Source organism: Grammomys surdaster, unplaced genomic scaffold (genome assembly GCF_004785775.1).
Source record: "Grammomys surdaster isolate TR1022 unplaced genomic scaffold, NIH_TR_1.0 843, whole genome shotgun sequence".
Lineage (NCBI taxonomy): Eukaryota > Metazoa > Chordata > Mammalia > Rodentia > Muridae > Grammomys > Grammomys surdaster.
In genome coordinates, this window is record NW_021605262.1 from 5,446,585 (window position 1) to 5,560,518 (window position 113,934).

The 113,934-nt window shown below is 41.7% G+C and overlaps 5 protein-coding genes and 1 pseudogene across 6 annotated transcripts in view; 2 read left to right on the forward strand and 4 right to left on the reverse strand.

Moving 5' to 3' along the window:
* The window catches only part of Ahrr (aryl-hydrocarbon receptor repressor), a 66,720-nt gene extending 37,217 nt beyond the window's left edge, over nt 1–29,503 (reverse strand). The window contains exons 1-3 of the mRNA XM_028782762.1: nt 29,439–29,503; nt 23,497–23,678; nt 2,889–2,986 (exon numbers count right to left, since the gene is read on the reverse strand). Coding sequence (XP_028638595.1) covers nt 2,889–2,986; nt 23,497–23,678; nt 29,439–29,503 — 345 coding nt within the window. The remainder of the gene's footprint in view (nt 1–2,888; nt 2,987–23,496; nt 23,679–29,438) is intronic.
* A 20,670-nt stretch (nt 29,504–50,173) lies between these two features.
* Pdcd6 (programmed cell death 6) lies at nt 50,174–64,715 on the reverse strand. Of its 2 annotated transcripts, none has more exons than XM_028782756.1 (6): nt 64,503–64,715; nt 63,769–63,830; nt 59,761–59,805; nt 58,063–58,215; nt 54,208–54,317; nt 50,174–50,723 (listed from the first exon to the last, which is right to left on the reverse strand). In XM_028782756.1, exons 1-6 carry the CDS (start codon nt 64,601–64,603, stop codon nt 50,625–50,627), a joined length of 570 nt encoding a protein of 189 aa, XP_028638589.1. In that variant the 5' UTR covers nt 64,604–64,715; the 3' UTR covers nt 50,174–50,624. The 2 variants fall into 2 exon arrangements, with proteins under 2 accessions (XP_028638589.1, XP_028638588.1); XM_028782755.1 differs by having other exon boundaries at nt 58,057–58,215; nt 64,503–64,681.
* Nucleotides 64,716–69,649: 4,934 nt separating this feature from the next.
* On the reverse strand, nt 69,650–97,221 carry Sdha (succinate dehydrogenase complex flavoprotein subunit A). The gene is made up of 15 exons (XM_028782703.1): nt 97,109–97,221; nt 91,187–91,273; nt 89,552–89,713; nt 85,696–85,839; nt 84,805–84,969; nt 83,119–83,267; nt 79,652–79,776; nt 78,358–78,526; nt 77,445–77,640; nt 76,630–76,801; nt 73,611–73,729; nt 72,551–72,662; nt 72,230–72,360; nt 71,288–71,401; nt 69,650–70,643 (listed from the first exon to the last, which is right to left on the reverse strand). The coding sequence occupies exons 1-15, from the start codon at nt 97,169–97,171 to the stop codon at nt 70,557–70,559; spliced, it is 1,995 nt and encodes a 664-aa protein (XP_028638536.1). The 5' UTR covers nt 97,172–97,221; the 3' UTR covers nt 69,650–70,556.
* Nucleotides 86,677–87,006, forward strand: LOC114634068 (annotated as a pseudogene).
* A 45-nt stretch (nt 97,222–97,266) lies between the features above and the next one.
* Nucleotides 97,267–104,599, forward strand: Ccdc127 (coiled-coil domain containing 127). Its single transcript, XM_028782740.1, has 3 exons — nt 97,267–97,371; nt 99,934–100,064; nt 103,121–104,599. Exons 2-3 carry the CDS (start codon nt 99,944–99,946, stop codon nt 103,780–103,782), a joined length of 783 nt encoding a protein of 260 aa, XP_028638573.1. The 5' UTR covers nt 97,267–97,371; nt 99,934–99,943; the 3' UTR covers nt 103,783–104,599.
* A 2,712-nt stretch (nt 104,600–107,311) lies between these two features.
* Lrrc14b (leucine rich repeat containing 14B) lies at nt 107,312–110,545 on the reverse strand. The gene is made up of 2 exons (XM_028782763.1): nt 109,659–110,545; nt 107,312–107,957 (listed from the first exon to the last, which is right to left on the reverse strand). The coding sequence occupies exons 1-2, from the start codon at nt 110,543–110,545 to the stop codon at nt 107,312–107,314; spliced, it is 1,533 nt and encodes a 510-aa protein (XP_028638596.1).
* Nucleotides 110,546–113,934: the final 3,389 nt, after the last annotated feature.

Genomic DNA, 113,934 nt, shown 5'->3' on the forward strand with positions numbered 1-113,934 from the left:
AAATAAATAAATAAATAAATAAATAAATAAATAAATAAATAAATAAAGTAAAAATAACTTAAACCTTTGGGAAAAAAATAAAAGAAAAAATCTTGTGATCTTGGGATAAAGACTTTCTACCTGTGACACTGAGATCATGACCAATAAAAAGAAAAATTAATAAATGACTTTATTAACAGTTAACCACTTCTACTCAGCGCATCACTCTTGTCAGGAGAATCAAAAAACAAGCCACAGACTAGGAGAGAACTTTCACAAATTTTACAAAGGACAGGTGTCCAGAATGAGCTCACTAGACTAAATAGTAAGAAGGCAAAAAGTATGGTTTTATACGTGCAAAGGATTCAAACAGTTTAGTAAATATGATAGATGGGCATAGAGAAGGGGTGCTTGGCACCCTCAGCCATGAGCAAACACTAGTTCAAACCATGAGATTCCAGTACACTCGTACCAAACTGACTTCAAGTGAGAGAAACACCACCAAGACGACTCAAGGACATGGAGAGCTGGGAACCCTCTGAAAGCATGTTTAGCCTTGTAGTTTGAATTCCCTTGTCCTGGAAATGAAAGAAAGATCCACACATATAACATGCCTGGTTCCAGACAAAGCACGCCTGGAGACATGGAAGAAGGAGTAGAGGGAGGTGGTGAGGTGTCAGAGTGTGGGTGGAGGTGTGGAGCCTAAAAGGGAGATGTAGAGGGGAATACAGATATGAGGAAGGAGACAAGACAGGAGCGGTAGAAACACACGCACCCTGGTTAGGACTTGGGACAACTTAAGTATCCTGGGTGCTGTGTGCATACTCTGTGTTTTACAATTCAGTACATAAGATTAAGGATGATTTTTATGAGTCTGGATTTTTTAAATCAATCTTAATTTTGAAAAGATATTTAATGGGGTTGCCAATTATCTTTTTCTAAGAATAAAATTCAAACCAGGATACACTTTAAAGCTCTGATTTTACTAGCAGTGGCAGAAAGATCAATACCAGAGAAAAAGTAATAGTGCTCAGAAATGTGCTTTTTTTTTTTTTAGCACATAATAGTAAGTGCCAAAGTCGCACATTTCTTCAACTGAAGGATTCTACTCCCCAAAGAGATGTCAGTCCCACTGGGGTCTATCCATACTGAGCCACAAAGAGCTGAAACAGATCACAGGCTATTCTGAGCAAGCACAGCTTGTTACATGTGGGCCGCTTTGAGCATGTGACTCCTGTGTATTTTAACTTTTTTGTGATTCCTTTTTATTTTATTTTTACATGTGTTGGTGTTTTGCTTACATGTATAAGCCTGTATGAGGATGTCAGACTCCCTGGAGCTGGAGTTACAGACAGTTCTGAGCTGCCATATGGGTACTTGAAGTTGAACCAGGGTCTTCTAGAAGAACAGCAAATGCTCTTAACCTCTGAGCCATCTATTCAGTCCACCCTGTATAACTTTTTAAAGTGTAGGATTTATAAATTCATCAAACCCAAACTCATTAAAGGTGATAGAACTTAGAGATGCTTTCTCACCCAAGCCCTAGACCCTGTCTCCCTTAGGTACCCTGGATGTTCCCAGAACCCACTGAATGCTGTGGAAAATGCAGTGCATATAATGTCTCCAAGTTGCTTGTGGCTAAGGTAGACCCAGAGCACTGTTCTTCAACCATAGCTCACATGGATTGGCTAAAAAGAGCAGAGTTAGGAGAGTGCAAGAGACAAGAAGAGCCAATTCAAAGTATATCTGAGCCATTAAACAAGTGCAGAAGCCCATACAGAAGGCAGGTAAGTCCAAACCAACCTTCTAAGGATGGAGCCTGGCACCTGGCTGTCTACTATCCTCTTCTTCCTGCATATGTGCATTTTCTAATTAAAAAAAAGGTAACAGGTGTGAGAGTGTCATCCTGAAAGGTGCTATTCCTTCTATAGGATTTCAATATTCCCACTTCCTCCCCTAAAGTAGGCACAGACAGCTACAGTGCCTCAAGTCTGACAGATGATGAACAGAAAGCCAGCCTTTCCACAGCACTGAATAAAGAAAAGAAAGGAACTACCAGCTCCTCCCACTGTATTGCCAAAAGATGCTCACCAAGGGCCTGGCCCAGTGAGGATTGAGGATAAAGGAATACAACTGTACCCTATGTCATGTTCCTACCAATTCCTGATCTTACACCAGATTTCAGCCCTCAAAGAATGTTCTGCTGGGATTATGTCCTGAGATGTTAGAGACCAAACTTGAACAGCTCAGAGAAAATCTAGTACAAAAAAACCTTGGGGTTCACCTCAGATGAGAAAAAGCTCCACCTAATGGAAGTTCCCATCAAGCCTGAATGCCAGTTTGAAATGCAAAAATTGTCAGGCCCTATTTGTGCAGGACCATGAATAAACCACATTAGAAACTCAACACTGGTCGGGTGGTGGTGGCGCACGCCTTTAATCCCAGCACTTAGGAGGCAGAGGCAGGCCTGGTCTACAGAATGAGTTCCAGGTCAGCCAGGGCTATACAGAGAAACCCTGTCTCAAAAAACCAAAAAAAAAAAAGAAAAGAAAAGGAAGAAAGAAAGAAAGAAAGAAAGAAAGAAAGAAAGAAAGAAAGAAAGAAACTCATCATTGACTCGTTTTAGTCTTTAATTTGGAAAATAAATGGCTTAATATTTAGGTTCTTTCACCAGTGAGTGAAACTGGAGATTATGGGATGGCAAATGAGTCTCAGATTTAGCATGACGATGATGAAATCCTTAACTCCATAGTGAAGTTGATCTCTACTCATAGATCTCAGCTTAAACAGTCTTAGACTAGTCTGGCAAACAGCTCATGAAGGTATTTTGGTGCCTTTCTTCTCTGGAAACACACACACACCAAACACAAAGCATGTGTGTGTGATGTTGCAGTGACGTGTGCACTTACCTCCAGCAGCAGCCGTCCTTCCTGCACGGGGAACCCTCTGTATGAGTGGTCTTCAGGTGTCAGGGCTGGAGCTGACCATATACATGTCTCCTGCAAGGCTGTCAGGGAAGAATGAACAAATAAGTTCTCTGCAGAGCCCAGGCCTGCTAGTGGTTCTTAAGTCCTATGTTTCTGTGTTTCCCTGACTTTTACCCAATTGTTCTTGCTATATGTCCAACTTGGGCTGTGCTATTGTTCTCAATAGGATATGCAGGATCTCCACGAAGTCCTAGAAAGCTGTATGATTGGCAGGAAGAGCCAGTTGAAGTTCTAGGCCAGCATGGACCTGGAAGGTGCCTAGTGTAGAAGGGTACCTAAACTCATGTACTATCCTGCCTCATCTTGGAAACTGCTCTTGGCTTTCCTGTCTACCCAGTCTTGAGACAAAGTATGGCTTCCTGCCAGGTTCCCTCTATGAACAAGGATCCCAAGGTCCCTTCAAGTATCTCCTGAGACCCAGTACCATTGGATCCCAACACCACTGATAGTTACCCTTTGGAAGACAGCCTGTCTGTCATCTGCTTCCAGGCTAGATCAAGGCCCCCAGAGTCCACTCATTTCCTATACCTTCATCTCCCCTGGAAGGGAGCAGGCTGAATGCTCTCACCTGGAGGTAAAGGAAGTCCCGTGAGGATGCTCACCGCCTCCAAAAACTGCTCCTAGACCTGTGAAGATGCCCACCTTCCTGGTACCCCTATTCACAGCTGGTTTGATGGCTTTGGGATGGAAATTTCTAAGTTCTCTTACTAAGCTGGATTCTAGTCTATGGCAAACTGACTCCCCCTCTACCATCCAGGAGACCCAATCCCAGACAGAAAGTTCCATTGTCGAGGGGCACAGCATTCTTAAAACTAATCACACTGTCTGTTCACAGCCCAGCTCATGCTGAAAAGGATGGGTTTGCTGGACTGTGCATATTATTCAGAAATAAAAGTAGCATTTGAATCAAAGTTCTATTATTTTTGTATCACATAGCTTGGTCTTGGCAAACCCTGAAGCCCAGGGGGTGGTGGTATTGTTTGATAATTCTTGTTTAGAATTTGAGCCTCGTTGTGACTTCATGTCTCCCTTTCTGAGCGGTTTCTACCAGTCTACCATCAACTGGTCCCATGAAACTGAACTCCCCCCTTTTGGAGCTCTCAGCATCTCCAGAGGTTTGAGGCATCTTGGAACTTGATAGTTATCCATGCTCCCAGGCAACTCTACTACTCTGGGATCCAGATACTGTTTAACTCTCTGCCCTACCCCACAACAGATCTACACCTGGTCCTCAGAGTTAGCCTTTCTAGCTTCATCCAAAGCTGTTGTTTCTGTGGCTGGCAGCCTCCACTGTTCCAGAAAGTCCATGGAAATTACACACAGTCCTGCCCACATGCAAGGGTTTTGGCAGGGATGAAGAGCCCTATGTAACAGGCCACCCTCTCCTGGGGAGCCCAGGAGACTGTGACCCAAGTGGCAATGACATGACCTTTGGGACCTAGTTTCTTTCTCTTCCACTTTCAAAAGGCACCATTTATCACTCGTGTCTCACTCAACTAATGAGACTGGGTTTTCTGTTCACTACAGTAAGAAAAGAAGGTATCATTTTCTTTGTCAGAACTCAGATCCCTCCTGGGAAACTTGAGCCTCTCAGACAGTGGTTCTCAACCTTTCTAATTGGTGTGACCCTTTACAACAGCTCCTCATGTTGTGGTAATCCTCCAACCATAAAATTCTTTTTATTGAAACTTTGTAATTTTGCTACTGTTATTAATTATAATATAAATATTTTTGAGATAGTTTTGCCAAAGGGGTCATTGAACCATGGATTGAGAAACGCTGCTCTAGGAGGGCAGAGGGGTGGAGGAACCAGACTCCTTAAAGCCTCCCCACCAATCTTTCTTCATCACTTAAATTCCCTAGTCTGGGCCTCCTACACCAGATGCATTAATACACTGAGTTGTCAAATGTGTCTGCAGGAGGCCTCCAAGGGGTCTATTTTATCGTTTCCCTCTTCAGGATCTGTTCTGCTTCTCCTCTGGCAATAGGGAATTTACAGACTAGCAGCCCTTTGGGGCATCCCCAATCCCCTGGAAAATGTGCCATGGAAACTGCAAGAGTGAAATAAATGAGCTGCTATCTTCACGTGCTTGGGGTTGAGGGATGGGTGAGAATAGGACAGGAAGATTCAGCCCTTGTGGGTCCAATATAAACCAAGGCACCAGCCAAGCGGGCGGGCGGATTCCCAGCAGAGAGTTTCCTGATGGTCTGTCTCCTTGTGGAGGAGCACCGTTCCCAGCACCTCAGAGATTGCCCAAGGCTTCCAGAGTACTTAAGCTAGGATAGCTAAGGAGCCAGTATGCCTGTTGAGCCAGATCGCTGAACCGCTTGAGCACAACCAAGAATTTTACTAAATCCTCAGCGCCACCCACCCCCCAACACACACACACACACACACACACACACACACACACACACACACACACTCTAACCCCAACAGGCGGCTCCGCCTCTAAGCGCTGCTAAATCCAGCCTAGGCTGAGTTTCTGGGACTCCACCACCCCCATCGCGTGCCTGGCGCCTCTGGCTTCCTCCTGTGGCCACAAGCGTCACGCGATGGCTGCGATTGCGTGCGAGTGAATGGGGCCCCGCCTGGTAGACGCGGGGGTAGATTGGTTAGGGGCCTAGACCCGAGAGAAAGGGACAAAGGTGTGGTGGGGGGAGGGGGCGCTGGGTGGGGTCTGGATGGGAGGGTTTTGGATTGTTGCACCTCTAGTTCGGGTCCGTCCAGTAAACTCCTGCCTTGCTCCGGTAGCGGCCATCCAGAGCAGGGTGTCTCTTCGAGTCAAGGGTTGTGGAGGTCACTGAGACCCCACACAGTGGAACTAGCGAGTAAATGTGTAAGAGCCAACGGAGGGGTGCGTTGATCCACGCGCCTCAGAGAGTTTGTTCACTATTTCCTTCTGCTTTTTTCATGGCCCGACGCCCCCTATAGGCCTTCCCCTCCCCAGCAGGCTTCTATGCCAGTGAGCAGAAAAATCTTCAAGGCATCAACCACAAGTTTCTACCAGCTCTGTTCTGCTGTGGCCACTGACAAAAAGAGGGACCTACTTGGGCCACTCACTTGGAAATGAGCTGGATTCTTGTGCGTTGTGCCCAGCTTAACCTAAACCCACGGTTTCCTGTCAACCCTAGTTCTTCCCCCAACAATTGTAGGTGTAGGAGGAGCAGTAGGTCCCTACCCCAGGAAATTTAGTCTCTTGAGATTCTCAGGGACATTTGAAGGAGTCCCCAATTGGTCACAATCAACTGAAACCAACAAATATTTCACTTCTCTTATTTACTGAAACCTTGAAGTAGTTTATTTGGAACAGCAAGAATTTGAAGAGTTACCATGGAGGCAGTTGAAATTGCTACACACAGCAATGCAGAGAGTGCAGGCTATACTGGAAACCAACTCCCTAATAACATATTTCCCTTTCTCTACGACTCAGCAGACAAGTGGGCCCCCACTGGTGAATGCTACACACATATAAATCTAATGACTTCTGGGTGTCAGTTTAGCAAAATGTTCTCTGTGGTGGAGATACAAGAAGTCTGAACCATCTCTGTTCCTGGGTGGTGCTATAATGCCTGAAAATTCCTTACTCTCAGTTTGGTGATGTCAATTCGGACACCAGAATGGTGTGTCTGATCAGGCCAGCCATTCCTATAGTTACTCTCCCCCTGGACTTGCTGTGGTCAGAGACAAAGCCTGTGCACGAAGATAAGGCTGAGCAAGCCGACTGGAGCAGAGATGTTACAGAATTTTGGCTAAGTTTCCTAAGTGTTTTTTAAAGCTAACATTTATTTTAGATTGTCAGTAGATAGAGACATGGGTCGCAGGCAGAGAGGAAGGAAGGGTACAAAATGGATAAGAAAGAGAAGCAAACAGGGAAAAGGAAAGAAGAGGAAGAGGTAGGGGAGATGCCTCTACTCAACACTCACCCAGACTCTCCTGGTATTAAGCTGAACTGTCCTCCTGGACAGTTGTAATCTCTGATTCAGTTCCTGGGCAAGAAAGAGGTTTGTCTGGAATTTCAGTAAGCCAATCAACTTTAGTGTCCCAGAACTACAGCTGGGAAGGACAGGCCTCCATTAAGACTCAGTTTACAGCACCACAGTCTACTATGAACCAAAGACCTAAGTAAGCAGCAGAGCAGAAACAGAGTGGATAGACTTAAGATGACACATTGTCCAGGTCCTTTACTAAGATCATGTGTAGTTCAAGGTTCTATCAGCCAAAACCTGCCTCACATCCTACTCAATGTGAAGAAGGTGTAAGGACCCACAGACTTACAGGAACATCACCACAGTCCCAAGGTACACAGCTGTCATGTGGAACACTCAGAAGATCCCAGAGGGCAGGAACAAATAATTGTGAGGAAAACTTCTGGATTCCTGGCCACTCTATCTTGAGAAAGCTCCAGAAGTGAAGTAGCCTAGCGATGGACATTCCCTGAGAATGTCTTAGTACTGAAGGGGCTGCCATGGTGACATCAGGAGTTGGTTCCACAATCCTGTAATATACTCAAGGAGCCCTTTTGTGCAGCTAGGATGTTCAGTCTCATTAAAATATGAGGTGCACGGTGCTCATCTACAAATGAGACAGCCTGGTGATTCCCTGATGCACCTGCCAGGGATCAGGGCAGAGGATTCCTGTCACATGCACGGGATTTCATTGATTTGGAGAAAAATCCAGGAGTCTTTAGAAAGGACAAGTCTGATCCTCCTTGTTGACTGGCTTCAGATGTTGGAGTGAAAAAGTCCATACCCAAGGACAGTGCCCAGGACCGTGGCTAAGGTTGCTTTGATACATGTGACTTTCCCAGTCACACTGCTTACAATGTCTGGGGTTATTGCATATAGGGTATCATCTGAATCAGAGTCTAGAGAGGCAGGTAAGGCTTTCCTAGTGTGGATGGTGTCACACAACTGCTGAGGCCTGAAGAGAATGGAAGCTGGTGAGGGAGAAACTTCCCTATCCCCCTGCCTCTGGGTGAGCTGAAACACAGCCTCTCATTTACATCTGCTCCTGATTCTCAGTTTGGACTTAGGCTGGATCATGACATTCATTTCCCCGGGGTTTCCCATGGATTCCGCTTCCATGACCACATGAACTAGTTCCTCACAACTCCTGCCCATGATGGTCTATTTCTCTAGGGAATCCTGATAAATACATGTCTGTCTTAGTAAATATACATCTGTCTTCGTTAGGGTTTTACTGCTGTGAACAGACACCATGATCAAGACAACTTTTATGAAGGCCAACATTTCACTGGAGCTGGCTTACAGGTTTTGAGGTTTGTTCCATTATCATCGTGGCAGCATCCAGGCAGGCATGGGGCAGGAGGATCTGAGAAGACTCACTGGCAAACAGAAGAAGACTGGGATCCTCAGGCAGTTAGAAGGAGGGTCTCAAAAACACCCCCATAGTGACACACTTCCTCCAACAAGGCCACACCTCCTAATAGTGCGACTCCATGGGCCAAGCATATTTAGACCACCACAACATCCAAGCCTGGGTTGGGGTAAAATGCCAATATTTCAGCATCAGTTAGGAGCCCAGGCTCCATATTGTGTCTGATCTCAAGGCTCCAAGCTGTATATTAGGTTGGTATCCTTTGTGATGTTTTCTCCTCCAGCAATCTAAAGAGTTTAGACAAGTGTAATGGGACTATGTCCTTGTCACCCCAATCTAGCTGCTAGCTGTGCCTTACCTGGGACTTTACCAACTACTAGCCTTTGGAATCTCTTCAGTGACTACTTATCTACTTTAATAAGGCTTCTTAAACACTTCAACCTTCCTTATAGCCCACTGACCAAAGGTAGGGAAGAAGAAAAGGTTAATAAGAAATGGGGGTGGGGGTGGGGAAAATGTGGATCTGTTTTGAAGTATTTTTTTGGAGTGATTCTAAACTCAAATCAGTAGTGGCAATAAAATACAATTGGCAAACACCAAACATGAATCAGTAACAGCAGCTTGATTCAGAAGAAAGCCCTAGGCTCCACCAAATCAGCACGAGTCCATGGAAGCTGCAAGAAGCAGCTAGAATACCATGAGAAGTTTTTGGAAATTTTCTCTCTACGAAGTCACAACAAGTGAAGGTCAGTGAAGGCCAGCAAAGTGTTGCAAGGTAAACCAATGCAAGAGCATCCTCTCACCCTCTGTGGGTTTATATTTATATCCTTTCCAAACATCATGTGCCCTCTCAAGTGTCCACTCCAGTAAAACATCACATACCCTTTCATCAGACAGCTTCCAGGAAAACACATTTCTGTTCCAGCAAAACATCCTCTCATAAGACAGCTTCCAGAAAAGCATCATATGACACAGCTGAATCTCCATAGAAAACAGAGATTTCCACTTCATAAATCTATAGTTACCTGTCAGCAAATTCATAAATAACAGCAGAATAGAGCTTACTTGCCTGCCTGCCTGCCTGCCTGCCTGGCAATCATCTGAGTCTTCATCTTCACACAAATAAACTATACATCATTATAGGTCACCAGCTCCTATCAGGGTTTTGCTGTAATTGGGATCAATAGATACAGACTGAGTTTAGTAAAACATCCTGGTATCTGAATTTCAGATACACAGGTCCTACAAAGACATACCCACTTGCTCCCTGTAGTTGCTTCCACCTTAGCATCTGTCATTACCAATCTCTGACTTTATACAGCAGAGACTGAGCATATGTAAGCCGAACATAAGGAGAAACATTGAGCAGGGAGCCAGAGAAGTTCTACTGGGGCTTGGGGATAAGGGGTGATGTCAAAAGTGTGAGGTCAGGCAAGTCATCTGAGGGGATAGCCTTTGAGTAAAGATCTGGATGAAGCAATCCTAAGATGGCTAGAAATGGGGGCCCTTAACCCTAAGGAAGAACCAGAACCCCAAATAGACAGCTGCATTACCAGGAGAATGGCTGGGAGATGGTGGCCTTTCAGGACAGTAAACTAGTAGGTGGCAATGAGAATGGAATGAAGCACATGATCATGGCCCCACTTCTAGGGAAGGAGAGGGTGAGCAGAGTCCCTGGTGATGGAAGCACCCTAAACACCAGTAACCCCAGCTATAGAAAGCCTACAATTGCCATATATGCCAAAACAGACATGACATAACCTGGTTTCATGGACTGCCTCTATCTTCTCAACCTCAGAACCCAGGCTGCTTTAGTGACATGCCATCTGTAGAATAGAGACTCTTTCAGTCCTTCCTGCTCCCTGGATATCACCATTTCAAGAGTCCACAGATAATCTAGCACACTAGCACAGAAAGCTGAAGCTTCATCAGCCCAACTAGGCCAACTGTGCAATGCATTGTGGGGAGAGGGGTAGTACCTTGGTCCAAGCAGTGCCCTGATGTCTTAGTTAAGGTTTTACTTCTGTGAACAGATACTATGACCAGGGCAGGTCTTATAAGGACAATGTTTAATTCAGGCTGGCTTATAGGTTCAGAGGTTCAGTCTAGTATCATCAAGGCAGGAGCCTGGCAGCATACAGGAAGGCATAGTGCAGGAGTCGCTGAGAGTTTTATATCTTTATCTGAAAGCCACTAGGAGAAGACTGGCTTCCAGGCAACTAGGATGAGGGCCTTAAAGCCCACACCCACAATTATATACTTTCTTCAACAAGGCCACGCCTACTCCAACAAGGCCTCACCTCCTTATAGTGCCACTCCCTGGGCCAAGTATATTCTAACCACTACACCTGAATAAGGGGCAGGAACTCAAGCACATCCAGGGAATTTCCTCAAGATGGAAGAGTTATGGTACTTGACCTAGGCTAGGGCACCTTCCTATTCCCTTTGAGAATGCACCTCCTGTGAGCTATAGGGATAGTCTCCACAGTCTATGCCCACTAATCACCATCTCTTCCAGAAGCAGAAATTGATATGATCAGCAACTGGAATTTGCCTCTTGGGTACTGAGTTTATATCCTTTGGCACCCTGTGCCTATTACCAAAGCATTACCTTCTATAATACCTGGGGTCTAAACCAGGAAACACTTAGACACTGCTGAATGATATCACTGAAGGATTCACAGAGGTTGTATCTGAGTCCACTAGGAATTACCTATATTTATAAGATTGAGACTTGACTCCTGCCCTTCATCATTGACAAACTTCAACTCAGACCTAATCTAAAACCAGATGTTAAGTTTCTAAATGATGAAACTAGAAAAAGAAAACAGGGAAAATATTTCAAGATACTAGAAAATGGGAAATGTCATGATGGCTCTGTGGGTAACCATGTTTGCTGCCAAACCTAACAATCTGAATTTGCTACAGGACCTAAATGGTGCACATGGTAGAAGAATGGACAGACGGACACACACACACACACATCATGGTTGGGGAGGGGAAGGGAGAATAATGTACTATAAAATATAAATTTAAAATATAAATTAAGGGCTGGAGAGATGGCTCAGCAGTTAAGAGCACTGAGTGCTCTTCCAGAGGTCTTGAGTTCAATTCCCAACAACTACATGGTGGCTCACAACCAACTATAATGGGATTGGATACCCTCTTCTGGTGTGTCTGAAGACAGCTACACATATATAAAATAAATAAGTCATTTTTTTAAAAAAACCCATATATAAAATATAAATTAAAAATCTAATATAAGAAATATAATTCTACACCTCACTTCTGAGTGAACCGCCAAAGAAAACAAACTCATCAAAGAGACACCTGTGGTAACTCTAGCACCATTATAATAACCAAGACATGGAATCAGTCTAGATGTTCACTGATGAATGAATAAATATAGAAAATGTGATGAATAAACATTATAAAATACTGTTCATCCATAAAAGGATGAAAGCTACTGTTTACAGGAAAAATGAGAGAACTGGGTGCCATTATGTTAAATGAAGAGCCAAGCATTGAATTTGCCACATGTTCTCATTTATTTGTACAGACTAAAAATGTTGATCACCCAGAAGTAGAGAGAGCAGAGGTCATTCAGAGAATGGAAAAGATAGTGTGAAGAGAAACAGAGAAGGTGGATAATGGCTACAAAAATGTATTTGGAGGCAAGAAATAGCTCTGAAGGCTGGAGTGAGAGCTCACTCTTCCAGAAGACCTGGGTTCAGTTCCCAGCACACATATAGTGGTTCACGGCTAGCTGTAACTCAAATTCCAGAGGATACAATGGTCTCTTCTGACACCTGCAGGCACTGTAATGCATGTGATACATAGACATGTGTACAGGCAAAATCAGCCATATACATAAAACAAATCTCAAAAAGAGAGAAAATAACTAAATCGGACTCACTTCAGAAATGTAATAAATGGTTCAAAATGATTGATACACATAATGTGTTAGTCCTAAAGACAAAAATGGGAAATGCTAATTACTCCGGCTTGATCATTACACATGTTTCAGTGAGTATGATACACATTTTGCCCCATCAAGAAGCACAAATAATACATTCTAATTAAAAGTTCAAATTTGAAAGTAGAAATAACTGAAGGAAATAAAGGTAGGCAGGTAATAATTTCCAGGTTTGCAGGCTGCAGAAGTAATATTTCCATAAGCCAGGAAATCTCCACTTATACCTGCTTCCTGCCCATTTCATGTTCAAGCACTTCTCAGGGCTGTCTTGTCCTAACTTCCTCAGCCACTGCTGTGCACTCCTCTGCCCAGGTGTCTGTTAGTGATGAAGATGGTTATGAGAGTGGTGGTGAGGAAAATGCTCCTCACAGATATATGTGCACATCCACTCTTGGGAACACAGCCTCTTTGCAGGCTCTGCCATCTCTTGCCCCCTTCCTTTCCTCCTGTCCCTTAGGACTTACACTTTCCCCATGCAGTGAGATCCTCGGGACACACTGAAGACTCAGGCCTCACAAACTATTTCCTGTGTGCTGATTTCTTGATGCTTCCTATTGACTTATTTTGAGATGTCAAACTTACAAAAAAAAAACTTTCAAGAACAGCACAATGTGCCCAAATTCTTTTCCCATAGACTCCACTAAAGTTTCCCAATAGGTGCAAAAAGATCACTGTCAAGTCATTGGCTGGAGAGCTGTGGTTCACAGCTCAGTTCAGTTTTCTTGTCAGGTCTTTATGAAGACTACAGTTTGGCCAGTGGAAGACTGATGATTTCTCATGATTAGAAAAGAATGTGCATCTTCATCATGAAGAACATCATGTTATGCTGGGCTCAACCCAAGATGCTTTTTGGTGTGATACATGGTGTCTACTTAGATGCTTTCAGCAGATCAAATACAACCACTGAGGACAATGAGTACTATTTCTCTCCTTTATGTTCTTTCCCCTTGACACAAAAAGATTATGTTGTTTGAGACTATAAAAATGCCATTTCTCACCACACTTTCACCATTATTCTTTGTATTTACTGAATCATTTGGTTGAATCGTCTATGGCTCAATGACTTTTAGCCACTGACTTTTAGCTCACCTCTTTTATGTTTGTCTCTCTTACCTTTATTATCTAGTAGTAAAATAAAGAGAAATCTTCTCACTCTTTACTTAGTTTGTTCATCTCAACTAGAGTACATTGATAGAATCCTGTTTTATTCAAGTACTTATCAGCCTTTACTACCACAAGTCACTGATTCATCCCTGGCTTGCCAATAGAGCCTCCTTTTTCATCATCCTATATTGAATGGCATGCCTCCATTGAGTACTTTCTGGCATAAACAAAATTATCTTCTCTCACTCCTGCTCCCAAGTCCCTGGATCCTTGCAGTGATGAATGGAATTCAGAGCCAGTGTCTAAATACAAAGTATGTGTGTTGTTACAGAGCAGAAGACTTTTTTATGTGTGAATTATGCCCACATTGCTTATATCACCAAGCCTTGGCATATCTGTACATACTGAAAGCCACCAGTTGACACCAATATCTCCACATCCATCCAGTTCAGCACCACAGATCCAGTACAGAGTAGAATTTTTTTGTCTACTTACAGTTTGTAAAATTGCTTTTCGGCTACCCAGGCTTAGACTTCCTCTGTGGGGAGATTCTAAACTACTGATTCAATTTCTTTTTTAAGATTTATTTTTAATTTAATGTGTGTGTGTGTGTGTGTGTGTGTGTGTGTGTGTGTACAGGTGCTCACAGAAGCCAGAAGCATTGGCTTTCTTGGAGCTGGAGTTATAGGCTGACATCTGACATGGGTGTTGAGAATCAAATTCAGGTCTTCTGAAAGAGCAGCATATGCTCTTAACTACTGAGCCATCTCTTTAACCTCTGATTCAGTTTCTTCAATAGTCTTATGACTATATGAGCTTTTCACTTCTTCTGAGTCACTTTAATAAAAAGATTTGTTTCAAGGAATTTATTACTTTACTTTCAAATCTCAAATATATAAGCACTAAATTGTTCATAATGCCCTTAGATGATCTTCTAAATCTCAACAGCATCTATAATTGTCTTCTTTTTATATCTTAACTCACCTCACACTTTTTTCTTGATAACTCACTAGAATTTGTAAATTTGATTATTTAAAATAACTCTACTTAGTACTTTTCTATTTTATCAATATTTTCTACTTTGTCATCCCCCCTTTGATTCTCTATTTTATTGTTCTTTATCAAAACAATTTCATTCACTGCTTAACTCATTAATATTCAGTCTTTCTTAATTTATATGTAAGCAAGACTAGTTATTTCTGAATATTGATTTGGCCACACCTTACATATGTGTCCATTTGTAAATATTTCTAAATTCCATCATATTTTCTTCATTGGACTAAAAGTTTTTACAGTTAAAAGGGGTTTCAGATTATCTTTTACTAGTGATTTCTAGCTAGTTTTCAACTGGGGCTTCACTATAAGTTTTTATGGCTTTTGTCTTTTGTCACAATTTGATTTATTGGCCATATGATTTTAACATTTAACATGTACATGCAGGCTTGAGAATATTGGGACTCTGGAATCCTGGAACCCAGCACGTTTTGTTTGTCCATTAGATTGATCTTAATGTTTGCCTTGTTTACATCTTTTATAACTTATACTCCTTTAATGTTTTACTCCACAAAGTCTTGTAATATCTTCTTGATGGTGAATTTGTGTATTTTCTTATAATTCTGTCAGTTTGTTTTTATAGATTTTGAAGTTATTAGAAACATAAATTTTAAATTATCTTATTCGTTTGATGAAACGAATCATTAAATAATTATGTAGTGACTCATTCCCTTCCTCTGCCCAGTGGTTTTTAACTTCAAAGAAAATTTTGGACCTTGACTCAGAGGCATAAGTCTTCTCTCTGTTAGGGTTTCTTCAGTGTGTCTTTCTAGCTTTTCGCTTTTTCTTTCTAAACTATTAGACTTTAAACGTGCACTTTGTAAACAGCTTATCAAGCTTCACATTTTTTTTAATAGGTGTCTCAGGGTTTTATTGCTGTGATGAAACACCATGACCAAAAAGCAAGTTGAGGAGGAAAGGGTTTATTTGGCTTATACTTCCAGACCACAATCCATCATGGGAGGAAGTCAGGACAGGAACTCAAGCAGGGCTGGAACCTGGAGGCAGGAGTTGATGCAGAGCCCGTAGAGGGTGCTGCTTTCTGGCTTGCTTTCCCTAGCTTGCTCAGCCTGTTCTCTTATAGAACTGAGGACCACTAGGCCAGAGATGTGACCACCCAGAATGGGTTGGAACCTCTCCATGTATCGCTAATTGAAAAAAATGCCTTACTGCTGGATCTCATGGAGGTATTTCCTCAAAGGAGCCTCATTTCTCTGTGATAACTCCAACTCGTGTCAAGTTGACATAGAAAACCAGCCAATACAATTGGCATGGCTATTCCATTTATATTTCTTATAATTAATGATATGTTTGGAGTTTTATGATTTCTATTTCTTGTACTCATTTGAATCTTTCCTACTTTCTTGTCTTTTTCTTTGGTTATATTTTCTCATTTTGTTTTCTCTTTTGAAAATTAAAATCACATTTCTGTCTTAAAACTAGATAACCAGCTAGGTGGTGATGGTGCACTCCTTTAATCCTGGTGCTTAGGAGACAGAGGCTGGTGGATCTCTGTGATTTCGAGACCAGCTTGGTCTACAGAGTGAGTTCCAAGACAGCCAAGGCTACATAGAGAAACCGTGTCTTGAAAAAAAAAACAAAAAACAAAAACCAAAATAAACAAAAATTAAGATAACTTTTAAATATAATACAAGAAACTTAGAACTAACTTAAAACTGTCCTCTTTAATTCTGTACCTAAAATAAAAATATTTTATGCACTCATTTTTCTTTTTTGTTTTTACTGTATACCATCATTTAAATCAAAGATTGATTTTTCCCTACAGTTACTACTTTCTTGCTTCTCATTCCTCTTCATCTGGAATTTCCTTTCTTCTGTATGAAGTATTTCTGTTCAAAGTTTCATTTAATACTGTCATCTCTAGATTCTTGCCTTTTCTTAATTTTTGGTCTCTGAATGTTACTTAATTTCCTGCTGGCTCATCAATTTATTTTTATAATACTAAATATTGTTAAAATTGGTAGTGCACAACTTTAATCTGAGCACCTGGGAGGCAGAGGGAGGTGGATCCCTGTGAGTTCAAGGACATACTGGTCTACATAGTGAATTATAGCCAGACACTGTTACATTATATGACCCTTTCTCAAAATAAATACATAAAATTCTTTATCTTAACTTGTGGCTATTATCAACAGAAGAGAAGACTGGTTACCTACTGAAATGAAAATGATTATTTAAAAGTAGATTTCCTGCAGTATACTTTAAGTGTTAAAAAGACATGCACATAGCAACCTTTTCCCACTCACATTATAAAGAATGCTAAAATGAATTCTTCCCATATAAATTTTAGCTGAGACCTCAAGACAACTATTCCTTGGCTCCACAGTGAGATTCAGAGTGATGGTAGGGGGAGGGTACTGGGTAAAGCTTCAGAAAGGGGGCATGCTCTAAGTTTATTTCCATCCATACCAAAAAAGAGTAGGATTTCTTCTCCTCTTGTGTCCAGCCAGAGGTGCTTCAGAAGGACTCTGCAAGACTACTGTGCCGTGTGTGGTCAATATAGCACTAAAGGCTGCTGTTCTTCCTCTTAGAAATCTAAGAGGAAAAGAATTTGGGTGCTCCTGTCAAGCAACAAGCCTCAGGTAGAAAGAATTGCTTAGCCAGTAAGCCAAAGGTGTACAACCCCTATGGACCAAGTAGACCATGCTGTGTGTACTAGCCTATGATGGTGGAGTATAAATCTGGCCCAAAGGAGACATGAAAGCAGACCACATTAAGAGGAGGATCTGCCACCTGGGGCAAGGAAAGACATATGGTACCAGTTGTAGGAGAAGGATCCCCTGTGTTCACCTTCAGAGTATGGTTGTCTCTCAAGACACCCAGTGACATCCTAGGAGTCCTCTTGGGTGTCATGTCTGCCTGATGTACCAGCTCAAGCCATGTTAGACACATGGGACATTTCTTGGCCTTTTCCCTTTGCTACTTCTACTGAGGGGATAAGCATCTTGTAAATGAGTGGGGTTGGGGTTCAGCCTCCTGCCTGAGGCTTGCTCACTAGAGTGGCATGCTGTGTTTTAACTGTGTAGTTAGACTTGTACAAATGGCCTGGCCAGCCTGCTTGGAAACATGATAGAATTACTAATATACCCTCCCTAGAAGTGTCCAGCAATGCCCTAGGCTGTCCCAGATCCTCCCAGAAACAGAAGGAGGACCATATGCAGAGAAGGTCTGCTGGGGAATCAAGAAAGAAAACCAAACCTCAAATCCTGGAAAGGAATCCAGAGACAGGAGAGAGAAAAAGAGAGAGGAACTGATTGAGGCTGTCTCTAATTGGTCAAGTTGGTCTTTTGAGATCATTGAAAAGAGGTAGAAAAATAGAATCATTTATAAAACAATGAGGGTGATCTTTTTATACACTAACAATATGATTTGGAAAGCCCATTTGATCTCAAGTATTAAGCCCCATCAATATCTACTTTGAAGTCTAAAATAAAGTCTCATCTCAGCATCATCTACTCACTTGGAGAGACAGCTAGATATGCTAGACAAGCCCTCCCAGCAGATTCCTCCAGCTGTGAGCCTGTGGCTCAAACCAGGTGTGTATGTCTGAGACACAGCGGCAGAGAGGCTAGAAGAGGGATTCTAGCTTTAAAAGAGAGACATCAAGAAAAGAAAGGAAGGTGGTGTTACTATGGAAGGCTAAAACCTAGTAAGGCAAATCCAATTAGACCTTGGATTTGAGAAATATCTTGGGTTCAAAGTTTTGGGTGGGCATCCTTGGCCCACAGCAACCTTGAACTATCTCTTCTGACAATCTCCAGGGTCACACTGCCCCTTTATTTTTTTTATTGGATATTTTATTTATTTACATTTCAGATGTCATCCCCTTTCCTCATTTCCCCTCCTTAGAAACCCCCTATGCTATCCCCCTCCTTCTTTTCGCTTTTATACCATTTTAATTACATGTAAGTAGTCACTGCCCCTTTATTGATGGTGAATGCATGTTGTTAGAGGAATAACTCTTTTATTCCTTTTGCTGAGACAGGAGTATCTACGTCTACAACCCTTCTCTCTTCCTCCTTCTGTGGTGGCTGATTACATTTGTGGTTCATATCACACAGTTTCTTTTACAAGTGGTTGTTCAGCTGCATCCTCTCTTATTTGTTGCAATACGACTAGGCTAAGGATTTTCAAGTTCTGGTTCCTTTTAATTTCTTCGATTTATCCCTCTGCATATTTTCTTATAAGCAGTAAAGAAGAGTACCAAGGAGCACCTTCAGCAATCCACTGAGGATTGAAAGTAACCACTGAAAGTCTTCCATTGAAAGTCACCTCATCTTTTTGCAGGTTCTATTCTTTACAAAGTACTAGGGCACAGTTAGGCTTCATTTTGCCATCTTATGAACAAAGATCCTGTTTGCTCTTGCTTGCAGTACCAGAGCTCTTTGTTCCTGCAGAGTCCTTAACATAATAATTCATTAATGCTTGCATTTCTACTAAATTCTGTTTGATATAACACATATTATCTGAGACATGAAGAGCTTGCTCATCAACACTCTTTTCTTGCTATTCTAGAATCGCCTTTAAAAGCCAATTACATACCACATACAGCAAATACATACCATAGCTAGTTGGTTCTTCCCAGCATATACCTTAGAGCTTCTGCATCCTCCATCATCCAATTCCAAAGCTTCCCTCACTTGTCTCAGTGTTTATCTCAGTGGTATCCCACTTCTCAGTATTTAGTCAGATAAGATAACAAAATATCATTGGCTGGACAGGTTGGATCATAGCAATTCATCTTCTCTATTCTGGGTATGTGTTGGGGGGGTCCTCTTATAAGAGATCCTGAAATATCATAGCCACACCTTGGAATCTTCCTTAATTTTGATTACTTTACTTAGAGGTCCATCTTCAAAAACCATTTCTCAGCAGATTTGAGCTTCAAGATATGAATTTTGGGAGGATACAAATATTTAATTCATGACAAAGACTACCGGGGGGGGGGGGGGAAGGAAATCTTTCATTGAGAACAGAAAAATGACACAGCATAGTTAAATAATTGTACACATCCATCTTGTCTGGAGTATCCAAAATCATTAATGCTCTCAAGGAACACATGATTTTTACATGCTAATGGATGTTGTGTTCTAATGGATGCTGTGTCCCGGGTTACATCTAGTGATGTCGTGGTGTGTCTATGTTTGTTCATCTGGGGTTAACATGAAGCAGAGGAGCCTGTTCAGCTCAAGTGAGCAAGGGGGCCAGGAATGACCTTGGGCAAGAATTCTAGGATAGCCAGAAGAATGTGGGCAGGTGCGTCAGGCTGAGAACAAAACAAATGAGCAAAAGAGGCCAGACACCATGCAAGGTGAGTACAGGCCATTGGGAGGAAGCAGCAGCAGCATAGCCATGAGAAATCTCTAGGTTTCTGTGAGAGATGAAACTAGGTCTCTCTGCCTCTTTTGCTCTTATGTTTTAGTTTTTCAGACCATCTCCTCTCCCTGGAGTGGTTCTGGAGTGCACATTTGCTTGTCTAATGGATGCTCCCATCCTAACATCTCACTGGGTAGATGCTGTCCATTGGCCAGGCCTGAAAATGATCTTTAATATCATTGCCTGAGACACTTTACTCCTGGTAGGTCTTCCAGGGTATTGTCCTGGTAACAGTAAGGAGTCCCTGGGGAGGCATGGGACAAGCCAACCTATAATGCTTCTGGACTATAATAATGGGGCCAAGGTTTCTTAGATTTTCCTAGTCAATGTTCAGTACTACCTATCCAGGGATTCAACCTAGTGTAAGCATGGGAGAACCTTAACTCCACTCCCTGCCCTGTAACAGGACATGGCCATCTATCTCTTCTAAACACTCCCCGCCTTTTTTCTTCACCAAAATTTCCCCTTTTGTGGAGAGCAAAATTTGTAAAAGTGGAAAACTCCAGCCCTGACTATTGCCCACAGAAGACAGTAGAAGTAGAAAGCTGTGAAAAAGCAAGGCCTTGCCACACACAGAACAGATAAATAAAATTAAAACAACCCACTGCTTTTAAACAACCCATTAAAGGCAACCTTAAATATTCCAAGCAGATTCTCAAACCACTGTCACCCTCTGAGGTTGGACTTTACAGTTCATGCCCTTTTTCAGAGGTGATGTTTTATGGAAGTTTTAATGAAATTAGCTCATCCAATTTGGGTCAACAAGCACAAACTAAAATCTAATTTCTGTAGCTTCACTTTTTTTTCCTAATCACACAGTTGGAAATGAGTTCAGGAAAATTTTTAGAATTTCTTCTCTAATGTGCAGCTTAAAGGGGCTCACAAAATTCAGAACTCTTGGTTGAAAATTCATAGTAGAAAAAGATTTAAAAGTTATTATCTTGCCCCCAGAAGTCACAACACTCTGAAGAAGTCTGTGGACCCTGAGGATTCACTTCATTTCAACACAGTGAGATCCTCAGGCTGTAGTGATGTGAGCAGACCAGTCACAAGTAGTGGTGCATTCATATCACAGAACTCTGAAAATGGCAGCAAGAAGAGCAAACCACTTCACTTGTAAGTTAACAATTGGGAGTTAACATAGATTCTTGAACTGTCTTGGAATTGGCCAGAAACATCAAGAGCAGATCTCCTCTGGGCCAACAAGCTCTGGCCTGGCTGGCTATATTTACGTCTGTCCAGGGAAGAAGAGACCTGGTCTTGTTCCCTGTCCTAGTTACCTGTCAACTTGACACAGCCTAGAGTCATCTGAGAGGAAAGCCTCAATTTTCAGATTGGCCAGTGGGCATATCTGTGAGAAGTTGTCATAACTGTTAACCCTATAGAAAGGACAGCCCACTGCAGATGGTGCCAAGACTAGGCTGAAGATCTTCAAGTGTATAAGAAAGCTAGCTGAATACTAACCAGTCTTCAAGCCAGCAAGGAGCATCCTCCATGATTTCTACCATGTTCCTTTGGATGTAAAATGAGATGAAGTTAATTTTGTGTGGAAGTTAATTAGTGGGCTTGCCCTCAAATTCCTGCCTTGAGTTGCCACCTGAGCATCCCTCAATGATGATAAACTGTGACCTGGAATTATAAGCTGAGTAAACCCTTTCCTGTCCTAAGTTAATTTTGTCAAAGTATTTTATCATGGCAACAGAAGGAAACTAGAGCACTCCTCCTCTCTGTCCCAAGGTCAAGTATGTGTATATGTGTGGCCATGTCAGTACAAGCACAGAAAACAAAGCCATTTTTAGTTCTGGACAGAGCTTCTCTACCCAGGGCAGACCCAATCAGATCTGAGTGGTCTAGATATGGATGCTACCTTTGATAACAGTACCAATGGAAGCTGGAGGTTGGCTTAGTCACACTTCTTACTTTTAGGCACTTTGCAGAACACAAACACAGAGGCCTTGATTCTCTCCTAGCTTCCCCCACCCACACAAGATCACAATGACACAGCATGTTTGGAAAGATTATCTCAATTTCTTCCCACCCTTAATGCCTTGGAAAAGCACTGAAATCTCAGAGGCAAACTGACTGCAACCTCATTAGAACTGGAAGTTTCTAAGCTGTCATCTCCAGTCTGGATTCACAAGGTAGAGGTTCTATGGGAGAGATTCCTAGGGTAGAGGACAATTCATTCATAAAAGCAATATATTTATGAGTAAAACTAGACAACCTAAAGAGTGAAATGAAAATGTGTTATCACAGCTCCACTGTGATGTGGTATTCAATGTTCACTTCCAAAAGGCTGAGACTATCCAGGACTTATAGGTGCCTGTGTAAGACTTTAGACAGGGTGTCAAGACAGTCAGATATCAAGCACTATGCAGAACTTCCACTTGTCATCCTCCTGATTTACTGGAATGTAAACCCTCATTAGGGCTCCAGGGAACTGCTGAGGCTAGCAAGGCCCCATGCTGAGAACACCTCACCTACTGTAGCAAGAAAGGTTCCTCTTGCTACAGGACACTGAAAGTGGCTCAGCAGTACTGCCTACTCCATCAGAATATGTAACCATGCTGAAACTAACCCATAAACTAACATGAGCACCAGCAACTGGAAACTCTACCTTAAGGATTTCAAAACTCTTTAAGTCTGTCACCTTCGGCTGCCACACAATGCAGAAGCTGCCCAGTCCTATCTATGTTTTCAAGCCCTGTGTGGTTTTCAGTCTTTCAGATATCCAAGGTCCCAAGGAAACCAAAACCTGGACATCTAAGGAAACAAGGTGATGTGGCAGGACATGGGTATCATTCTCAATACAAACCAGTGTGAGAAGCCATGATGAAACAGAGAAAGGGTCCATCTCTGACCACCTACCCTAATCCTTCACAGGCACCTTTTACAATCTTTCTCTCACATAACAAAAGCCACACTGTGCAGGGAAAGGCCAGAGCCCTGCTTCCACTGAGGGTTCAGTACAGCAAGTAGAAAGAATACAAAATATCCCTGAACCTCGAAGGATAGAATCCCAGAAGACAGGGCTTGACAGGCTGTAGAGGGCAGAAAAACTTGCTAGAAAATGGTGGTAGGGGATCAGCCTGGTTGCCACAGCTTATAAAGCTGTTCCAGAGGCACTCTGTGGTACCCAAGGTAGCAATATACAGAAAACAAGGCTAACCATGGACACTAGGCCTTTTGCCTGTGGCAATCCTACTCTCTCACAGAGTAGATTTATTTCCTAAAACCTCCAGCCCCTCCCAGCCACCCTGGATCTGGGCATGACTCCTTTATTTCCTGGAGTTTCCCACCCCTAAAGCCGTCCAGCCACTGAGCACTTAGAGAACCCAGGACCGTCCTAGTAAAGTGAGTAGAAACCCTGAAGCTAGAGTGTTGCTGTTATCCTAGAGCCAGTGGGATCTCAAAGACGGGTCAGCCAACAACCATCTGAGTTTAGCATAGACGATGGTTGCATAACACGTTATGTACATGTCTGATTACAACTGGGCCTGAGTCAGAACCGTCTGGATCCAGGTACACCCAGGTAAGATCCAACAGAGCACAGGAGAAACCCAGCTAGACGAGGAGAGCCCAGATCAATTCCAGTGGACACAGGTGGTACAAGTTAGACTTAGGCTCAATTGAACACAATGCACAGGTGATAGTCCTACCTTGGAAGAAGCTCTTCACTCTGAGGTAACTAACGCTGAGCCGCAGGACAGAAAGCTTGTCCAGCTTGGAGATGATGTCAGGTGAAAATGGCAGCAGACTAGCCAGGTGGTCCAGCTCTGTATTGAGGCGGTCCCGGTGCCGTTTGGAAGGATTTGATTTCTCAGCTCCCATGGTAAGCCTCCTGTGGGAAGAAAGCCATAGTCATATAGGTTCCTACCAGGAACTATTGGCCCCACAGACAAGAAACCACTCTCTGTGGTGACCTCACTAGCTGCTGCCTAGACAGACTATGCTTATAAGAATTAGAGATAACTTTTTGAAGAAAATGACACACTAGTAAGCTACAACCTGATATTTAGAGAAATGTGAGAAAAGTTTCAGGCAAGGATGAAGGTTGTGGCTACTGGCTGTGGGGCTCCAGTGCATTTCTCGGCTTCTCTGTGCCAGGTTTCTCAAGAAAGGAGGATACCTGGATAGGGTTGTCTAGGCAAGAATGTGCACAGGAAATATGCTTTTATCTGACTTCCTTCAAAGTCTCACAATACCTAACCCGAACCTAATATACTATAGGAAAAATAAAAGTTCCCTTACTAGAAGGGTGATGGCTTCCTGACCCCATGGTCAATGCAAACAGTTCTTGGTCCTTTTCATTCCTAGGGCAATGAATTTCAGTTTGACTTGTAACTGAGAGGCCTGAGAAGCCTGAGAGTCCAAACTCCTAGAAGAGGACTCCAGGATTTGGCAGACAGCAAAGACAAGATCTCAAAGTCAAAGTCTCCAGAGCCACAGCATCTGGAGGGTCAAGCAAGATCTTTGCCCACCATTCCACATAGCTCAGGAAACCTGCTCATCCATAGACAGTTTCACCTGGCTTCAATTACATGCCTGGAGAAAGAGACTTCAGCATCCCTTCATCTAACTTCTTAGGACTTCCTCTTCTAATCCTCTTAATTGTGGCACAAAATGACCCTTCCTGATTCTTTATTCAGAGCACTACCCACACTGAGCCTATAGAAGAGACAGCAGCTGCCAGAGTGAATCCAGTGTTGGAAAGGACAGGAGAGCAAAACAACCCATTATTGGCAGAACTGTGGAAAGCATCCACCTAATTCAGAAGGCCAACTCTTTCAGGGGTCTCAGGGAATCTCAGTATTAGAGGAGTAGCCCAATGACCCAAATTCCCAGTTGTCTAATAGTCCCTGGCAGTAACAAACTCAGGAGCTGTTCCTTTTTAAAATAAGATGTTTCTCACACAATATAATCAGTCATTTAAACATGAACAACCTCCTTCATTTACCAGTCATGACATTGCAAATCTCTTTCTGGTGTTGATTTTTAATTATCCAAAGGGAAGCTCCCCTGTCATGTGCATTTTCTCCTAAAGTTCTTCCTTTGTTGTCAGAAACTGCTGGCTTGCTTTCTACCCATGTGGATCGAGTTGTGAGTATTTCATCTGATTGTACAGGAACATGAATAATGGTGCACCCAACTATCTTCACAAAACAGGGTGCTTCCACAGCTCATCCACATGTAATGTGTATGGTTGCTTCCTCATTCTTTTTTATGACTGCACAATATTCAGCTATATAGATGGACCACGTGTTATTAATATTTCACCAATTAATAATGCTGGTGGTTTTCCATGTATAATCATTGTAAATATAGACACTCTGAGCATCCACTAGGAAGAGTTTGCTTGGACATGTATTTTAAATGTAGACACCCAGGCCAGAATTACTGGATCTGTATAATTCTATGCTTAATATTTTGAGGAATCCCCAAATCAGGCTGCATTATACATATTTGCACCATTTCACAGACTCACCAGGAGTATACAGGGCTACAATTTCTCCACATGCTTATCTGTGCCTGTACAGTTCCATTTTTATTATAGCCAGTGGATATGAGGTAATGTTTTCTTGTAGCTCTGATTTGTACTTCTCTGATTATTTATCATGCTATGACTATTCTCTTGTGCTTGTTCATTTATATATCTTCTCTGAGAAATGACACTCTAGTCCTTGGAAAATTTCTAATTAGTCAGCCTTTTGGTTTTGCGTTGTAAGAGTTCTTTGTATGTATATTAGGCCTTCATCTGATACATGATCTGTAAATGTTTTCTTTTCTCTGTTGGTTGTCCTTATCTGTCTAGTTCTAGTCTTATTTTACATTGTCAGCCAAAACTGAAATAGACTGGCAAAGAAGGCCTAGCGCAATCTCACAACCTGGCAAGTGCCCACTCTGCAAATGACAGACACCTGAGGAATCCACACAAAACAAACAGGACATCTGATAGGCAAATAGGGGTAGGGTTACAGAGTGGAAGAGAACCATAGAGGTCTGAGTAGTGAGAGGAGACAGCAGAATTAGGGTGAGCTGGGACATGTCTAGGGACTTGGTCTATATAGGGTCCAAAGTAGTGTCTCTACCTGGTGATGGATCCATATGGGGTTGTGTGCTCAGAGGTCAGGTCTGTCCTCTTTACCATAGTTCTGGGTCCATCCAAGGACATATTCAGCCTGAAGCATGGACCTTCCTAATCATGGTCTCCAACTCGTTTCTTCAGAGTCTGGGAAGTCCTCAGCTGATCAGGGGCTCCCTAAGTTATAAGCCCTGCTTACTTTTAACCTCTATCTAGTTCTAAGGTAGAAGTGTCCTTGCCTCTCTATGAAGGGTGGTGCCTACACCAACTCCAGCCCTGACTATCAGATCTTTCTATACAGAGTACATGAAGGGTGCTGCCTATAGTAAGCTGGGTTCTTGCACTCTAAGCCTCTCTATCAGGCTCAAAGTGAGGCACTGCCCTGTGGAGTAGTTGTGCCAGGTCTACAGTCCATTTTCTTTCCTCCTTTGGCTCCCAGGACACATAGACACCTGTCACTGCTGTCTATACTCTGCATTCTACTTCCAAATATCAGCTCCATGGAGTAGGTGGGCGAGAAATGATAGATAATGGAAGGGGGGTCTAGAAAGCAAACAGACCTCTGGGCTTGTGATGGGTTCAAATCCAGGGCAGATTTGGAGATAGGGTAGAATTCCCACTAACTCGTGGGAAAGAAACAGCAAGAAGTGAAGAGTAGTGGTTTGCCTAAGATGATCAGCAGCACATAAGCAAGAAACAAGAGGTAAGAAGCAATTAGTTAGCTCCACTGGACAGAGTCGCAAAAGAGCCCTTAACACCAATAATACGGAGTACTGCAGATTAATTTAATGAGAGGTATCCAGGACAGTTGGACAGAACAAAAAAGCATTGTTGATAAAAATGTAATGCACATAAGTAAATGGAAAGATATATCCGCTCTTTATGTTGGAAAATGCAATGTTGTTAAGATGTAACTTACTGACCCCAAACTGACCTACAGATTCAATGCCAACAGGGAGTAGGAAATTAATTCTCAAGTTTACATGAAAAGTAAAGGACCTAGAAGAGACAATTGTAAAGAATACGCCAGGAGGACTTATCTCCTGATTTTAAGCCTTCCATAAAGTTCCAATATTTAAGATGGATTAGTATTAGAGAAATGAGAAATATGAATCAGTGGAACAGAATAGAGAATCTACAAATAGACCCGTCAATTAACTAGATCAACATACTAAGGCAGCTCACAGGCTGCTCAGTCTACTGGATATTCATACAAACAGTAAATGCCAGCACTTATGTGACAGGGTACCTCAGGATGAATTCTAAATGAATCACAGACTCAAATGTAAAACCAAATATAAAACTTTACAAGAATCTTTCAGACTTTTGGGTAATCACAGGCCTCTTACAACACACACACACACACACACACACACACACACACACAAAATTTTGAGGGGAAAAAAGAAAGCAAAAAGCAGATAAAAAAAGAATCAAGGAGTTTAGTATTACAGCTTGCATGTTGTCATGAGATGAAGACACTGTCCCTGGTGAAGACTCAGCAGTCTTCCAGGAAAAGACGTGGTGCACTAAGCATGCTGCTGATGACACCAGGCATTCACTCCTGGGAGAAAGTTGTGGATTCAGAGATACCCATAACTACTGGGCGACACCTAGGGTTATGAAGAAGATAATTCTGATAGCTGAACATTCACAAATTACTTGCCACGTATAGCATAGCAGGTGGCATGAGCATCAGGCTGCCTGTGTCATTTATCCATATATTTATGTCTTCCAGAGACAGGTGAATAGGTCTTGACTGATGTGTGCTGCAGAGCTACATTATAGCTGGGGAACACAGAGCTTAGTGGACAGCAAAGGACTGAACTGACACCCTTGGGAGAGCACACTTCATATACTCAGACTGTGTAGCAGAGAAAGTGCAGGCTACGGCACAGACTCTGAGGTGTGCAAGTCTGTATACAACATGAGCACATACAGAAGGAGAAGAGACACACATCACATATACATCTCAGGAAGCATTCACAGACAACGCTAAAACCAGATGCTTGTTGAAAGAGGACAGAGTGTGGAGACATTCTCCTGAGTTGTGAACCAGGAAAGCATTCTTTTCAGAGCATCCAGAAATTAAATACTAGCAGTATTTAATTTAGTCGAGAGGCAGAAGCAGGCAGATCTCTGTGATTTTGAGGCCAGTCTTGTATATATAGTGAATTCTAGGCCCTTCAGGGCTACATAGTGAAACCCTGTCTCAAAAACAAATAAAATAAAATTTAAGTATTTGATGTCTCTAACATGGCTTCACTGTTTGAGTAAAAATATTATGAAGGCAAAAATTTCAGATCTGCTCTCTTCTATACTGTCCATCAGATACCACTGTTTCAGCTGAGTGACAACATTATTTTCTGTTCTTATTTACATGACAAACGTAATATAAACAAATCTAAATCTCTGTCATAGAGGAGCACATTTCTATGCTTACTCTCATGGGCTTTATGTCTTCTCAGTGCACTCAGCTCCCCCGTCTCCCTCAGCACTCCTCCCTTATCAAAAACCTATATCCCAGCCTACCTCAAAGCCTCACTGTGGTGGCTCCAATCTCTAAATATCCACCTTCAAAGTCCAGCCTGACACTCAGGGTAACCTCAGCTTTCATGCAGTCCTTGGGACCACAGGGTCATAAATCTTGTAGCCCTGGAGGCCAACAGGAGTAGCTCTGTCACATACAAAGAGCGCACACCTAGAAAGAGCCACTAGTGGGTGCCCCATTCACATTCTGCTGCACTCCAGCCTCAGGTACAGCTGCACCATACACACAGCTGTATCACATACCCAGAACACCTATTCCAAACCAATCTTCCCCTTCTCTTCCCCCTTTCTTATACACACACACACACACACACACACACACACACACACACACCAGTCCATGGCTGGTGATGTGCACATCAGATTCTATACCATGAGCTAGAGGTAGCCTATGGGCCTTTTGTGAAAGCTGTAACTCAACTGATTTCCAAACCCTGGTATTTCTAGAATCACCACACACTTCTCACTTTGACCACTCTGAGGGTTTCAAGTTAAGCCCAGGACAAACAAGAAGACAATTGTGTCCCTGAGGGACATGGATCAGAGCCCTGAGTTCCCCATCTCTATACCTTCAGATACCCTTAGGTGAGGATAATGAGTCCCAAAGAGCCTCTGTCATTTGGAGCGTAAGGACTAAACCCTGGACACTTTCCACAGACAGAATGACTCATTGCTGAAGGAAACAAAGGTTCCAAACATATTGGTGACATCCCTCACCCAAATGAGATCTCCAGCAATTCCAGCCAGTGTTTTCTGTCCTGGTCAGAAAAGCTGCCTAAAGTAAGTTTCCCTGCTAAAGAAAGCCAGAGACAAGTCACTCTTACATGAGATCCAAAGGCCGCTATGACCATGCCTTCCAGGAAGGTTCTCCAAAGCCTGCCTTAGACTATGTTTGCCTGTAAAACTCCCTCTCCTCATAAAGGCACAAGATGTCCCTTATTCCCCAGGGATATCAGGATGATACTCTACCGCTTCTGAATGGGTTTCCTTCTCTTCCTACCGGCATATGTACACTCTCCTGATGGAATCATCATCTTTGATCCTAAAAGAGAAAGGATGCATTGAGTCAATCACATGAAGAGACCCAACATGACATCACTACATGTGGCTACTATAGTGACCCCAAAGCAAGAAGGTCGGTCAAGATCCACTGGGCTCACTACTATAGATAGTATAGATAGAGCTATAGATACTCCTACAATATAGAATGGGTGATGGTCTGTAAGAACCCCTCATAGTTTTACTCCAAACAGAATTGTTACATAGTTGGTGAAGCAGGGTGCATACTACTGAGCCTCAAGAAGCTATTGCATTCAGAGCCATACCACCTCTCCCTCCTGTACCCGCAGGCCCATAGGATTAACAGGTCCCTACTTATTTGTGTATTATTTCTTCTTAATCCTCTGTGCTGGACTTCCACTACTGTCACTCATTCTCAGCCATCTACAGTCCAGCTAGCAGGGTCCTGAGGTGCTAGGCACGTGCACATGCCTCCCACAGAAGTCATTGACGAAGTCCAAGACCTGCACTTCAAATTTGACAGCTTCACATCCCCTCATAAAATATAAGTACCCTCTTTCCTATTGTAGAATCTTGATATTTCTAGTAGTGAAGGCATCTGAACCTTCACAGACTCCCTTAGATCCCCGTTTCATTCCCCAGTAGCATGAGAACGGATATAGGTATCCTTGACTTGACCTCATTTATGTATTATCTGGAAGAGATGTCATTTCTGCCTCCCTGAAAAAGGCTGTGAAAGTGTCAGAAGTATGAGATTGATCTCCTTTGAGGATAAAGAGAGGCAGGCAGAAAAAAAGAGGATTCATAGAATAGATGTTCCATGCAAACACTAATCACTCATTCTGGAGTAGCATGCAAGGTGTAAAACAAAAGAATGTCACCAGAGACAAAGAAAAACTAACAAAATTGCCAGTCTTCTAAGAAAATGTGGTGATCCTAAATGTAGACACACCCAACAACTAACACAGTTAAGAAAGTGAGTGGTTCATCCCAGGTACCCATAATCCACTCTTGGTGATCAATCAGTACAGCCCAGCACAAACAAACAATAGCTGACTCAGGGGAGCTACAAAACACCTTCAACACCACCAGAGTACACGTCAGCTCTGTGCATATGGAACATCCACCAAGATAGACTTTACTGTAGGACTTATGTAATCCCTAATAAATGTAAAATAACAAAAATCATACAAAGTATGTTCTCTGATATGATGGAAATAAACAAGAAAGACATCTGGAAAACTCTCAAATGTCTGGAAGCAAGGAACTCATAATTTAAAAAAAGTTTATAAATGAGTGAAAATAAAAATACAAACATATATCAAACTTTGTGAGACAGAGTAGTAAGTACTTGTTTGGAAAATATCAAATAAATAATCTAAGCTTCTAACTGAAATAACTAGAATAGAAAATAAACCTAAATCAAGCAGGGAAGAAACAAGGAAGAGAAGATATGAAGAAACTTAAAACATAAAAATGAAGAAAAATCAATGAAAATAACAATTGATTTTTAAAAGATCTACAAAATTGATAAACCTTTATCCAGGATGATCAGAAATTTTAAAGATACAGACTAGCAGAATCCAAATGAGGGAGGACTTACCACAGATCCCGTAGACATTAGGAAGGCTATAAGAGGATACTGCTATGAACTGAACTATGTCTCCCAAAATTCATATGTTAAAGCTGAAATTCTCTGCATAGATATGGGACATGAATGAAGGTGAAGTGAGGTCATTTGGTAAATCCTGTAGTTCCAAAGAGTTGTGCTCCTAGGAAGGAGCAAAAGTCACTGGGGTTCTTTCTCTCATCAGTTCATGAGGATAAAAGGAAAACAAAGCTATCCACCAGCCAAGAAAATACTCTCACCAGAAACAGAGTTGAATAGCATCTTGGCCATCAATGTCCATCTTCTAGAACTGTGGGAAAGGAAGTTCTGCTCTTAATCTACCCATCTGTGATAGGTTATCCAAGCACACTAGGAAAAATATTAAATAATTTCCCCATAAATTCAACAACTTAAATGGAGCAGTTCCTTCAAGGACACAAACTATTAAAACTCACTCAAGAAAAATAAATAACATAGATAGTTCTATATCCTAACAGAGAAAACTCAAGCCCAAATAGCTTCCCTGATATAGTCAACTAATTTAAAATATAAATAAAACTAACTCTGGGACTGGAGAGATGGCTCAGTGGTTAAGAGCACTGACTGCTCTTCCAGAGGTTCTGTGTCTGAAGACTGCAACAATGTACTCACATATATAAAATAAATAAATCTTTAAAAAAACTTAAACAGACTAACTCCATTGCTTATGTGAGAAAAACTAAAAACTACTCATGTGTGAGTTCAGCCTTGTTCTGCTACCAAGGCAAAGACATTACAGAATAAGAAGATCTTAAGTCAGTACCCTTCATGAACACAGAAATCCTCAATTAAATATTACTACACAGAATCCAGCAATAAAAAATGCACCAGACCTCAATGAAATTTCTCCAAAGAATTCCATTTTTTTTAATTCTCAAGAATCAAGCATTACAATTCATTACATTACTATTAATAAATTAAAGAAAAATATGATCATTTTAATACCTACAAAAATCATCTGGCAGCCAGGCAGTGGTGGTGCATGCCTTTAATCCCAGCACTTGGGAGGCAGAGGCGGACAGATTTCTGAGTTTGAGGCCAGCCTGGTCTGCAGAGTGAGTTCCATGGCAGCCAGGACTACACAGAGAAACCCTGTCTCGAAAAACCAAAAAAAAAAAAAAAATCATCTGGCAAAATTCAAATCCATTTATAATCATTAAAATCCTCACTTAAAAGTATGTAGAGAAGGAGGCTGTCATGACCTTGATGAAAAGCATCTCCAAAAACCAAAGTCCTAATGGTGAAAGACTGAGTCCTCCCCACAATCAGGAACAAGCATACATCTTGTGTTTCTTTACTCCTATCACACATTACATTGCAGATTAGTCAGAGAAACAAGGTAAGAAAGAGAAATAAACTTAGGAAGGAAGAACTCTAACTTCATGTCTTCACAGACAATGTGATATTCCATATAGAAAATCCACTTTTGAAGAACCTCCTATAATCTGGGCATGATGACACATGCCTTTAACCCTAGCACTGAGGAAGCAGAGGAAGGCAGATCTCTGAGTTTAAAGCCAACCTGGCTTACATAGCAAGTTCTAGGCTAGTCAAACTACTAAAGTGAGAGTCTGTATCAAAAACAAGCAAACAATCTTCATATAATTAACCATTAAGTTAAGCAAAGTCAAAGAGTAAAACGACTCTATGCAAAAGTTAATCATACAACTATATCCTGGCAATGGAACTTAATTATTCAAGTAATGGCATTTAAAATAACTTCCAAGTAAAAATAAAATAGATATTTCTAAAGTCTTGACATGTGTAAGTGGACTTTTAAAGAACAGGAAACATTAAATGAATACCAGAAAAAGTTAACACAATGAAAACCATGAACTACGGATCCAAGAGGCTCTGTGAAATCCAAGCACAAAAAAACATGAGGGAGATTACACTGAAGTACTTCATATCCAAGTTATTCATAATCAGTGGCAAATATAATAATTTTAGTTTCCAAATACTATAGTATTTGGTAGAATAAAATATAATAAAGGACAGCAACAGGCTCCTCATCATAGAAAATACAAGCAAAACAATAGGGAGCAACAAAACTGAAGTTCTTAAAAATTACATAACCTAAAGTCTACATATTGTAAAAGTGCCTTTCAAAAATCTTTTTTCTTAATTCTTGAAATGAGGGGCTGGATAGATGGTTTAGTGGTTAAGAAAGCTGATTTTTCAGAGGACCAAAGTTCAGTTCCCGGTACTGTTGTCAGGAAGCTCACAACCACCTATAATTTCAGTTCCAGAGGATCCAATGTCCTCTTCTGGCTTCTGCTGGCACACACACACACACACACACACACACACACACACACACACTTTTAAAGCTAAATAAATAAAACAATTTAAGCAACTATAATGATAGTATATTGTGAGATTTATGAGATGAGTGAGATGTATGAGATGGTATAGAAATATTGGGCAAAAGTACTGGCTATCCATCTCCAGTTTTTTAGGTTCCAAGTCACCTTTGCTTGCCTTCTCTGCCTGAAGATATTGGGACCTTGGAATACTTCTTTGTAGAGTGAGCATGATGTTACACCTGCCAGGAGAGGGCATCAGAGGACCCTGGAAGAGCCAAGAGTCCTTTTTAGGTTCTGGAACTAATTTTTTCTCTTAGCTCTTAGCACTACAGAGGCTAGAAAACTCAACAATCTCCTTCGCTCTCTGGAGGGTAGAATTCTATCTCCCCAAAGGCTTGAATCCCATCTCTGTGAAGGAAATATCCCTAGGCACTCTCCCTCTATACTAGGATACTCTTCTGAGCTCCCTTGTTACCTTTATAGTTAGTCCAGTGTTACAGTTAATACTTAATATTAAACTTAATCAAATTCAAGTTGAAGATTACTTAAGTCAAACTAAGAAATGATTATTTGTGGAAACACATACACAGAGAAAGAGAGAGAAAGAGGAGGGAGGGAAGGGAAGGAGGAAGTGGGAGAGAGAGAGGGAGAGAGAGAACAAAGGATTCACTTCTATATATCTGTCCAGGAGGACAATGAAGTCTAGATGACTTGGTTGAAAGAATAAGGTTCAAGTGAAGCCATGTCTGCCAGTATTGACAATTAATCATTTGTGCTGGTTCGTGAACTTGAAATTATAAAAGGCTTGGAATTGTCCTTAATAGAAGGTGTAGAAAAGGCCGTCTGGAGACCATTCCACCTGGATATCCATCCCATGTACAATCACCAAAGGTAGACGCTGATGTGGATGTCAGGAAGTGCATGGTGGCAGGAGCCTGATATAGCTGTGTCCTTAGAGGTCTGCCAGAGTTTGACATAGTCAGAGGTGGATGCTCACAGCTAACCATTGAACTGATCAAGGGGTTCCCAATGGAGGAGTTAGAGTGAAGACTGTAGGAGCTGAAATGGTTTGTGACCCCATGAAGAGAGCAACAATACCAACCAACCAGAGCCCCCAGGGTCTAAACCACCAGCCTGGGAGCACTTAGGGAGGGGCCCATGACTCCAGCTGTATATGTAAGGGAGAATGGCCCTGTTGGGCATAGGTGGGTGAGGAGATCCTTGGTCCCATGAAGGCTGGACGCTGTGTGGGAGGGAATTCGAGGGTGGGCAAGTGGGAATGGGAGGGTAGGTAGGGGCACATCCGCAGAGAAGCAGGAGGAAGGGCGATGGGATTGGAGATTCCTGGGTTGGGGCGGGGAGGATGGGGTAAGGGGATAACATTTGAACTGTAAATAAAATATCCAATAAAAAAAAAGTGGAAAATACCTTCAAAAAAAGGGGGCACAGGAATGGCACATTCTACTCTTGCAGAGAACTCAAGTTTGATCCCCAGCAACCACATCAGGTAAGTTACAGGCACCTGTAACTTCAGCTCCAGGGAATCTTGTTTTAAAAAGATACAGAAGCTGGCCTGGCCATGCACATCTGTAACCCCAGCACTTGAGAGACTAAGGGAGTAGGATCCTGAGATCAAGGTCAGTCTCAGCTAAATAACAAAAACCTCACTTATAAATAAATAAGGACTTTTACATTTTAAGAAGAGAAGACATGTAGCACAAGAATAGTTATACTTTGGTCAGCTGGCTTTCAACTATAGTTCCAAGTTCACCCAATGAGGAAGACAGTCTCTTCAACAACTAGTGTGGCAGGTGGATATCTACATGCTAAAGAGTGAGACTGGGTCACTTGGAAAAAAAATTATGTAGTATTCATTAAAGCCCTAACTGTAAGAGCTAAAGCTTCAACATTCTCAGAACCAAAAGGATCACAATGAACAAAAATAACATAAGCCTTCATGTCCTTAAATGTGACAGTATTTTTAGTTTTAGCATCAAAAATGTAAGTAACAAAATAAAAAAATAACAGCTAAATCAAATTTCAGCAAAATAAAACTTTTGTCTCAAAGTACACTAACTAGCCAGAAAGTAAAAGGAAGAACGAGAGAGATGTCTCTGTGGTTAAGAGCATTTGCTGTTCTTGCAGAGGACCTAGGTTTCATTTCCAGTGCTCACATCATAGCTTACAACCATTGATGGGGACCAGGCATGCGTGTGGTGCACATAAATAACTGCACACTCACCCGCACAAAATGTAAAATAAAACATTTTTAACTTAAAAAGAAAGTAAAAGGACAATGCATAGAATTGCAGAAAACATTGGCAAGTCATATCACAGATGGGCGTAGAAACCACTACAACTCAACCACAGAAAGAGCAAGGAGGGCCAGCAGCTTCAGGAGTGATGAAGTCGGAGGAAAATCTTCAGGCTGAAGGGGAGAATATCTAAAGAAGTGGGAGATGTGGAAGCAGAAGGGTTTGGATGGATAGATAGATAGATGGTGAGCAGTGGCTATGAGCTGGAACAGGACCCCCAGAAAGGGATAAAGGTGTGAAATGACATTCAGAAGCCCCATCTTCCCAGGATGGCCTGTGAGATGCTGGCCTCAGTGTATGTCCAGCCACAGGTTCAATCAGTGGAATTCTCCAAGAAACCAGGTTGGGTAAGCAGTGGCTGGAGGCCAGGATGCAAGCCATCCCACTGGATCTGCAAAGGACTTTCAACTCAGACAGGAAACTTCCAAGCCACACCCAGGCCTGGCCTCAGAGAACAGGCCAGGGATGCTTCCTGACATCCTCAGAGGGCCACATACATGCTACACCCACTGGATGAGCCTCCAAGTAAATAAAGTGAAGGAAAGGGGTTACCCCTACATCCTAGAAGAGCCCAAGGCCCAGCATCACCAGCCTCACCAATCTCACGGACAAATGAGTCTCAGTGCAGGAACAGAACTAAAAGTTAGGATAGGAATCAATCAAGGATGTGTAGGAGCACAGAGACCACAGCAAGAGGCTGGTGTGAACCATCTTTACTCTCCTACCTCATACAGCAGGAACTGCAACAAGGATTATGATCTGGGTGCAGCATGAGTCTGTCCGGCCTCATGAACAGACACTTGTTGGTCATTGTAGTCTAGGTTATATATCTCCATTCTCCATTGAAATGTGAGGAACTATCCTAAAATGCAGGTTCTTGCATAAAGCACCAAGAGTTAATAAATGCTACTCTATGCCCCTACATTGGGGAGAGCAAGAGGTAACATGCTGGGACCCATATCCAGTCTCCTCAAGTCTTCAAACAACTGCTTTGCCCTGCACCTCGGCCTCTGCCTATGTCCCAGCACAGTGTTAACATCACTGCAGCTAGATGGTCCATTTTACCAAATGCTTTGTGCCCTTCTCTATAGGATCAGATCAACTTCACACAAATGTCCCATGGGCCCAACTACATCTCCTTTCCATACCCTAGAAACAGATAGGGGACATCTCTTCATTGCAGACTGGTTGGAACCTCCACAATGGACTCTTGGTTGCCCAGCACAGAGATTCTGGTAGCCAGAGCTGAGCCATGGGTCCATGAGCAACAGACATATGAATGATCTTCATAGGAAACCCTATGCTGACAGCAGAGCCTGATCTCTGTGGCCTGTGGACCTTCTACTCACTGAGACATGAGATGACCAAATTTCTCAGGTGAAAGTAATAGCTGTTTGTCGTATATAACAGATAAGTAGGAAAGAGAAACAGAAAGCAGTTCCTTGTGTGCTTGGTAGCAATATTTCAGTCTTCATTCTGGTCTTGAATTCATGGTAACCCTGAGGCCATGTTAGGTTACTGGGAAGGCAAAGTGGAAAGAACATACTAGTTCTGAACTCATACTGCCAGTCCTGCTCAGGAACAGTCAAATGGTCTATTACAATACCATCAGATGGTTGGCAACAGACACCTCATGGGACTTCTGCTTTAGCTCAATAGGTATCCGAGTCTGGAATAATCAGCACTTGCCCATGCCCCTGCTCATGAAAAGAGACAGCCACTGCACACTACATCAGGGTCTCATACCAAAAGAGGCCACTCCTCATGATGGGCAAAAGTGACCCAGGCTCCGAGGCCTAGATTGTCTCCTACTATGAGTTCCCTGACCAGACTAGAAGTCAAATTACACTGTCCAGTACACCCAAACTCTGGAGTATAACCCCAAGGTGCACACACAAGCTTCTCCTAGAGTTGAGCCTTTAAGTTTAGCTGGATACAGTCCTGAGGAGCCATGCTACACCTCCCACTCTCGAACAGTGGTAACCAAAGCGAGAAAGATCCCATGAACCCAAACCGTGGAAACAGCTACAAAAATTAGAGCTTTTGGAGGGTGGGGGACCCTTGTGCCAGAACTGTACAAAGCCTGAACCTCCTTCCAGGAAAAGCCCTAGGAGGGGAACGAGAGTTGTCTCCAATAGGAAGAGGGCTATCCAACTGGGATTGGGGGAGCAACATAGGGCCGAGGACTCCAGGGTTTGTACCATTAAGATTTCCAGCAACACCAGGGGTCCTATCTCTTTCTGAAAGAAACCATATATCGTAATTTTCTGCTTCTCAAAATTGGAGAGGGCAAATATTTCTGGTGTCACTAATTGTACAATTCCCGGAATGGTGGAAGTCCCTCCAAAGCATGAATCCCTTGTTACTGCCTTATGATCTCCACAAAGGGGTCTTGCTGCTGCGCCACTTTCACTGGCTGTGCCTGTGGTGCCCCAGTCCTAGGGATAGCTAAAGTGGCCTGTGAGGAGCCCCTTGCCATCATCTGCAAAAAACTTCTAAAACACATTAGATCCAAGGCAAAAGAACTCCCCAGTGTGGGACAGGTATATGCTCATTTTCGAGAGTGAAGGGGTTTGGGGACAGGACACCCAAGTCGGAGAAAACTGAGGTCCTCAAACCGTGGGACCTGACTGGCTTCCCTCAAAGGTCTGATGCCAAGAGAGAAGCCCCTGGAGTGCCCATCACTTTCAGCAACTCTGGGCCCTCCAGATGCAAAAATGTGTGACAGAAGGAGTCCCAGACCAAGTTGGACAATCAAAGAGTGGCTACAGCAAAGGCAAAGACCAGAGAGCCCGGTGAAGTCCTGGAGTACTTACCCGGGGCAGGCGGGGCGCAGAAGATCGGGCGCGCCCGCTGAGGGAGCCGCGGAGGCCAGGAGCTGTCAGCTCTCTCATCTCTGGGACCTGGCCTCAGACTAGAGAAGGAAAGCCCCACCCCAGCACGCGAGCCGCCCTGCCCCGCCCGTAGCGGCAGACGCTAGGGAAAAGCGGCAGGGGGCGCACGTACATCCTTGTCCCTGCCTGCCACGCGCCCTTTGAATATTTAGGGTCCCCGGGTCTGAGTGCCTGGATAGGGTGTCACCGCTTGCTCTTCGGGTATTCGCGGTCGTTGTGCCTAAATGTGATTTTACCTGGGCCTTTGGAGGTCCCAGAGCAAGCCTCCAATTTATGCACCAAATCCCACCTGGGCCTAAGGAAGTCCAGGGAATCTCCTTCCTTTTGCAGAGTTGTGGGTTGGGACCCCTTGGCCCCTGGGGCCAGAGAATGAGATCAGAATAGGTAACCATGACTTAGCGTGTTCCTCCTCTCCTGCTCAACGGAGTTGTTTGGAGAATAAGAAAGATTAAAGATACAGTATGTTTATACTTTGCAACGCATAAAATATTAGTTTGCTACTTTCTGACACAGAATTTACCAAGAATGAGAAATATTAGGCACACTGGGGTCTTTGGGGGGACATTCTCGTCTGAAGCTTTTCGGGACACCACATGGTGGATAGGCTCAGCCCTAAGCGTACCTGTTCTACTGTCCTGCCTGGCCTAGGCATCATGATTCCTGCTAACAAGCACAGAGTACCTTTCCTGAGGTATCTGAGGTTCTCCTTGTGGGCAGTCTGCTCTCCATGTCCCACTCCTAACCCAGTCCCTCCCTCCTTCCACCTAGGTACCCAGTCCTGATTTTTGACCCTGTCCACGCTTCAGGGTCCTGTGAAGCACCCTAGTGTCATTATCCATTGGCTAGGATTCCTCCCAAGTACCCTTGCTTACATCCTATTCCTTAGGTTTGCACTGGCTGTTTGGTCAAAAGGCATTCTCTTCCCTAGAAGGGAACAAGGAACTAGTCCTGGGATCTCAGAAGTAAAAGGTACCTTGCCTCTTCTATGCACAGCTCTGATACTGAACAACTAGTTTGTGAGTTTTGCCAGTGAATCTGGAAACATAAGGGTAGGCTCTATTCTGTTCTCTATTCTGTAAACAACTCTGCCTGACAGACAACAGAGGCTCAAGAATAGTGGGTGAATAAATGTATTTATATTGGGTTTTTGCATCAAACAATGTGCACCTACACTGCCGTGTTTTTTGGTTTTGGTTTTGGTTTTGGTTTTGGTTATTTGCTTGTTTGTTTGTTTGTTTGTTTGGAGATAGAGTTTCTCAGTGTAACCCTGGCTTTCCTAGAACTCAGAGATCCACCTGCCTGTCCCCTGAGTGCTGGGATTAAAGGCATGTGCCACCACCACCTGGCTCACTACCATGGTTTTTAAAAATCATTATTTCTTGATCTGTTTTTTAAAATGTAAACTATGGGGGGCTGGAGAGATGGCTCAGTGGTTAAGAGCGCTGACTGCACTTCCAGAGGTCCTGAGTTCAAATCCCAGCAACCACATGGTGGCTCACAACCATCTGTAATGAGATCTGATGCCCTCTTCTGGTGTGTCTGAAGACAGCTACAGTGTATTCATACGTAATAAATAAATAAATCTTTAAAAAAAATGTAAACTATGCATAGAAAAACTTGGTCTGTTAGAACTTAGGTTATTGTAAACTTGCTTTTAATTTTCATAGTTTGTGATTCTTGTGTGTCTTTATTAACACGCGTGTAGTACTCTTGGTAATCTGGAGAAAGCAGAACTGCAGGTGGTGATGAGGTGATGAGGTGGTGATGGTATCTGAGAGGAGAGAGGTTCTGCTGTGCACAACCTGGTAATGGGGGAACTGGCATCTATAGGTCCCTAAGACTTTGGGCTTTGCTGTCTCTTTCAGGACCTTCAGATCTTTCTAGAAAGAGCTTGCACTCCCCCCTCCACTCTACCACTCAAGACAAATAAAAGTCCCACCACACTTACATTATCCCCTCAGAAACAACAGAAAGGGGACACTTTCACTATTGATTCCTGAACTGCAGGGCAGTGGAGGACTGCTCTACCTAGGCACTGCAAGAAACTTGGTCCTTGATACCTTCAGAGGTATAGGTCATCAATTTCAGTTGTTCCTCGTCTTTTTCTCACAGTCTCAAGTCTCTGTAGAGATGACCCTTCTAGAGGAAATACCACCTTTAAAGGCTGAGGACCCAGCAGACAGATCACCCCATGTTAGGAGCCCCAACTCTTAGGGTATTTCACACTAAGATGGCTCTGCAGTGTTTCCTGGACTAGCCTATACTTGTAACTTCCATTCATATGGCTTTCCAGGGTCCCTACATCCTTACAGGTATGATCACCTGCCCCTTACTACAATGGTCAAAATTCAAATGACACTCCACCCCATAAGAGCATCTTCTTTCTGCATTGCAGAAAATACACTATTGAGAACCTTCTGCTCCAGGACTCTTTGCTGCAATCTCCAGTCAGGACCACCATTTGGAATCAGATGCCATTCCACTGAGCTATTCCCACTCAAAATTTTACCTATTGGTTTCTGGTCCCTTTCATTTGTACTACTTTCTGTCCCCTGACTCTGCATGTGAAGGATTGAGTACTGCTGAGGGCTCAGGAAATATAAAGAATGTCAGGTACTACAGCCAGCCCTAGGAACTCTGCTCTGGATGGGGCAGCTCCAGAGAGTTGCTGCCACACCACCCAGATTATGGCCACTGGAAGATACCTAAGGCCAGATCCAGCTCTTAGACCTGACAGGCATCTGGAAGTGCAGAAAGATAAAACTGCCTTTTTTATGTCTGAGCTTTCTTTGGATGAGACTTCAATTGTTCCTGGCCTCTCCCATTCATGCCCTTCTGGACTGGTCAGAGAGGAGTGTGCTATATATACCCTTTGTGAAGGTTTGAATGAAGCTGGCCCTCATAGACTCATATATTTGAATACTTGGTCCGCAGTTGAAAGAATGGTTTGGGAAGGATTAGGAGGTATAGCCTTGTCAAATGATGTGTGTCACTTCGAGTGGGCTTAGAGGTTTCAAAAACCCACACCATTACCAATTAGCTTTCTCTTTCTGCCTTTACCTTCTGCAAGATGTAAGCTCTCAGCTACTGTTCCAGTGCTATGCCTTGCCTGCCTGTTGCCATGCTTTCTGCCATGATGACCACAGACTCGCCTTCTGAAAACTGTAGCCAACCCCCAATTAAATGTTTTCATTTATAAAACTTCTTGATCACGGTGTCTCTTTACAGCATTAGAAAAGTAATGATTCGATTTGAGAAAAAATAAATTATTTTAAAAAAAGAAAAAAAGAAAAGTAATGATTCCTCTAAAACAAGGTCAGAACCCTGCATAGATGTGGGTTGCTCTCTTCCCAGCAGGCACCTAGTGCCAAGCTTCTCCATTGTAACTGTCTTCTCCAACATTTTTTTTTCTGAAGGATGGAAAAAGTCTGGGCATTGCATAGAAAGCTTCTGGGAAGCTCCTGCTACCCAGTGGCTGTCTCTCCTAACCAACTCACCTGCATCACAAATGGCTTCCAGCTAGATAGATGCGTACTATGGAGGCCTATGTGGCTTCCCACTCCCTGGACAAACTTCCTGTCATTGCAGTTCTCTGGGGTTCTGGGGCTGCAATCAGGGAAGTACAGATGAGAGGCATCCCAGAGAAGGTTATAGAAAGTATCTGAGAGACAAAGCAGTATAAAAGGTCCCACTGGCTAGGACACTGAGTAAATAAACTGTAGCAAAACTCTTAAGACCTTGGCCGTCCAGCATTGGCAGTGGATATAACCTAAACTCCATGCCTGAATCTACCCACTCCTCTAGTCCTTTTCATTGTGCTCTCTCTCTCTCTCTCTCTCTCTCTCTCTCTCTCTCTCTCTCTCTCTCTCTCTTTCTCTCTCTCTCTCTCACACACACACACACACACACACACACCCCTCAATGGGCATTATCTCCATGACAAGCACAGGTAATTGACCTTTTGACCTTTTTAATTTCCTATACCTGAGTCCAACAGGAACAGAAACTACTAAAAAGCTTAAGATCTGAGATGCCCATTGGGAATTAGAAGAGCCCCTCACTCTATCTGATGAAAGAGGTCAAGTGAGTCAGAAACACATCCTGTCCCAATAACTCTGCTCTGAGAACCCCTAAACCTCTACAGAGCTCTAGAACTGGGGGACCAGCTATGTGGCTACCTCTGGCAACCCTATCCACTTGCCCTAATCTTAAGATCCATTCCTGTGAGCTGGATCCAAGCCATGGGCTGCAGCCCTGTCCCTATATACTAGTATTATAATCCAGGTGCAGAAGGAGGACTCCATACCTGACTGATAGATACCACATCTTGCTCATCCACATAACAGATACCAGATGAGAGACAGGCCCTTATTCAGGAGTAGTTTTCTGGTATAGCAAAGATGTCAAGCACGTTTCTACTCCAGTATGGCCTGATACCCCACTCCAACATGACTTCTGATAACCACCTACTCTAGCATGCTTTTGACATGGCTTCCACCCTGACCACTGGCATTACCTGGCTCTTGGAGCTTCTACCTTCCTCTTGTTTTCTTAGAATGCTATTTCCAAGGCTGAATGTTCCCCCTTCACAAACTTTTTCTGTCCTTACTGCTTTTAGTGTAAAAGATCCCCTAGTAGAAGCCTTATGGGACTTTTGCTTTGCCCCAGGGCAGAACCTTAAGTACTGCAGCCCAAAGCTGATGACTGTATATTGTAGGCACAACACAGTGGAGGAAAAGCCAGAGGTTGAAGGGGCATGTTGGAAGTACAGACAAGAATGCTGGTTTTCTGTGATTTGTTTCCTTTCACAGGCACTGCAGACTAAGCAGTGACTCTTTGCTTATTTTTCTGAGTCACTCTTTAACCTCTCACATCTCAGAGCTCTCCAAGTGCTTCTCAGTGACTCTCCATGATCCACCATAGACAGTGTCTTAGCCTCATCTCACTGAGGAGAGCATTTCCCTTCAATGATTCTTAGCTATCTAATCTCTCCAGCTGTTCTGTTATCTGAATCATAGGGTTTTCTTTTTCTGGTTTCCTCACTGAATTTTTCTGATGTGTACCCTCTAGAAGTTACCTAGGTAAAGACGTAACAGGAAAGTCTATGGTTCATCTGACCATCTGCTGGCAGACAGAGTCCAGGGTAGAAAACAATTTCCTTACATAGACCTTAGAATAGATGTGGTATCAATGCTGGGAAGATACAACTGTTCCAAGTCTTGGTCTCCTGTGACCTCTTGGAAGCCTTGGGAGTTTTCCAACCCTGGGGATCGAAGTGCTCTAGTGTGAGAATTTTCTATAAGCTGCACTGGGCACTCTGTTGGCCCATCTAAACCAGTCTCTCATTGAGTTCCGGGAGAAAAAATACTGTTTTCTTTTTTTTTTTTAGCCCATTCCCCTCAAACATTTTTCTACATCTACAGCTACTTCCTATTCTGTGATTCTAGAGATAATTCTGTTTCAAGGATGACTATGTTTGTCTATCTCTCTGAGATAGCAATTATAGATTAAATGGGCTTTAAGGTGTCTTTTCAGTTCCCAAATTACCTCTTCCTCAAGTAGTTGCTAAACTTTGCCAACTTGGAAAGGCAGTGGGTGTCAGTGAGGTTTGCACCATAGTTAAAGGTGTTGAGATTAAGCAATATGGAGTAGTATATAATTCCCCACAAGGGGGTCCTAAGAATCCATCTTATGTGGAACTAGAGAAATATCATCCTGAGTAAGGTAACCCAGACCCAAAAGGCCATATATGGTATGTACTCACTTATAAGTAGATATTAGTCATAAAGTACAGGATACCCATGATATCCACAGACCCAAAGAAGCTAAACATTCCATGCAAGGGTGCTTGAATCTCACTTAGGAGGGGGAATAAAATAACCATAGGCCGCAGATGGAGAGAGGGAACTGGAGGAGAGAGGGGATGGAGAGGGGAATGGAGGGGTTAGGATCAGGTATGGGGAGATACATGAGAGAGGGCCAAAGGGACAGGAGAATGAATGGAACTCTGCAGTAGGTGGGGGTTGTGGGGCATGGGAGGCATCTCTAGGACATGCCAGACACCTGGGATGGGGTGGTTTCCAGTAGTCAATGTAGGTGACCTTAGCTGAGATGCATAGCAGTGGGGATATGGAATCTGAAGAGGCCACCTCCTGTAGCCAGGTAGGACCTCCATTGGAGGGATAAAGGCATCAATCCACTCACAAAACTTTCAACCTGAAATTTGTCCTGCTTACAAAAACTGTGTGGACAAAAATGGAACAGAGTTTGAGGGAATGGCCAACCAATAACTGTCCCAACTTGAGACTTATCCCATGGGCAAGCATCTGTCCCTGATACTATTAAATGATACTGTGTTATGCTTGCAGACAGGAGCCTAGCAAACTGTCCTCTGAGAGGCCCCACCCAGCAGCTGACTGAAACAGATGCACAGACCCACAGCCTAACATTGGACAGGCTCAGAGAGTCTTATGGAAGAGTTGGGGGAATGATTAAAGGCCCTGAAGCAGATAGAATTCCACAGGAAGACCAACCAAGTCAACTAACCTGGACCCTTGGGGGCTCTCAGAGACTGAGTCAGGAACCAAAGAGCATAGGCCACAGGCTGGCCCAAGGCCCTCAGCACATATGTAGCAAAGGTACAACTCAGTCTTCATGTGGGTCCCCCAACAACTGGAGCAGGGGCTGTCCCTAAAGCTGTTGCTTGTCTGTAGAATTTGTTTCCCTAACTGGGTTGCCTTGTTTTATTATGGATGTTCCAATTGTTAGAGCCATAACGCCAGCTTCCTGAAGCTTCTGATGGAGAATCAGACATCCATCAAATTCTACTGCTTTTTCCCCAGCACACTCAGGCATAAGCTACATTCAAATTGGAAACAAGAAGCCTAGTAATATGGCACTGGGCCCTTAACCAGCACACTGTCAGGTTGTGGGAAGATGAGAAGATTTTAACAGGGAAGCCCCACTCCTAGCTCCTTCTAGGCTGGCAGGGAATCCTATGTTGCTTGAGTTGTCTGAAGATGTGAAGCCACAAAACAGAACTATGACAGAGACATCTTGGATACTGATCTCACAGCAGGTAGAACAAATCCCATACTCATTAACCTGAAGGCCCCATTCTCCTTGGGGAAATACCTCCACATTCCCCTATCCTGAACCGACTTGTTTCCCATAGTACCTGCTCACACGTATAGGTACAGGTGAGTCCCTATCTGGCTGAAAGACTAGGGGTACTTTTGTTTGTGTGGTGAGTATGGGTGTACACATAAGTGTGTGGGGATGTGCGCCTATGTCTGTGCTTGTGGAGACCAGAAGTTGGTCTCCATTTTATACTATGTCTCAATGCTCCTGAATCTCATTGGTTGGCTTTACTCGATGCTCAGTGAGCCTTAGGGATCTCCCTGGCTTTTCAGCATTAGGAGTCCTGCATCATCACATACAGCTCTTTATGTGGATGTTATGAACCCCAGTTCAGGTCCTCATGCTTGCACAGCCTGCACTTTACTGAGCCATCTCCCTAACCTCAAGATAAAGCTCCAACAGAATCTTCTCAAGAAAATGGAGACAGCACTGCTAGAGGGAGAACAGACTGTCCCTGACAGAAGAGGAAGATCTTTTAGTAAATTGCTGGGAGGGGAAAGAGACAAGTAACTTTCCAGAGGTCGTGAGTATAGCATGTAAAAGAAATTTCTTCTTGTAGGACACGAACCAGGAGCCAGTTTGTTCTTGAAAACATGATGGTATACCTCATCCATACAATAGAGTAGAGGGGGAGAGAGAGACACACTTCCCACTGTTTGTAAAAATGGTTACAGTTTAAGGGCCAAGATCTTCTTGTCACCATAGCGGTCTCTATCATCTGAAGGAATAGACAAACTTAACCATTTTTTATTTTTCATGTAGGATCTTCTGAAGTTTGAATCTGGGTGACACATTCAGGGTCTCAACCAGTTTCTTACCACACAAAGTTGTGAAGTGTTTAATCGTGTGTATCCTGTTTATATGATGAGTCCGCATGGGGGAGGGTGGATATCCTGGTCTCTCCTTCCTATGGCTGCCTCGTCCTTAGCAAAGCATTGTTCACACCGTGTCCAGCTCCTCGATCATACTTTCCTATCTATTCACTACATGCTAACAACCAGCTCTGAATGAAGAACAAAAAGGAAACAGCAAAGGACACAAACTACAAGAAACTCTCTCCAGACACCCACCCTTTCCTTTAGCTAACCCCTAGGCCTTCTGTTGCTTCTGCAAGTGCCCTGAGAGGATGGGCAGAGCCTGTTTTTGATTTGACTGCACTGCCCTCATGTGGCCAGGCTGAGCACAGTCTATAAACATTCTGCTCAATGGTTTTCCCAAGGTAGGCTTCCTAGCTTTCTTTACTAAAGGGCAGGAGTTTGTTCTGGGCAGTTCAGTGTACTGGACGCTCAGAGCATCGCTTCTCTTTTTTTTTTTTTTTTTTTTTTTTTTTATAAATAATTTATTTATTTTTGAACATGAAATGCTTTTTTATAGCATGTTTCACAAGGGGAGGGGGTAAGAGGGGCCAGATGGTGGAAAAGTACAAAATCTTCTTGGCCTGTGCCTTGAAACATGTCATGGTCTATACGGTACACTGCCTTGAATTATGATCTACCTGCTGTTCTTCAGAAGATATGGTACACTGCTTGAGTTATGGTCTCCCTGCTATTCTTAAGATGATATGGTACACTGCTTTGAGTCTATCTGCAGTTGCTAAGCAGGATCTTGCAGTTGCCAAGCTTCAGAGGACATTGTGCAGGTGGGGAAAGGTAGGGGGTGAGGGTAAGGGCGAGGGTCCTGGCTTCTGGCATCTCCCCCTTCTCTGTTTAGTTAGAGAAGGCATCTTATGATCAATCCCAACTATGTGAATTTTGAATTTGGATGTCTAATTATGGGGGGTCTTAGACAAGTTCACAACCCCAAAACACTGATGTGAGACGAGTCACATCGATGGTTGAAGGTTTTAGGCTGTCGACGATGGGCAACGTCAAGGGACTCGCATCGCTTCTCTTAAGGTGGGCACCTGCCTTGTCAGTGACCCTTCTACACCCTATGAGCCACCACCTTCCCTGGCCTTTGAGAGAACAAGAAAGTCCCCACTCCACAAACAGCCCACCGTATCACTCTGCCTCCCTCAGTTGGAACCCTGACTCTAGAACATTTTCAATTTCCGGAGCAAGACAACCAAATCACATCCAGTTGAAGTCAAGAATCCAAGCCTAGGCCTTCCTAACGAGAGCACTGGGCCCTGGCATGTACTCCACTCGGGGTTATGGCACAGCCACACCCAGATATGTGCACAGGTACTTCATTCTCGGGTGTGGCACACTCCCAGGAGAGAGTGTGGCACACACTCTTTCATGTACAATCAAGGTACTTCATTCTCATGTGAAGTGCAGACATGGAGAAGCACATGGAGAAGGTACCCAGGTGGGCGGTGCTAGTTCTCAGGCATGTGGTGAATATATTCAGATAGGTGATGTAGAAGCTCAAGAGTGCAGTGCAAGTTTGGGGTAGGTTTTGAGGTATGTAGTACAAGTACTTATACAAAGCAGTAAAGTATGTTGTGTGATGTTTGCAAGTACTCAGTTGTGTACAGAAGTTCCTCAGATGTGTATGGTGGGTTCTCATCCAGTGCAGGTACTCAATCAATTGTCTGGTGTGGGGATACTCAGGACTATGGAACAGGTTCTAAGGTGTATTGCTGGTGCAGGTACTTTTTTTCTTAACATTTATTTATTTTATGTTTATGAGTACACTGTAGCTGTCTTCAGACACACCAGAAGAGGGCATCAGATCCCATTACAGATGATTGTGAGCCACCATGTGGTTGCTGCAAATTGAACTCCGAACCTTTGCAAAAGCAGTCAGTGCTCTTAGCCTCTGAACCATCTCTCCAGCCCGGTGCAGGTACACAGTACAAGTGTGACAGTATTCACGAATGCAGCACAGGTGCTAAGGTATACCGTTAAAAGGCTCAATGTGCAATGATACTCATTTGATGTGTGTATGTATGTATAAACAAAGTGAGCACAGGAAGGACAAACACTGAAGTCCTGCAGCCTGAGGCTGGAGGAGCATGGCAACAGATAGGGCTGGGAGGGAGCAGAGCTGAACGGCGGCTATTAATAGATGAGTCCAGGTAGCCTTTGCGCAGATGGGGGCATCATATACAACTGAATTTATAAACTTCATTGCATGTTGGTTGGCCTCACTGGAATAGGGTCATCTGCTAGTGTGAGTTGATGTCTGGTAGATGACGACATGGATGAATCCTCAGAGCACACCTAGAGACACCCATGACCAATGGGGTCACAAGGTCAATGCACAAGAGGCAACTCCGCCCCCACAGAATATAATCCTTTCTTTCCAATTGAATAAACCAGAAACCACAGAAAACAAACCCTCAGTGGCATCCTTGACCATAAGAGGACCTTAATGGATCTCTGACACCTACCCAATTGTTCTTATACCCTGCCCCTCCTAATGCATAACCTACTTCTTTCAACTTGACAAACGGGGCACGAAGGGGTTCCTATCCCCAGAGCTGTAACATGGTTATCTGTTTAGTTGTCCTTCTGTCCTGTTTGTCTGTTGGACAGAATTTTAGATAGGAGAGTACACATGAGAGAGCTGACTTTAAGAACAAGGGTATCAGAACACAATCCAAAAGTGGAGTCATGTAAGAATTCTGAGTGCTTGTCAGAAAACAAAATTCTCCCATGTTCACACAGCAACTAAGTTGCAACAAAGGGTACATTTCTTCCACCTGTTTGATTAAAAAAAAAAATCCAAAACCAGCCAAAACTAGGCAACCAGTCTGTATCATTCCTTTATTGCTTATGTTACATGACCTGTTTCTTCAATACACAGAATTGGTCCCGAATTGTGTTTTTGTGCTCCTCCCAGGTATGACAGACAGGAGTCAGTTTACTGCAGCTATTGTCACTCATATGCCTTTATGGAAAAAACATGTTTTTGCCACATGTGGCTTGTCTTTGTTTTTGCTTTTTTTTATTGGATATTTTATTTATTTACATTTCAGATTTATTCATTTATTCATTCAGATTTCATTTATTAACATTTCAGATGTTATCGCCTTTCCCTGTTCCTCTCCCCCAGAAACTCCCTATCCCATCACCCCCCTCCTGCTTCTTTGAGGATGTGCCCCCACCCACCCACTCCTGCCTCCCTGCCTTCGCATTCCCCCACATTGGGATATCCAGCCTTCATGGGACCAAGGGCCTCCTTTCCCACTGATGCTCGACAAGGTGGCTTGTCTTTGTAATTGAACATCTTACTCATGTGATTCTTCTTAAACTCGAGTATAAATTTTCTGATGATCTAAATAAAGTTGGTTATTGCAAAAGACTTTAGTCTGCCTCATTTTAGTCCCCACTCGCCCATGTTCACACAGCAACTAGAGTAGTAACAAAGGGTCCATTTCTTCCACCTGTTTGGTTAAAACAAAACAAAGCAAAAAAGCAGCCAAAACTAGGCAACCAGTCTGTATCATTACTTTATTGCTTATGTTACATATTCCAATGAATAAATTTTTTTTTAAAAAGTAAGGCACATGAAAAGCCTTCTGTGCAAGTTTCATATTATTTTAAAATTCTATTGGCTAATAAAAGCATTGCAACTACAGAATTGGAAGCATCTAGTAAAGAACATGATAGTTTGAGAGCAGAATCCTGAACCATTGTTAGGTCTCACTTCATGGCACAATTAGTCAGCAAACCCAAGGTTTGTATTATAACAGTGTAGCTAGATTGCCACTACAGAATCACTGACCAGCCTATTCACATATGTACAGTCAGGTCCCCAAGTATTAACTATACAGCCAACGGGAAGGACAGCATCTCACTGCAGCTGTGCCCTGTTCTATCACAGGTAAGGGATTTGGCATCTTCAGTCTTTTGCATGCCGTGCTTGCTGTTCACAAGGCCTGGTTATACAATGCTGAAGACCATGGAGAGATACTGCTCATAAGACACCTGAATCCAGCCATCCTGATCCGTGTCATAGCGTCTGAATATGTCTGTTAACCTCTGGAGAAACACAGATATTGAGAATTTACTGTACAGAACAGTGTACTTAGTGAAAGACATCTTGAACAACCAATCTCAGAAGCACATGCATTTCCCGAATCTCCTAAAGGGACACTGAAAATGGTATTCACACAGGAAAGCACAGGTTGGGTACTTTTGAGTACCTTTGGTCAGCAACTTTATAAGCAACAAATGCCTCTATAGGCAACAAAGTATCCAGCAAGTCTAGCCAACCTTATACCACATAGGCCCTGGACCTGGTCTGGGTGGCTTAGCACAGACACTACAGTTTGTATTTTGACTATAGTCCAGAAGGGCCCATGTGTTGAAGGGCTCAGTGGAGGAAATGTCAACTTCATGCAATATGTGAGCATCATGCATGGATCAGCCTCTATAGCCCACCCCGACTCCAGCAGACTTTGGATCCAGACAGGTCAGAAATTGAAGAGCAAGACCATTCCATTCCATTTATTTTGTTGTTTGTTTTATGTTTCTGAGACAGGGTCTCACTGTGTAACCCTGGCCCAGGACTGGGTCTGTAGACCAGGCTGGCCTTGAAGTCACAGAGATCTACCTGCCTCTACCTCCAGAGTTTTGGTGATTAAAGGCATGGTGCTGCCACGCCTAGATTCCACTCATATTTTGTAAGACTAGGTTATATGCATGCCAGTTTAAATAAACTTATTAAGTCCATAATATGCTCTCAGTAATTATTTAAAAAAAAAAAAAAGACACAAGGGAATTCCATGTTAACAGAAAACAACAGACCCAGCACATCAAACAAGCCTCAACAGTGTGTGTTCTACCTCCTACTTCAGACATGAGTGGTTTTTAAGAAAAAGTGCTAGCATGGAGGTTGGGTGTGGTGGCACACACCTGAATCTCAGTACTCAGGAGGCTGAGGCAAGACCATCCTAGGGTATACAGCCTGTCTAAATCCTCCCCACCCTCCATAAAGTCATTATTAGCATAAACCAAACTACTGTCATGTGGCCACAAAACTATGTGTTGATCAGTGGTAGACACAGACACTACAATCTGAATATTAAATATCTGCTAAAAAGGCAGTTATTATGGTGCCCATGTGTTGGGCACCATAAAACAAAAATCAAAGAATAATGAGTTGCTGAGAGTACTGGTTCAAGCCTGTAATCCTAGAACTTGAAGGTGGAAAGACCAGGAGATCAAGGCCACCCTCAGCTACATGGGGGAAAAAATTAAAGCTAGGCTGGGCTTTTTTAGGAAATAACCAAAAAAAACAAAACCACATTTCTAAGGAAACTTTTACCTATAGCCTACAGCGAGCGTTCTCTTTAAGATTCTCCACCTTTCTAGGACTTTCCGTCATTCTCCAGAGGTAAAAGTGATCCAAGAAACTGGCTGTCCACCCCATCTCATAGGACACAATACCAACAGAATACAGGGTATAGGGAATGAAGAGCTTCTTCTGAACTTGATTATGTTATTCAGGAGTCTGATAAAACTCCCAAATCTTTGCATATTCAGAAATGTAAGGATTAGAACTTCACTAACAAACAAGAACTCTTAACTTGATAATAATTCAGACATAGTCTATAAGATTTTGTATCCATCTCTTTTTGAAGTGTTCAGAGAACACTGTAAGCATCCCTAACCTTATAGGAACTCTTGAGTAGTGGCAGAGGCAGAGGTAGTCTCTTTCAGAAACTTGAAGCTTGAATAAATACTAATAAACCAATTCTCCAATAACATAAGAAACACGGGCAACATGCCAAGATCTTTAAAAAAAAAAGCAGAGTGTTGTTATGTAGCCCGGCTTGCTCATGAACCTCATTGCTTCTGGCTCCTGGGAGCTAGGATTATAGTCTTATTCCATACCAGGCTCTGAATAACATTTTTATTGTTGTTTTTGAAGATTTATTTTTATTTTATGTTTGAATGTTTTGCCAGAATTTCTGCACATCATGTACACTCATTGCTAGTGAAGGCAAGAAGTGGGCATTGGATCCTCCGGGCCTGGAGTTACAGACGGTTGTTAGCTGCCATGTTGGTGCTAGGAATCAAACCTGGATTATGTAGAATAACAGCTAGTGCTTTTACTGCTAATTCATCTCTCCAGCCTTCCAGATTTATTTGTAAAGGAATCATGGTGCATTGTAATTAACAGTCAAACCAGAGGAGATGCACTTTTATTGACTTTCTTTGAATTAGAACAATCTAAGAGTATTTTCCAAAATTCTACATTATATCTCAAGATTTAATGCTGTCTACATCTTTCAGTGGTTCTGTAACCAACAAAGGCAACCTTAGCCTAGAATCAATATCTAAGAACTTCCCTCTTAGAGAAGGGTTCTACTGAAGTATTAATGGAGAAAACATTTGCTTTCTATGTACTGAATCTATTTCAGGAAAAGGGCTAGAGCATGAAAGCCTCATATGGGCCACCGTGAGCTAACAACTGTTAAGTCTGGTCATTACACTGCTACCCTAATTGTTGCTTTTGTTTGAAAGTTCCATAGCAAAACTTTAGGATTTCCAAAGCTTAAACCTAGCTGGAGCCGGGTGGTAGTGGCGCACGCCTTTAATCCCAGCACTTAGGAGGCAGAGGTAGGTGGATTTCTGAGTTCGAGAGTTCAAGGCTATCCTGGTCTACTGAGTGAGTTCCAGGACAGCCAGGGCTACACAGAGAAACCCTGTCTCGAAAAACCAAAAAAAAAAAAAAAAAAAAACCTAGCTGGATCTCTATCTAAAAATAACAGTAGGGCCTACTTCTTTGACAGGAACATGCACTGGGCAATAATGGCTGTCTGTACACCCTTAACATGTTTAGAGAGCACAGGTCATCCAATGCTTGGTATGGCTGCTTGGCATTATCAAGGATCACAGTGAGAATGAAATGCAGGCAGCTGATACCGTGCAACAATGCATGTTCTTTCTAGTACCTTGTATTTTGTTTGTATTATATCAGAAGGTAAACTTACTGTAGTGATAAAAAAGTTAGGCATATGGTACACAGCTATAATTCCATTATTTTGAAGGGTGAGTTCATAGCCAGCATAGACTACATAGTGAATTTAAGGCAATTCAGAGGTATAAGACCTTGTTTCCCAAAATAAAACGTATAGTATTTCAATTATTATCAAGGATTATGTACTATACATATTGCTAAACTTACATATGACTGGCATCTATGTTCACCATACCAGCTTTATCATAAAAATGCAATGTCTTATGCTAAAAAGGTCATAAGAGCTGTGACATCAATAGGGAACCGGCATATTTCAGGTCATTATAATCTTAAGGAACAAATACTGAAAGATCACTATTAGGCACATGATCTTAGTTCCAAGGGTTTAAAATTTAAAGTTTTGCTAGCACCAAAACTTAGACAGAAGAGAAGTTAAGTACTCACTCTAGGATGGCTGATGGTTACTCCATTTGTGCCCCAACCCCCAACTCCCACCTCTGCATGTCACAGTAAATCCATATGAAGCTGCTTGGTCACCTGCAAGACGATGCAACCCTGGATGAAGTCATCAAATGCGATCTGCCCTCGTCCTTGCCTGTCAAATTTTCGGATGAGGATGTCATGGAACTGATCAGAGAGCCGGTAGCCTTGGAGAGGAAAGATTAGAGTCAGATCAGAGACAGACTAGGAGAGGAAGATTAAAGTACGAATCACTGCCTAAACTTTCTAAGACTCCCAGGTCTTATATCAACAGTAGTTAGGTGGGAATAAGAAGAGAAAAAAGGTAAAAATGTATTGAAAGACACTCTGGAAACTAAGTATACTACCTAAATACAAGATTCTGAAATAAATATGTTGTCAGAACTGTGAAGTGATTGTAAACACCAGTAACAACTTGCAAGTCCTCTTACTGTCTTGCTTATTATGAGCTCACTGGCTTACGTTAGCTAACTGTACTCATTCTGCTTGTGCCCAAGGAAACACCTACAAGGCAGTTTTAGTTAGTTTTAGTTATTAGGCCTGGTAATTGTGAACCTAGTAGAGACACCTCACTATGTCAACTTATCTAGATATGAGTGTTCTCAGTGACTTGCTACCCTTGGTCACTTATCATTACACAATGCTCTGAAAGCTAAAATGTAACTAAAGGTTCTAGTTACATGTGTCTCAATATAAACAAATTATTTCTTTTAGTGTCAGGGTTCTGAAAATACAGCTAACCAGTCTCATCAAGATTAGAATCAATAATGTGTTACTAGGCATTATGACCCTTAAAGTCTCTGAGTGTGCAGTTAATTAGTCTCATGAAGTTCAAGGTCAGTAACAGACCGCTGGGCATTATGAGTCTATTTCTAATTTACTGAGTGTCTCTGAAAGGTCTTCAGGAGAGGATGATGGGATGAAGATGTGTGGACACACCAGACATACAAACATCACCAGAGGCCACATTAAAGGAGGGCACCCCTCATCTGCTTCCTTTCCTTACCACCTGTGTGACCGTGGTAATCTTATTAATTCAGGAGACAAAATCCAGGTGACAAAATGTTTTTACTGGTTTTCAGTCTTGGTGGAATAGGTATTTGTACACCTATTGTCTGAATCTCGAAGTTAATTACTATATGAAACTTAATCATTACACTGATAAATGTTCAAACACAAAAACATGTTCACAGCACCTTCCAGAGCAATTGTTAGGAGAGAAGACGGGAACTTATACTCAGGAAACCTATACAAATGTGTGATATCAATATTGCTACAGGAGCCCCCTTCCTCACAAATCAAACAGAAGATAGGACCCTCAGTTGAAGTCTGAAAGAGATAGTACGTAGGGAACAGATATCATGCCTCACTTAAACCTAACATGTGAGGTAGTGGCCCTGGCTAAGCCCTGACTCTCCAAGAACAGTGCTTCAGGCTCAGGTGTAGACAGAGCAAGATAGGCACTGCTAGTCTCCTGCCAGGATAGGGACAGATGAAATGAGAACAAATATATAAGATTCCCTGTCTGTGCATGGAAGCAATCCCATTGCTGCTGGAATCAATTTGCAATTTCTTTGACCACTGATACTCTTGTAGGTAATTCAAAGCGATAGACAAACTAGCAAAGTAAACTACAAAGAAGTAAACCACAAAAGAATGCTCCCTAGAGGGGCCAAAAATTGGCAGCAAATTGACCTCCACAGAGCTCCTTCAATACAAGGGCACACAAGAACAACACTGCCTTAGAGCCAAAACACTTTGTGCTCAGCCCTGTGGCCTGGTTAGGACTGACTATAGAGATACATATTAGACCTGGTCTGCTTATTGCAAGATTATAGCTCAACTTGTATCTATCTAATAGGATAAGGCCACCTGAAGGCCTCCACTCTTGCACAAGTAGCAAGATCAGATCCTAATTTTCAACAAGGGAAATGTCTTGCAGTCAGCCTTGATCATCTCAGGAAAGATAGACCAGGTAGAATGCCTTCAGAAGAGGGCTGAAGGTAGTACAAAGACATATTTACCCTCCAACTCTGCCAGGGATATTCTTCTGTAATCCTAGAGGGTGAGAATCTCACCAGAAATGGAAATACTCTGTGTCTACTTCCAATAGCCAACAGCCTTTGGTGAGAGGCAAAGTCCTTTTCTATTAAGAAACTAATAGAAGGTATGATACTACCAGAAAAATGATTCCATTGACACCACTGGTCCAGGCCACTGATCTATGGGCAGTGGGCACCTAGACAACTAAAAGTTCCACTACCAGAAGCTACATACCCCTGTGCTTCTGGAGGAATCCCAATGCAGTCACAATCGGATTAAAATCAATGACTCCCAGTGGATACAGGAATAATTTGCATGGTATTAATCTGTGTTCCCACAACCAGTAAATGGCCTGAGAAAGGCTGTGTGTGGGTCTTGCCTGATCCTAATTCAGGCAAAGCATTATTATTATTAAAAACCATTTTATTATTAAAAACTCATTATGAAATGAGTCATAGGTACCACTGGGTTAGCCTGAAACATCACTGATGCTCTTATTCTCTACTAAGCTCCTGTTTACCCAAAAGCAACATCCCTTTTGGAAGTCAGAATATGAACTTTTACTTTTACAGCCAACTTCCTAATAGATGCCACTGAAAATATTCCAAATTAGTATGCAGTCAGAAAGATACTTCCTTTTCCTGGACAGTTAAAGAGTAATGCCCTGTAACAGGGCAAACAGCAAAAATCATGGCAGGAGTTCACCTGGAGAGTACACAGGGGACTGTGCTGAGAAATGTTTAGAAAGTGAGGAAGATGCTGATACTGTCCAAGATGGCCCACTGGTCCATAACCAGACAGGCTTTCCACTGTTTTCCTTAGGAAATCCTGAAATGTCACTGGTCTCATCAGGACACAGAGGGTGCTTATGCTTCTTACTGGGCCTAACAACAACCAGACAGAAGGGAGAGGACAGAAGAAAAGGGGTGGTCGCTATCATGCTGGAAGGAGAAACAGCAGAATTACAGAAGCCATATTAATAGGGAATAACCTACTTTAAGAAAGTGAAACTCAAGATATTCATAATACACTAGGTTATAATTCACTTTCTAATAAAATTTTTCTGGAAGACACCTATTTGCAACCTTTTAAGAAATGAAGCACAGAAGGGTTTTGTTAGGGCAAAAGGACAGAGTGCTATATGACAGTGTTCCAAATTCGAATCTTGGTGTAACCATTACCAGTTATAGATGTGCTGCAAAGATTTCAGTGACTCCTTTGTAGCTAAACATTCCCACTTTTCTTTCAGACTCAAGGCTAGTTCTGGCAGCCTCTAATTATGCTCTGGACAGGTACTATGAATACTTGTGAGAAACACAGCACACTTTGCATGCCTAAGCCCACACCAAACACACACGTACTAAATGCATTTGAGAATGGGCACACACACTTTCTAATTTCCCACTGAAGCAAAATTTGGATGGATTGATACATTTTATCATTTATAGGATTACGTAGGATTACGTCTTACTGTTATTTTATCACTATGTTCATGTAATTTGACAAACCACTACATATGTGCTGCCAACTACCCCACACAATTATGTTTTCATTTTTCTACTTTAAATTTTTCCAGAAGCCACATTCTCAATTTTGCTCATGACACCATCTCATTTCACAAAAAAGTAGATGATTTGCATAGCCCTTATCTCATTTTGGATGAAACACTGTGTGAAAGACTCCATGTCACATATAAATCTTCATGACAAAAATAGAATCAAAATATAAACCTGTATAACATAAACAGAAATTTCACATGGACTGGGTTAAAAGAATCAATAAATGGAACATAGTAAAACAAAGCTTGAGAAACTCCTATATTCCAAAATGAAATATGCTATACAATCAAGACAAGTGAATTACCAAAACCTGAGAGTGCTTGTTTGAGCTCGTTCTTGTCAATCATCCCAGAGTTGTCCCTGTCGTAGGTCCGGAAGACATTCTGCCAGTCTGTGATATACTTCCACACACCTGTGAATTCACTGAAGTTCACACCAGCCTTGTTTTCTCGGTCAAACATAGCTGAGATGAAGAGAGACAGCACACACACATTAGGTTTGCATGTTCAACAGCAAAAGACAACCAACCACAGGACACTGCTGACAGTTTCATGCCACCTCGAAGACCTTCAGGTGCTAGCATGGAGCCAGCTGCTGAGTAAAGGTTAGTTTGTTGAACATATTATTGGATTCCTAAAAGCCTACTTATCCCTTCCTAGGATAGAGGGAATGTGGAGGACAGTCATCTAATACTAGCCCCTAAGTAATGACCACCAGAATACACATTCACCACTGTGTAGAAGGTAGACAGTTACGATAGAACATGCTCTGAAAAACGGAAACACTAAGAGTACTCTCATTTTATCAGAAGGAAAATGGAGTGCAAAGGTTAAGGCCCCATTTCCTAGCTCAAAGTCCTGAGCCAGAGTAAACCTTTTTACTGCCCAGGTGTCACACCTCTAGAGGGAGGCTAAGCGGAGTTCTCCTGGGTCAAGAAATACCTGTTTTAAGGTGCTGGCTAGAGGAGGTTTAAGACGTGTGGCTTTGCTGCATGACATAGGTCGGTGAGGGCAGGCTTTGAGGTTTCAAAGTGCTCTTTCACTCTCTCTCTTTCTGCTTTAGGCTTGTGGTTCAAGATGTGAGCACTTAGTTTCCTGTTCAAGCCACCAGGCCTGCTGCCTATTGCCAGGTTTCCCACTACTATGAACTCTAACCCTGGACCTCTGATACTGTAAGCCCAAATAGTGTCTTTCTTCACCTAAGTCATGGTGTTTTATCATAGCAATGGAAAAAGTGACTAACACACAGAGAGAACCAAAACTGATGATCTACATCTCAGTAAGAAAGAAATGGTGGAAACCCTTCCTGGAGGGCCCACCTCTAGCTCCAGCTCAGACCTTGGTACAAGCATATTAAATTCAACCAAATACTAGCTCGCAAAACAAATAAAGATGACTAAAACATGAAAGTAATCAGTTACATGCATGAAATTCAGCAGGAAGAATTATTACATGCAGGCTGCCTTCATGCAGACTTTGAAATCACAGATGTAAATTAACATACGTAATTCTTAAGTAGAGGCGGTTTTTAAAGTTGAAAAGACTATTACAGCTGGGCGGTGATGGCGCATGCCTTTAATCCCAGCACTTGGGAGGCAGAGGCAGGTGGATTTCTGAGTATTTCTGAGTTCGAGGCCAGCCTGGTCTACAGAGTGAGTTCCAGGACAGCCAGGGCTATACAGAGAAACCCTGTCTCAAAAAAAAAAAAAAAAGACTATTACATATAACATTTAAATAAAAGAATCACAAACATGAATTAAAAAAGATGCTACCAAAATAACAGAATAAGGCTTAAAGAAACTGTAATGTGAAGATTTTATGGATCTACAACCTTAGAATCAGAAATGGAGAGGATGAACTAAGATGAAAATTTAAACTAACGGATAAGTGAAGACATCTACATATTACAGAGGCAGAGAGGATGAAACATAAGAGCCCACACAATATCTGAATGAAGTTATTATAGTTGCTTCCAGAGAAATACCTAGCCTGTCTGTGTGGATACTTACAAATGATTGACCTCACAGTCACTGGATTAAATGGAGTCCATGTACCTGAAAACAAGTGACAAAATATCAATTAGATCAAAGAAGATTAAGTTACAAGAAGCTCTAAGTGCCTGGTCTATTGTTAGTCCATGAGACTCAGTGGCCTGCTCTAGAACAGAGTTTGCAAGCAGGGGCCTGCTTCCTAGGACACCAAGAGATCTGGTTGCCTTAACCTGTATGAGCTCTGAGCAATTCTGGTCAGTACCTAGTCTATACTGCCGAGTTTAACCTATTTGTAATTACCAGAGGCTGGATGCTGCTTCTCTGTAGAGCTTCACTTGTGTGAATTTCTGGGGAGAACATATGTCAGACTGTGCTGGGGTCCCAAAGACCACCTTCAATCTTGACAATGCTCCAGGACTGTTAGTGATTGAATAATAATTTTACAGGTAATCATCTTGCATAGATAGAGGTATGATTTCCTTCAGCTCTTTTTTATCCTAAACTACAATCCTATTTGATAAAAATGTCTTCAAATAATTTTTTAAAAAAAAAAAAGAGAAAATAAGCCTGTTTTCAAAGTACAACTAAAACATGCATCTCAAATCACTAATATATTCAGTAACTCAAATCTACTTCAAAAACACTAAAAAGAGGTGAGCGTAGTGACACGTGTCTATAATCCCAGCATGAAATTAGGAGTTCAAAATCATCCTCAGCCAAGCAGTAAGTTTAAATAAAAGCCAGCCTGGGCTATACGTCACAAAAAACTAACTAAGCAACAAATAAACCAAAAAGGAACTTGAAAAAAAATTAACTTTTAATCTATGTTGATGACACATTACTTCATAATGGTAACAGAAATCAATCCTATTGCAACTTGACTGGAGGAGTTAGAAACAATCACCTAGGAGATGAGTAAGATAGATCTCTGTGTTCATGAGGCCATTTCCAGATAGAATTAACTGGAGGGAAAGACCCACCCTGAATGTATGTGGCATTATTCCATGGAGTGGGGTCCAGACAGAATAAAAGGAAAAAAGAAGAAAGAGGAACAGAGAATTCCTGTTTTAGGCTCCCTGCCTGCCAGGAAGTGAATGATTCTGTTCCACCAAACCCTCCCCGTCTGGATGGATTGAACCCAAACTGTGATTCAAAACAAGTTTTTCTTTCCATGAGTTGCTTCTAGAAGGTACTGTGGTCACAGAGATGAGAAAACAAATCCTGTTCTGTGTTCTACCTGCCTACTGACCATATTCTTCTATATAAATAAGTCTCACAGAGGCCCAGTGTACTCATAAACACTCCTAGTATGGTGTCAACTACACAGCAACAAAGAGGTCTTAGAGATGACTAAAGTGAAGTAAGAAACCATGTTATTTTTAACTTCACTCTTCCCTTCCAATAGCATATTAATTAAATTTCTTTAAATAGTTTAATCTGATTCTAAAGCAAAGCAAAAAACCAATCCTAGAAGACTGATTAGAAGTCAAAACAGGCTAGGCGGTGGTGGCGCATGCCTTTAATCCCAGCACTTGGGAAGCAGAGGCAGGGGGATTGCTGAGTTCGAGCCCACCCTGGTCTACCGAGTGAGTTCCAGGACAGCCAGGGCTACACAGAGAAACCCTGTCTCAAAAAAAAAAAAAAAAAAAAAAAGTCAAAACAGTTTAAATCATATAAACATAGCAATTCTGAGAAGGGTGGTGAGAACTCATATGCAACTATTCAATGCTAATTGTCCCTGCACAGTATAGTGTGAAACTTCTTTATGAAGCTTATAATCTAAAAGCCAGAGAGAACTAAAGTTTGAAAGTTATTCCCTCTGAAACTGAAAGAAGCATTTAGTTGCCATGGTTAACAGTATTAAAAGGCAGGTCCCTTGCAGAGTGGTTAGGTCATAAGAACTCTAACCCTATGAATAGGAGAGAGAGCCAGGTGGTGGTGGCGCACGCCTTTAATCCCAGCACTTGGGAGGCAGAGGCAGGCGGATTTCTGAGTTCGAGGCCAGCCTGCTCTACAGAGTGAGTTCCAGGACAGCCTGGGCTACACAGAGAAACCCTGTCTCAAAAAAAAAAAAAAAAATAGGGGAGAGAGAGGGGGGAGAGGGGGGGGGAGAGAGAGAGAGAGAGAGAGAGAAAGAGAGTGTGTGTGAGCCTGAAGGACACTAAGCCCTCATTTGTGTCAGAATCACTTTAAAATTGATGCCCAAGCTAAACAGGGGAAAAATCTTGCTGGGGGGCATAAGAACTGGCCCCATGTCTGTGTATCCCAAGAGGCTTTGGTAACTATGTGTTTGTATTTTGGAAAAACCAAGATTATATTAACTAAATACATTTTTCTCTTCACATTAGCTATTAAAAATTTTAAAGTCAGATTTATGATTTACTGGTAACTTTCCTTTCCTCTTTACCACCCTATTCTCTATCTCTCAGCTAACATGATTAAATTGTATTTATTTTCTGTATTCTGACTATTTGGAATGGAGCTGATTATCAGTGAGCATAAATGCTAGTTCTATCACAGAGCAGGTGACAAATGACAACAGTATTTCTGCCCTGATATCTTCGGTGCTGTCACTTCCTTTCACCCTGAAGCCTTTGTGCTTTTTTTATACCTTGTCTGTACCAGCTATAGGTCTCTAGGGTTACGGATGTACTCAGTAGGTAGGGTGTTTGTCCACTGTGCATGTAGTTCTAGACTCTATCCTTAGTACAGAGTAAACCAGCACTAAGTACTCAGGAGTTAGGGGCAGGAGGATCAGAAGTTTAAGAGTCATCCTTGGCTACATAGAAGTTCAAGGCCAGTCTAGGACTCATGAGTTGGTATAAAAAAAAAAAAAGGAGGGGCCAGGATGAGGAGACTGGGCACAGCCCAGACAGCACACTTGTTGCTGTGGCACAGGAACCAGGTTTGATTCTCAGCAACTACACGGTGGCTTACAACCATTTATAATTCCAGTTCCAGGGGATCATATATCCACTTCTATCCTCCACGGGAAGCAGGCATACACTTGGTATGCTTACATATATACAAGCAGGTCAAACATTCATACAAATAAAATAAATAAAATCTCAAATTAAAAAAATTTAAAGAAAAAAAATTGTCTCTAATGGTGCCACAAAAGATTAATGACACTGACACCAGCGAGAACATGACTCCATGAAGAGCTCCATACAAAATCCACAATCCTCTCAATTCTGCTGGCTCACAGAGTTCCTTACATTATACAAATACCTCCCCATGCTCCTGCTGACAGTATCTCCCATATGTCTATTTCCCAAACTGGTCCCAGAGTTTTAGTGTGTGTGTGTGTGTGTGTGTGTGTGTATGTAATCTTATTTTATAATAATATATATTATATAATAGAACATATAATATAATCTTATTTTATAAGAAAAATAATCTTATTTTACGTTCATTGTTGTGAGGGTGTCACATCCTCTGGAAATGGAGTTACACACAGTTGTGAGCTGTCATGTGGGTGCTGGGAATTGAACTCAAGTCCTCTGGAAGAACAGTCAGTGCTCTTGACCTTTGAGCCATCTCTCCAGCCCCCCGCCCCCAACTCAGTGCACCATTTAAAAAAAAAAAGTTTTAGCAGTTCTTATAGCAAACATATTTCCACAAAAGTCCCTAAGGACCACCTTGAAGCCTTTCAAAAACTAAACAGTTACTTCTAAATGCCACCTGACAATTTGTCAGTGTCCCTGATGATCCTCTTCAGAGCAGTTGCTAAGACTAGAGAGTAGGTCAAAGGCCTTCTAGATAAGTAAGGGACCTCTGTTACATAGAGCTAACCTTCTTAACTCTCCGGAAGGACTACTCTGAAGCTCCCATTTCTCAGAAAGCAGTTTCTGAGGCTCACATGCATTTGTTCTGGATCTTGATGAGGCAACAAGGATAATCAAGAAAATAGCTTAGAAACACCTTTACCTTAGACTGGTAATGGCAGTTTAGTCTTAAGGACTTCCTTGGAAGTAACTCCAGGAAGGAAATTGCTTACTGTGAATGAATCAAGCTTCAACTCACCATTGGATAATGCTTGCTGAAGCTCATTGTCTGAAATCACTCCACTCCTGTCTTTATCAACCCTATAAAATAAAAAAAGACCAGGTAAGTTGGTGATTAAAAGTAAAAGAAAAATAAAGCATTTCCAAAACACTAGGTCTGGAATGTTACTCTGACCAGACCTTCCTCTTAGCTCAACTGGAATGTCACACGCCCCCAGGTGTGCCAGAGACTAAGGAACAACCAGAAGTAGTACGAAGGGTTGAATCATCTCTATTTCTTCTCAAGCTTTCTTTTAGCTCTTTAAGTTCGCTTAATTTACACCTGCACCAGTTCACGTTTTCCATAATAGGTAAAGATTCTCTAGAGCGAATAAGTCATTCTTTGGCACGAGTCAGTGGAGAGACAATCGGTCATTCAAAACGACGACCAGGGACAGAAGACATGCAATAGCAGCCAGCTCTTTTCGCTGATGCTGTTTTCCTGACTTAAGATTTGTCCTGTTTCTAACGCAAGCACCCCTGACCCTGTAGGGCGACTGGTCCGCGCCCTTCGGACTTGGGCAAAGTAACTGTCAACATGAATCCGAACCTTGTGCTACTGTAGAAGAGAGGAAGTCGGGGATGGAGGGGAGTAGAAAGGATTGGGAAGGAGGTCGGGGGAGGGAGGGGTAGGGAAAGAGAGGACGGGAAGGTAGGCCCTGGAAACTGAGGACCGACCCAAGGGCCGAAGGAGCTGGGCGGCGCTGGCCTCACCTCTGGAAGACGTTCCACAGGAAGCTCTGGTCTGGCAGTGCAGCTCCAGCAGCAGGGCCAGGGCCAGCACCTGGGCCTGGGCGATAGGAGTAGGCAGCCATGGGCTGATGCACAGCAGTAAAGCGGCCCAGCTCCACAAGCTGTGCTTCCGCCTCAGTAAGGGGCAAGACCGGGAGCCCACAACTTCCTGGGAACAACGGAAGCGCGTGCCTTTGAGTCACTTGGCAGGCGTGGTCAGTTGCCACGCAACGTCTGGAGGGCCGTGGGTTTAGCCTGAGCTCCGCCTCCTGCTCAGCTTGCCGCGCCTTGGCTGTCCCTTGCCTTTTAGCCCTATCCCGCTCCGCCCTCCTGTGTGTCTCAGCCCGGAGCTGCGGCCGGTGAGCTCTGCAGAGACACACCGCGAGGGGCTGACCCGAGCTTACAAACGCCTCGACCTGTAGTGGAAAGTGGTGAAAGCTTTCACTTGGATCCACGGCTTGCTTCCCTTTACATCTGCATTAGTATTTAGTGCTGATGTGATGTGCTCCAACCGCATGAAATTCTCGGCGGAAACTCAAAGTGACATCTTGTGCACTCTGGAGTTTGTCCATCTGTCCGTACCCCACCTTCCCACTTGCTTATATCGGTCGATGTCCAGCCTCTCTAGGTTTGCAGTGACTTCATTTGTAAATGGCTCTAGTGAGATTTGGTCCTGAGGTGAGAGCTTCGTTCTCTCCAATCCTTACTTGGACTTCTGTACTTTTGGTGGTAACTCCTTTTAATTATTCCTTTCTTCGTTCTAGATACTAATTCTATGGTGCTTTTATATTAAAGTTTGGAATGTCCCTGAATGGGAGAATGCACAGCATTGGGGCAACTACCAACCGGTCACATTCTCGTCCTGTCGGACCATCCTTCCACCTAGATCTGTATACTGTGAATAGTTCAAGATACAAGTTACTCTGATTCTGTCATAGGGATATTCCAGCCTTCCTATTCCTCATCCAAGGATGGATTTATCACAATAAGAACTGCTATGCTGTCTTTATGGGGTTTTAGTTTACTTGCTGAGGGTGAAGAGACCAAGGGCCAAGAATATGGCCTTGTACATCTGAAACTTCCATTTGAACAACCATCCATTATTTAGCACAGCTATAGATCTGATCAGCTCCCAACTGTATCGCTTTCTGCTCCATTTTTCTTGTTCTTGTCCATATCTAAAGAGATTTTCAAATTCTTCAAAGAAACATCTTATAGCTTTGACATTTACCTCAAAATCTACAAAATTCTTTAAGAAAGGTAGATTTTTTTCCATGATTTGGTGAATTAATTTTTTTTAAATTTCCTATAAACTGTTCATCTCACTTGTTGAATAATCTTTCAGACTTTTCCAGTTCTTTTATTTAGAATCTGAAATCCATTTTTATCCTGTCCTATCTCTGGTTCCTTTTCTCTTTTCCAGAAATAGAAAAATTTTAACCATAATTTTCCTACTTGAACTGGAAATTTTCTAGTACAGAGAAACTTACTTCAGCAGATCCGAGGACCCTACCAACAGAATCTGGACTCTACTAGCTGTTTGCTGACCTTGGAATGCTATAAAGGCCCAGTCCCAAAGAGACCACCTTCTGCAACAGTTTACAAGTAGCTGTCTTCCAGGCACCACCATCTATCTCCTTACCCTATCGCAGGTTTAGTTTCCTCCTAACCAGGTCTGTTCTAAGCTTTCCAGGAGTAGAGAAATAAATGAGATAACACTGTCCTCCTCCTATAATGTTAATCATATCATGTGTCTGCATATTGGGCCACTCTTTCCTTTAGCCTAATTCTCTGAGCTACTTCTTTGAGCTACTATATAAACAAAATTTTTCCTTTAGACCTTTTCTAAACATTTGCTTTCTGGGAGCTGAGGTGTATGACATAGGTAAGTCATTGTCATATCTTTTACATAAAGGTATTTTTGTGTATGCACAGATGCATGCATGTCTTCATACATATCTAATTTAACAGTGTATCTCTAAGCCACATTGGTTCCTTTGCTTACTTTCCCAGGTGGATTGCAGCACTGAACATTTGCCCATGGAAGACAAGTTCTTTTAGTTACCTGTTCTGAAACAGCCTCTGGGCAGAGCCAAATATGCTCAGCACACCCCAGTCTTTCTCAAATTAATGTTGAAACTTTGTCGCTTGGCTCCAATATTATTCTGGTTTGAACTTAACACCAAAGAGAACCTATCGATTTTTCCGTAACTCAGGCTTCTTAGTGAGTACTGAGTGTGTCAAATGTGTACTAGATGGTGTGAGGAAGCAGCAAATCTCCACACACCACCACTGGCCAAAGATGAACTTGTTTGGACATGCTCAGTCTGACATAGCCACTTGCCACATGAGGCTACAGAGCACTGAGATGGACCAGTGTAATGAAGTAGGTTTAAATTTCAAGTTAATTAAAATGTAAATAGCTACATGTGGCTATGATAAAGCATTGCTAAGTACAAGTCTGAATGTGTCTTTTTGTTTCCTTCAAGGTGCCATTATACCTGGCACTAACTTTCACTTACCTGGTTTGCTGTTTCTTTTACAGTGTTTAATTCTTGAAGCTCTGATTCCTAGATCATTAGTGAAGTACAGAAATTTACATTTGTGATTACTAGGAAAACACCACCATATTATGCTGCAGGGGACTCTTGTGTTTCAAGTACTAACCTTCAATATTGCTCTGAAACTCTAGCATTCCCATAAAGCTTTGCATACTCATCAAACCTTCTGAATGGAGCCATGATACTCAGTAGTCACAACTTTCCAAGGGCTATCCTGCCTTTTGGTGAGCCATGTCATTCTAGAGTTTTCAAACTCCTTGGTCATTCTAGAAATGCAAACTTTGGGGGTACAACCAGAACCTTAAGAACTGAAATTCCTGGTGCAATAAAACAGGTCAATCTTCTGTTTCTCTTCTTGCTAGTGTTTTTGTTGGTTTATTTTTCAAAGCAAGCAAACAAGCATTCATTTATATTGTATGAAACATAATGCCATTTATGTGTGGGTTTTTGTGAAACTCTTCCTATATAGCACAAGCTATGTTTAAACTTTTCATTTTCATTATTTTTAATTATGTGTCTGTGTGGATGTGGGACCAAGTGCAGGTACCCAAGGAGAACGGAGGGATCAGATAGCCCTGGGAATAGTTTTGAGCTACCCCATGTGCTGGGAATTCAGGTTCTCTGAAAGAAAAGTATGAACTTTTAACCTCTGAACTACCTCTCCAGTCACATCTGAATTTTTTTATCCTCACATATCAGCCTCCAGAGTACTGGGAAAACAGGCATAGACCACACCGAAGATCTTCCTCATTCTTTCAATCAGCTATCCAGTACCTCCACCATAGATGAACGCACAGATCTCCCAGCAAGGAACTGTTGTTTTTAATATTAAAAAGACAATAAACAGTTTGAAACTTTGCAGTCATTTAAGGCAAGTGGAACTGTGGGCTTTCGCTCCCAGCCACTTTGTTCCCAAAAATAACGACTGAGACCAATTATTTATTAATAAATGATTAGGCCATAAGCTTTGGCTAATTTCCTGACTAGTTATTTATATGACATATTTAAATTATTCTATGTCTTTGATATAATTAGTTACCTCTCCTCAGGTTTATGCCCCATCTCTTCCAGAGTTCAAGGTGAATCTCTCACATGCCTCACTCTTTTTCAGACTTCTCTCCCTGATGGATGTCCCACCTTCTAGTCTTGCTTTGGCTCGTTGGCCATAGGCTTTTTTATTGACACGTTATGCTTCCACACAGCACACAAAGATTCTCTACACAGACAAGGCATTAAACTAAGATTCTCCTGCCTCAGCTTGAGTTCTGAGATTACAGGTTTGTGCCACCATGCCTTGCTTAAGTTTCATCCTGCCCTCTAATTGGATTATGAAAAATATGAGCTCCACTTCCATTTTCCTGAAGACTCAATCTTAAAGCTCACTTCATTTCTTAAGTGGAGTCCTAGAACTGTTGAGACAAAGAGCAAATGCTTAAGTAGTTTTGTTAGATGTTACCAAATTCTCTTCTACCAAAGCTGCAATGCTTTGCATTTCCATTGGCCATGTACAAGAGTCTTTGCATACCATCACTTCGTGTGTTCTTTAGAGTGTTTACCAATTTTATAGGTGAGGAATTTGCTTTTCCTTATTACTTTCTGGAAACAAAGTCTTGCTAGATAGACGTGGTTGGCCTCCAACATGGGGCAATCTTCTGCCTCACCCTCTCAAAGTGCTGGGAGTATAGGCAAGCAGCATCATGTCTGCCTGTGGTGGTCTTAATATGCCTGGCCCAAAGAGTGGCACTTGGAGTAGGTCTGGCCTTGTTGGAGAAAGTGTGTCACTGTGGGGATAAGCTCTGAGACTCTCCTCCTGGCCACGTAGGAGCCAGTCTTCTCCTAGTGGCCTTCAGATCAAGATGTAGAACTTTCAGTTCCTCCTGTGCCATGCCTACCTGAATGCTGCCATGTTTCCACCTTGATGATAATGGATGAAACCTCTGAACCTGTAAGCCAGCTCTAATTAAATATGTTGTCCTTTACAAGAGTTGCCTTGGTCATGGCATCTGTTCACAGCAATAGAAACTTGACTAATACACTGGCTTTCGTATAGCTTTTCTCCCCCACCCCGCCCCTTTAAGTTTTGAGGTATAATTAGCAGAAAATAACAAACATAATTATCTCACAAAACTTTCCCCTTCATCTTTGGGACCTCCCCCTTCTCCAAATCTGCATAGAGCTACTGATCTTCTGTTGTCTTCTGTTGTTACGTGTCAGTTTGCAGTTTCTAGACTTCAAGTGGAATCAGTGTGCACCTTCTTCTTACACTTGTCAATAACCTTGAGATTCATCCATACTGCTGTGTATACCAAAGCCCATCCTTTTCTAGTAGTGATGAGCACTGTGTAGACAAAATATAATCATTTTTTTCCTGCATGTAAAAAGCAACTTTTCTGTGGCTACTTTCTATAACAGACAAAAAACTTCTGGGTCATTTTTAGTGGCTAGATTCCTATCACCTTTCTTTTATTTCTGGCCCAACAACCCTAATATCACGCTCTGGTCTCCACATAAGCATGTACTATGCTAGTTTCATTTCTTATGCTGTGATAGAACACCTTGACCAAAAGCAACTTTGAGAAAGGGTTTATTTGGCTTACAATTACTGGTTAAAGTCCTTAACTTCAAGGAAGTCAGGGTAGGAACCTGAAGCAACTAGTTACATTCACAGTGAGAAGTAGACAATGAATAAATGCATGCATGGGGAATGCTCAGCTTGCTCTTAATACAGTCCAGATTCCTTTGTCTAGAGAATGGTGGTACCCACAGTGGGCAGTCTTCCCTTAACAACGAACATAATCAAGCCAATCCCTCAAAGACATGCCCACGGACCAAGCTAACTGAAGCAATCCTTCATTGAGACTCTATTCCTAGGTGACGCTAGATTTTGTCAAGTTAACAAAGCTAGCCAGCACATACTCCCTCATATATACACGGACATATACATGGACATATGCATATACCTCTCCCTACCAGGAACCTAAACAAGGCACTGGCTCAATAATTACCATACCCAAACTTTCCTTCAAATTATTAAGGACCCGCCCTACTTCTCAATTTTATTTTCCATTTACATTCTAACATTCCCCAAAGTCTAGTTTAGTATATGGAGCAGTAAATAAACAAAACAATACTTGAAAAACACAACTGCTGCAGCTAGACAGGGGAAGAAAATTATATTTGCTATTTCAGACCAATAGATAGGACTAAAATCAAATACTACATGGTTTTATTTGGAAATAAAAGATTGCTCATTTGTACTTAAGAATTATGCCAGTTTTATCACTGCACAAGAATAAAGAGACAAGGTCTGATGCAACTCAAGTCCCTTACAGCAAGTACTACCAAGCTGTTGATCATATTCTATGAAGTGACTCCTTGTTCATGAGAACAGAATTTTCACAAGACAAGTGTGAGAGGAAACCTAGGTAAGCTATATATTTAATCACATAAGCTGGTCCTGTAGCTTCAGGTCTCATCAGTAGGAACGGATAGCAGGAGGTACAGTGGCACAGTCAGTCTCATTCAAAGTCTTGTCAATAACAGGTCTATACTCCAAAGTAACCTTGGAGAAAAGAGTTACGGTGAATCAAGGCATGAACATTTACAAACAGCTATTTCTTCTGGGCTTCCGTAAAATTAAACCATCAAGTACATTTACAGGCATGAGAATTATGTAAATTATGGTAATTCCTCCAACCCCATTTCCCTCTACAGCTTATGTTGGCCTCCAACTCAAGCTTCTCCTGTCTTAGCCTCCTGCTACCAGGTGAACAGCTGTCTTTGTCACGAGATTCTGCCTAATTGAATGAATCCACGCAACAATGGACTTAACTTTCTAAAACTGGGAGACAAAATAAATCTATCATTCTTTAAGTTATTCATGTCAAGTATTTCATCACAGTGATACAAAGATACTAACAGTAGCCACCACTATCTCCCTACGACAAGCATCAGACATCTGATCACTGCCCAGTGCTCTTTATCTGGTACAGAAGAAGAGAGCTAGACCTATACTAAGGGTCCCTGTGAACCACCCAGGCACTGGTTTCTGTTTCTAGCAAGAAGCAAGACTCACATTTTTTTTTCAGTAATATCTTGGTTCTGTTAACAACTGGTTTAAAACTAGGTTGCTTTCTAAACTGGTCAACCATCAAAGGCCAAATAGAGTGACTCAGCACATCCTTGGGCTGATGTATGCCCACATACCTTCCCAGTCTTGATGTCCACATATGAGAGAGTGTGCTTCCTCCAGTGTTCCTCAAATGGCCTCTTCTGCTGCCCCTGGATGGGCTTGGAGTAATCAAACTCATCGATCCGCACCTGAGGTAAAAACACACCTCCATCTCTCACCAGAGAACATTAAAACCACAGAAAATATTAAAGATGCACAGACCAGCCCAGGAAGTGGACACTGTGGCAAAGGGCTTTTTATTTGCCAGGAATGCAAATATACAACATCCACTTCTTCATTTTCTCTTACAACTCTGTAAGTAGGTATTTGAATTAAATATCATTTATGTAATTTTTCCTTTAGCTCCATTCACTGAGATTTCTTCAACTTTTTCCTTCAGCATTTTATGGGCTTTTGTTTTGTTTTGAGACAGGGTCTCTCTACATCGCCCTGGCTGTCCTGAAACTCACTATGTAAACCAGGCTGGCCTCAAACTCAAGAGATCCACTTGCCTCTGCCCCCCAAGTGCTAGGATTAAAGGAACATGCCACTACATCCAACTTAACTGTTTCTTAAGTTTAGCGTTTATACCAAAGAACTTTTAAGTGTCAGTACATCGACTGCTAATGAAGAAAACTTTGCATATGGGAATAGGTCAGATGAGCAAGGGGCCCTTCAAATAAAAACCAAGATCAGATACCTTGCTGTTTCTACTGAAAGCAAATATGGGAGGAGAGGCAAGAGGAGGTTCCTTACCTGAGCCAAAGGGCTAAAGCATAGCCCTAGCTGTACATTCCTAAGTACAGTATAAGCCTCCTGAGAGTAAGCAGAATCTACCTCAAGTCTTCAAAGCCTTATTTATCTCTGTTCCTAGCAGATTTTGTTTTGGAAAAATAAGTCAAACAGAGAAAGCAAGCAGGGATGAGAAGAACTGAGTGGGCAGTGTCAGGCCAGTGTAATGTATCTTGAAGACATACTTTGTAATCTTCCCTGGCATGAGCTCCCCGTGACTCCTTCCGTGCTTCTGCACCATATATGGTCTGCAATGCGCATAGCATCAGATTCTGCAGCTCCAGGGTCTCCACCAGGTCGGTGTTCCAAACCATTCCTGGGGATACACAAGAACCCATGAGAGAAAAACAGGATCCAGTCATGTAGGAACTCTGAACTTACTAGCAACACACAGCTGTGGGGAAGAAACAGCTGGACAGCAAGCATGGAATAAGGTACTGGTAAATGGGACAAATAACAGCCTATCCCAAAGAAGGCAGTATCCTCTCAGAGTATTGCTGACTCACCCCTGTCAAATGTCTTTAGATTCTTTAGGTCTCCATATAGCTGGCTGATTTTTCCACAGCCTTCTTGCAATACACTTCCCACACGGAACACTGCAGCATGGCTTTGCATCGACTATAATAAAATACCATTACAAACTTTTAATGCACAGAAAAAGACAGGCAAAAACTCTTACAACTTTAGATTTTCAACATTTGATATATTAATACAACTTAAACTAGGCTATGAATTAGACTTATGACTTAGACTTAAATTAGACTGTGAATTAAATTTAAACTTAAAGTACTTTTTTCCTGGAGAAAGGGTCTTACTATATATGCATGTGACCTTCCTATTATAGTCTCTCAAATATGCCACTTTACCTTAGTAAAAACAAAATTCTGATTAAACTTAAAATATGTTTCTATGCATATTACGTGTCTCACAACAAATCTGTATGTCACTTAAAATTATTTTACTTCTCTGGCAGCATTTCTGGAACACAACCATCCTAGAGTCCAAGTGGACTAGCAGTGGTGGGTACAGAACTGGAGATCATGAGAGTAAGGAGGAATCAAGGCCTAAGAACCCTGCCCAGGTACTATGCCACACTGTCTTAGGGGCTAGGTTAGCTCCTGCCCATTTCACTCTCTCCAGTTTCTGACTTTGTTATAATAAAACAAGATTCAGTCTAAGGACATCTCTCTCAGAGCTGAAAGGAATAGGTAAAGCAGCACAACTAGTTGTGGCAATGAAAGGTGAGGTGAGCAAGGGAGCTATGCTGGCTTCTAAGTGACCTAGGATGCACTTCTGATGGTCTTCCCCTTCCTATTGGCTGCAACACACATGACAGGGAGTACTAGTCTGAAGATGATGTCAAACTCACAGAAAGGAGAAAGCCAGAGAAAGTCAAGTCCCTAGTGCTAAAGCTGCAACTTATTTCTGCCCTAAATTAATAACTCCCATGTTCCATATTAAAAGAAACACTTCTGCATGAGAGGCTCCTGATCAATGAGGAACAGGTCCTCCTGCTGTCAATCCCAAGCACTGATGCAGGGCGGCTCTCACTGCGTCTGCTCCTACCTTCTGCATGCTGAGGCGTAGTTCCGATGTTCTTATACTTCCATCGGCAAACCTCAACTTGTCAAGATTCATAACTGATTCTTCTCCAGCATTTGCCTTAATTGGAGGAACTTTATCTCCTTAAAAGAAAGCCAGAATTTAACTTTCAAAATCACTTTTGGGGGGAAAAAAAAGAAAGATATGTTGAATGACACTCAAACTGTATCATAGCCATTCCAGAAGTTTGGAATGCACAGACATAATCTGAGCCAACAGTGTCTTGGCACCAACCTAAGGAATGAGATACTGATTCAGAGTCAGTTCTTAAGAACATATACAGAAGAAAAGATTTTGCCATTAAGTAGGTAACCATTTTTGAAACTAAGAGACCTATATGTGATCAGATTTATTGTTACTCTAGTAAAGAAACTGGTTACTCTTAAGATAGTGATCTCAATTTGAGATGCTAGCTTCACACTTTTTTTCATGAAGGGACAAACAGGTAGCTATCTATCCTATGTGTCTTGAAAAGTTGCCTGTTGGTCTTGACTCTTGGGTTCTCTTAATAAAACCTCAAGATTATGACTTTTAGGCAAGAGGTACAACTTAGAGATGTAATGGTTAGCATTGGTGAAGCCCCAGGTTTGATTCTCTGTACCACCTACACACACACACCCCAAATGAAAGAATCTTTTCTATGTTAAAAAAAAAAAAGCAAGGGATTTAAAAAGTTGTTTTAGATGGCATATGCATTTTCTAATGAGAAATGCAGGCAACAACTGCTTCCAGCTACCTCCTTTCCAAGGACTCTAGGTGACTGGCTCTTATGTGTCATCCCAGGCATGCAACTAGTTCATTTTCCTTCCTCTTTCCCTTTTCTGTCTTGAGATAGTCATGAACTCAGTATACAATTCACATCAGTCTTGAACAATTTTTTTACCTCCGCCTTCTAATATGTAAATTATAGGTGTGTGTGTCTGGCTCCCTTTTAGTGTTAAAAAAAAAAATCACTCAATAAAACCGACTTTCTTTTTTGTTGTTGTTGTTGTTGTTGTTTTTTCGAGACAGGGTTTCTCTGTGTAGCCTTGGCTGTCCTGGAACTCATTCTGTAGACCAGGCTGGCCTCGAACTCAGAAATCTGCCTGCCTTTGCCTCCCAAGTGCTGGGATTTAAAACCGACTTTCTGATGATGTACATTGCTTAAAATTTCAGGACTACTATAAATAGACTTGTACTTTAAAACTATCAGACCATTACTCTTTGGGGGAAAATATTACAAACCTTTTCATCTTTAAAATTAAAGAATTAAAGACAAAGTAAAATTTACATTTTTTTAGTAGAGCATTTCAGGTTTTGGCAAAAAGAGTTGTGTTTAAGTAAAGCCACCACTAGAACCGCCTAGCAACCATGATCTGCTTCTTCCTTACAGTTTGCAGAATTAAAATCACATATGCAGCCTTTCAAGTCTTGCTCTAAACATTTAGTCCTTTCATTGCTGAATTTAAAAATTCTTAACGTATTTGTGAACCTCTGCATGTAAAAGTATAATATATTCTTTTAAAACTTAATTTTTCTCATTCTCAAAGCAGGGAATCTGAGTCTCTGCTTTGCTGTAGAAGTGATTTTGAACCTCGCCAAGGCTACTTTTGGTGTTAGAGAAGATGAACCCTGCTTCTGCAGCTGGCCAGCCCTAAGGACCAGGAATTGTCTTCACATTCAGACTTGTACTATGGCATGATTAGGAGTGTGAAGATGCAATATGTAAAATGATCATCCACACCTTTCTCTTTACCAGTGAGGCAAGGATGTGCTGGTCTCTGCACCATCACTACTGTTCACCTATAAAGCACTCGCTCTATATAAACCACAACCAGCATCCACAAGTAATAAGAGGAAAGAATAACAGATGGAACAGGGAGCGGGGTCTCTATCCCTCCTCATGGTATTCTTTCATACTCCTATTCTGAGCAAACACACAAAACAGTGACCATGAAGGCTCCTTAGAGGTTGGAGCACTGGTAACCTTCTGGTTCTGGTGTGTACAAACAAAACTACACTCCAACACAAGGCACATTTTAAAACAAGAACAAAAACAAAACAAAAAAACCAACACAAGTTTAAGCTACCATAAGAAAACCTCAACTGAAATTCATTCTATCCCTGAGAGGTAAGGCCTATATCATCCTTTTATAAATGGAATTCTAAATCTTGTTTTCAGAACAGTCTAAAATTTTTCTATAATTACTAAGAAGTTATAAACTCATTTTTACTATTAATAATATTGAACTGCAAATGTAATTTATAACAAGCAAATAATATGTAATCAACTTCCCCTCAAAATACCAATTTCTTTTTTTATTTTTAAGCTTTTCTTAAATATTTATTTATTTATTATACCGATGAGTACACTGTAGCTGTCTTCAGACACACCAGAAGAGGGCATCCAATCTCATTACGGACGGTTGTGAGCCACCATGTGGTTGGTGGGATTTGAACTCAGGAACTCTGGTAGAGCAGTCAGTGCTCTTAACAGTTGAGCCATCTCTCCAGCCCCCTATTTTTCAGCTTTTCAAGACAGAGTTTCTCTGTGTAGTCCTGGCTGTCCTGGAACTCTAGACCAGGCTGGCCTTGAACTCACAAAAATCCACCTGCCTCTGCCTCCCTACTGCTGGGATTAAAGGCACTTGCCACCACTGCCCAGCAAAATACCAATTTCTTAATAGTGTCTTAAGGACATAATGACTGTAGATTTAAAAAAAAAAAAACAGCAACCAGGCCAGGAAGCAGAGGCTATGAATTCTGGACCAACCAGAGCCATATAGTGAACTGTGACTTTTTTTTTTTTTTTTAAAGTGACTCAAGTCCCTTAGTTTTGTTTTTTTTTTTAACTATTAATATTTCCCAGAGTCTAGTCTCAACATCAATACTGTTTCTAAGGGAAAAAGCAGATTTCCTCTATGATCACTAAGCAAATTTCTAGCAATAAATAAAGACTATGCAGGCTCCTAGAATAGCTTGAGGGCTTGAAGAGAACACATACCAGGCCTGCAAGATTCTGCAATGCTGAGGGCACAGGCTCGGCCAAAGACTACAAGGTCCAAAAGAGAATTTGCTCCAAGCCGGTTGGCACCATGCACTGAGGCGCAGGCAGCCTCCCCACAGGCATACAGACCAGGCACAATCTGATCTTGGCCATTCACATGCTTCAGCACCTGCAGGAATACTTTAGATGAGGCAACAAAATACACATGCTTCCACATGCCTGCTTCCCTGGCAGACTCCCCATGCCTGAAGTAGTGAAAGTAATGACTGCATCTTCTCTATTTCATTCTCTTTAGTACATCCCCAGATCTCCATTTGCTCTAGAACTTGTGCTGTTTGCTACCAATAGGTCAAAGGATGTTTTAGGTTCCCCAGAGTGTCAGTTACTACCTGATTTAACTAAGGATTGTGGCAGGTGATGGGAACACCTAAAGGGATGAGAAAAACAGGATCATCTGTTGACCAGGAGTCCAAACCAGAAGGACCAGCTAATAAGCACTTGTGAACTGCTTATAACCCAAGTACCAATTGTATATATAGATCACTAACTTATAAGTTCACTGTACAAGTTTTAAATAATATAGAAAAGCAACTGTAAAATGGAAACAGTGCATAGTATTATAGGTATAGGGGAATTAACATTCTATTGGTTATTACCAAGTAGATGCAAACCCAAGAACATAACCTAGCCTCTTACTGCCTGACAGGTACAGCATTTTATGATTAACATTAAACTATCAAATACACTGCATTTTTGCTTCTATGTCTCTAAGCTCTAAACAGATTTTTGTGAAGTAGCCTTGTCACCATCACCTGTCCCTTGTAGTTAGTGGGAATCCCACCCATGTTGTAATGAACAGTGGGGAGGACTGGGATGGGCTCCTTAGTGACATCCACACCAGCGAAGATCATGGCTGTCTCTGAAATTCCAGGCAGACGTGTGGCCAGCTGCTCAGGGGGCAGATGATGCAACTGCAGGTAGACGTGATCTTTCTCAGGGCCACAGCCTCTGTAAATACAACACTGTGACATGAGGCAAAGAACGGTAAGAAAGAGCTAACTAAAATCACTATGTGAGACTGAATAATCTTTGATCTTGAGGATAATGTCACCTACATCTATGGTCAGTGATACTTTTTTAATCACAGTGTGTCAGGAACACTTCTGTACAAGGACACAACCAAGAATAGAAGCCTATACTCACCAATCTTACATCCTTGCCTTGGGTGCTATGTTTTTCTTTGTAAATATATTAGAAAGTTTCCCATAACCCACCAGACTTCTGAGTTTTAAATTAAAGTGTCAAACCCACATTAAGTCCCTAGATTAAAGCCAGGCACTTGGAACTTAAGGCAATTTCACTGAAAGACAAGTGACACACAAGCCCTGAAGAACATCTGCCAAGACACCTGTAGTATTGAATAAAACAAAGTAATTCCTAAGGCTGAGTATTGGCTGAGTCTGTGAATCTCATGCTCATACCAAGAATATACACTTACACACACACTGATGTGAAGAAGACTCTCAAAATATATGTCTTTAAGGATATACCATAAGCTAAGACGTTTGTCAAAAAATAATGGAGTAGCTTTATTCTCTAACCCTAACCCTGAGGGCAGAGTACCTGTCTGGAAAGGTAGATGTGACCTAATGGCTACCAAAGAGAAAAAAGGACATGTTTATCTATCTGCTTACACTCCTGCATCCCTAGAGGACAATTACAGACCTTCCTTCACGGATCTCAAGAGTCATAGATCGAGACACAACATCTCTTGATGCCAGGTCCTTGGCAACAGGGGCATATCGCTCCATGAACCTTTCACCTTGACTGTTGATGAGAATACCTCCCTCTCCACGACACCCTTCTGTGATGAGGCAGCCAGCACCATATATACCTATAAAAATCCAGGTGATTAAATGTTTATAAATGTTTATAATTAAGTGTTTATAAATGAACGAGGACTAGGAAACTACTTCACATGGTTAATCCTTTTTTAGAAGCCACTTTTTGGAGAAAAGGCCAGGAATAGCAGCTCATTCACAGGGTCTAACCCATACTCTGATTAAACATCATCCATGCTTAGTAGACTTAATTTTTTTAAGTATATCTTTATACCAAGAAATGTGGTAACAAGTTTAAGCAGGAATAAAACAGCTTAGGAATTTCTATCTTAAGTACCGAAACAGCAAAACTTGTTTTAATGGTTAAATATTTATGCTTGTATCAAGTCTAAGCATTTACTCATTACAGGTCTATGATGGCCTAAATATTCACACATTTCAGGTCTATGATGGATACTAAAAAGTCTATCCCCAGAGACCAAAAAAAAAAAAAAAGAAGAAGAAGTTTAGGAATTCATTTAAGTTAAAGGGCAAAGCCCAAATTCAAACCTGAGGAGCATGATGAAGTTTCTTGATAAAATTCTGTGTCTTTCAGTGTAAGGAAAAACAAGGAATGTCAAGTACTGAGTTTTAAGGGACAAGACTAAATAAGGATTATTTTAAAGCTAATTTTCCTTTTATATGCCCAAAAGGTTACATGCTCTAAAAGCGCTTTCCACTTTTCATAGCTTCAGTAACATCCATTGGATAGTTTATTTCTTATATACTGTAAAGAAAGCATAAAAAATGGAGTGCTAAACACAGTAAATGACTAGCTCCAGACAGAAATTGAAGAAAACTAACTCACTTATTTTTCATTGTCTATCTCTGCTCATCTCTATCCCCTGACAGGATGAGCTAATAATTTCTCCCATAACTTGCTCTTTTTCTCTTCCAAATCTAAACCCTAACTTTGGTATCAGGTGCAGTCTGGTCAGTTCTAACTTCATATTCCTCTTAACACAGGTACATAAACCCCTGAAACCAACCAAAACTCTATTATGAACTGCCTTTATGGAACCAGGAGAAACTCTCCTTGAGGATTCAAGGTGGGAGAAGTGCACCACAAAGCAATGAATAGGTACTGCATGCTTAAAATACAGAGAAGAGCCCAGAGCCAGACAGGCACTCTGTCCTACCTGTGGGGTGGAACTGAACAAATTCTAAGTCCTGGCAAGGCAAACCAGCCCTAGTGACCATGGCTGTGCCATCCCCTGTGCTGGTATGGGCAGATGTACAGCTGAAGTAGGTTCGCCCATAGCCCCTGAAAACAGAAAATAGTGACTATAAGTATCAATCCACACCAAACCTCTTCTTATATAGTGAAGTCTCTGAGGCACCAACCTTTAATGAGCCCTTGGTTAGAATGTACTCTGACCCATGCTCGCGCACACACACATACACATGGCACACGATACTTGGAGGCTACATTTGTGGTGTTTTTACCATGGGATGGAGACTGGGAGACAGAGAAGGGGAATTTTGTATTTTTTTTGTATTTTGGTACTCTGTGCTTTATATTCAAAGAATTTTCCTGATATAGATATATAACTTTTATAATGAGTCTTAGTTATGGTTTCTTTTTTCGTTCTTTTTTTTTTTTTTTTCAAGACAGGGTATTTCTCTGTGTAGTCCTGGCTGTCCTGGAACTCTGTAGACCAGGCTGGCCTTGAACTCAGAAATCTGCCTGCCTCTGCCTCCCAAGTTCTGAGATTAAAGGTGTGCACCACCACTGTCCGTTAGTTACGGTTTCTAGTGCTGTGAAGAGACAACATGACTACAGCAACTCTTATAAAGAAAAACATTTAATTGAGGCTGACTTACAAGTTTTAGTCCATTGTCATCATGGTGGGAAGCTTGGCAGCATGCAGGCAGGCATGGTGCTGGAGAAGGAGCTGAGATCCACATCTTGATCTACAGGCAGCAAAAGGAGACTGCCACACTAGGTCTAGCTGGAGTACATGAAACTCTAAGCCTGCCTCCACAGTGAGATACTTCCTCCAACAAGTCCACACCTTCTAATAGTGCCACTCCCTGTGGGCCAAGCATTTACACACACACACCACACACACACACACACACACACACACACACATGAGTCTATAGGAGCCATTCCTAGTCAAACAACCATATAAATAAAAAAATTTAAATATTTTTTAATTTGTTATCTTCTTTTACTATTTCTCTCCCAGCTTTACTGTACATTTGTAAGATATCCACATGATCTGGTAATGTATACTGGTAACCAACTTCCACAATCAATTTAATTAACACATAACATTAACACATAACTTTAGATAATTATCCTTTCTTTGTGGTGTGGGCACTTAAGACTCTTGGCAACTGTATCATTACCGTAGTCAACATGTTATTAGATTTCAGAAACTGCTCATCCCATGACTCAAATTGTTTTTATGTGAATATAAATTTCCCCTGTAGTGTCATGTTGAAAAGGCTTGGTCCATGGCAACTTGCATTATCTAGGAAGTAGTGAAGCCTTTAGGGCATAAGGGTTTATTGGAGAAGGCAGATCTCTCGGGGTATGTCCTTAGGAATATATAGTCTTGGGCTAATTGCTTTTACTTTTTGTCATGAAGTGAAGAGCTGTCTTCCATCACATACTTGCCCTGCTTAAATACATGAATCCATATTCCATGGATTAAACCTGCTGAAAACATTAGCCAAAATAAACCTTTTCCTGCATATTGTTGTGTTTGTTTACAGTGGGAGTCTGGCCATGGTGAGTACTACAGGAAACATTTGCATAGATGACATACTCATGATGTGACTATGCTGACTTCATTCCCCGTTGCATACACTGCTATGGTGGGACTGCCACACCATGTTAGTTTCATTCTGGCTTCAGGTAGGAGACTTTGTGTGTAGGCCTCATGTTGACAATGGGTGTCTTTCTTGATTGCACTATATTTTACTGAAGCCAAGGGCTTGTCAACTAGCTAGCTAGTCTCTCTAGCCAGCATATGGTGGAGAATCCCTACTCTGCCTCCTAAGTCATGGAACTGCAGACAGGGCCATACTTGTTCAGTTTTATGTGGGTTCTGGGCATCTAAGGTCTGACACTTATGTGTAGGTGGCAAGTACCTTGTCTATAAAGCCTCAGTCTTCTTTAGTTTTTTGAGGCACTTCCACAATAACTACCAATTTATACTCCCAATAGCCTTTAGACTTTTAGGGCACTTTTTGCTATATCTTTCTTTTTTTAAAGATTTTATGTTTATGTGTCTGTGTGAGTTATGTAACAAGTGTGTCAATGCCCAAAGTGGCTACCTCAAAGCTGGAGTTACAGGGAGTTGTGAGCCTTCTGAAGTGAATGCTGGGACTAGAACTTAGGTCCTCTGCCAGAGTAGCAGCTTTTAATACTAAGCCATCTCTCCACCCATTGTTTTAAGAAAAAACAAACAAAACAAACAAAAAAGAACAGGCATTGCCATGACATGTTTGTGGGAGTCAGAGGGAAACTTAAAAGGAGTTTATCTGTTGTTCTACCATAAGTTCTGGAGATTGAACTCAGGTAGATTGCCAGACTTGTGTGGCAACTGCTTTTACCCAGTATGGTGGTCTGATTAAAAATGGCCCCATAAGCTCGTATATTTGAATACTTTGTTCCCAAACTAGTGGAACTGTTTGAGAAGGTGTGTCACTGGGGTGGGCTTTGATGTCTCAAAAGACTCTGGATTCTCTCTGCCTCATGGTAGTGGATCAAGACTGAGCTCTCAGTTGCTCCTTTACTCCGCCATCATGGGTTCTTGTCCTCTGAAACTGGAGGCTAGATTTAACATTTCCTATCATAGGTTGCCTTAGTCATGGCATTTTATCAAGTAACTTAAAACAACTAAGACAACTGGCGGCTTTTTCTCTACATCTTCATCAACACTTACTATCAGCTGTATCATTACATTAGCCCTCTTCACAAATGTGGATGTTACTTGAACTCTCCAGATGTTTAATGGTTCTGAGCACTTTCATAAATCTGCTGACCATGTGTAATCCCTCCATCCTGGAAAAACATCTATTCAGGTTCTATACCTATTTTAAAATGTTTGTTCACTCAAACTTTCTTTCCTTTTCTTTTTTTTTGGTGGTGGTGGTGGTGGTGGTAAAGGAGACTGAATCCAGGACCATATGGATTCCAGACAAGCAAATACTCTACAACTGAGATATACCTTCAGCTCATAACTTTAAAAATGGTAAAAATGAAATCATAAAGTGAAATGTACTTATTTTCATCATACAAGCAGATAGTACTGTTTAGTACTTCTTGATTCTAAGAATCAGTATACATAGTAAACAAGAAAGCAAGAAAGTTTATCTGAAAATACCATATGACTCTCCAAGCTTATTATTTATATAAGAACAGGTAAAGTAAGCTTTATAATGCCAAATTTTGCCCTGTTATGCTCAGAGAATATCTATATTGTGACACAGGTACCAAGGCTGGGAAAGGTTACCTTCCACATGAGGTAACATGAAGGCCTACATCTGACCCACTGCTCTGAAACATTTTATTTAACAAAAAAGCAAACACCCTCACCCCTATGCTGACACTCAACTTTTATATAAGAAATTAAATACAGTAAAATCCTACCCAGTAGCAATAACAGTGTTCTTTGCTCTTATTCGGTGTATGGTCCCGTCTTCTATGCACAGTGCGATGACACCACGGCACTCCCCATTTTCCATCAGAAGATCCAGTGCAAAATATTCCACAAAATAACTGGTGTCATATCGCAGAGACTATAAGGAAAAGATCCTACATTTCAAACTGCATTTCAGAGTAAGATTAAACCAACACCCCAGTATGGCCAGACTTAGGGCTATAGTAGGCAGTGCTGATAAGCTCATTTCCATGAACAGAGCAGAGTCAACACTGGACAATGCTACCAGGTGGATTTAATAGTCCTGATGGTTAATGTAAGGAGCTCTAAAGAGCATAGACACACTCTTAAAACAACCACAGAACAAGCACATACTGTCATATTTTTTCAGTGTCCTCGGCCTAAAGGAAGCTACTGGTGCTCTAATATTTGCAATGTTAACCAGCTGTCATTACCTTCCGTAGACAGAGCTCAGATTACTGATTATCTGGACATGCCAAAATAGGCTATCTAGTGTAGTGTTTCTCAACCTACCTATTGCTGTAACCTTTTAATACAGTTCCCTCATATTGTGGTGACTACTAACCATAAAATTATTTTTGTTGCTACTTCACAATTATAATTTTGCTACTGTTATGAATGGTAATATAAATAGGTGTTTTCCAGTGGTCTTTTGTGGGTCACAACCCACAGGGTAAATCACTGATCTAGTGACTAATGTCCCTCAAGAGTTCATACAGTTAAATGGTGAAGTATTAAAACATACCAATCAGTTCAGTAACTTAGAGGTGATAAAAGCGCATTAATATATTTAGTGCTCATTAAGGGGCTGGCCAGGAGTCTGATCACGTATGTCCCAGTGAGTATATGGGCAAAACAAATTGGGACTTGTTTTCCTTTTTAGTGGGGGAATCTAGGAGGTTGCACAGGATGGGGGGGGTAGACCTGGGAAGACTGAGAAATGGATTGAGGTACATGATGTGAAATCCTCCCCCCATCATAATAATATTAAAAAGAAAGAATACTTCCTCTGTCCTTGGTATGTTATGAAGCACAAATTCAAAATGGTAAGCGATGATTACCAACTCAACTTTCCAAAACAGACACAAGGAATAACATACTTGTCTTAGAGACAGCTTTTCAAAATACCTGGTCAATACTTTCAGATTAAATAATTATTTCAGGTATCTTACTATTTGGGTTAGTTTTTTGTCAATTTGATAAACTAGAATCATCGAAGTGAGAACCTCAACTGAAAAAAATGTTACCTTAAGATTAGACTGGAGGCAAGCCTTTGGAGGCATTTTCTTTACTGAGGATATGAAGGGGCCCAGCCACTGGGTATGGTACCATCCCATGGCAGGTCTAGGGCTCTATAAAAAAGTAGGCTGAGCAAGACACAGGGAACAAGCCACAAGCACTGTTCCTCCAAGGATTCCACAGCAATCCCTTCCTCAAGTTCTTGCCCTGACTTCCCTTCACAATGGACTAAAACTATAAAGTAACACAAACCCTTTCCTCCCTAAGCTGCTTTTGGTTATAGTCTTTGTCACAGCTATCAAGGTAGAACATTACTAATTTTTTTTAAAAAACAACCCATGGGGTGATTGCCTCCTGTCCTATGAGATTTCCACTGTTATCATAAACACAATCCTTTACCACCAAGTCAGCCTTACTCTTCCATACAAGGTGTGTAAGAGTGAGTGGCCTGTCCGATCAGCCACACAGCAACACCGATGAGCCTGCCCGCCTTTTCCAAACTTGAGGCTCTGTCCACCAAATGCACGCTGATAGATCTTCCCATCTTCAGTTCTGCTAAATGGCATACCATAATTTTCTAGCTGTGAAACACAAAACAAGCAAAAACATTATCTTAAACAAGTAAAAATACTCATTTTTGTACCAAATTTGCACCAAACCCAAAATCATATTCTATGAAAACACTGATAATTCAGTAAGAACAAAAAAAAAAAATTTTTTTTTTTTTGGTTTTCCAGACAAGGTTTCTCTGTGTAGTCCTGGCTGTCCTGGAACTCACTCTCTGTAGACCAGGCTAGCCTCGAACTCTCGAACTCAGAAATCCGCCTGCCTCTGCCTCCCAAGTGCTGGGATTAAAGGCGTGCGCCACCAGTGCCCAGCAAAAAAAAAATTCTTAAATGAACTGAATAGTTACAGGAAAACCTTTCCTCATTGGTTCATCATTACCAGGGATGGGACCCTAGAGCTCAATTGCAGTAGCCATGCATTCTCCAAGAGCCTTATCCACAGCCTTCTTTTTTTTTTTAATTTATTTTTTAAAAGATTTATTTATTAATTTCATGTATGTGAGCACACTATAGCTGTCTTTAGACAAACCAGAAGAGGGCATCAGATCCCCATCACAGATGGTTGTGAGCCACCATGTGGTTGCTGGGAATTGAACTCAGGACCTCTGGAAGAGCAGTCAGTGCTCTTCCAGAGCACTGCTGAGCCATCTCTCCAACCCCCTCTCTTTTATTTTTATATAGATTCTTTTGTAATACAAGCAGAGCACATACACAATGACCCAAGAGTTTCCCTTCAGTTACCTCAACCACGGAGGCAGGAGCTTGCTCTGTCATGTAATGGATGGCATCCTGATCCCCCAGCCAGTCAGAGCCTTTCACGGTGTCATAAAAATGCCATCTCCAGTTATCCTCTTCCATGTTCCCCAGAGCAGCATTGATACCTCCCTGGAAACACCACACAACTGAATATATGTCTTAACAGCTTTTGCAGCCAACCTCCTCCCTTAGATCTGATTCAGAGAAAGCAAACTCCTTATGTGGTGACTCTTCATGAGGGTTAAGGAGCAGTAAGGCATGACAGATTCCAAATCATGAGACTTCCCCTGAGTAGATAGGTGGCTTAATCTTTATTTGTGATGGGAATGTTGTTTGATCTCCAGGCCTGTAAAGACTAGAAAAGATCCTTATAACTCACCCATTGCTCATCTACCTGACAACTAAAGGTGTTCAATGAATCTATTTGGAAATTTTATATATAGAGTCTCACTGCATAGCCTAGCTTAGAACTTACTTTGCAGACAAGGCTGGCCTTGAACTCATAGAGATCCTCCTGCCTCTGCTTCTACCTCCTTCCAAAGTGCTAGAATTAAAGGTTAGGGTCTGGTCTCCAACTTATATTTCAATTCATCCTTTTTATATAATCTTTTTACAAGAGAGGATACCCTAGTATGATTTGATTGTTTCTCAATGGTGTACGTATCAGAAGGAGCCACAATACACAGTACAATGGTGGACCCTTTGACCTTTAGGGATATGTACTCTTAAGAGGAATTAGAGTAGTTTTTACTAGACCTTAGACAGTTCTTGTAAGTGTTCCTGTAAAAAAGCAAGACTAGTCCAGTAACTGAGCCACTGCTGTGGACTCAGTTGCCTCCCCTTCCAGACTCCAGACTCCTAGCTTCTCGATAATCCCTGCTGCATTGTATCCTGTGCACACCCCGCCCCCCTTCTCCCAAAGCTGCCTTCTGAAGGGTTTCTACCAAGGAAAAGAAATCATATTCTATGTCTGCTATCTAGAACCTCCACTCTTTTGATCCCTTTGCTGATGTAAGTAAGGGTAATGACCTCCTTTCTGCAGGCACTGAAGATTATACTCTAAGAATTCAACAGAGAAATGGCAGGAAGACCCTTATTACTGTCTAAGGGATTCCTAATGATTAACATTAAAAGGAACTAGTGAAGGCATTTAAGAAGAAATTTGTCTGCAATTATACTAATTAAGCATCCAGAATATGAAGAAGTAATTCAACTCCAGGTGGCAAGAACACATGCCAATTTCTGAAAGAGATTGGACTGGCTAAGGACAATCAGCTGAAGGTTCATGGGTTTTAACTGCTGTGACTCTCTGAAGCTTACAGGAGAATTTTCTTGCAATGAGTAAAATTTCCCTTCTGTCCCTTGCCATAAGTTTAAAAACCTCAAAGCCTGTACAATGTAACAATTTGGGGTCTGCTTCTAATCTGGACTAGTGTAACTCCTTCATGCAATAAACTGAAAAGAGCCATGTTGCTTAGTCTTCAAGTCCCTCATTTAAACAGGTCAAGCAGTAAGCCCTGGCAGCTTTAATCCTGAAACAGAACAATAACAATGTCTGAGCCAAGCGTAGAGTCCCCTGCCCTAAGAGAATGTCACCACTTGAATGGCCCAGGTCTAAGAGAAGCTGGATAGTACTACACCGGCTATACCACTAGAGGGAGTCCCTGACAGAAAAGGAACCCCTGGTGTCTGACTAGGTAGGCAGAATTTAGAAAGCGCCATCTTTCAAAGAGATCATAAACATCTTGTTTGCCACCAGGGCCATCTTTTGAACCAGATATATTCTATCTAAGGGACATTGAAACAACTGAAAGGTGAAGCCAGCCTGGTATTAGTTAAACTTATGGCAAGAAAATATCAAACTGATGCCATAGGTAATGTAGTTAGCTGTAGAGGTTTCAAATCACTAGCAGCAGCTGCCCAGGGTCATATGAAGTAACAAACTTTTTTTGTTATTTCAGTTTGAATTTTTTTGTTTTCTTTTCCCTTCCAGTTTTAATGTTATATAAGGTATTTAAACCTTTATTTAAATAAAACTTGTTTTCAAGAAAGAAAGAAAAAAACAAAAACAAAAAACCCAAGATTAAGCCCATCCATTTTCTGGTCTCCTGTCTGGTAACATGACTTTTTCCTCTCATAAGATAGTATCATGGTGGAATCTGTCATGCTACACTGCTGGCAAGGGACCCCTGACCAAAAGGCCAAATGCATAGGGCTACCCAATTTCTGGACTTTAAAATCTCTTTCTTTATGCTACCAAACATTGATTATTGTTTTGTAACAATGGGAATAAATACGTATATCTTACTTCCTTCTCAATTGTTGTCCAGTAAGCTATGTAAAAGCTGACCTCAGCTGAATTTCTTCCCTTCTCATTACTACTGTGCCTTAGTATTCCCAGTTACGGTATCTTTCGGTTTAGATGAGTCACAAGGTAGAAATAAGAACCTTGTGGGAACTAAATAAATGTTACTTTCTTTTCTTCTTTACTCAACCCCTTCAATGTAAAGCCTGATAACTTTTAGTTACATATTTATAGCAGGATACAAAAGCTACTTTGAAATAAAATGTGTAACTGAGAGTACCCATCACTTTACTGTTGCCTGAAAACCAGGTCACAAATGCTGGTCTTCTGAGAGCTCTCAAATCTCTAGAACTACAGTCTTACTCTACCTCTGGCTAATTTTCCTTAAGAACTAGTTGGCAAACTATTTTCTCCCCCTCTGTTATGACTGCACTACCCATCACATTACAACTTTACAACAGTAGTGAAAACGACCTATTCAGGTCTCCTTTTTCCTCTAGGCCACAATTTCTTCCAGTATGTTTTAATTCTTTAGCTTACAAACCACCTTTGCAAGTAAGTGCTCAAAGCATGCTTCAGCAGAAACAGATGAAGGAGGCCTTTTCCAGCTCCTGGAAGCCATCAACTTTGCTAATGGCTTAGAAAAAACTACTCAGCTATCAGGAAAGATAGTCAAACATGAATCTGGTACCTATATAAAGATTAGTGTTACTAAGAGTGGTCCCAGTGATCCAAGAATAAAAATCATTGTTAATTTTTCTCAACTTGAGAGCATCAAAGGCCAGTATTTTTCTATGTTTTACATCCATGCCACCAAAGCTCACTGTTATCCATATTTAGCAAGGTGCTATAGTGTAGATATATATAGTGTAGATATATATATAGTGTAGATATATATATAGTGTAGACGGTGCTACTGGTAGATAATGGAGCCTTAGGAGGTGGGGCCCAGTGAGAAGAATTTAAGAATTGGGGTGTGCCCTTGAAGGGGATACAGTACCCTGACTTCTCTATTGTTTTTACTTCCTGGCTGCCTTGAGATGAGGAAAGTAGCATCCTGTACTGTGTGCTCCTTCAGTGATAAAATGTGCTGCCATGGTCTCAAAGAGCTCAGCCACATTATCTTGGCTGGAATCTCTGAAACCACAAATCAAACTAAGTCTGCCCCTTTATAAGTTTATTATCTCAGGTATTTGTCTCAGTGATAAAAGCTGTCTAAACTTAAGACCTGGCCTGTGCAAACATTTATTTTTTTTTTTAACCAGGGAATAAATGTGGAGGAAAATGTGTCTCCATGATAGGGAGACATACAGGAAGTGGGACAGCTGGAAAAAGACTCATGTATGAAAATAACAATGAGGTGCCAACCCCACAATGATCCTGAGGAAGAGATTACAAGCAGTGACTTGGAAAGTAAGAATGAATGATGGACTGGATGCCAACAACTGTGGCTGAAGCTTGATAAGAAGGCAAGAATTTGTATTACAGGAGAGGTGTACAAGATCTGTAGGCATCAAAAGAAGGCCTTTCTCTTACCTGTGCTGCAACAGTATGTGATCGGGTAGGAAACAGCTTTGTAAGGCATGCAGTATTAAACCCTGCCTCAGAAAGGCCAAATGCAGCTCGCAAGCCTGCCCCTCCAGCACCTACAACCACAGCATCGAATTCATGATCCACCACTGGGTACTGAGTAGAAATCTGAAAAGGAAATTCAGCTATTCATTATATATCATAAAACATCAAGACTATAATTACAAAATAATCACAGGAAAAGAATAGCTGCTGCACACAGAAAGAAGGCTTCCAATCCTGTTCTGGCCTGAGTATGCATTCTTGGTGCTGAAGTGTGGTACAGACAACGAGCCAGCAATCAGATTTCATGGACAATAGATGGACAGCTACACACAGACACACTCACATTTTTATTTTATTTTATTTTATTTTACTTTATTTTTTATTTTGAGACATCATCTTATTCAGGCTGGCTCAAAATTCATCATCTCCTTGCTTCTGCTTCCCAAGTGCTGGGACTAAAAGTACATACTATCATACCTAGCTTTTTTTTTTTTTTTAAAAAAAAAAAAAGTTTTTGAGAGCATTTCAAATTTTTAAGATTCCAATCTTTCTATTCTGCTACCAAAGCAGGGAAGTGTAAAAGTAGAAGAAAACATCAACACAATGAGCTCTAATTATGTCTTTTTCTCAACGCTTTTACTCCTATGTCCACAACCATATCCATTTGTCTACAGTAACTTAACACACAAACAGATAATGCTTCTTCACCTGTGATGTAGAAGTCTCTCTTGAAAACAATGTTGCTTTTAAGTTAGCACATTTCAGTTTGCCTGGGCACAGACCACAACTATATTTCAGGTCTATATTTAAGGAGAGGGTCTGTGTAGGAAGATTTATTACTGAGAAATTGTCAAGCAATATTCTATAGCCCTGCTAGTACCTATGATAAAAACTTGTGAGTAATGTTCATATTTTTTTAAACAGAAGCAAAACAGGCTAAATACAGAGGAGCCTCAACTCCGGTAGCCATAGTCTTATTTTGTGCAGGAGTCCTGCTGCTCATCATAGCATATGCAGCTCATTGATAGTTTCTTACTTTGTTACTTTACTTGAATTTAGTTTAAAGATATGCCAGCAAAAATGTCAGTATTGGGCTGGTGAGATGGCTCAGCAGTTAAGAGCACCAACTGTTCTTCCAGAGGTCCTGAGTTCAAATCCCAGCAACCACATGGTGGCTCATAACCATCTGTGATGAGATCTGATGCCCTCTTATGGGGTGTCTAAAGACAGCTACAGTGTACTTACATATAATAAATAAATAAACTTTAAAAAAAAGTCAGTATTATCTATAAGTAGTTTTGTAAGTATTATACTATGCACATTTGAGCATAAATTAATATTCAAAATTTTTTTTCTTTAAATATGTGTAATATTCAAATATATTTAAATGATTATAGATCATAATCCTTCAAAGCAAGAAAAGTTGTTTGCAAAATGGTGTGCACCTTTAATCCCAACAGAGTTAGATGGATTTCTGTGAGTTTGAGGCCAGCCTGGTCTATATAACAAACTCCAGGACAGCCAGAGCTACATAGTGAGACCTCGACTTGAATAAAACAAAAACAAGAACTCTTTGTAATTGAGCAACAAACTTACCGCATCTGAAACTTTAGCTGATGCCTTCTTGCTCTCACCAACAGAGAAGTGAAAGCCACAGGTCTGTGTTTGGTGTGTTCCTGGCCACTGCAGAGATATGAACAGTGTTAGGTCTTAAAGGAACAGAAACAGAAGAGAACGAATCAAAATTTTCCTTCTAAATTGTTAAACTTCCTATATATCAAGCTGCTCTCATTCTTCTAGAAGGTTTACCTGGGACCCCGAGTAAGAGGCAAAGACTCAGGTCTTGTCCTCTCTACTAAGGTGGCATTCTAGGAAAAGCCTTTTCCAAAACAGCCTGTTTCCCAACAGGGTACTACTGACCCTTGCTTTGCAGTATATTATTCTGTTAACTTGGTAAAGAACGGCAAAGAAACCCATATTGGTGTGTTTTCTAAATATGAAGCATTTTTACTGGCTCCATCTTAACCCTTTGCATACTGGCTCTCTGCATGTCCTTCAAGACTTTTGGTTTTAAGAAAATGAACCAGATACATACTGGGAGACTTGTACTCTAGAACAGGCTACCACTTATTGAAACAAGGTAAACTTTAAGCTTAGGAATGAAATCATTTATCCCTCTACCACAGATAACCAAGACTTTGGCTACACCCCCTCTCATGGATAAGGCCTGTTCTCCCTGACTGGTTGTCCTTAGCCTTCCTCTGGAAACTTCTATAACTCTCCACATCCAAGATTAAGATAAACATATACTCAAGAAACCTAGTGTCAGTGAGATCAGTCCACTGTGAATCCAGTCAGCCATTAAGAGAATAAATTTTTCATTTTACTTTCTCTATTTAAAAAGACCAAAATAGGGGTTGGGGATTTAGCTCAGTGGTAGAGTGCTTGCCTAGCAAGCGCAAGGCCCTGGGTTCAGTCCTCAGCTAAAAAAAAAAAAAAAAAAAAAAAAAGACCAAAATATAATGAAGAGACTTGGACATATCCCCTCCCCCCAAAAAAGTTCTAGGTAGTTAAGTACACTTAGTAATCAGAAAGGGGGAAGTCATGAGTGATCTTAAGAATTGCATGTTTTTACTGTCCCTAAAGCTGTACCTGTCTTGGAATCTGTTCTACAACTAGGCTGTCTTGTCTGGCCTCAGTGGGAAACGATGCACCTAACTCCCCTGCAGACTTGATGCTCTGTGGTAGGGAGATACTCAGGGGGCCCCTCACACACTAAGAGGAGAAGAGGAAGGGGGATGGGGAGGAAGAAGTATGTGAGAGGGGGACTGGGAAGGGGCAGCAATCAGGATATAAAATTAATAAATAAATAAATTAAGAGGAAAATATTAGAAAATACCTATAACAACTAAAAAAATCCCTATGTTTTTGAAGAAGCATTATTATGTGACGTGAGAAAAATTTGTAAGACAAGTAAGGGAGATCAGAGAAAGAAATCTGGCAATGTAAAATGAGTAACTTCTCTGTAAGCTGAGAGGCTTCAAGTCATGGTAGGGCCTAACACATATACACTTATTTATGTATTTTTTGATACAGGGTCTTACTGTGTTGATCTGGCTGGCCGGCCTTGAACTCAGAGATCCACCTACCTCTGCCCACAGAGTGCTGATATTTAAAGGCATACACCACTAGGAAAAACATACTTTTTTTAAACCTCCTTTAAATATTTCATAGTTGGTTAAAGAGGTGGGGTGTGTGTATGTGCGTGCCACAATAAATAAAAGTGGAAGTCAGAAGACAATCTGTGAGTTGATTTTGTGGGTCTCATAAATCATAGTCAAGTTGTCAGGCTTGGTGACAAATTTGTTTACCTGCAAGCCGTGTCTCTAGCCCCATTTACATTTATTTTAGTAATTCTAATTAAAAGTTTCTTGGATTTTTATGTAAATCTGAATTAGTAATGTGACAGACTTCAACTTTACAATATCCAGCCCATTAACTTGTTTTCATTGACGAAGCAACTTTTTTAAAAAAATCTTTATGATTAAAACTTTTGGAAACAGCCGGGCGATGGTGGCGCACGCCTTTAATCCCAGCACTTGGGAGGCAGAGGCAGGTGGATTTCTGAGTTCGAGGCCAGCCTGGTCTACAGAGTGAGTTCCAGGACAAGCCAGGGCTACAAGAGAAACCCTGTCTTGAAAAACCAAAAAAAAAAAAAAAAAAAAAAAAAAAAAATTTTTTTTTTGGAAACATGGATGAGGAACATGAATGAGGAAATTTATCTACACTGTAACAAAAAGGACACTTACACCTTGTCCAGTAGGACAAGTGTTCTAATTTAAAAAGTTGGAGAGAGTTTGAGAGGAGCAAGGGCTATTAATTATCCCCAATAAGCAAAGTGGCTCAGTAAGCCAAGTATCTCATCAGCTGAAGTTGATACAAACCATCTTCTACACAACTCTTGCCATTGTAAAATCACCCAATGAAGATCTAAAGATTGCTGGCACTGGGAGAGGAAGTAAGTAGTTTAAGATAACTAAATTCTTTTATCATTCAGAAAACTGATGTCTAAAAATCTACCTATTTGTTACAGAAATGGAGGTAAGTACTAGTGTACAATAGCACTGTTTTAGAAATTGCTTCCATTACTGAACAGAATAGTTTATCCCTCTTTTATAGAGCTTTCTTCATCTTAATGATTTAAAAAATAACTGTGTGAAGTTATTTTCATTAACAAGCTTAGCTTTTAAGGACAGACAGATGACTCAGTGGGGCAAAGGTGCTTCTTGCTAAGCCTGAGGACATAAACTTGATCCCCAGGACTCACTCTGTAGGAGAGAAGCCATACCTCCAAGTTGTCTGCTGACTTCTCTATAGTATGTGTGAACACATACAAACAAATGTAATAAAAGTTTTTTTTTTAATTTTCATTATTTTAAAGTAGAGATGCTTAAAATACAGTTCACAAGGATATCTATCCCTGACTCGGATGACTACAGCTTAAGCTTTCAGAGGCTACCTCACAAGTCTCATAATCCACACAAAAAAACTGAAGGTCAGTGGGAACTATGGACCCAAATTGTGTACTTACTCCACTATCTGAAGATCTTTGGGGCAAATCCCCAGGAAACTCCAAATTCAGATTAAAATCCTGGTTATGAATAAATACTAAGCCAGAAGTCTTCAAATGAACCAAGAACCACATCACAACATAAAGAATTGAATGTCACTGGTTTTACAACAATCCCAAGAAGCCAAACAAAATGGTTTGACTGTAGAAGTCTAACTAAATCATATAATTCTAGATCTACCAGTAAAACATTAAAAACAACTCATCCAAAGAAAAGGTGTATTCTACTATGATGCTTCATGTATTGTTCCTAAGAATTTTTTTTACAAACTTTATAGAAGTCAGCTGACCTTATTCTAATTTTTTCTATGAATTAAACAATTTTAAATGTTTGTGAGTCACATCAGTGTATTGGAACCACACAAAGCAAAACAAATCTGATGAGCTGATAACCTGAAAACATTTGTCAATACAAAAAACCTCGACAGTACAAAACAATTCCTCGTCTTCAGCATTTCTCAGCTGGTAGTCAAATTTCTTTTCCTGCTAACTTGATTCTGTTCTTTTGTAAACTCAAATTCCTCATTAAAAAACAAACAAACAAACAAAAACAAAAAACAAAAAAAAAAAACCTTCAAATGCCAATGAATATTCAGTTAGAGGGCAGAATTTTGGTAGGAACAGTCATCCTCATGAAGAGACTTTCTTTTTTTTTTTTTTTTTTTTTTTTTTTTTTTTTTTTTTTTTTTTTTGGTTTTTCGAGACAGGGTTTCTCTGTATAGCCCTGGCTGTCCTGGAACTCACTCTGTAGACCAGGCTGGCCTCGAACTCAGAAATCCGCCTGCCTCTGCCTCCCAAGTGCTGGGATTAAAGGCGTGCGCCACCAACGCCCGGCATGAAGAGACTTTCTTAAAATCAAAAGGCATATTTTGAGAGGTGCCACTTGTGTGTCAATTCTGTTTTTCCTGTCTTATTATCCCGTTTACTGGAACTTCACCACAGAACAGTTATGAAGCACCACGACAAAGAAGGTAAACTGCAGGCTGATTATATGATTCAACTAAGGAAGGTTTGAAAGAAATAGCTTCCAATTATGTCCCTATGAAAAGAAAATTATGCAGCCTGGTCTCATATGCTTAGAACCTTATTCTTACTTTCAACTGGAATTTTAACTCCAGTCTGAATAAAAGTCAGTATCTAGGTCTTAGTGTCCAGAGGAATCACTGAGCACTAGCCTAGGATGAGGACATACTGATGTAGAAGAAATGAAGTAAAAGAATTGATTTTTATAAAAGATTTATTAATAGGCTTGCTTAGGAGACATTAAGTCACACAAAATAGCATTTAGCTAAGGAAGTGTTGCCTCCAAAAATACCCCCAAAGATATGAGTACAGTAACCAGGCGTGTTAGACATAAGTAAAATTAAGGGTTCTAGGATGTAAATGTTTCTTCAGCAGGATTGAGCAGACATTAGGCTCCATTCCCTTAACAAAGGAGGTAAGCCAACTTAAAACTATTAAGCCCATTTCTCTCTCAAAGACCCTTCCTCTAACAGGTAATTCAAGGAAGTAGCCCTGGGTGACAATCATCTTTAAATATGGTATTCCAGAAAGCCCACTTCTCTTCTTAACAAAAGCTTAATTCTGACAGCTGGACAAGCTGACCATAGGTAGCAACAATAAAGATGTACTTAAAAATAATTCAGGCAATGTGGAATACCTTTGCTATATAAATCTTCTACCTGCCTAAGTGGCCAGACTTGCAGTCTTCTGTCTAAATTGGTCAAAGCGTAAACTGGATCTGGGATATGAAGGGGTTTAAAGATGTGAACATATGTGCTATGCATAAACCTAAGGTGTAAAAAGTAAGTAAAAGTTAAATAAAGTTAGTAAACATCTTCTCTCCTTGACTGTTCCTTTTTGGGCATTAGCCAGAGCTGGGTTCAGGTTATCATTATTACTTTTTTTTTTTTTCCTGAGTCTTTGGAGTGAATCCTGGACATGGGGCGGGCTCACCTATTTCTGCTACAATACAATTCTGCTACAATTACAGGTTGCTGATTTATTATTTCCTGTAAAAGACTTCAATGATCAGTACTTAAAACCCTCCTTGCAGAGCCCAAGGGACAGAGGTGGAAGTAGGAGTCTGTGGCAGCAAATAAAAAATCACAGAAATTATCAATGTTTGAAAATGCCTTCCGGTCTTGCAAGAATAGCTGCCAACTAACCCTGCACATTTAATTGAACATAAATTTTAATATCTATTTCAGAAAGTAGACAATTGCAGCCATAATTATATGCACAATGCAAGTCGATACTGTTCAATGTCTTGGGGCTTTTACTTCGTAATTAAATTGTTAAGTAGGTAGGTGGGCCAGTTCACTTTAAAGAACCCAACCTGTCAAATTAAGTTTGTGTTAATAAAACCCTAGAAATTTGATGAATAACATGTGACCGGCAAAGAGTACACTGAGACAAGATCTGACAATCTGGGGAGGCCAACTAGGACCCTTGCATCCCTGAGCCACCCTGTGTCCCTCTTCCAATGCAAAACAGAAGTCGCAAGATTGGATGAACACGGTGCAGAAAATATCAGGTCTCACCTGATATTTTCAAATCTCTCTCTGATATTTAAAATCAGTAGCTAAGGCCACTACACAAAATGTATATGCTCATCACTTATATGTCTTTAGTGTCGACACCCAGGCTACTCGCAGACCTGCCAGTATCCAGAGTGCCACAGGCCAGTCCCTCGCGTTAACCTTGAAGAACTTAGCTAGACCAAGACAGGAAAGGCCACACTCCACGTCCGCGACCTCGGGGACGTGACCTTCGCCGGAAAGCTGTCGGCTTCGGCCCACTGCACCTTCCCATACCCAGCCTTACTCGGGTAGGATCGCAGGATTAGACGCACTCCTGGTGCCCGCCATGCCGTGGCACTAACTCACCGCCCCAGCTAGCGCCAAGCGCCGCCCGCGAAGAAGTCTCGAAACTGCGCCAACCCCGGCCATGTCTGCCTTCCCGCAAGCCTCAGCGATATACTGCGCTTGCGCGCCGAGCCGCGCCGTTGTCGCGCTTGGAAGATTCTGCGCCTGCGCAACACGCCCCTCCTGGCTTGCGTGAGTGGTGGTGCGTCTGCGCTCTGCAAGCACGGCGGTGGCTGTAGCTCTGGGATAGGGTGTCAACTTCGCTTATGGGCTTTGCTCCAGTGGTAAGTGAAGTACCAATGTCTTTAAAGAGTTTCTCGAGTGGTTCTTCTTGTTTACAAAAACAGAGAGAGTCGGAGGATCCGGATAGATGGAAGTAGGGTTCTCGGGTCAGCTAGCGCAAGCTCCGTAAGAGCCCATTTTGTTGGGCGCTTGAATCTTAAGGAATGGGCGGGAGCTACCGCCCTGGACTTCTGGAGTGGCTAGGAATGATCCCTTGGTGGCTGGACAAGGAGCAGCTGCCCTGGGCTACGCAGAAGCCAGGATACTGAACTAGAAACTATATCCAAAGCTTTCTTTACAGCTGCTGGGAAGCTCGGGGCCCGGCCTGTTGTCATTCTGAAAGCTGCTTAGATCGTGGCTAGCATCCCTTATTGTAAAGTGCTCTGATTTAATCATCTTTAGTTTTTCTAGTGAATATAGCTGAAATTTTAGGTGGAATTAAATGACATAAAAAGTAAACCAATAATCGTAATTGTTTCCTGAATTTTCACTTAATATTAGAATAAGGTGGTCTTCCTCTTGGTGCACAATCTTTATGAACATTATTTTGAATTTTTTAAGTTTACGATGAGCCATTTCCATTTTATTCCTTTCTCTTTGTTTTTTATTAATGAATAAGGAAATATAGAATATATTTATGCACAACGCTTTATATTTTGAATTATTTCCTTGAGCTTTATAACCCCAAAATGGATGTTGTTGGTGCAGAGGAAATAAATATGACAGTTTACCCTACAAGGGTTCTACATTGGTGGGTTCAACCAACTGCAGATAAAATATATTTGGGGAAAACTATGTTTGTTCTGAGTATATACAGACTTCTTTTTTTTTTAACAAGGGGGAAAATAAAACATATCAACTACTTAAATGCCTTTATACCTTATTAGGTATCAGTGATTTAGAGATAATCTAAAGTATTTAGCAGATTATATTCAAATACAGCATTTTGTATGGGAGCTTTGGCTATCTTCAAGGCTTTTGGCATCTGCTGGGGCTCCCCATCAGATATCTGAGGGATGGCCATACATACATAGTAGGAGGTTTTTGAAAGTTACCTGATTTAAGTTAGTATATCTTTCTAAATTAGGCATCTACCAAACTTAATTCTATGGTTCCTATAAACCATTAAATTCTGAGCCATGTATTATGGTTATATATTTTTTGCTCATCATTGCTCATCTTTACATGTTAAACAAAGTTTGTTTAAAACACTAAAACCTTCAAAATTTGAGTTGAATTATGGCTTTATTTGTTTTTTTTTTTGTTTTTTGTTTTTGTTTTTTGTTTGTTTGTTTTGTTTTTTGAGACAGGATTTCTCTGTATAGCCCTGGCTGTCCTGGAACTTACTCTGTAGACCAGGTTGGCCTCAAACTCAGAAATCTGCCTGCCTCTGCCTCCCAAGTGCTGGGATTAAAGGCATGCGCCACCACCGCCCGACGAATTATGTATTTCTTATAATCATCTTGGTTAACTATTTTGTGTTTATTGTATTTGTACATATAAGCAAGCTGAATGTTTTTATGACTTTACATTATGAAAACACCCATCTAATATGGGTACTTTTATTTTATTCTTATTTATTTGAGATAGAGACTATCTATATAGTCCTGGCTGTTCTAGAACTCACTATGTAGACTAGACTATCTTCAAACTCAAAGAGATAAGCCTGCCTCTGCCAACTTGAATTCTGAGAATAAAGACATGCACCACTATGCCTGGCTAGTATGAGTAGTTTGTAAACTAGTAAATTTATATTAATATTGCTCTCTAGCCTAGTTTGTGAGCTATACCCTAATATGAAGCAAGGGATTTCTGTAATCCTGATCATGACCCTCATGTAAAAAGCTTTTCTTCGATTTTTGTCTGTAGAAAACTGCTCATTCTTTAAACCCCAGCTCATATAAAGCAAATGCTTATTGTAGATTCCATTTTATTGTTTTGTTGTTATCTATGTACAGCTATATTAAAGTCTTACAGAGACATCACTTAACAATGGAGACAGATTCCGAGAAATGTATTGATAGGGGATTCCAATTTTATGTAAATCCAGGAGTGAGCTCAGCCTCTCTGACATTAACCAATACTGATGTGGAACTACTATATGTGTAGCTCATTGTCAACCATATTTTTTTAGGGCTTGTGATGGTATGTGTACAGTAAAAGGACATTTGATTTATTATAAGTAATCAGTATAGGCACTCAAATACTTACCAGTCATATAGAAACACTTCTCAGGCACTCCTTGAATGATTTCTAACCAATTAGCTGGGCATACTGAGATGCCTTCCTTTGGTTATGTTGACACACAAAATAATAATCATTCCAACTACCATACATCTAAACCTGAAGGGAGAAATCACCACATTCTACTTGTACTTCACTTAAGACATGCCTCCCACATGACACCGTGACTTCTTGAAATCACATAGGATGCCATGCTGTGTAGCACATAAAGCTGAAAATTATTTTCTTGACTAAAAAAAAATAAATATATATAGATGATATAATCATAGTAGCCATACTCTTTCTTTTATATAGTTAGTATCTTTTTCGTTTTCTTTAAGGTATAACTCCATGAATAACTTAAACGACCCCCCAAATTGGAATATCCGGCCCAATCCTAGGGCTGAAGGGGGTGATGGAAGCAAGTGGAATTATGCCCTGTTGGTGCCAATGCTCGGATTGGCAGCATTTCGTAAGTTATGATTTTCTTGTAACTTTTTTTGTTTTCTGGTCCAAAATTATGCCAGGAGTACCAAGGTTGCAGCATGGGCTGGACACTAAAAGATTGGCTTTAGGACTTGACCAATACAGTGCTATTTTATCCTATACAGCTACTCTGTGACTGTTAGGCTTTCTGATCCTCAGTTTACCTGTTCCTAGAAGGTAGCTTGTCCTGCCTCAATACATTGTGAGGATTAAATGAAGCAGAAGCATTCTGTGTAGGTTAGGTCTTAATAAGCTTTAGCTTTCTCCCATTGATTCACTGTTCTAAGGGGACTTCTTCGCCTTAATTGCCTTCCTTGGGACCTACAGAGAAACTGACCTGAAAGAAAACCAGTTAAGATATATGTTTAGTATATTTAAAGTCAGTATTTGGGCAAGCTTGCCCATGGCGGGGGGGGGGGGGGGGAGAACTATTCTACAGGCTAGAAATCCTCACATTTAAATTGACTAAACACCACTGAGACTCTTACCAGTCATACGCTTGTGCTCTTACTCCTCCCTCCCTCCCTTCCTCTCCCCCCCCCTCTCTCTCTCTCTCCCTCTCTCTCTCTCTCTCAGAGCTATACCTTGAAGAAAATGAAAAAGATACTAACTAGAAAGAATATGGCTATTATGATTATATCAACTGTATACATTTTTTTTTTAGTCAAGAAGATATTTTTCAGCTTTATGTGCTGCACAGCATGGCATCCTATGTGATTTCAAGAAGTCATAGTGTAGTGTGGGAGGCATGTCTCAAGTGAAGTATATCTCCACCTGTGATGGGGACACATCACTGATGTAGAACTGGCTTATATGTCCTTATGTCTTGTGGTCCTGGTTATCATCTAAGAATATGAGAACTGATGATTCAGTGAATCAAAAGCAAATACTGTCCCATATGTATAGTGATCATTTCTGTACGGTAGCTTTTTATGTGCTTGAATCTCTCAGTTCAGAAGTTTGCCATGGAGGAAGTGGGGAGCATTTCCTGTAGCCAATCCAGGACTGTCCCAGAGGGTGTTGTCTAAAGGCTCCTGCCTGTCTTTCTCTATCAGTGCACTGTTTAGCATAAAAAAGCATCTATTGCCGTGGTTTTTTGAGTAGCTTGGAAGCCTTAAAATTATATAACTATTATAAGTGGATTCTCATTCATTAGTGGTGTTAGTCACTTTGAGTGAGTTAGCTTTGAGACTATGAGAGGCCCTGTCATTTTCCATGAATTTTTCAGACTTATATATAGCTTTAATACTAACTCATAACTCCCAAATACATGCTTTTCCTTTATGTATATTCAAGTTGATAAGTTTTGTACTAAGAAGGATTAAAGAATGGTTTATATTTCTGTATTGATTATCCTGGTTAAATAATATCTTCAGGGATAACTGTTGGGTTTTTGTTACTTTAAATCAGGGTCTCAGTATACTAGCCTCAAAACTCACAATCCTCATGCCTCAGCTTCTCAATTGTCGACACTATAGGTGTATGCCAGGACAGCCTAAACAGAGGTAAAATTTTAACTTTGCATTCTTATAAATATTTTTTACTAGTAAGTTACTACATGTTTGAGAAGGTGTATCGCAACATGCACATATCAACTAGCTTTCATCGTGTTCTTGAAGTAACAGCAGATGAATACCTTACTTGATGAATGAGAATCTACTTTTATTCTGATAATTTAAATTTCACAACCAATCCTCCTACCCATGCTGCTTCTTTTATTCCCTCCCTCCCTCCCTCCCTTCCTTCCTTCCTTCCTTCCTTCCTTCCATCCTTTTCTCTCTCTCTCTCTCTCTCTCTCTCTCTCTCTCTCTCTCTCTCTCTCAATTTTTCTTTCTTTCTTTTGTGGTTCTGATGATCAACCAGGGACTTTGTATATGCTAGACAAGAACTCTTATCACTGAGCTACATCCATAGCCCCAAATTTTATAACTTTTAATACAATTCAGAAACTGGTAAAGTTGTGCTTACTTTGAAAACTGTCTGGTATTTTAGCAGGCTTATATCTCCTTTTCTCTGCTGTGCCTTCTCATTCCCTATCTCTCTGTTCATTTTCCCCTTCCTCTCTCATCCCTCTCTTTCCCTTATCTTCTCTTCTCTTCCATAGTAAAGAAACTGTCTTAGATCTAAAAAGTGAAGTGCCTGGTATACCAAGCTTAATCACTTAGTGCAACTCAATTTAGTCAAAAGAGACAGTTTTGAGACCACTGTAGACGACATACAATTGTGAAAAGTGACACAGAGAGGTAATATTGTTTACTCAATTTTCTTAAGGTTACTTCATGAAGACTCAGCATGGGACTCAGGGTCTTGTGTTTGTTAAGATAAAATCACAGGACCACACTTTTCTCTGAAACCTTATAACCACTTCTCTGGAATCTATTGGTTCAGAATGTTATTTAACTGGAGGTTTGAAGTTATGTGACTGTCTTAAAGTCTTCCTCAGATAACACTAAAATCTGATCTTTCTGGGTTTGGTACAATGCTGGTTTTTTTGTTTGTTTGTTTGTTTGTTTGCTTTGACAACTGCACAGTTTGGATGTCCAGGCTGGTCTTGGCTTGGAATCCTCGTCTCGTTCAGCCTACCAAATACTAGGATTACAAGCACTTGCTACTAAGTCCAACCTAAGGTTGAACTTCTTTACCTAACAGCAAACCCACCAGACTTAAGCTATATATTGATGATAACTGAGCTTCCAGCAGTAGTTGAAGCCCATCCATATTAATTTTTACAACATTGGCAATAAATCATGGAGCACTGATGTAGAGCATATAACTGAAAGTAAAGAAAATAGTGGTAAATTTTTCCAGCCGTGAATATTAGACACTAGAAGAGGAACATTGTATGTGCTGTTTTAAGTGCCCAGCACTGGTCTGATTTTAGGATAAGAATTTTGTTATATATAATGTTTTAATGTCTTGGCACCTTTGATTCTTAGGCTTTTACTGAAATAGTGTCATTATTGTGTTACGTATTTTCTTTAAGTAGTCATAAGATTTTAATTATGTCTCTTCATGTGTCTCCATCTTTTTTATTCATGTCAGGTTGGATTTGGTCAAGGGAATCCCAAAAAGAAATAGAAAAAGCAAGAAAAGCATATCATCAGAGAACAGCTGCTTTCCAACAGGATCTTGAAGCTAAATACCATGCTGTGATCTCAGAACATCGGCGTGCTGTTGCTCAGCTGTCTTTGGAACTGGAAAAAGAGCAAAATAGAACAACTAGTTTTCGAGAAGCCCTTATCTCTCAGGGGCGTAAGTTGGCAGAAGAAAAGAAGCTTCTTGAACAGGAACGGGCTCAGATAATGCAAGAAAAAAGTCGGCTTCAGCCCCTGAGAAGTGTCTATTTGAGCTGCCTGGAAGAAGAGGATGACTGGCAGAGGAGAGCCCAGCTTGTGCTGAAGGAGGTGGGAGAAGCTCTCGAGGAACGCCAGAATATCTATTGTAGCCTGATTCTTCCCCGCAGTGCACGGCTAGAGCTGGAGAAGAGCTTATTGGTGCGCACATCTGTTGATCCAGTGGCTGCTGACCTAGAAATGGCAGCTGGCTTATCTGACATATTTAAGCATGATAAGCATTGTGGAGATGTCTGGAACACCAACAAACGTCAAAATGGGAGGCTCATGTGGATGTATCTTAAATATTGGGAACTACTTGTCGAACTTAAAAAATTTAAGAAAGTAGAGAAGGTCATATTAGAAAAATAAGAATGAAATGAAACTCAAGGCCAGAGGGGGTCATTCACCATGGCAGTCTGAATTCTAGGGTCTCTGATATTTACTCTGTTCCTTTGCCACCAAAAGGGGCCCAGTACAGCTACCCTTTGTGAGAACTCAAGTCTTTCCACCCTTTGAGCAGTGCAGTAGGGCCTAAGCAGATATGTTTTTCTATGATGCTATTCAGCAATTAGAGATACTTTTTTTGAAACATTTTTGAGCTGCTAATATTTAGCAAAACAAGTACAACTATATATTTTAGTTCTAGGGGAAAAATACAATATTCTTCCTCTAAAAATGTTCTGTCAGTTCTTACCTCTCTAATAATTGTCCTCCCTTTCCTGATTCCATGTAGAAGTTGTTGAGTAATATAATAGTTACATTACCAAGATTTATCTTGTTTGGAACACCCTCCCCCACCAAAAAAAACCCAAACTCACCAAATATTTCTTATGTCCAGCCGGTACCCCAGTGAATATTTAGAATTGAGCTGGTCCTGTACTCAATAAGCATGTTATTTATTACAGTGATATGCAGTCAATAATATTTGTCATTTAAAAGTAATAGTGTTGCTTTTTTATGTGACTTTATTATTATTTTGAGACAGTCTTACTGTATAGCTCAGGTGGGCCTTATATGTGCAGTCTTTCTGCCTCAGGCTCGCACATGCTATGATTACACGTATGTATTACACTCTTGGGTTGATAATTTTGCATGTATTGATAAGTACTTATAACTCATTTCCATACAGCTTATATGAGTTGACCCTTTGTACATAACTTATATAATCCTTACTCTGGTTTTATGAGCTAAGTACTATTATCTTGTAAACGGTAATTTCTCAAGATACCCAGGTTCTCTGACTTGCCATGGTTTCTAAGGCTCTACCTATGGTTGCCCTCAGGGCTAAGATTTGTGATAGCAAGAAAGATAAAATCAGCAGAGAACAGGAATGTAGAAGACTCTAGATGGAGCCACCAAGTGTTACACTTTAGAACCACAGGGAGCATTGTTTAGTTTAGGGGTATGAATAGAAACATGACAGGTTCCCAGGAAAGCTCACTGGAGGCTATCAAGATTTTGATAGAGTAAGGGCTATTCATGTGACCCTTCACTCAAGTTCATTCCCACAGGAAGGCAAGTGGTAGAGATCACTCACAGTCTGTAAGCAGTTTAGGTATGGTGAGCCACTCTTGCTAGTTACCAGTATTGGGAACTCCCAGCATCTAGACATCTATTATGGACTAGCCTTGTGTGAGGATGAAGTCTCTTTTTTTTTTTTTAAGTTTATTTATTTATTATATGTAAGTACACTGTAGCTGTCTTCAGACATCCCTTAAGAGAGCATCAGATTTCATCACAGATGGTTGTGAGCCACCATGTGGTTGCTGGGATTTGAACTCAGGACCCCTGGAAGAGCAGTTGGTGCTCTTAACCGTTGAGCCATCTCACCAGCCCCTGAGGATGAAGTCTTATGTGAGCTTTTCCACATAGCCTTATTTTACAGAGGATAGGAATCTGGAGCCTTGATTTGGAGAAAGAAATCTGTCTAAGTCATAGGTAGTATTTTGTTGGAGTGGATCTGACTTGGGTGTTTGATTTACAGACATAGGAACCTGTGTGTGGTTATTTGTCAGTGGCCATGCAGGAACTGAACAACGTGGTCAGTTTGTGTTCAGATCCTATATTCCACCCTGTACATATCTTTCTGTGTAGAGAGATAGCAAACTTGAAAATAACCATAAAACAGTTCATTTATAGAATGGCTGAGGAGCACTTGGTTCATGCTTCATGTTCCACAATAAGTTCTCAGAACCATCTTGACAGAGTTGTCAGCAGGCTCTCTGAGCCAAAGCCAGGTGATTCCGGCTTCAGATAAAGCTCTTGTCAATAGATATTTACCATGCCTTTCTGCTGTATTACCCGTATTTTGAGAAGTTTTTTTTTTCTAGTATATCTAAGAAACAGTTTTTTTAGATTGTGTTTCCTAATGAATTACTAGATTCATTAGATTCTTGAAGGAAGCCTCATAGGCTCTGGTTTCTGTTACTCCACTGATTTGCCCATATGATCTTGGATAGACTACTTCATGACTTTCTCTAAAGTTTATCTTTTAAAATGACACATTTTCTGTGGGAGTCACACCAACTGTTTGAGTCTGTGGCATGGCCACCTTCCATCCTAAGTCTGTTTTCTGTCTTTTTAAACTGAAAATGTTAGCAGCATATTTTTATTGCTGTTCAGGGCCAAGTGGAATTACTTAGTATGGAGACAGACCTTGGGGGTAGAGATAGCATGGGAGGATCTGGTATGATTTACTGGTGGGAGGAAGTATCACAGGAGGTCCTGAAATGGGGAGGTACCTGTAGAGGGGGTCACATGGAGAAGAACTACATGTGAGAGTCAAGTGCCTTGGTTGGCACAAGGATGGTTATAGAGCTAAGTTTTTACTTCAGTCACAAAAGAATTATTTTCATACTCTTAAGTTTTAAAATTTAGATTATTAATTAAATAAACTGTACATAAGTTAAGCCACACTCCTATTTTATTAGCATTTAATTACAGTAGTTCTTTGGCAAAACAAAACTGGAAATGAAGTCTAAACAAGTATTTCTTGTGTGGTGATTTGTTTCTCAAAGGAGTTGCAAAGGGCCAGGCCTCAGTCACTCTGAGGAGCAGTGATTTGGGTGTATTATAGATATGTTATCATCTACAAAGTTCATTCTTGAAAACTGAGTCACAACAAATTTCAGAAAAAATCATCTCAGTGTCTTCAGTAAGTTTACAATGTTGTAATAGGCTACATTCATAGCGGTCCTCTGTCACATGTGGCTGCATATACTGTTCAGGTTGGACATGCCTATCTTAGGGTCTAAACTCTGAGCAGAAAACAGGATCAGAATAATGCCAAGAAACATTGGGCATATTTCAGTGACTAAATGTCCTCAGTCACCAAAAGACAGTAAAAAATCTGCTTCAATTGGAAACAAAGCCAAAACAGCCACCGACAGAAAACTGATCATCACCCCCATCCCCCACATTTCTGTGTAGGCAGATGTCATCTGGTAAAATGTACAACAGATAGAACATAGCTAAACTGCTAGCTCAGGGGTCTGGTTCACTTTTATTGTCAGTGTATATTTTTTTATGGGCTGCTGCTTCTATATATTTTCCGTGATGAGTTTTCTCATTTCTCCCCCTCACAGCATCAGAGCTAGGTGGTTGACCCTGTTCCCACTACATCCTGCCCTAGTGGTCACATTCTCCACCTTCTGTTTGAGGTGGCTTCCCCTCTGCTTTAGGATCTTGCTGTGTTAACACACAGGGGCACCTCATGTCTCATTTATATATCTGTCTTCTTCTTAGAGCATGTAATTAGTATGCCTGCAGTTTTGTTTTTTTTTTTAAAGAAATCTTATGGCAGTGTTGCTGCTGATGACAAGGTTGAGCCTGATCTTTTGGTCCAAGACTGACCTCAGGGCACTAGAAACACACAGCCTTTTTAGCATGATTCTAGGACCTACTCCATTTCTTCTAGTGCTCTGGAAAAGTTTTCCAAAGCAGTTTTGAAAGCTTGCAGCAAGAAAGTACCGAGTTCATTGCTGGTTTCATGAATGTCTGGATCAAAACTTCCAAAGAGTGGGGTGGAGGCCTGGATGTCCTCCCGGTTAGCTCGAAGCAGTACTGCCCGCAGATCCTCTGCAATCATGTTGTATTTCTGTTGGTCGAATTTGGACACTGACAGCTCATCCTGGGGGTAGATAGCACCCTCAGGGTAGCAGTCCTTTGGCACTGGGAACTCAATGTGGCGCAGCCGAGGGAGTTCGCAGAGTGCAGCAAAAAGGCGCCGGAGAGCACTGCCTGATAGTGGGTTTCCAAGGAACTTGAACTGCTGGAGCTGGCTGCAAGGGCTGAGGCCCAGAATCATCATGTTAACATGGCTGTCTGTGATGTTGCACTCCTCTAGGGTGAGCACTCTCAGCGTTTGGGCAGCCTGGCTCAGCAGCCTGAAGAAGGTAGAAGGGTACAAGTGTACCAGGTTGTGTCCACTGAGGTCCAGCACCTCCAAGTGGGCAGTGTGGTTACAGTCTGCTAAGAAGGATATGTCTTCATGATTAAGGGCACAGTTGGCTAGGTCCAATACTCTTAGTGGGGTCTTCAAGGGGCTGTGAGGTAGGCAAAAACATCACAAGTGTGAGGGTCTCAGGTGAGCTGGAGTTTTGGTGGAGATGAACAACCTAACCACTTTTCTATCTTAGAGATCACTGACTGTAGCCTGCCAGAAACTCCAAGCTGACACTTCATTTCACATTGGCATATGAGTTAATGATATTTTTAAGCAAAATTTAAAGAATCAAAATAGTTTGTGAAATGTGAAACTCATGTTTCTTCTAGAAGTCTACAGCTGCTGAGCCTTTTGATCAATCAATAATTGAACCTGAAATGGACCAACACTGACTTTCAAGTTAGGTAGGGAAGTTATTCATATGATCTCAGAACTATCAGAATATTGACTGTGAGAACAGCAAAAGATAGAATTAGCTTGAAAGAGAGTACTACCACTCTGATGACTATAGAACCAATATAGTTTTCAGGGCTGAGAAGAAAGTCCAGCAGCCTGAGTGTGGGCTCCATAATCTTAAATTCACTAGTCATCCAGTATCATCTGGGGGGAGGTGCGTCTGGAGCAACTTCCCCACCCAGGGTTGATGAGAATATATATTTTCTGGCACCCTGGACCTTTCTGTGAACACCCCCTTCATTGCCCTTGTTAAACAAGGCAGTATGTGGTGGGGTCTTGTTCCGGATCCTATTCTTGCTGCCTCTCCACTGCTTGCCCATACATGATAACCTATTACTGGGACAGTACTCTCCACATGAAACCACCCTGACCTCAGAACTACTTGTCAACTACCCTCCTGTCCTTCATTGTACAGTTGCTGAGGAGGAGATTGGTACTGATAGCAGTACCAGGATTTCAGGTGAGACAATCCAGCGAACAGCTGACAACATTCTCACTATGCTACCTTCCCATTCCTATCCTGGGAAAACTTTTTACGACACTAAATATTGGATAATTCATTATACAACACTAGTCAGTAGAAGGTCTGGTTGTGACTTCTGTGTTGTTTTCTAGTAAGCTCCCTTCTTCCTCTTTCTCTTATGTCTTCTTCCTTCTACCTCCTCCTCCTCTCTGATGCTGAGAAATAAAACTAGGGTCCTGCTTGTTGGTATCACAAACCAGCTTGACAAATTGCCTCCAAACCCAGTGATGTCACCCATAGGTGACAGGGACATCCACATCTGTTGCCATGGCAATCACATACATTCGCAGAGTCCACTTCCCATCCTTACCTGTGAGTGGGTACATCACAGCCTAAATAGAAGGCAGACTCTTCCTGACCTTCACCCCTTTTTTCTCTCTTTTTCTCCCTTTGTCTCTGTCCCCACCCCCAATAAACCTCTGTCAAGTGGAACTGCATTGGCCTGGTGTGGTCTGTCTGGATGCAAGCTGCCATTCCCATACAACACTGCTAGTGATTTATCACTCAACCACCCTATATTCTCAGCCTTTGTTTTTGTTTGCTGAAATAAGGCCTCTCTTTGTAGTTGACCTCAAACTTAAAATGCTACTGGCTATGACTTCTGAGCACCGGGATTATGGGCAAGCCCCATGTCCGAGTTTTTGTTAATTGAAAGGCATCTTCCAAACTGGTTCAGTGTTCTGATTCTTTCCTGATGGCTCTTAACTCTTGCTGGTCTGGCCAGCACATTCCCAGAGAACATTGTGTAAATAGATCCTATCCCTATTCTCAGTGACTCCAGCATGCTTTCCCAGACCCTGTGCCCAATTATCTGAGACTTACCTAAGCAATGTTTGGATCTTCCCAGTCAGTGTAGAGAAAGCTACACTTAGCTCAGTGAGCTGGTTCATCTGGCTGAGCTCCCAGGCAATAGAGGTAAGGAGGAGATCCTCGCCCTCTGGATTTGGGGCACAGGTTGGGGGAGCATCGAAGGCCTTGGTGGGCAAGGTGAGTGAGGTCAGCTGAGGGAAGCCCACCTGGGCCAGCAGCTGCTGCACGTGGCCAGCATGCAACCGTACATTGTGTACTACCTCCAACTTTCTAAGGTTGCCTGGCCCAGCCAGGCCAAGCACTTGTAGGAGCTGCCCAGGGCTCAGGCTGTCTGCCCGGAGTGAAGGGCAACAGACCCGCAGAGGTGCTGAGCCTGATGGCTTCAGGGCCTGTACCACCATGTCAAAGTTGCCTTCTGTGACAAAGAGATCAGCAAAGACTTCAATAGGGCCCCCAGCTGTACAGGGCTGTCCTTGGAGCTGGCAGCAGGTCCTAGCAAGCATCTTGGTACGGCCCCACCTTCCTAGTGCCCTCCCACAAGGACATTGCTGCACCTGTACATCCTGGATGCCAGTGAAATCAGCTACCCGAAGGCGGTTGTTTCCACTTTTCAGCACATGGTCAGCTATGCCCTGCATACAGGCCTCCAGGCAGGCCTTGCAGGCACGATCACGCAGGTCTTCAGGGTGATCAGTGTTTGGCCTCAGTAGCACAGCCAGCCGGAACTCCTCCAGTGGCCAGTGACTCAGCAGGGCACGGGTTACGTCTGCCTGTTCTAGCAGGTAACTGGCCTTGAACAGAAGTGGGTAGAGGTTGTAGGCTATATTGTCCAGGTTCTCCTGAACCAGCCGGGAGTGGGACACTAAAGCTTCAGCAGAAACGAAACGAAGCGAGCTCATTGTGCCCCTGGTCAGAATGGTGCTGTCCCTGCTGTTCTTCCCAAAGCGTATGAGTTTTGTGGCTATTTTTAGCTGCTGCTGCTTCTGGGCTCAGGATAGAAAGTGGTAAACTGGCCCTTGTGGTCATCTGACTGCTATTTTGGTCCTTGGGTACCAGTTTGGCTGTAACTGTGGAGGCATCTGCCTGTCTGTCTATGGCACCCTGTTGATGAAAGCAGAGCTCCTTGGTTTTGTTGTCCAAAGTGGGAGTACTAAGAGGCTAAGCTCTAGGTACTTGCACAAGTAGCTTAAGGCTTACAATACAAATGGATATTCTGCCCAGCTGGAACTTATTCCAGTCAAAAGATCTAAGTGAAGTGAAATCCTGAGCTGCACTTGGATGGATGAAACGGTGGTCTTTGGATAAAACCCTTTTTTTTTTCCTAATACCTAGGAGTCAGGAATGCAAGGGCCAGGATAATGGGGTAGGTATCTTAGACAACTCTTTTAATATTTTAAGAATACTGTGTAGCCGCCTGTGGCCATGGACCAACTGGCTTCACCTGAAAGGGGGGCTGAAAATAAAGAAGGGACGGAGGGGAAGAAAAGATGAAGCCAAGACAAAGTTCTCAAGGCTCGAAGTTTAATGTTCAGCTCTTAATTTAAAGGCAAAAGCCCCACCAAACCCCTTCTTGTTTCAGCCAGAGATGGGTGGAGGAACCCATCCTTTGTCACTGTTGGTGATGGGTGGAGGAACCCATCCTTTGTCGAAGCCAGAGTTATCTCCAGGCAAGCTCAGCGGGCAGTCTATTCTTCTAAGTCCCTGTAGCAGGCTGTACCGGCAGCCACAGTGGGTAACTCCACCTAAGTTCTATTATTTGATCTATTGTGGTAAACAAGGTCTTTCAGGCCTGCTCAAGACTGGGGTGAGGGCACAATACTGGCTGTGAAGCTGCACCATCTCTTATCCACAAGATCCTTCTTTGCAGAAGAAAGAGAAACGATTTCACTGAAAAAGAGATGTGGACTGGGGCTGCAGAGATGGCTCAGCGGTTAAGAGCACTGAGTGTCCAGAGGTCCTGATGAGTTCAATTCCCAGCAACCACATGGTGACTCACAACCAACTGTCATGGAATCCAGTGCCCTCTTCTGGTGTGTCTGAAGAGAGTGACATTGTACTCGTATACATAAAAATAAATAAATCTAAAAATAAATGTGATATGTATTTCCAGGAACACTCAGTTGGAGAAAACTAATTTTAAAAAGGGGGGGGGGGAGAGATGGACTAGTGAAGAAGGTGATGCTGCAAATAAAATTCAGGTACCTATAGGCTGTGTGTTCGAAGCCCTAGCCTAGGTAGGTATTGAATGGTTAGATCCCGCCCTTTCATCAGCCCTATCACCGGGAATAGGCAGCAGATTCTGGCTCATAGGTTCCCATGGTGCCAGCTTTATAGGAGAGTCATAACAGAGAGTGAGAGAGTGAGAGCAGGGACTCTTATCTATTATGACCAAGGGGTTTGAATCCCCCGCAGGGAGAGGAGCAACAGGTCCTGCTCCACTCAGGGATCGTATACTGGATTTGACTGTGAGATTATCAGCTCCTCAAGAGGGAAGAGAGTACACCAAGAGTCAGAGAGTTTGTGGAATTCAGTTACTTCTTTAATGATAATGCATAGCAAGCAAACACAAATGCTAAGGCTATTGCTACAAGATATTGTCACATTTCCTATAGGTTGCTTCTAACAATATGCATAATTAACACAAATAAGTTGCTAATTACCAAAGAAATAAGCATAGCAATAGACACATCATTCATTCATGGATTATACGACCTGAGTCCTTCTGATGGTGTTGGGTTACAGGTTCAAGTCCTTGAAGGTGGGGTCAGGCTTCAGCTTCCAGATAGTTGAATTGCTAATTTGACCTCGCAGGGTGCTTGACCACGAAGCTGGAGGCTTTGTCTCTCTGCTTGAAGTCGGAGCTCAACCTTGAAGTTGAAGGCATAGGTCTCTCAGTTAACTCTTTGATGAGCGGGTGCTGAGGAGGCTTTGTCCAGAGGATCACATTGCCCAGTCATGGCTACAAGTGTGATGAAGTGCTCTGGACGGGCTCCTCTTTCATGCTGAATTTGGAGTTACTCTTGACGTACATGGCAGATAACCACTCGTGTCTGGTTATCTCAGCACAGCTTCATTTCCAGACTTGCCTTTATAAGTACCAGACATGTCCACACATGTCTTTCAAGTTTCCTATTACAAAATGGAGTTGGTCCTATTTAAGGGCCTGCTCCTTACAGAGGGAGAGGTAGGAGGCAGACAGTGGCTGTTCCAGGTGAGTGTCCTGCCCTCAGGTGTATTCCAGTTTTCCAGTGTGACCTTCTTTGACTTCCTCCTGATACAGAGCTTTATCTCTCCCAGAAACTCTGCCATGGACAGAGATGAGAATATGTTGCCATGGTGGAGCCCCAAGCACTGCTAGGTGGGTAGGATTTATATGGAAGGTAACCCACGACAGGACTTTGCCCTAATGTTACCCCTTTCCCCCTCCCAAATCTTGGTCTCTGAAGTATTACCATGTCTGCTAAATAAGAACCCAAGACTAGTGATACCAAATGTCTATCCTTTAAGGTATAAAATTTGAAGTACATGTGACTAGGTCTATGTCTAAATTCACTACTGTATGAATCACTTTGAAATGTGTTTGGAAATATTAGTATCCATAGTGAACTATATAATTTTTACATGTTCCACAAGTACCTTGAATTTCCTGCCATGCTTATGGAATTTCACAGGTGAAATGGATACTTAAAATATTATACTTATGTGTGTACATGTGTATGTACACAAGCACAGGCATGTGTGTGCCAGAGTATGCACGTGGAGGTCAGAGGACAGATTGCATGAGGTAATTCTTTCCTTTGATAAAGTGAGTTCTGGGGATCTAACTCTGATTGTAAGGCAGCAAGTGCATGTGCCTACAAAACCACCTTGTTGGCCCTGAAATGGATAATTTGACATCATATATCTGTTTATGCAATAAAAACTTGTTTTTTTTTTTTTTTTTTTTGGTTTTTCGAGACAGGGTTTCTCTGTATAGCCCGGGCTGTCCTGGAACTCACTCTGTAGACCAGGCTGGCCTCGAACTCAGAAATCCGCCTGCCTCTGCCTCCCGAGTGCTGGGATTAAAGGCGTGCGCCACCACCGCCCGGCTTAAAAACTTGTTTTTGTATTGATTGTCATCGTGATTGCTTCTCAAATAAAGTTGTATTGAAAAGCTCATGTTCTTTTTTTGTCTGTAACTTCTCATGACTTCATATTTCTGATTGCAAGTGAATACAAGTCTCCAGCATTAACTTGCAATCTCCAGATTTCAACTTGAAGAAAAATCTCTCTCTCTCTCTCTCTCTCT

Bases quoted from the DNA above. Each gene is read 5' to 3' on its own strand.
- Ccdc127 (XM_028782740.1), top strand. From the start codon at position 99,944: ATGAATAACTTAAACGACCCCCCAAATTGGAATATCCGGCCCAATCCT. The intron at 100,065-103,120 runs GTAAGTTATGAT...TATTCATGTCAG, and splicing joins GCTCGGATTGGCAGCATTTC to GTTGGATTTGGTCAAGGGAA.
- Pdcd6 (XM_028782755.1), bottom strand. From the start codon at position 64,603: ATGGCTGCCTACTCCTATCGCCCAGGCCCAGGTGCTGGCCCTGGCCCT. The intron at 59,806-63,768 runs GTGAGTTGAAGC...ACTTGTTTTCAG, and splicing joins TCAGCAAGCATTATCCAATG to GTACATGGACTCCATTTAAT. The intron at 58,216-59,760 runs GTAAGTATCCAC...TCTTCATCTCAG, and splicing joins GACTGTGAGGTCAATCATTT to CTATGTTTGACCGAGAAAAC.
- Sdha (XM_028782703.1), bottom strand. From the start codon at position 97,171: ATGGCCGGGGTTGGCGCAGTTTCGAGACTTCTTCGCGGGCGGCGCTTG. The intron at 76,802-77,444 runs GTGATGGTGACA...GTATTCCTGCAG, and splicing joins CCACTAACTACAAGGGACAG to GTGCTGAAGCATGTGAATGG. The intron at 72,663-73,610 runs GTAGGAGCAGAC...ATTTTATTATAG, and splicing joins TACGCCTCAGCATGCAGAAG to TCGATGCAAAGCCATGCTGC.
- Lrrc14b (XM_028782763.1), bottom strand. From the start codon at position 110,545: ATGAGCTCGCTTCGTTTCGTTTCTGCTGAAGCTTTAGTGTCCCACTCC. The intron at 107,958-109,658 runs GTAAGTCTCAGA...CCTACCTCACAG, and splicing joins AAGATCCAAACATTGCTTAG to CCCCTTGAAGACCCCACTAA.